The sequence below is a fragment of the Neofelis nebulosa genome, chromosome 13, assembly GCF_028018385.1.
Source record: "Neofelis nebulosa isolate mNeoNeb1 chromosome 13, mNeoNeb1.pri, whole genome shotgun sequence".
NCBI lineage: Eukaryota > Metazoa > Chordata > Mammalia > Carnivora > Felidae > Neofelis > Neofelis nebulosa.
Window position 1 is genome coordinate 85,467,312 of NC_080794.1, and position 136,203 is coordinate 85,603,514.

The 136,203-nt window shown below is 47.5% G+C and overlaps 2 long non-coding RNA genes across 2 annotated transcripts; both read right to left on the reverse strand.

Moving 5' to 3' along the window:
• Positions 1-19,070: 19,070 nt before the first annotated feature.
• On the reverse strand, positions 19,071-21,580 carry LOC131493529 (uncharacterized). The gene is made up of 2 exons (XR_009252724.1): positions 20,743-21,580; positions 19,071-19,931 (listed from the first exon to the last, which is right to left on the reverse strand). It is a non-coding gene; the product is annotated as an uncharacterized LOC131493529 (long non-coding RNA).
• Positions 21,581-67,339: 45,759 nt separating this feature from the next.
• On the reverse strand, positions 67,340-121,285 carry LOC131493530 (uncharacterized). The gene is made up of 3 exons (XR_009252725.1): positions 121,243-121,285; positions 96,923-97,056; positions 67,340-67,694 (listed from the first exon to the last, which is right to left on the reverse strand). It is a non-coding gene; the product is annotated as an uncharacterized LOC131493530 (long non-coding RNA).
• Between the last annotated feature and the right edge of the window lie 14,918 nt (positions 121,286-136,203).

Sequence of the window (136,203 nt, forward strand, 5' to 3'; positions counted from 1 at the left end):
CTGGAATCCATTAATCAGAGCGGCGAGGGAGCCAGCCAGGACCCAGATCAGCCTGGGCGGTGAGACGTGGGTACTTGTCAAAAACCAGGGGATTCTCTGCAGCTGTGAGGGCTGTCGCAGTGGGGGCGCCACTGTCCCCAGCCAGCGCAGGCTGCCTGGCCTGTGGGCCCTTTATTTCGGATTCTACGCGGGAAAACCTCCCGGTTTCATGTCCACCAGAGTGTCTGCGGGAGGAAAGAGAGGACGGGAACACCAGTTCGTACACCCAAACCGGTCATTATTAGAGTGGCAAAAACACAGCGCTCGTGCACTGAATAGTTTACGTTAAATTAAAAACCATAAGTTATCTCTGAGACACTCCATTTAGTACATCTGAGGTTAAATATGGTTCAAAGCAGCTCTTTCAATTAAATTGTTCTTCCCCGGCTCTAGTAAAGTATATTAAACATAATTTCCTGAAAAGTAACAGAGATCATTACTCCGTTTGCAAATTGATACCGTGTTATTAAAAATAGGAAATATTTGCCGGGGCATTTCGGATCACTCTATTTTCACCGAGAACCTAATATTGGCAGTGAGGATACATCCGAAGCCCGGATTTCCGGCTTCCCGGTCAAGGCCGAGGAAGGGAGTGTGTGGGCGGGGAGGGGGCCGTGGAAACATCGGAAGGAGCAGGCTGGGCATGATGGGGAAGTCCCCGGGCTAGTCCTGGGGACCCAGGAAAGAACTTTCCTTGCATCCCGCGTCTTTCCATTCTGCACCCCGAGGTCGTCGTCGCTGCAGAGCTCTAGCCTGCGAAGCTTCGGGCTGTTTATTCATGTTCGACTTTATGGGTTGTCATTCCACTCCAATAAATGGACTTTATGGCCGAAGCTGGCTTTTATCTTTGCCCGTCCTACTGGAAAGGCCTGTGGCATTTACAAACAGCGAGGCCGTCTGTCTCTTACCTCTGCTCCCAGAGTCACTGCCGCTGAATTATTTCAAGTTCATAAACCAAGCCCCTAAATGGCTTTTCCAAGGTTGGGTTTGCGAGACTCTGTTGCACGGGCCCCGGGCTGGGCTGCCGTCCTCCGGCGACTTGGCAAGGGGAGGATCTGAAGGCCGAGGGAGGAGACCTGGTGGCAAAGCCAGCTGAAGCCCGTGTCTTGTGGGCCCAAGTCCTCTGTAAGGCGCGGAGCCTCTGCGAGCCAGGTGGGGCCTTAGGTCAAAGCCATCCGTACACGCGGTGGGTGCGATGGCACCCCTGCCACAGGGGTGCATTTCATCTGAGGGAACTGCCCAGGGACACGAGAGGGTCGCGGATGTGTGGGAGGAGTGGGGGTCCCTGCTCGGACTCAGGGGAGGCTCTGGACTCAGTCCCATCATCCTTGTGGGACTGCAGCGTGTCCGGGAAAGCAAGACACACAAGAATGCTCATCGTGTGTGTCGTCTTCAGAACCACCCCGGGAAATGCCTCTCTTCCATCCGTCCATCCATCCACCCATAGTACCACTGCCCCCACGGGGAGCCACGCGCAGTTGGCCAAGGGCCTAGGACCGAGCACGGGGTAGCAAAACGCCGCTCGGCTCTCTGTGGCCCCGGGTGGTACGGGAGCCCTCGAATCATGGTCCCCCTGGCCCGTTCCGCCCAGCGTGCAGCTCCTGCCAACTCCGTCCCAGGCCCCTGTGGCCCCACCGTCGACCTGGACGGCAGGCTTTCGCGTGACCAGGACAAACCAGCACCCGGCACTCAGGAAGTGGCATTGCTGGGCTGAGGGGTCGGCACATTGGAAAGTGCGAAAGATGCTTTGCAACTGCTCCCCGAAAGGGCAGCACCAATTTGCACTCTGACTGTGTGACGGACCCATCTCCCCAAACTCTTGCCAAGGACCGGAGTTTCTCAACTAAACATGCCAATCTCGAGGCACCTGGGCGGCTCAGCTGGCTGAGCGTCTGACTCTTGATCCCAGTTCCGGTCATGATCCGAGGGCTGTGGGATCAAGTCCCGAGTTAGGCTCCGCACGGAGGGCGGAGCCTGCTTAATTAAGACTCTCTCTCTCCCTCTCCCTCCCCCTCCCCCCTCTCCCCTGCTCATGCTCTGCCCTAAAACAACAGCAACCCGACTTGGGCCCATCTGGTGGGTTAAGGAAGATACCTCATTCTTGCTTTAATTTGCACGTTTCCTGACTACTAGTGAGGCATAGTCACTTTCCTTACGCAATATTGGTCATTTGTGTTTCTTTTGTGAATTGCCTTTTATGAATGTTTGCACTTTCCGCCCACTTTTCTATTGGGTCGTTTGCCTTTTCATTATTAAATGGAAGCTCTCCTTCACATAATGGGCTTACTAATACCGTGTCGTATATGTTGCAAATGCTCGCTCCCAATCGGCTTCTCTTTTCACCTAGTTTATGGTTTATGTTTTCCTACCGTGATACTCGCTTTTTTCCTCCAGAGAAATACTCATTCATGTGCAAGGAGCCACGACAAGGATGCCCGTTGCGGCCCTGTTATTAATAGTGAGATGCTGGAAAAACCCCTTATGTCCATCAATAAGGGACTAGTTATACAAACCACAGCACATCCATACTAACTATACGACTACCAGCTACAGGAAGAAGACAAATGAGGCCAATATGTACATACTGATCGGGAACATTCTGTAAAGCAAATTGCAGAGGGATGTGTATGGGATGATACCACTTAAATAATAAAATCCCAGCAGATTAAAAAACCTCAACTCCATATTTCTTTACACGATATTTTTATATGCATAGATTCATAAAGGCACAGAAGTAGATCTGGAAGGATCCACCCTACGCAAATGCCAGTGGTTATTTTGGGGAGGAGCCTAGAATCAGAGGCGAGTTCCTCGGGGGGACTTGAGTTGCCTGATTCGTGCTATTGTGATCATTTGTATTATTTTATCCGTGTTGTTTGAATATTTCATGACGAGACTGTGTTATGGGCTAAATGTTGTGTTGCCCCCAATTCATGCGTTGAACAATAACCACCCCTCCCCACCCATGTGATGGTGTTAGGAGGTGGGGCCTTTGGGAGGTGATCGCATCGTGACGGTGGAAGGCTCATGAATGGGATTAGCGCCCTCCAAGGAACAGAGCTTATTTTCACTGGTTTTTGGTTTCCCACCGTGGGAGGACATGACGAGAGGTCCGCAGTGTGCGCCCTTGAGGGCTTCTCCCTGAACCTGAGCATGTTGGCACCTTGACCTTGGACTTCCAGCCTCCAGAACAGAGTGAAATAGATGTCTGTTGTTCATAAGCCACCCAGTCTATGGTAGTTTGTTATAGCAGCCTGAGCGGACTAAGACAGACTGTATTTCTGTTTCACACAAAAAGCTGGTGTGCAGCTCAGGCCAGCAAATTCTGGGAGATCGGCAAGAAGGCTGCCCGCCCCCCCCCCCCCCCCCCCCGCGAACTGCCTGTTTCATCTCTGTTGAATCCACAGAGACAACCCAGAGCCACGGGGAGAGGAGAAGAGAGGAGGAAGAGAGAGCGGGATATACTGAGCATCTCCTGTGTGTCAGACCCTGTGTTAGGGTCTGTCCTGGTGCAGCCATTTGACTCAGCGTTGAATTCAAGTGTTGACCTTGCCACTTATTACCTGTGTGACCTCGGGGGAGACATTTAATAACCATTTAGCCTCTTTGGGCCTCAGTTTCTTCATCTGTAAAGTGGGTGCTAATGGAATAGAACAGTCTCAGGGAGCCCACAGACCTACGTAAGAGAGAGAATGTGAAAGGGTGCACAGACTTAATGGGTAAGAATTGTTTTCTGATCACGCAGGTTACAGAGTAATAGTTCAATCACTAGTCCTTGAAGATAGCTGTCGGATAGTGCTGGTCGTTCTCGGTGGAGGATGAAGCCTTGAGACGAGCAGGGAGGTTTTTGAGGGTTTCACTGTCTTCCCTGCCTGTACCTTTGAGCCTCTGATCCGCAAGAGGCCTCTGGCAACAGAAGCAACGTTAAGTGCTGTCGCTGGCCTGGCGCGCACGGAGTTAAATCCACAAGGGGCAAGGAGGAAGGTTCCAGGTGGAGAAGGCCCTCCAGGGGAAAATTAAGATGAGAAGAGCCATCTATCTGGGGCACATCTTCTCTTTCTGAGACCATCTCTGAGGCGATTCGTCAGTGTCGAGGCTGGTGAGAAGGACCTGAAAAGATCAATTCCTCTGTGCAAGATAAATAGTTTAAAATAATTGTATATATGGAAGGGGTTTGCCTCCTCATAATGGAAGAGAACAGAGGGAGTCAAGAATATCTCAGGGGCAGGGCGCCTGGGTGGCTCAGTCGGTTGAGCGTCCGACTTCAGCTCAGGTCATGATCTCACAGTTCGGGGGTTCGAGCCCCGCGTCGGGCTCTGTGCTGATGGCTCGGAGCTGGAGGCTGCTTCGGATTCCGTGTCTCCCTCTCTCTCTGCCCCTCCCCCACTTGTGCTCTGTGTCTCAAAAATAAATAAATGTAAAAAAAAGGTTTTTAAAATAGAAATAAGAATATTTCAGGGAGGATGTCTTTAGCTCCGTGGCAGAGTCTGCAGTTTTGTGCAGATTGGTTAATAGTTGGCAAAAGGCCAAGGAGCTTAATCAACCTCCAAAGTTTATGATGAATGACCCCCAAAGCTAATGGATCATCCTTAGCAAGAACATCATTCTGGTTATTTTCTCGTTTTTATAAATTGATCTATAACTTTGAATCCTAGTCCTTGAGAGAGCTGCAAGGGACATTCGAAATCAGCGAACCCAGTAGATTTTTTTTTTTTTTTTCATTTTCACAAAGATCAATCGAGGCTGTTGTTTTTTTGTCGTTGAAGCGGGGTTGGGGTCCCACCTGCTCAGACCCCAATTCTCTGTCCCCCACAGTGGCCCTAGGGCACCTCCTTGAAACACAAGACCTTTGAAGAATATGGAGACGACTGATCTCACCGAACTCCCCCATTTTCCAGATGAGGAAACGGAGGTCCAGAGAGAGGAAGTGATTTGACCACAGTCACACTCCAGGTAATTGTGGCAGACATGGTTGGTTGCTCACTCAGCAGCCATTGCCCAGCTCCCTGCCTCTTGCTTGAAGAGCCCATCTCACATTACAGGGGTTAAAAATGCAGGATTACTCAGTTTCCCACCACGCTTCCAGCGAGAGTATGGGCATTGACTCAGTTCTGTCCCGTTGTGGGAATGGTTTACCTGCCTGGCAAAGAAGAAGCAAACAGGAGAAATTATCTTTCTTCTTTTGATGTGGCTGTGGTAAGGATGTGATGGCTGGAGCTGCAGCAGCTGCTTTGTAATCACGAAAGCAAAGCTTGAAGATGACCGTTGTATTATCTGGGGTCTAGCCAGGGAACGTGAGCTACTCTATGTGCTTAAAACCGGGGAAATTAATGCAGGAATTGCTCATACAGGTGATGGAACAGCTGACAGGCCAAAGGCAGTGATGAGGCGCTCCCCCCCCGCCCCCCCGCCCCATCCCTACGCCAGAGGTTAGCAATTGCAGGATACTCCTAGGACTGGAAGGAGAGAGGAGAAAGGGGTGTTATGAGAGCCCAGGAGTTGGACTCGGGACCTAGAATTATGGCAAAAGTGTCCTGGAAGGAGCTGGGGGAAAGGGAGGAGTTATCTGGGGTGGGGTTTAACACAACAGAGATTCAGTCACTGCCAGGGATGTGCTGGAAGAGAAATGCCCGGACTTCACCCCTCCACCTGCCCTCCAATCCTCCTCCGTCAGGGTCCTCCGTTGGCCACACTGCCCTAGCATCCTGGGAATTACAGTTCCCTGAAACGCAAGCAGACCAGGGAATGGGTCCCAGATCAGACAGCAGTGACCCTATCACCATGTCGAGGATGTGAGGCCAGAAAGATGGAAAGGCTCTGTGCCTTCTGCGTCATGGACCAGTCTGCACCTCACCTCCTACTGGATTTCTCGGACTGGGGATACGGGAGGTCCGAATTCTTCAAGCCACTTGGATTTGAGCAGATCCAGTCCTTGCGGCTGAAGCAGCCTCCGCGTTGCAGCTGAATCGGAGCCAGAAGCCTTGCCTTTCAGCTTGGAGTCGCGCCGGCCGCTCCACCTGTGGAAGACCACGGCAGACGTCAGAAAGCTGAATCTGTTGTTCACTTGCCGGGGAAGGCGACCGCAGCTTGGGCAGAGGAGAGAAAGTGAGACTGGGAGCCAGTCACAGCGGAACTCTGGTCTTGAGTGGGCAGGGCCACCCGCCCCACGTTCTTGAAAAGAAAACTTGCTCTGAGTAGCTCAGGGCAGAGCTTAAAAGGCAGGGGAGAGAGTGTGGTGGCCCCAACCACTGATAGAGGGTGTCCTGAGGCTAAGCCCCAGGTTTTTCCCGGGGTATCGGCTGCATGGGTCCCCCGGGACCAGTGGCTTTCACTGCTCGTCACCGCTTTGTCGAGACTCACCATCACACGGAAGTTTGCTGGCGAACCCAAAGTGGGGTTGGGAGCCCCAAGGGCCCCTTCTTCATCCTGTACCATGGCCCTGATTACTACTTCCTGGTACCCCGTGGAGCATGATTTGAAAACAAGATTTAGTCCGCCCAGGTCCGCTCAGAGGCGAGGAAACTGAGACCAGGTCCTCTCTTAGCTGGCTGCGGGCGGCAGAGAGAGACCCTGCTCAAGGTGGCCTGTGCCACGGGGAGGGGGACTTACTGGCTCATCTAGTAAAACCGGAACAGGCAGGGGTGCAGTTGTCCTCAGGGACGTCAAATATGACTGCAATCTGGTTCACGGTCAAGAATGAGCTGCCGCGGCCTCCAGGCTGATCTCTCCAGTTTAGCCCAAGGACGCGATTCCAGACGTCTCCTTCTCAGTCCAGCACGAAGACTCCTGGGTCCTGCGCCCACAGCTCGGACCACTCGTGCACGGCACCAGGGGACTGAGCTGCCCAATGGCCCAGCCTTTGCCACAAACTCCGTCTGGGCCCTGGGGCGCTGATACCAGAGAATTTGCAGGCAGTAGAGTCATGACCCCTGGGAAAGCAGGAGGAGTGAGGCAGGTCCCCCAGCCTGCAGCTGTCCTAGGTTCCTTGATGCAGCGAGAAGAGTCAGCTTTGGGAGGCCTGGACCGAGCCCGGGCTTGACCGTGTACTTCCGCGTGATCTTGGCAGTCCTGGAATCTTTGGGTCTTGGTGTCCCCAGCTATGAAAGGAGGAGGGCGTTTCTCGTAGCACAGACTGCCGTGATCATCAAGTCAGATGAGGAGTTGAGATCCGCTCACTAACTGAACCAAGGAGGGAAATCTACAGCTATAGGTTAGGTTTTGCAATGGGGTCCCCCGCTACCCAGTTTCGCGATCTGGCCTCAATGCCAGGCTTCTGGGCTCCCTCGCTGGTTCCTTCCCAAAGGCCCTTAGGGAATGGGGCGGCGGGGGGGGGGAGCAGCCGGCTCAGACCTCTCCCCTCCAGGTGAGCCCCTCAACTCCCCGACTGACAGGCCTTCTGGAAACACCTCTTCCCTGGGACTCCAGTGCGGGTACCAAGCATCTTTATTTCTGGGGGCTGTGATTCTTATTTGGTTAAATAACACATTTAAAAAAATTGTTGTGATTCCATACTGAAGCTTCCCATATGGTTAATTGGAAGTGTTCTCACCAATATTGCAGGCTGTAAAAACTAATGAGGTAAATGGAAAATTTATCAAGTGCCACAGTTAGAAATTAACTTATTGCTTGATGCTGTGCTTATGACTAATGAAGTTGGGGGGGCTCTTCATACAGAGAACAAAACACGGCGGTCGGCCAGCCCTTGACAATGGGGAGAAGGCTTCTCCCTGCCCCTCTCCACCTCTCTCCCCACCTCCCCTCTGTCAAATATCAGATGAGTAGACCAAATGGCCAGGCTAAGTCTAGATCACCCAAACACAATACCCGCATTCAATTATGTGTTATATCACCAATAATAACGATTGTCAGCATTTGTTGGTGCTTCGTGCCTGGTATGTTATATGCCCTACGTTTCATGCATCTCACATCAGGGCTGTAAGGGAGGTGGCATGATTACCCGTAAATCACAGACGAGGAAACTGAGGCACAGAGACGTGAGGTCACACAGTCCTAAGTGGTGAATCTTCATCCCCTTGTCTGATTCCAATACCCATATGCATTCCACTTAGCAATTCATTCATTCATTCATTCATTCAGATGACAAATGGGCACGGAGACCCTATGGAATCCCAGGCACTGAGTTCTCCTGGAGTCACCAGGACAGAGCAGGGCAGTGATGAAGGATATGGGTCCCAATCTGGCTCTGTCTGCCACTCGCTGGCTGTGGGATTGTGCTGCACCTTCCAGCTGGTTCTCCAGATCCCCCCCCCCACCATCGCCCCACCCCCGTGCTCTCTTCTGTGCCCTGGGCGCTGGTATGTTTGGCCCACATCCATAGGCTCCCTAGCCCTCTGGCTTCTGGTCAACCTGAGTCAATTGGAGGCACTGCCCAGAGGTGACATGGGAGAAGGGGGGGGGAAGGAGTTTAGTTCCCTGCTTGCTGGTTGCACACCCTCCCTTCCCACCCCACTAGAGACCAAAGCTGCTCTCCAGAAGTTTCCTGCATAGAACCACTCCCTGTGGGTGCCCGAGGCCCTTACTCCTCTCTCCTTCAGGCCTAGGGGTGGTCAATATTAAAAATAAATATTATTATATTTGTAATCTAATAAATATTAATTTATTAATAGAAATTAAATATATATTCATATAAATATATTTTATGTTTATATCAATATATTTATATATTTATATTTATATATATTTATATATATTTATATTATATATTTATATATTTATATTTATATAAATATATTTTATATTTATATGTAATATATATTTTTTATATTTATATAAAATATACATTTTACATTTATATAAATATATATCTTTTACATTTATATAAATTTATTTTACATTTATATAAATATATATTTTACATTTATATAAATATATGTATTTTACATTTATATAAATATATATTTTATATTTATATATATTTATATTTATATATATTTATATTATATATTTATATATTTATATTTATATAAATATATTTTATATTTATATATAATATATATTTTTTATATTTATATAAAATATACATTTTACATTTATATAAATATATATCTTTTACATTTATATAAATCTATTTACATTTGTATAAATATCTATTTTACATTTATATAAATATATGTATTTTACATTTATATAAATATCTATTTTACATTTATATAAATATATATATTTTACATTTATATAAATATATATTACATTTATATAAATATATATTTTACATTTATATAAATATATATCTTTTACATTTATATAAATCTATTTACATTTGTATAAATATCTATTTTACATTTATATAAATATATGTATTTTACATTTATATAAATATCTATTTTACATTTATATAAATATATATATTTTACATTTATATAAATATATATATTACATTTATATAAATATATATTTTACATTTATATAAATATATATCTTTTACATTTATATAAATATATATATTACATTTATATAAATATACATTTTATATTTATATATAATATATATTTTATACATATATTTATATATGTGTATACATACACATATTTGTATATATATGTATTTATAACATATAAATATATATAAATATATGTATAAAATGTATATAAAATATATAAATATAAATATAAAATATATCTTTATACAAATGTAAAAAATATAAAACATAATATATATAAACATATATAATATATATCATATATATATGAGGTATATATACCTGATTTCCCGTCAAGTTAGAGGACATAAAGGGGTCTGAGCTTTTTGCGGGAGCTATGTGCTTCTGGCCCCCTTTAGAATTGGAGGCCCCCTGGCCTGGGAGCTCGCGGTAGGGACTGGGAAGATGAGGAGGATCTGTACCCACGTGGGGTGAGGGAAGCACACAGGCAGGCGTTCATGGGGAGGGACGAGTCACGGCCAGGGTGGATTAGGTGCGGAAGAAGCGAGCGAGGAAGACGCTCAGGGCCCCCCCCCCCCCCCCCCCCCCCCCCGCCGGAGGGAAGACCGAGGGACCGGACTTGGAGACGCCAAGTGAATTCGATCACATGCCGATGACGTGTTCTTCGTTTTCCATCAGCTTCACAACGTGGCTTCAGCGTGTTTTCCTTTCTCTCTTCAAAGACTTCTTGCCACCAACCCCCACCGTCCCAGTCCGGTCCCCTGGGAGCAGGGCTGCTCCTCCGGCCTCTCACAAGGTCCCCTCGTGGGGAAACCGGAGCTGAGGCAGCTTTCGCCTTCAGACACCAGGTCTCGGCTGGGTTCCGGCAGGCTGGGCGTTGCGCGGAGAGAGCAGGGGGGCTGGGGTCCGAGGGCCTGGGACTGTGGGCGAGTTGCTTCCGCTCCGAGCCCTGGTCTCCTAATCTGGGAAATGATCCAGCAACGCTGGCCTCACGGAGATAACGCACACGATCAACTTGTCGACTAGACAGGTGGTGTCGACGGGAGACCACGATGCGATTTGAAAAGGGTCCAGTGGTGTGGATTCGGAAATAGGTCACTGCTTTGGACCCAGCCAGAGCAGGGGAGGAAGGAGCTCCCACCTCTCTGCTTTCGTGTTAAGCTCTCAAGAGCCTCTGGAAGACGTGCGGCCCAGGCAGGGGGGTCACAGCTGCAGTACGCGTGACTCCTCCGTGGGCAGGGCCCAGCTGGCAGCATGGGGTCAAAGGTCGGTGATTTTCTCAAGCAATTCAAGTGAGGGATGTGCTTGGGGTCCCGTTGGCTTCCCTAGGAACCTCTGACCTCAGCCCCAGGTTGACGTCGGTATTGCCCCGTGCAGGTTCATGCCTCATGTACCTGCTGTCCTCTCTCCAGTCCAGTCTCTGTGTCTCCAGCACATTCTCCCCACGTCCACCCTGCACCTGACTCCACTGGAGAACTGCTTGCCCTTCTTTCCTTGGCTTCTTTGTAGCTCGAGCCCTCCCCCCACCTTCTCCTGCTCCTCTGTGCCAGCCGCCCTCCATTTTCTGCCATCACCCCCACAATTCAGGGCCCTTCGCATGTCGCCTGCGTTTAGGACAGTTGGTGGTCCCCTTTGGCCGACAAATATCGAACATCCCTCTCCTCTAAAGCCTCCACATGAGTCACAGCCTCTCTCTGACCATGGCTTTTACCCAGAGAAAGAATGTATTGATGGTTGATGACCGCAGTTACCATTGGAAGGGGCCGGCCAGCCAAATCACTCCCCCAATTCTCTGCTCTTGCCTGTGCCTGTGGAGCCCACGGTGGAAGGAGCCAGAAGCAGATTTACCGGCCTCAAGGTGCCACCCCGGAGGCTCCTTGGGGGCAGAGGCTGTGTCTGTGTCCTCAGAGGTCCAGGTACGTGTCTGCTCATCTGGTGGTTCTTGTGTGTTTCTTGAGTGATTGAAACCAGATGGAGCCATCATGTTCGATTCGGTGAGGGTGTATCGAATGCATCCTGTGTGCATGGTGCTAGGAACTCTATAAAACAGAGCGAGACCCAGTCCCTGACCCTGGGGAGCTAACAGCTTTGTCACAGAGAGAACACACACACACACATCCATCTACCACTACGTCCGCACGCATGAACACTAACGCCCCTGGTCTCTATCCGTCCCCAAGGACGCGGTTGTCATCGCCTCCTCCCTGGACCACGCAGCTGCTCAGGACTGATCTCCATGCAGTCGGCTCCCCTCCGCTCCGGTCCTTCCAGCGCATCGGGCCGGACGAAGCTTCCTGGATGAAGCACCGCTCACAGCGTGGCCCCTGCCAAGCTTCCGTGCCTCCCCATTATTTGTGAGTGAGCCACAAAGAGTTGCCCACTTACAACGGTCGGTTTTTTTTTAAAAAGAATATTTAAAAAAATTTTTTATTTTATTTTATTTTTTTTTATTTATTTTTGGGACAGAGAGAGACAGAGCATGAACGGGGGAGGGGCAGAGAGAGAGGGAGACACAGAATCGGAAACAGGCTCCAGGCTCTGAGCCATCAGCCCAGAGCCTGACGCGGGGCTCGAACTCACGGACCGCGAGATCGTGACCTGGCTGAAGTCGGACGCTTAACCGACTGCACCACCCAGGCGCCCCCAAAATTTTTTTTTTTTAATCTAAGAGAGAGAGAGAGAGAGAGAACACACGAGTCGCGTAGAGGGGCAGGAGAGAGAGAGAGAGAGAGGGAGAGAGAGCATCCCAAGCAGGCTCCATGCTTAGTGTGGAGCCTGCTGCGGGGCTTGATCCCACGATCCTGGGATTGTGACCTGAGCCGAAATCAAGAGTTGGGTGCTCAACTGAGCCACCCAGGCGCCCCACCACGGCCCTTTTTAAAGGCCCTTCTTGTTTGTCCTGTCCATCTCGTACCCCTTTGTCACACACCCCACAGGACACCCATCATTCTCTGAACGTGAGCATCATTGCCGCCCTTGACCCTTTGCTCAGATGGCCTCCCAGCCACATCGCCGTTTCCACACCACGCGTCTCCACCACAGTACCCTCCTACTTCGAACCCTACTTCCTCCAGGAAACCTCCTGATCACACCAATCGGGAAGAACGTCTTCTACTTTAAAACTTTCACGGTACAGGATTCTAAGATCGCGATGGCACCCAAACTCGGCCAGCGGGCAGCAAGCAGACCATCTCTTGCCTGTACGGTCTAAAGTGACACAATCACTCAGGAATCCAGTTCGGCGCATGCATCAGGAGATTTTAGAATTCTCTCGGCAAACCCGGTAAGTCCACTTGGAAGAGTCTATTTTATGGAAAACATCGGAAATGCCGTCAGAGACTCCTGCGTAAGATGTGCTGCAGTGTTACTCGTGTGTTCCCTGAATGGAAACAGTCTGGAATCTCGAATCTTGTTCGTTAACAGTGTCATGGCTCAATAGATCACAGCACGTTCCCGTGATGAAACACGCAACCACATACCAACTGCGTTTGCAGAGAGCGTCCAACGGCATGGGAACCTGCTTGTGGCGTAATATCTGAACAACGCGGGCAACTTAAAAAAACATAAATATTTTTACATAGGCACAAAGCCCGGAAGGAACTAGGCTAAAAGGTGACAGTGGTTATTTCTAGTTGGTAGTTTACAGATTATTTAAAAATTTCTTCTTTATGATCTCTGTTTGTCTGGCTTTGGAGGTGTATCTATCGCCTTTATGATTAAGATTAAACTGCTTTCACCTCAAAAGAAAGCACAGAGCTTTGTATATCTCTCATGGGGAGATTCTCCTGTCATGCTTTACAGTTTTGGGGGTACTTGTGTCCATTTTTTTTTATCAGTGTAAACCCCTAAAGGACATATACTATCTTTTTTTTTTTAAGCTCACTTTTGGGGGCCCTAAACGCCTAGTCCATCTTTGGATGTCATAGGACCTCGTTAACTACTTGAAGAAATTGGATTGGCTTTCTTTGAAACCAGCCCTAAGGGCTTTGGGCTCCCCATGTCTGAGAAGGATGCAGAGGGGGGTGGGTGGGGGGGGCATGGGACAGGGGCTGCCTAAAAGAACACGAGTGGCCAGTAAGGGGCAAGGAGCCCTTGGCAGGAACTCAATTCTCGTCATTCCATTTACTCGTGGAAATGGTTCCATAAACTGAGTAGTTGATTGTGGCACACAACCTTTTTGTTCTTGAGGAACTTAACTCTTGTTTTTGCTTAACTATCGATTTTTATTTCTCACTGATTTTGGGGGTCTATTTATAGACACCACTCTGGAGATTCGACTTCTGCCTTTTTTTTTTTTAAACCCTCAAACCGTCTCCCCCTCCCCTTCCCTCTTTCATTTTTATATTTCTGCTAACCTGATGGAGACGGCTTTATCGCCTCAGAATCTGATGAAGTTTGAAATTGAACATGCATAGGCAATCCTCACTTTATGATGAAGCCTTTTAAATAAATTTGCTATCAGGAAAATTAAGATTCCCCACGGACTCGAATAGTTCTCTGCCCTTTGCTCTCCTCTTGGCTCTGGACTCATGAGACGAAGTCTTCATTTCAGTTCGCGGTTCTGAATCCTGGGCACGGTCGTCTTCCTTTGCCCATTCTTCTAGACCCGGCAGAGAGCGAGCCCCTGCTCTGTCCCACCATCTTCCACCTCTCCCTGGGAAAGGACCCTCCAGCTCATTAATTCCAGAGCCAAGAAAACACAGAGATCACTGACTTCTGGGTATAGGATCCTCCCCCGAGCTGGAGAAAGAGGCCTGCTCTGCCTCTGGGGAGGTGGAAGGAAATGGCACCGAGTGTTAAGGTTGGGGACCCATGGTAGATTTCTGTCCCTTCTGTGAGTGAGATGATAGGAGACTGTCTGCTCTCAGCTGCAACCACAGCAGGGTATTTGCTCAATTAGATGATTCATAGATTCGTTCATTCGTTCGTTCGTTCATTCATTCATTCATTCATTCATTCAATAAATGTTTATTGAGCACTTAGTAGGTGCCAGGTGCTGCCATCGGCGCTGGGAAAAGTGACGAACACAGCCGGCTCCTGTCCTCACGGAATGCACGGTCCCGCGAGGGGTGACGGGTGGGGCATTCATGAGAAACCACACGAGTGATATTTTGAACCGCGGTAAGTACTTCCACAAGGGCCCAGTTCCCGAAATTGAGCTCTGTGACTGAGTGGGTCTCTCAACATCGTGCCTCTACGGTCTCCTTCATCAGACGGGGACAAGGCCAGCTGCTTTTCTTAGGCACTCGGGGTGCTCCAAGGATGGAAAAGGAAGCACACACAAACAGAGGCATTTTCATGGAGTCTTTGCCCTTTATGTCCCCCTCCCACCACACTGGAAGACATCTGTGCTCCTGGCTGGGATCCCTCTGCGTGGGCTGCGGGCAGGCTGAGATGGCTCTGGGCGTGGAGCCCCGGCTCAGCGGGACCGTGGCAGGGGGGACCTGTCTGGCTGAGGCGGAGCTCAGCCACCCTGCGACCAGCAGTCAGAGCCAGAAAGAACAGCCAGGCTGCAGGAGACAACCCCTCCCGGCTGCCTCTGGACCCCTCAGCATCTCCAGGGTCACCTGCCTGAGCGCCCCCACCTCCCCCCCCCCCCCCCAATGTCAGGCCTCAGGAGGGTCATCGACCTCACACCAGAGAGGGAGAAAGGGAGGAGACAGAGTGTCTGCGATCAGACACACAGCTCACGGCCACACAGCGATCAGAGCCAGATCTAAGACTGAAAGGGGTAGGTTTCTGGCTCCCAGATACACAGCGAAGCCCCCAGCCCACGCTGTTTCTTGGCAAAGCCCCTCCACGTTCCTTTGACTCGGGCCCGCCCTAGTGTGTCTCTGGAAATATTGTAGCTGTCACAGTCGTTGTTCTAATAAAATACTCATCTGACGATCTATTAGTAAGGCATATTGTTGACAGGAAATGTGCATTTGCCATATTTCCCATTATATTGTCTATTTCCTGCCTCATTTTTCTTGGGAGGGCAGGAGTCACCGAAGATAATAGTGTATTGACAGAAAGAGAAAGCAAGGGAAAGAGATCGTTGAAAGTGGGGGAATGTAGCTCTATTCGCCTGCAAAGGAAGCTTTCCAGCAGGGAACCCACACTCATTTCCTGTCCCTTGCCGACTCCATCTGCCCTCAAAACCGGTTGTCTCCCGGTCCCCAGAGGCGGGCTCCCTGGTCAGCGGATGGAGGCCCAGCCAGTTGTTACTGGGGCTGCGGTTAGGGGGGCTTCTTTAAGAACCCCGAAGAGAACGCGAAACGAACTGTTTCCCTTACAGCACAACCAACAGGACCTAATGGGGGCTGGTAGGACACGAAGGCAGAAAGCACCCTCTTTTCTAGAAGCTTCTGCCCACAACCGTTTCTGTTTTGCCATCAAATTGCAAATAGTGCACCACCAGGGAAAAAAAACAAACAAAAAACCAAACCACTGACTGGTTGTGCAGAGGCCAGTGGCCCGTGCCCCAAAATGTCAGTAAGCAGCACCCACCGCGGTGGATTTGAATGTTTCTGGGTAGGCGGTCCTGCTGAGGGACGACCCCACCTGCAAAGGTCCCCCAGCACCCCAGCCGGCACTCGGGAAGCTCTGGTTTTGCAGAGGCCTTGGGCCTCGAGGGTCCCTGGGAGGGAGGGGGCTCAGACGGGGGCAGCGGATTGAGTGCCCTCAGCAGCCTGAGGGTTGGCAGGAGGGGCCAGAGACTCCCCCGGTTTCCAGAAGCCCCGGCAGGTGGGCGTCATCCAGGGTGACCCGCGGGCCCAGTTTGCCCGCCGCTGGCCGGGCTTTAGCCCTGAAACCGCTCAATCCCAGGAAGAGCCGGGTGACCGGTTGGCCCACAAATGAGAATATTTAACAGTCATTGCGATGCTTTCTAGCTCCATGCGCCCTGAGCTGGTTCCCAGCGGTGGAGACACAGGATCGGGAAGTTATGCAAACACGATCTAAGCAGCCGTGGGCAAGCGGGAGAGCTCCCGGGCTCAGGTAACGCGCCGTGGAAGCACCTCTGAGTCTCGGGCGAGCTGGGGGCGGGTGGGGGGCGGCCGGCGGCCTCGGGCAGCTCGCATTCCCGCGAGGACAGCGCCCCCTGTGGCAGGAGGTCCTCTGCATCCTCTCGGCCTGGGCCCGGTAGGACTGCTGCGTCCCTACCCCCCGCAAGGAGCCCTGGGGACGCGGCAGGTGCATCCTCAGGGGTCACTGGCGACGTGAGGGTGCCAGACAGGCACAGACCCCAGGGGAGCCTGCCTTCCCTGCCTCTCGGTCCCGGTCCAACCCAGACCCGGCTGGGCGGCCTCCTGCTTTCCTTTGGAGCATTTTCCTACGGAATTTTAATCGCTGCTCCCACCCTGCGAGCCAACGAGGGCCTGGCAGACGGCGGGGACAGGCCTTCCAGTGGCACTTCCCTCTCCTCCCAGGGGATTCTGAGTTCTGAATTAGAAAGGTTGTTTGCAATGGATGCCGTGCGTCTTTGTCTATCTGGCTTTCCAAGGCTAGAACTTGCAAAATAGAAATCTTGCTTTTAAGGAATACCTCGGACCTGAGAACTGAGATAAACGCTTCAGAGAGCCCTCTGTGTCCTCGGTGCTGGGCCAGGGCTGGCGACACCTGGACAAGGATGCTTGGGGTGCCTCTGCCTCAACGGGTGCCAGGTGCACATCTGAAACCAAACTGGGGGCCCTTCAGCAAGCCTCTTGCTGTCCCCCCCCCGAATGCTCCCAGGCAAATGCATGAGGAGGCCTCAGCAGGAAGACTTCCCAGACAGGCAGGCTGAGTTGGGGACCTTACTCTGTGCTTCCGGTCCTTCACCAGTATTTGTTTCTTTCATCGCTCTGTTTACTGGCCTGGTCTGGCCTTCTTCACTGTTGTAGCCCCAGAATTTAGCACAGTGCCAGGCAGGTAGTAGGCACGTAAAGCATACAATAATTGCCACCATCAAGAGCTTTAATTTTGCCACACACTTTATGGCAAGCACTTTACATATATTCTTTGATTTCGTATTCCCGTTCACCCCGTAAGTTCAAGATAAAAAACAACTGTGCTAAAATACACATAAAATTTAACATTTCGGACCCTCTTTGAGCACGGGTAGTTCAATGGCATTAAATACATTCACATTGTTGTCAACCACAACTACCATCCATTTCCAGAACTCTCTTTGTCCCCCCAAACGAAAACTCTGTACTCCCTAAATAGTAACTGCGCGTTTCTGGTCCCCAGCCTCTGGCAAACACCATTCCGCTCTCTGTCTCTATGAATCTGACTACTCGGGGGGCCTCGTAGAAGTGGAATCATACAATACTTGTCCCCCTGTACCTGGTTTATCTCACTTAGCACGGACGTCCTCAAGGTTTATTCGCGATGTAGTATGGTTCAGAATTTCCTCCCTTTTTATGGCTGCACAATATTCCACTGTATGAGAAGATACCGTGTTTCATTTATCCACGTGCCTGGTGATGGACGAGAGAGGGAGTGCAAGCAGGGGAAGGACAGAGAGAGAGAGGGGGACAGAGGATCTGAAGCGGGTTCTGCTCTGACAGTAACAAGCCTGATATGGGGTTCAAACTCATGAGCCGTGAGATCGTGACCTGAGCTGAAGTCGGACACTCAACCCACTGAGCCACCCAGGAGCCCCAAGGGTCAGGATTTTTTAAATCTTCACTTTACAAAAAAAGTATACGGTGGCTGAGAGAAAGTAAGCGATTTTCCCCAGGTACCTCATGTTACCAAACCGGTCAGTGGCAGAAGCAGGTCTGAACTCCATGCCGATTGGCGGCTGCTACACCAGAGCTCTCCCCAGGCATTGAATGGATGAATAAGACTGTTACTGGGGCGCCTGGGTGGCTCAGTCGGTTGAGCATCTGACTTCAGCTCAGGTCACGATCTCGCGGTCCGTGAGTTCGAGCCCCGCGTCGGGCTCTGGGCTGATGGCTCAGAGCCTGGAGCTTGCTTCCGATTCTGTGTCTCCCTCTCTCTCTGCCCCTCCCCCGTTCATGCTGTGTCTCTCTCTGTCTCAAAAATAAATAAACGTTAAAAAAAAAAAAAGACTGTTACTAAATTGTATTCGTAAGGATAACGCTAGCTGCTGTCACAAACAGACCTCTACATTTCATTTGGCTTCGCAGGGAAATACAAGTTCATTTCCCATTTATGTAAAGTGTGATGTGGGTGGTCCAAGGTTGGCTGGGGCCATTTCTCCATGGGGCCATTTCTCCATTTCTCCATTTCTCCTGATCCAGGGCTCAGAGTTCTTTGATGTTGTGACTTGACTGTCTTTTAGAGCCTGGAGTCCTCTGCCTCCAGGCATCGAAAGGGCAGAGAGACTGTGGGAGAAACACAGCTGCTTCTAGAACACTGTGACCTGGAAGTGACTCCCACACACCTCCACTCATATCTCACTGGTGGCAGCCAGTCCTGTGGCCATGCCTGCGGTGAGGGTGGCCAGGAGATGTGGCTCCCAACCGGGTAGCTGTTTCCAGAAGCCTCTCTACTTTCTGTAAGGGGGAGGATGAACTTTTTGTTGTGAGCCTGTCAGGCCGACACTGTTCTGGAATTTCAAGAGGCTGACACAGAGAGAACGCCAGAAGAACATTTGTGTCCACGAGGCCCAGGCATCAGAGTGAGCAGAGACATGATCCATTTTTTAAAGTTTATTTATTTATTTTGGGGGGGGGGAGGGGCGGAGAGAAAGAGAGGGAGAGGGAGACTTCCAAGCAGGCTCCGTGCTGTCAGCACAGGGCCTGAGGTGGGGCTCGATCCCATGCCCCCGGGATCAAGACCTGAGCTAAGATCGAGTCGGACGCTCAACCGACCGAGCCACCCGGAAGCCCCGGAACGTAATTTGGATGCAGCTGTGTCTCCGATGGTTAATCTCCCTTTTCCGTTCTCCCAGTGTCATGGGTTAATCCTGAAGGTTATTTCCTGTACCCGCCTCAGTGTGGAAGCACATTTCCAGAGACGGCAGATAAAGATCTCTTAACCTCGTATTTTCCCGCATATCGTCATAAATAGCTTATGTGATGCCATTTCAGTGAGTGTGACAGTTTCTACAATGAGATCTGGATGCAGCGGCATATCCTCTTGTCATATATAAAAAAGAGTGACAGCATTTCATCGTTTACGGTGACATCAATGAAGTCTGCTTGTAGAGGTTCCCAATCCATCCATTCATAATACCTTTTATGACTTTAGGCTTTTAAACACGGTGCTCTGGTCTATTTTTCAAATGAACTACCATTATCAGCGTGGGGAGTCGTTCTTCAATATATCATTTTCCTAAGAATATCTAGAATATCTTAATTTTTATGAGGTTTCTCCGTGGGGCAAGCTGTCAGGTATGCCTTTAATGTGAAAACGGGGTTGGTGGGGGTGGGGGGGGCTGCTGCTGGATCATCCTCTCTTGTGATGTCTGAGGACGTGTTTCCCATTTTCTCTTTCTGGCAAACTCCCCAGATAAAGAGCCCATGAGAGGTGTGGTTCCCGAGCCCAGCTGTCTACTCTGTATGGGGAAGTAAGAGGGTGAGAAAGAGGGCAGTGAGATCCCAGATTGGGTCACACTGTGGGCCAACCCCTCCCCCCAACAGAGCAGTTCTCGAAAGTTCCTCTCAAGGCAAAGCACAGTTCTCATGCCACCAAGGGTTCAAGGCGATGAAACTTCCTCTCTGCTTCCCAACTGTGATTAGAAGAGCCCTCGTGGCCCCCAAGGAAGCGACCACTTGGACACAGGTGGGGCATCACAAGTGGCACTGTTCCCAGTAGCAGAGTTTCTACTAGGATTTGGCAAGGTCAATGTCAGATCTAGCCCTAGTGGACTGGGAACAATCTCCCTCCATCCGTGGATCCCTCGGACAGGCTGGGGGCCGTGGAGACAATTCCGGAAGTGACTTTGATGGGAAAAATAATGACGGCTATTGATTTAGGGAAGGAAGGTGACGCAGCCTGAGCCCGCCCACGGCCAGCAACGCAGGGCACATCACAAACATGCCAGACACTCCGAGGAAGAGCACATTTGACCTAATTTAGCAACAACAAATCCTTTTCCTCACGCGTACTTCTCTAATTACAAACGAGATGCTGTAGGCTCAGCAAGGGAAAATAAAATTCATTCCCTGCACATAGTATTGGAGATGATAAATGGGTTCAAGAACGGGCTTCAGAAGCCTGCCTGCTGATTAGAAAAGGCAAATAATTGTGAGAGAGTGACTGATAGACCGGAGGGATCGAGGCAGGATCAGCCTCCTTGAAGAAATACCAGAGGTCTGATCGCTTCAAGATAATTACATTCAGGTGTCTGTGTGTTTCATGCCTACCCTTTGGTCCGTGGGGGTGCTGCGGGGATCCCCAGATCAACTCTGCTCCAGTGGTTCCGGCTTTCTCTTTGTTTAAAGCCCGTTGGGGAGCCCTTCTGTCTTCTTGATGGCAATGGCAGTAGCCCTTTCATTTGTCCCCTAGTGCCGACCACGATTCCTGGCACCCAGGGGGCATGCTGCACTTAGGAGGATGGATCTTGATGTCGTGGGTTTGCATCCTGACTCCAACACATGCAGACTGTAACTTTTGGGAAATCACTTAGCCCCTCAGGGCCCATTTCCACATTTTTTGGAGTGAGTTTCAATAGCACGTTTGCAGTTTGCAAGATGTTACATTCAATGGGTAGAATAAAGCATTTAGTTTGACCTATAGAAAACTGTTGGTATTTAACTATTTTTTGGACTCACTAAGCCACAATTTCATGTGGTTCCACCTAACATGTATTAGTTAGTTATTACTGCCGAATAAACGACCCCCCGATTTGGCAACTGAGCACAACAAACATTTATGGTCTCACTGTTTCTGTGAGTCAGGGACCCAGGTGTGGCTGAGCCGAGCTGTTGCCAGGGCTGTGGTTTCATCTGAAGACTCACCCGAGGGGGACGCACGGCTCAGCTGCAACGTCGGCTCGCTCCCTGGCTGTTGGTAGGAGCTGATGGAGTGAGGGCTCAATTCCTGGCTGGTTGTTGGCTCGAGGCTGCCTGGAGGGAGTTCCCCACGATGTAGACTTCTCCACAGGGCTGTCTCATGATATGGTTGCCCCAGAGCGAGCGAGAGAGAGAGAGAGAGAGAGAGAGAGCCCAACATGGAAGCCACAGTCTTTATGACCTCATATTAGACGTGATGTTTCATCTCCCCTGCCACATCCTATTTGTTAGAAGCAAGCTTTTGAGCCTAGCCTACGCTCAACGGGAGGGGATTATTACATAAGAGTGTGAAAACCAGGGGTGCCTGGGCGGCTCCGTTGGTTGAGCATCCGACTTCAGCTCAGGTCATGATCTCTTGGTTTGTGAGTTCGAGCCCCGCGTCGGGCTCTGCGCTGACAGCCCAGAGCCCAGAGCCTGCTTCTGATTCTGTGTCTCCCTCTCTCTGACCCTCCCCAACTCATGCTCTCTCTCTCTCAAAAATAAATAAACATTAAAAAAATTAAAAAAAAAAAGTGTGAAAACCAGGGGTGCCTGGGCGGCTCCGTCGGTTGAGCGTCCGACTTCGGCCCAGGTCATGATCTTGCGGTTCGTGAGTTCGAGCCCCGCGTCGGGCTCTGCACTGTCAATGCGGAGCCCGCTTCAGATCCTCTGCGCCCTCCCGACCCTCCCCTTTCTGTGCTCTGTCTCTCAAAAACAAATAAACTTTTTTTTTTTTTTTAATAAGTGTGAAAACCAGGAAGCCGGCGACACTGGGGTCCGTCTTGGGATCCTCCTCCTAGAACATGTTACACTCAGCCCGGCATCTAGCACACAAACCTCAAGAAACGGCGGTTAAGGAGAATTAATGAAGGGGAAGAGAAACAGAACCAGATATGTTTCCATTTGCATCTTAGTTTAATTGCAATACAATTTTTTTTTTCCCTTAGTGAAAGGAGATGGATAGAATAATCCGGACTAAAATGCCCAGGGGCAGCCGTCCCAGAGAATCCCTCTTCTTACGAAACGCCTTCGGTCCTCTCCACCTTGTAACCTGCCAACTTGTTGTTCTTCGATTCTGATGTCTTGTCTGAGGTGTGCATGGAGGGCAGACCTCCCCGCAGATTTTCAGCAGTGGTGACGCTGGAGCAATCCCTGGGGCGTCATGTTGGTACCTGGACTCCCCTTCCTAGAAGGACTTCCTTTCCCGGCTGCTTAAATTTGAGTGATCTGGTAGCCCATAAGTCATAACCAACGGAATTTCTACCCAAGAGCGTGGGCCAGGTGGAGCCGTGTGGAGAGCGGGAGTCTGAGGTGCTCCCGGGAGCCAAGAGACATCAGGGAAGGGAGGACTTGGCTGGTAGCAGGAGGATCCAGGCTTGAATCTCGACTTTTCTTACCAACCGGTTGACCTGGGCAGGCCCCTGACCTCTCTGAGTTAGTCGCTCCTCACTTCTCTGAAGGCAGCAATCGTAACTAATCTAAGGCTGATCCCAGAGGGTTTCATTGCCAGTGGATGGCGGCAGCCTCCTGGATTCTTGCGCTGGGAGGACTGTGAGTTTTATCGCAGGGTCCACGGGAGGGGTCTGGTGTTGATTAGTCATGTCTGCTGCAGGCGAGGAAGGGCAGTGGGGGGCACGTACACCTTTGCTTCGGTCAACCCTGTTTGAAGGCTTCCAGTGAGGCGTGAATGTGTTGATGTACGTGAAAGTTCCTCATACCTAGCCGAGGCTCAATAAATATCTAGTATACAGCCAAACCTTGGGTTGCGAGGAACTCGTTCTGCGAGTGTCCACAAGACAAGCAAACATTTCTAATACGTTTTAACTTGACGAACGAGCGGGGTCTTGCAACACGAGTAGGACGCGACGCTGAACGTCACATGATCGCTAGTGAGCCGATGGTTCTTGAAACTCGCTTTCACGTACGGGTGCTTTGGATTACAAGCATGTTTCTGGAATGAATTATGCTCGCAAACCAAGGTTTTACTGTACTGACCGGCGCATAGTAGTTGCTCAGTAAGTATCCGTGGAGCGCTGAGAGAATTATAAGTGGATCCAGCTCTTTCTGAGTTCACACTGACGCTCTTCTCGGGTCCCTGGCCCGGAGGGCCGGCAGAGGTAACCAAGCCGGGCCTGCAGGCCTGCCCAAGTGAAGAGCCGGAAAAGGCATCAAAACGGCAAAGGTATTAACTTGGTGTATTTACACCCCAAGTGCTTTGCTGTCATCAGGAGCAGCCCCTTCATGAGATATAAGTAATTTGTGCAGGCTGATCCCAGTTTTCTCATTAATATGCAAATGAGGCATGCCAGTTGTTAGGTTAGAAGAAAGCTGTCATGTTTATTGTGACAGATTTAATGGATGTGTTTGGATTGTGCATTCAATGTGTTTTCAAGAGCATGTCTTATCTTTGTTTAGGCAGTAAATCAAAAATGTAAACAACAATTCATTAGCATCTGTCAGAAGCTCAAAGCCACATTGTTTCATTTGACAATCTTCCCAGAGGTGGGGGAAAAAAAACACCCTATATCTGACTTATTGAAGATTAGTTAGAAATCGCGCGGCCTTTTCCCCTCTTTTTGCTCAGCAACGTGTGAGCGGTGGTGGAACAGCAGCTCTGCTCGGACAGCGGGAGGGTCGTGGGGACGCCAGCGGGGATGACACAGCTCCGTCCCCGGTGCACCTTGCAGTGGCCTGCAAAGCTCGGGTCTCGGCACACTCCCCAGCCCCCGGGGTTTTCTGAGGAAGGGTGCTGTTGGGAACAAAATCGCTCATGGGCACATTGCCTCGTTCCACAAAACGTCTGCAGCAGCCTGCTGGGAGAAAGCGATGGAACGTGGTCACAAATTAAAAAATACAAAACGGAATTGGGGACCACAGAGAATACAGGCGAAGGGTGTGATCAGTTTAAGGGGGAGAGATTTGATGTGCAAGGCTCATTCTTCCCTATAGCTGTTACTTTGGCCCACGGACTTAGCGCTGAGCTTCCTGGCGGCCAAAGCGAAAAGAAGAGCATTGTATGTGTTAAGATTTACTCCGTCTCAAACAAGGAAAAGGTGTGTGTGGGGGGGGGGGGGAAGGCGGACGTACTACTTTGCAAGGAGACACCAATCTTCTCGTGCTGAGGGTGTGGGTCACCCTGGCATCCTCTGGTATAAGATGAGGGTCTAACGTCCTAGTGTGGTACACATTTCACGGTGTTTCTTCCTTCTTTCCTGGCTTATCATCACTGTTCACACCCACCCTTCCACATCCAACAGGATCTTAATTCCCTTTCAAAGGCAAGCTTCTGGAAATAGTTGTCTGCCCCCTGTTGTGATTCTGTGTCCTCTCCCCGACTGGACACAGCCCTGGCCACCCTCTGGCACGGTCTTCGGGGAGCTGGGCACCATGGACACCTCCTTTGTTTGTGGGGCCTGGGCCCCCTGCTGGCTGCTCCTTCCTCAGGCAAACTTCTCTTTCCCGGACCTCGCTTCCCTGATTTCTGCTGTTCTCTGAGGGCCAGCTCTGCTTCCTCGGTCCCTGTGCCTTTCCTGGGGGGTCGCTGGTTTCCCTCTGCTGAAGGCCCCCAGCCGCGTGTCTCTTGTCCAGTTCTCTCCTCTGAGGTTCAGCCCTGCATGGCCGGGTGTCTCCCGGGCCCCCCTGAGCTGGTGTCTCCTGAGCCCCAGTCCCTCCTCCAGAGACTAGAGACTGCTGTCCTCTTCCTCGGGTGCACGTACCTCCTCTGTGGCCCTGAGGTCCCTGCCGTCATCAAGGCTCTCGCCGCTCACCTGGAGTGGGGCGCGGCCTTTCCCGCACCCCGGCCCGGCCCCCTCAGGTTCCTTCTCAATCCCGGAGCCCCAGAGATCTTTCCAAGATGCCTGTCTGAGCAGACCTTTTCCCTGCTTACAATAGGGTGGTGGGCTTTTCAGCCTTCAGGGGGACCCTGGGTCCCTGTCCTGCTCTGTGAACTCTGTAGAACCAGTCCCTTCTTCATGACACCCTGGCTCTCCGACTGCAACCCCCGACTTACTCTGCACCTGGATGCAGACTGTCCCTTCTGCCCCACGCCCCCGACTGCACCTTGCTCTGCCCTCACTGATCTTGAACCTCGGCTTGAATCTTGCCTCCTCCGAGAAGCCTTCCTGGACACCTCCTCGGGCTGACTCTGGCTGTCCTAGGATTGCGGGCTTCTTCTCCCTTAGAGGGTCTAGGACTTTCTCACATCTTCCACTGTCCGTGCTGTAACCCTGGGCCCACTGCCTGTTCTTGCGTGAGCTGAGAATGGTTTTTACAGATGAACATATGCAATCGACATGATAGGGAACACCGGCTTTGAACCGCGATTAAGCAAAGCACTGTCCTCCCCAAAAGAATCCCATTCTTCTTAGTAGACCTGTGCCACAAAAATATACCAAACATTCATCAATAAAACGTTTTGTGGAAACTTGTTTCTTCTCTTGTTATATATGTCTTCATATGATAGCTGTGATGTTGCCTCTTGGCCCATAAAGCCTAAAAGGGTTACCCTCTGGTCCTTCATAGAGCAAGTTTGCTGACCCCTGGTCTAAATGACGTTGACAGAATGTGAATCTGGTTATGTTATCTAGCATCTTCAAGCCCTTAGCTGGTTCCATATGTTTTTTTGTTTAACAATTTTAAATGTTTTTATTTGGAGAGAGAGCAAGCAGGTGAGGGGCAGAGAGAGAGAGAGGGAGACACAGAATCGGAAGCAGGCTCCAGGGCCTGAGCCGTCAGCACAGAGCCCGACGCGGGGCTCGAACTCACGAACCGTGAGATCGTGACCTGAGCCGAAGTCGGACGCTTAACTGACGGAGCCGCCCAGGCGCCCCTGGTTCTGTATGTTCTAAGGACAAAATCCAAAGCCTTAGCGGGTCCAGGCCTTGCTCCCCACTCCCGTCTCATCGCAGCTGCCCTCTCTATCCGACTCTCCCAGGATGTCAAAACGCTCCTGTTTTTCAGGCCTGAGTCCTCCCCCAGGCCGTCCCCTCCCTGACCAGCATGTAATCTCCTCGTCTCCGCTCACACACCTGGCCTTCTGGGAGCTTCCTCTGGGCCCCTTGGGTTGGGGGTGGGTGCCCCCTGTTATTCCGTCGCCTGCCTCCCCGTCACCGCATTGGGCTCTCTCTATGGTCCTGTCGACTTGGCCTTAGTCCCCAGCGGCAGCCCCCATAGCCCGTGGGTTCTGTTCAGGCATGACTGTCTCTGTCCCATTCCCCGCTGTCCGGCACACGGACGGAAACTACCAAATATCTGTTGAGCGAACAAATGAACGAAAGCAAGAAGGCGGAGTTCTGAGGCCGAGGACACCCAGGCCGGCCAGGGGACCGCAGCGGCAGCGAATCTTCCAAAGGTCAAGTTTCTTTGGGTGGTGGTTCGCTGACTGGCGGTCTGAGGGTCAGCTTCTTCGATGCTGGTGGGATGACCCCCCCCCCCCCCCCCGCCTTAGAAATGGTGTGAATTGCTTCCATCTTCCCTCCCGCACAACAACACGGCCTTCGCTCTCCTTGTTTTGGTCAAATAACTCGGGCAAAGGCCGCGATTGCCTCTTCCCTTTTTAAATCAATTTTTTTTGTTGAAGTTAGACTATGGTTGACCTACAGCACTGTATAAGTTTCAGGTGTAGGTCACGGTGATTTGACACGTATACATTATGAAACGCTCCCTATGAAAGGGTAGTCACCATCCATCACCATGCGAGGTTACTGCAGGGTGGTTGACCGTGTTCCCGTAACGCTGTGCGTTGCACCCCGTGACTTGTTGATTTCATCTCTGGAAGTTTGCCCCTCTTACTCCTCGTCAGCTCTTTTGCCCGCCCCCTCACCCACCTCCCTGCCGGCAGCCACTGGTGTGTTCTCCGTCCTTACGAGTTTGTGTCTACTTGCTCGTTTGTTTTGTTTCTCTAGATTCCGCACGAGGGTCAAATTATGCGCCATTTGTCCCTCTCTCTCTGACTTACGGCACTTAGCACGACACCTCCAGGTCCACCCGTGTTGGCAAGATTTCACTCTTCCTTGGGGGCTGAGTGCTTTCCATTGCATATATACGCCACGTCTCTGTCCACTCATCTATCCATCAACACTCACTTAGGTCACTTCCGCATCTGGAGACCCTGCGGTAAATATGAGGCGTGCACGGGTCTTCTTGAATCAGTGTTTTCATTTTCTTTAGGGTAAATGCACAGCCGTGGAAGTGCTGGCTCATATGGTAGTTCTATTTTTAAGTTTTTGAGGCGTCTCCACACTGTTTTCCACCGCGGCTGTGCTAGTTTGCAGGCCCACCGACAGTGCACGAGGGTTCCCTTTTCTCCACGTCCTCACCACCCTTGATATTTTTTGTCGTTTTGATTCTCGCTTTTCTGACAGGTGTGAGGTGATATCTCATTGTGGTTCTCATTTGCATTTCCCCGATGATTCATGACGTTGAGCATCTTTTCATGCGTCTATTGGCCATCTGTATGTCTTCTGTGAAAGAATGTCTCTTCTGGTCCTCTGCCCATGTTAAATTGGATGGTTTGCTTTTTGTGTTGTTCAGCCGTATGAGTTCTTTGTAGATTTTGGATGTTAATGTACCATGGCTTATGGACTGGAAGAATTAATACTGTTAAAATGTCCACACTACCGAAAGCGATCTATAGATTCAGGGCAATTCCTGTCAACTTACCAACAGCTTTTTCACCCGACGAGAACAAATAATCCTAACATTTGTGTGGGACCACAAGAGATTCCAAAGAGCCAAAGCAATCCTGAGAAAGAAGAACAAAACTGGGGGCATCACAATCCCAGATTTCAAACTATACCACAAAGCTGTAGTAATGAAAACAGTATAATGCTGGCACAAAAACAGACACGCAGATCAACGGGACAGAAGAGACAGCCTAAAATAAACCCATGTTTTTGTGGTCAATTAATCTACAACAAAGGAGGCAAGGATATACGATGGGGAAAAAGACGGTCTCTTCGACGAATGGCGCTGGGAAAACTGAACAGCCACACGCAGAAGAATGAAACTGGACCGCTTCTTACAGCCGATACACAGATAAAATCAAAATGGATAAAAAACCTAAACCAGAAATCATAAAACTCCTGAAAGAAAACATGGGCAGTAAGTTTTGGCACAGGGGTCTTAGCAAGGTATTTATGGATGTGTCCTCAGGCAAGGGCAACCGAAGCAAGAATCAACAACTGTAACTCCGTTAAACTAAAAAGCTTTTGCACAGAGAAGGAAATCGACGGAGTGAAGAGACAACCTGCCGAAAGGGAGAGAGATTTGCACACGATGTACTCTCTTGTGTCTTCACTGCTGCACCCAAGGGGACTCTTCCCTTGACCCTCCGTGCTGTTTCAGGCATGCAGCCTTCTACAGAGTTCCTTCTCCTGGGCTTCTGCCCGCCCTCCCCCAGGCTGCCCGTCTCCGTGGCTACCCCTTCCTTCCCGGGCTCCCCTCCCAGGCTGGCCCTTTAGAGTTGGCCCCTCATGCCTCTGCCCCGAATCCTTCTCCTGGCCCCCTCTGCTCAGTCTCTTGTGGGGACCTCCTCCCAGCAGAGAAGCCCAGGTCCAGGGTCCGACCATCTCTTCTGAGATGCAGCTGGTCTACTGAGCCTCGCACTGCCCCAGCCCTGACTCCTCAGACATGGCACCCTGCCGTCTGAACCCATCATCCCACTGGTCGTGTCTAAAAGGCCTCTGATGCATCCCCCTGCCGTCCTGTTCTCTCCTTCACCCCCTAGGTCAGGGTCACCATCTCCAGGAGACTCCCCGAACCTCCACATTGGAGCCCTGCATTTACCTCGACCTGAACACTGGTCTTACTCTCAGGGGTTCCATGACCATCCCCTCTCCCTTGAGGCAGGGACCGTGCCTTCCAGCCCCACCGCAGCCTGGCACGGGGTGGGGGTCTCAGCCTAGGGGACGGAGGTGCAGGTGGGGCAGAGAAGGTTGTCAGGTAGGCTCTGGAGAGCAGGAGAGGGCTAGTAACCGGGCAGATGGTGTGCACCCCTCAATGTAGAGGGTGCAGGCCTCTAGGGCTGCCTTCTCCCTGACCACCCCTGAGGCCGGCCTGCCCTCCCTGAGGAAGAGGGGGGCCATGCCGGCTTGGGCCCTCCCCTTGGCAACGGGCTAAAGCAGACGATGGTTGGGAACCTTTACTTCCAACCCCCATCAAGATTGAAAGCAAGCTAAAAGGATGCATTAACCTCCCAGCACCACTCGAAACCCAGCTCCACATTCACTGGGAATTAAAGTAATTGATGAACTTGTACTTGAGACATAGGTTCACATAAATAAAGAGCTACGAGCTCTAAGAATAACACTCGTTTTTTTGTTTTTTTTTTAAATAAGGTAAAGATCAACGTGTGACTCACCCCATGAGGCTCCATGTCGAGCACTTAGGAGGCTGGAGAGAACGGGGAAATGAAGATGTTTATTCAAAAATCAATATATTTATCCTAAATGGGGTTGGAGAACCACACGGGTAACGTCTGGTCCTGCTGTAGGCCCCCGCCCCCTCCCCCCCCCCCCCCCCAGTCACTCTAGGGCAGGGTGGGTTCTGGGCAGGAAGGGGTTAAGGTATGGATTTCAACTCAAAGTTGAAGGAAGACCCCTGGCTGAGCTTTTCATTGTGTTGAGGAAAAATGTTTTAAAAATCAATATAACAGTGTATAAAAGGATCTTCTAAAGATCCGACTCAGCCCCATCCACCGGGGAGGAGCGGGGCTTCAGTGAGCCCCAGAAGAGGGAGGGGTGTTTAATCCTCTCTGGCTTGCAGCTAATGAGGCGGGAGTATTTGGGCGATTCCTGGTGCACGTGGAAAAACTGTTTCTAAAGAGTTCTAATTGCCTCCGCAGGAACAGATAATAAAACGCCGGACCTTCCCATCAGCTGCGACAGTAATTGAACACTCTCCCTGACCCCTCACAGGCCCGATTGGTAGAGGACACAGTGATATAGAAACTATAATAACGAAGAGTCATTCAACGAACATGGGTGGAATTCATGCCCCAAGTCAGGGGCCGGTTCTGCGCCACCCGGATGGATGGGAAACTCACGAGGAGGGAGCTTTGCCCCCCGGGGGGAGCTCAGACTCTGATGGGGCGGCTTTCAAACTTTTGAACTGCGCCCATCAGAAGAAACCCGTATCACAAGGGATTCCCAGCACACGCAGTACCGTCTGGGAAAAAAGCCTCATGACGCGACAGTCACTTGCACTTTGTGTAACGCGCTCTATTTTCTATTCTAGGCGATTCTGTTGAAAAAGACGAAGGGCTGGTTGCTAGCCTCAAAATTGATTTCATGACCCACTACTAATGCCCAGTGACCTGAAGTTTGAAAATTCTGCTTTAATGCAAGGGCAGAAGTGAAGAGTGATTTAAGAGAAAGAAAAGTGCTATGCGTGGCAGTCGCTTCTGGCTGGGAGATCAGGGAGGGCCCCATGGTGGAGGTGGCATTCCTGCTGGGCCCTGAATGATGGATGGTGCTTGCAATTTAGATGGGCTGAGTTGGACAGAGCAATTGTATTTGTAATCGTGTATACATTATATTATTATTATTATTATTATTAATTATTATTATTATTAATGAAGTAAAGAGCGTTCTCCTCCCCAAGGGGCTTTTCCACCGATAGCTTTACTGGATCATCCTATCAAACCCTTGACCAACTTAGAGATTAGCTGCTTTTTGTCAATGAGGAAACTGAGTCAGAGAGGTAAAGGATTTTGCCCAAGGACACAGAGCTCCTTGACTTCAGCAGCACCCAGTCTGGGCTTGAGTCTGCCTGGATTGCAGCCCCCCCTTGGGACCCCGCAGAAAGAAGCACCAGGCTGGACTCTGTTTCACTTCTGATTGGTGGGATGCGGGGGGACGAGTAGGGTGGCCACCGACCTTACAAGATTCTTTTCCTCTTTTCCTCCCTAGCCCTTCCCTTCCCCAGTGTCCCTGCTGGTACCTCTCTGGCCGATGCCCTGGGCACCTTGGGAGGCGTGTCAGGCTGTGGGCTCCTCCGAGAGACCTCAGCCAGCTCTCCTGCATCACAGCCAGATGACCCCTCTTCTGAGGGTCTCCATCAGGAGAAATGAACTTGGTGACCTTAAGCATCCCACCCAGACTCAGGGATAACTGTCCCCCCGCCCCACCCTGAAACTTCCCTCGTTCTCTGGGAACCTAACCTCCCCGGTCTGGGGGCCTGAGCTGAAGGTACAATCTTTCTTTCCTCCAAGTCTGAGAGCTGCTCTCACCCAGGCACCAGGCTGAACCCCCAACGTCATCTGTTTGACTTCCTTTCTCTCAAGGAACTTACAATTTAATCAGGAGTCCCTAATAGTACACACATTCTAAATTGCAATCATTTATTGCATCTAGCCTGGGGCTTTTCTGTCTGTTAGAAATATCAGGGTTATTTCCTTCTTTTAAGAGTTTACGTTAAAAAAAAAAAACCCAAACTTTACAAATAATGGTTGCTGCTTAATGTTCTCCCCTGAAATATCAATCTGCAAAAATAGAAATCCTTTTTTACAATTCATCTTAAGGACAGAGTTCCAGTTTCTTATAATGTAATGAATGTACCACAGATAATGGTCCAATACTGCAAATGAAAGGCGCATATAATCAAAATGATAATGGAGCGTATTGTACGGCTTGTATAATAAAATCCATACCAATATGGAAATCATATCTCAAGGCAACATTCCTCTCTTTGATTTTTGTAATAATTGTACATGTAAGAGCAGGGCAGCAAGAAGTGGAGAGAACAAAGGACTTTATTGCTTCATTAGGCAGCTGGCGTTCTGATGGTCCGGCCTGTCAACAGCCGTCCCTTAATTTCCAAGGGAAGCTTCTCCCCTTTCCGCAGAAATGATTTACCGTTCACGTTGGCGCCCTCCTCAGCCCCCCTCTTCTCTGCGAAGACTCACAATTAGACTAAATGTGCTGTGATAGCGATTTTGATCGGCACCTTCTGTCTTCTGGGGCACTGGGTCTTGGGGTTCGGGGCAGATAGGAGCCAGGCCCCTGGATGCTTTGGTGGGAAGGAGAAGAGCCCCCTGGGGCGCTTATGGAGCCTGGGGACTGGACAACTTCTGTGGTCGGCTGCGCCCCGTTCCGTCTTGTCTCCGAATTCTTGTGTTCGGGCGTAGGTCATCCTGCCTCTGTTTATCAAGTCTTTGGTGGGGGTATTCTGTGCACCAGGAGCGGTGGGCTTGGGGCTGTGTCTGAGGGAGTCTGAGGGGAGTGGGCCCGAGCCCCACAGCCCAAGCGGGTAGCTCACACGAGAGAGCTGGTTGGCCTGTGGAGCAATCTGTGGGAAGGTGTCCATTCTGGAGTCAGCCCGGAGTAGATCTTGGAACAGGCACTGACTCGAGTGCGACCTTGGCATTGGTCTTGACGTTTCCGGCCTCAAAGATGGCTCAACCCAGAGCCGCCTGCAGACCCCGGTCCTTAAGGCCAGGTCCACTGCCTTCTCCACCGTAACCCAGGTTGGCTTTGCCGTGTGTGAGTCTGGGCAGAAAGAGGTAGGGCTGAGGGTAGGGGCTCTGGGTGGGAGGTCCGAGCGGCACCCTTCAGACGCTGGGCACCGGCAGGGTCTCAGTGGCTGGAGGGCCTCCCTCAGAGTCTGCCTCGGCCCCGCCTCACCCCAGACCCTCCTCATTGGTCCCTCTTCTCTGACTCCTGACCTCAGCTGGCCCTGGTCCGGTCATCTGGGCTTCTCCGTGCCCCCTGTCACACTTCTCGTCCCCAGGCTTCAGCTTCAGCTGATAACTCTGCCCTACGGGGCCTGTATGGGTTGGTTAGCACCAGATCCCTCCTGGGCCAGGGTGGGGTGCAGTGGACAGCAGTAACCACGAATGTGGGGACACTATTCTGCATTATCCCAGTGGGTTCTTCAACAGCCCCCTTCAGGTGGGCGCTTTCTTATCCCCGTTTTATGAAGAAAGCTGCTATAAACATCCATGTGCAGGCTTTGGTGTAGACATAGGTTTCATCTCCTTTGGGTCAATATCAAGGAGCTTGACTGCTGGATCATGTGGTAAGTGTGCTTAGTTATGTAAGAAACCGCCAGACTGTCTTCCAAAGTGCCTGGACCGTTTTACATGCCCACCAGCAATGAATCCGAGTTTCTCTACATCCTCGCCAGCATTTGGTGTCAGTGTTTTGGATTTTGTCCATTATGATAGGCGTATGGTGGTGTGTCATTGCTTTAATTTGTATTTCCCTGATGACATATGATGTGGAGCATCTTTTCATATACTTTTTTGCTACTGTATATCTTCTTGGGTAAAGTGTGTGTTAAGGATCTGATCCATCTTGTAATTTAGGTTGTCTGTTTTCTTGTTTAGTTGTAAGTTTCTCTGTATATCTTGGATAACAGTCCTTTACCACATGTGTCTTTTGCAAATCTTTTCTTCCAGTCTGTGGCTTGTCTGTTCATCCTCTTTTTTTTTTTTTTTTTTTTTTTAACGTTTATTCACTTTTGGAGAGACAGAGACAGAGTGTGAGCAGGGCAGGGGGCAGAGAGAGAGGGAGACACAGAATCGGAAGCAAGCTCCAGGCTCTGAGCTGTCTGCACAGAGCCCGATGCGGGGCTTGAATTCACGAACTGTGAGATCATGACCTGAGCTGAAGTCGGACGCCTAACCGACTGAGCCCCCCAGGCGCCCCTGTTCATCCTCTTAACAGTGTCTTTCACAGAGCAGAAATTTTTACTTTTGATCAACTTCTGCTTATCACCTCGTTCTTTTATGCCTTTGGTGTCATATCTAGTAAGCACCACCAAACCCACGGGTTGGTGAAAGTCATCTAGATTTTCTCCTGTTATTTTCTAGGAGTTGTATAATTTTGCACCTCACATTTAGGTCAGCGATCCATTTTGAGTCAGTTTTTGTGAAGAGTGTAAGAATGGTGTCTATACTCATTTTCTTTTTTTTTACATGAGGATGTCCAATTGTTCGAGCACCATTTGTTGAAAAGAGGGCCTTTTCTCCATTTTATTAACTTTGCTTCTTTCTTAAAGGTTGGTTGACTATATTTATGTGAGTCTCTTTCTCTCCTACTCAGTTCCATTGATCTATTTTCCTATTATTTCACCAATCCCACACTGTTTGGGTTGTTGTAGTCTTATATTAAATCTTGAAGTCAGGTTAGTGTCAGTCCTGACTTTGTTTTTCCTCCTCAGTATGGTGTTTGCTCTTCTGGGTCTTTGGCCTTTCCATATTTTGGGGTTTTGTTTGGGATTGCAGTGAACCTCTACATCAAGTTGGGAAGAATTGAAATCTTGTCAGGACTTGTCTTCCTATCCATGAACATGGAATATCTTTCCATTTATTTAGTTCTTTGATTTCATTCATCAAAGTTTTATGGTTTTCCTCATATAGATCTTATACATATTTTGTTAGGTGTACACCTCAGTATTTCATTTTGGGGGTGCTAATGTAAATAGTATTGTGCTTTTAATTTCAAATTCCACTTGTTCATTGCTAGTATATAGGAAAGCAGTTGACTTTTATATCTTGTATTGGTAGCCTTGCTATCATTGTTTATTAGTTTCAGGATTTTTGATTGTTGTTGTTGATCTTTTTTCAGATTTTCTTCATAGGCAGTCATGTCATCTGCAAAAGTTTTATTTCTTCCTCCCTAATAAGTATACCTTCTATTCCTTTTATCATTTTACTGCATTATCTAGGACTTTGAGAATGATATTGGAAAGGAGTGGTGAGAGGGACATCCTTGCCATGTCCCTAATCTTAGTAGAAAAGCTTCAAGTTTCTCACCATTGATTATGGTGTTAGCTGTAGGTATTTTGTAGATATACTTTTTTTTTTTTTGAGAGAGAGCAAGTGGGTGAGAGGAGAGGGAATCTCGAACCCACAACCCTGGGATCACGACCTGTGCCAAAATCAAGAGTCGGGCACTCAACTGACTGAGTCACCCAGGTGCCCTGTAGATCTTTTTGTCAAGTTGAAGAAGTTCCCTTCTATTCCTAGTTTTCTGAGAGTTTTTACCATGAATGGATATTGGGTTTTGTCAATAGATGTTTATTTCTGCCTCTACCATGATCTCATGATTTTTCTTCTTTAACCTGCTGAGGTAATGGATTATAGTGATTGGTTTTTGGATCAGCCTTACAAATACCACTTGGTTGTGGTGTAAAAATCTTTTTATTATGTTACTGGATTTAATTCGCTAATATATATTTTGAGGACTTTTTCGCTTTTAAATTCATGGGAGATATTGGTGAGGAGTTTTCTTTTTTTGATATGTCTTTGATTTGGTATTAGGGTGATGTTGGACTCCCAGAATGAGCTACAAAGTATTCCCTCTACTTCTAACTTATGAAAGAGACTGTAGAGTATGGGTGTAATTTCTTTCTTAAATGTTTGATAGAATTCACCACTGACCCCATCTATGCCTAGTACTTTCTGTTTCTGAAAGTTATTAATTATTGATTCACTATCTTTAATAGATACAGGTCTATTCAGATTATTTATTTCTTCTCGTGTGAGTTTTGGCAGACTGGGTCTTTCGAGAAATTGGTCCATTTCATCTAGGTTATCAAATTTGTGGGCACAGAATTGTTTATAGTATTTCTTTATTATCCTTTTAATGTCCATGGAATTTGTAGTGATGTCCCTTCTTTCATTTCTGATATTAGTAATTTGTGTTCTTAGTCTTTTTTTTTTCTTGGTTAGCTTGGCTAAAGGCTTATCAATTATATTGGTCTTTTTAAAGAATCAGCTTTTGTTCTCATGGATATTTTCTATTGATATCCTGTTTTCAATTTCATTGATGTCTGCTCTAATTTTTATTATTTCTTCTACTTATTTTGGGATTAATTTGCTCTTTTTTTCTAGTTTCCTATGGCAGAAGCTTAGATAACTGATCGTAGAGCTTTCTTTTTGTCTAAGTATGTGCATTCAATGCTATAAATTTCCCTCAAAGCACTGCTTTCCCTGCATCCTACAAATCTTGATTAGTTGTGTTTTCATTTCTCTCTGGTAAAAAATATTTTTTAATGTGTATTACTTTATTTTGAAAGAGAGAAAGAGAGAGGGTGAGTGGGGGAGGGGCAGAGAGAGGGAGAGAGAGAATCCCAAGCAGGTGCCACCCTGTCAGTGTAGAGCTCAATGTGGGGATCGATCCCACAAATGGTGAGATCATGACCTGAGCTGAGATCAAGAGTCAGATGCTTAACCAACTGAGCCACCCAGGCACCCTAGTTAAAAATATTTTTAATTTCTCTTGAAATTTCTTTTTTGACCCATGTGTTATTTACAAGTATGGTTTTTTTTTAAATTTTTTAATTAAAATTAAAAAAAAATATTTATTTATTTTTGAGAGAGAGACAGAACACAAACAGGGGAGGGCCAGAGAGAGAGGGAGACACAGAATCTGAAGCAGCCTCCAGGCTCCAAGCTGTCAGCACAGAGCCCAATGCAGGGCTCAATCTCACGAACTCTGAGTCCTTAGCCAAAGTCCTTAGCCAAAGTCGGACGCTTAACCAACTGAGCTATCCTGGTGCTCAAAGTATGTTTTTAAATCTCCACATATTTTGGGATTATCTTTCTGTTATTGATTTCTAGTTTGATCCAATTGTGGTGTGGGAAAAGATATTATATGATTTCTGTACATCTGAATTTGTTAAGGTGTGTTTCATGGCCCAGAATGCAATCTATCCTGGTGAATGATCCATGTAAGCTTGAGAAGAATATGTATTCTGCTGTTGTTGAATGAATAGTCAACAGACATTTATTGTTGATGGCATTGCTGAGTTCAACTATGTCTTTACTAAGTTTCTGCCTGAGGGATTTATCCATTTATGATAGAGGGATGTTGCCTATAATTGTGGATTAATCTATTTATTCTTGCAGTCTAACCTGTTTTTGCCTCACATATTTTGATGCTCTGTTGTTAGGAGCATATAAGTTAAGGATTGTTATGTCTTGGAGATTTGACTCCTTTCTCGTTATGTAATGCCCTTGTTATCCCTGATAACTTTCCTTGCTTTGAAGTCTTCTCTGTCTGAAATTACTATAGCTACTTCAGCTTTCTTTTGGTTAGTGTATAGAAGTTATATGCTAATAGGTATATTAGATACATAATTAAGGATATATAATTGAATACGTTGTTGCAATTATTATTTTCAACAAACTTCTATTTGTTAGGTCAATCAAGAATTAAAAAAATATGTGTTAGGGGCACCTGGGTGGCTTAGTTGGTTAGGCATCCAACCTCAGCTCAGGTTATGATCTCATGGTTTGTGAGTTCAAGCCCCACATTGGGCTTTGCACTGACAGTGTGGAGCCTGCTTGGGACTCTCTCTCTCCCTCTCTCTCTGCCCCTCCCTCACTGCTTCTCTCTTGCTCTCTCTCAAAAATAAATATACTTAGAAAAAATATGTTTTAATTATACTTTCACTTATTCCTTCTTTGATGCTCTTCCTTTCTTAATGTAGTTCTGAGTTTCTGATATTATTTTCCTTCGCACAAACAAACTTTTTTATTTATTTATTTATTTATTTATTTATTTATTTATTTATTTTATTTTAAAGAGAGAGCATGTGTGAGCTGGGGAGAGGGGCAGAGAGAAAGAGAGAGACTCTTAACCAGGCTCCACAATCAGTGTGGTGCCTGACTGGGGCTTGATCCCACAACCCTGGGATCATGACCTGAGCAGAAATCAAGAGTTGGATGCTCAACTCAGCCACCCAGGTGCCCATAAAAAACTTCTTTTAACATTTCTTGCAAGGCAGGTCTCCTGTTAACAAATTCGCTCAATTTTTGTTTGTCTGAGAAAGTTTCATTTCTCCTTCACTTTTGAAAGATAATTTCACAGGGCACAGAATTCTAGGTTGGTATTTTTTCTCTCTCAACACTTAAATATTTCACTCCATTCTCTTCTTGCTTGCAAGGTTCTGAGGAGACGTTGACTGCAGTTCTCATCTTTTCTCCTCCATAGGTAAGGTTTTCTTTCTTCTAGTTTCTTTCAGGATCTTTCCTCTATCCTGAATGTTCTGGAATTTGAAAATGATATGCCTAGGTGTAGTTTCTTTGGCATGTTTCCTGCTCCGCGTTCTCTGAGCTTCCTGCATCTGTGGTTTGGTGTCTGTTGTTAACTTGGGGGAAGTTCTCAGTGACTCTTGCTTCTATAGTATCCCTTCTGTTCCTTTCTCTTTCTCTCTCTCTCTCTCTCTCTCTCTCTCTCTCTCTCTCCTCCTTTTGGTATTCCCATTGTGCATGTGTTATACCTTTGTAGTTGTCCTACAAGTTCTGGATCATTCTGGTGTTTTTTCAGTCTTTTTCTCTTTGATTTTCAGTTTTGGAGGTTTCTACTGTCATATTCTCGAGATCAGGGATTCTTTCCTCAGCCATGTTAAATCCATTAAGTCCATCAAAGGCACTCTTCATTTCTCTTACAGCGTTTTTGATCTCTTCCTTTCTTTTCTTTTCTTTTCTTTTCTTTTCTTTCTTCTTTCCTTCCTTCTTTCCTTCCTTCCTTCCTTCCTTCGGTCCATTTTAGGATTTCCGTCTCTGCTTAGATCACGCACCAGCTCTTGCATACCGTTTTCTTTATCCATTAGGGCCCTTGGCATATTAATCATAGTTGTTTTAAATTCCTGGTCTGATAATCCCTGCCATGTCTGGTTTTAATGCTTGCTCTGTCTCTTCAAACTGTTTTTTGTCTTTTAGTATGCCTTATAATTTTTTAGCTGATATTAGGATGTGATGGGCTGGGTAAAAGGAGTTGCTGTAAATAGGCCTTTGGTAATGTGATGTAAGGGGGAGGGGGAGGGCTTTTAGTGAGCCTGTGCTTCTGGGCTGAGAACTTCACAAATGTTTCTCTGTTTTCTCCTCCCTGCTTAGGTGGGACAGGATGGCTCGAGTGGACTGGAGTGGAGTATTTCCTTTCCCGTAGGTCAGTTAGGCTCTGATAAAACCCCAGCAGGGCAGGTGCTGGTTAACTAGTTTCTCCCAAAGGCAGGCCTTATTATGAGGGCTCTGGCATATTTCAAACAACTCTATTTCCCCCTCCCTACCAGAAACACAAGGGGATTTTTCTCTGCTATTTACTGCAAGAACCTGATAGAGCTTCTGGAGGTAAGACCCATGGAGGTGTGGGACCTTCCCTACGACCCGGCCACTCTGGGACTTGTCCCCACTGAGCCTCCAGCAGGTTGTCAGTTACAGTTCCTGGTTCCCTCCCAAGGCCCTAGGGTTTGTGGAGATTTCTGCTGCATCAGCTGGGATTCTCCGGATCCGCCCTGTCTGTCTCTCCGGCTTTGGGGGCAGTGGGCTGCTCTGGGACCTCACTTCTCTTCACAGATCTGAGAAGAGTTGTTGGTTGTTCAGTTTGCTCAGCTTTTGGTTGATTGTGAGGGTGGAGTGGCAACTCTCAAGCTCCTTACTGGTGGCACAGAGGAGCTTTCTAGGTATTTGTTTATATAGCGCTCGTGCCTTTCTGTTGGTGGTGGTAAAATATACATAACTAAAACTTACCACTTTCCAATGTATGCTTTGATGGCCTTAAGGACATTCACATTGTGATGACACCACCACCAGCACTGCCATCCATCTCCAGAACTCCTCTCCTCTTGCAACACTGAAACGCTGGATCTGTTGAACAGCAACCCTCTGTGCCCTCCACCCCTCGCCCCTGGCCAGGCCCATCCTACTGTCTCTCTGAATCTGACTATTCTAGGGCCCTTGGTATAAGCGGAATCATACAATATCCATCCTTCTGTGAGGGCCTTATTTCACTCCACGTAATGTTCTCAGGGTTCATCCGTGTTCCAGCCTGTGCCGGAACTTCATTCCTTTTTAAGGCTGAATAATATCCCACCGCGTGTGGATGTCACATTTTGTTCTTTGTTCACCTGTCAACGGACGTTTGGGTTGTTTCTGCCTTTTGGTCGTTGTGGATACTGCTGCTAAGCACGTGAATGTGCAAATCCCTGTTTGAGACCTTGTTTTCAGTTCTTTTGGGAATACACTCAGAAGTGGAATTGCTGGATCACGTGATAATTCTCTGTCTTTTGCAGAACCGCCATGCTGTTTTCCACCGCGGGTGCGCCATATTGTATTCCCACCGCTGGTGCACGAGGGCTCCAATTTCTCCACATCCTCGCCAACACTTGTTTTCTTCCTTCTCCTCCTCCTCTTCTTCTTTTCCCTCTTCCTTCACCTCCTCCTCATCTTCCTCCCTCTCCCCTTCCTCTTCTCCTTTGTCCATAATAGCAGTCCCAATGGTCTCTTCTCCTTCCTCCATAATAGCAGTCCTAACGGGTGTGAAGTAGCATCTCACTGTGGTCACTTTAGATATTGTAAAACACATTCTCGAAGCCCAGGTCCTCCGTCTGGGGCTGGGCCCGAGAGTCCGCATCACTGACAAGCTCCCAGGAGACGAAGAGGTTGCTGGTCACTGGCCCGCCTTTGAGTCAAGAGGGCTCGGAGGATCTCTGATGGACTCCCTCATCCCCGAGCCTGCACTCATCTCGAAAGCTCTTTCTCATGATCAGTTCCCGCCTCCCTGACAAACAGCTGGCTCTTGTGGTTTCTGCTGCTGTTGACACTCACAGGCTAAGGACATTTTTGTTTACCTGTATGAAGCTTTGTTCCCCGAGGATGGGGAGTGAACCTCACCTGATCCTTTGCATCCCCTAGAGGGTCTAGCACCGTGCAGAGCGAGCGATGTGTCCTCAGTGCTATTTGTTGACGAAATAGTAACAACAGCCCCTCATCTGTGTGAAGACTTTGCAGTTCATGAGCACCTCCACGTGCTTGATTCAGGACCTGCCATCTCTCTTCTGATGGAACCAACACTTCCTCCTGGCCTTCATGCTAGGCGCGACTTTTCTCATAGCATCATTACAGCAATCTGTGGGTTAAGTAGGGCGGCAATTTTGTGAGTTACTCTCCTGCCAGGAAGGGCAACCTGTTGTTTAGAGAAGTGTCAACTGTGTCACCTCTGGTGTCCTAGGGGACGATGACAACACTGGGACCTGTCCCCACTTCCCTGGAGGAGAATCGGGACCAGTAGCAGGAGCAGGGGCTTGCTTCTTCTCGCTGGGAGATCTCCATGGCGGCTGGCTGGTGTTTTTGAACTCTTGAATTTTGAAGCCCTTGGCGGCTTCCCCGCCAGCCGTCCTGCCTACGCCAGGCGCCAGTGGCGCAGAGGACCGCCACATGACGTCTTTCCTGCTTTTTGCATTGAAGGCCCTTACACAGTCGGGAAGAGCTAGGGGGGGTCTGGATTTCTGGCCCTGGCTCCATCCGTCCTGACCATGGGGCCCTATGCCAGGCACCGACACATTGAGCCTTGGTTTCCTCTTCTGTAAAATGGCGCAATGCTGTCTGCCCAGCTGGGCCCATGGGGCTGTGGTGAGCCCACACCAATAGCTCCATGTGAAAATGCTTTGTGCGTTGTGAAGAGACATACATGCTACACTGTATGTACGTTGTGTACATCGTGAAATGGAATTGCTTTTTTATTTTTAACATTTGGGTATTTACGCAGAGACACTCTCATACGCATGATCTTTTCAGCGGCTCATTTATTTGTCCGGCTGTGTAAAAAAATGAGATAGGAACCCCCATGGAAGCGACTAGCACGCTCCTCCCTTCTGAAACTTGATTTCCGCTGTCATCCTTAGATTTCCCAAGGGTTAGCTGGTTGGCACGGGGAGGGGGGTTCAGTCATCTAACATCAGGAGGGAAGCTCCGAGTTAAAAGTTAATTCTTCTTTACTGTATCAAGGACACTTAATTCTTTTAGTGATTTACTCTTCTTTGTAATTATAGATGTGGTGGTTACAATGCCTTGTACACTACGTTAGAGATTTTCTTTTATGCGATTTATCCCCATTACTGATTTAAAGCTCTTCCTTTATAAGTTTTTATTCCAGTTCCTGCGACAGTGTTTAGGGACTTTGGCCGGGCCCAGGGCCTCTATGGGGGCCATTAGAGTTGCTGTGTACATATATAATTAAGGAATTTCAAAACACAAATTACCGCCTTTGGGGCCAATAGCCAGTGCAGTTACCATTCATCATGCCAGCTCTCGAGACAGCTCTGTGTGTGTTTGGTAAAGTAAATTAACATACAACAACTTTGCTTAAAATAATGCTGAAATTTAAGACGTAGCAAGAAGCAAGAAAAACAAATAAAGGGATCCAGGGAGAGTCAAAATCACATATTTAAATGAGGAGAAAATTCCCACCTGGTGCCTTTCATCACCTGCAGGTTCCTGCACAAGGCTGTCTGGATACTCCGGGTCCCTCCTCACTTCTGCTGGATTTCTGGCCGAACTTCTATTGGGTTTAGATCATCTCTGAGCCGACTGTGTCTTGGAAGGGACCTTTGGAGCCCATGTCACATATTGTATCCTTTGGAAATGTCCTAGAGACAATGGACCTACATATTTCAGAGTTTGGAAAACAGTAGGGCCATCACCTGTCACTCTAGTGGCTGAAGACAAGCCGTCTCAGACACTAGCCCGATGGGAGGACTGCCTCTGGCTTTTATGTCCAAGCTGGGACTCTTGGCCTCAAAGCCTGCTTCTGGTCTTGGAAGTTGGTCCCTTTCCAACATTATAGCTCTACATTTTTTTGTTTTCTTTTGCTGCCAACAAAACCAAGTTCAAGGCTAATATTAATGCTTTAAAAAAATACAATTGTCCTTAGGAGCCCAGTTAACAGAAGCAGATTCTTTAAAACAGATGTGTTTGTGGTCCAATGTTGATGTGAACGAGGCATTGGCTGCTTGGATGGGTGTAGAAATTTTCCCTGTCTCCTAAGAAGGAAATGAAATGATGGTTCTTTGTATACAAATCCCTCAAATCAACCACTGTTATGCTTCCCAGCAATAACCACCAGTGATATTTTGGTGTGTGTCTTTTTAGACCTGCTTGATGTGCATTTTCTACATAAAGATTAATCTTTTAAAAAGCAAACTGGACTTTATTACTTTTTGGCCCCTTTTCTCTTACTCTACTTTAAACGTTTTCCCAAGTCAGCAAATATTTCAGCACGTGACTTTTAATGGCTGCAAAGGTTTCCACTGCTCGACTGAGACCACCATTTTGTAGGCTTTTTGCGCCTGATGAAAATGTAGGCTTTTTTTGTTTTGCTATTAAGGATGATGCTCCAGCGAACGTCCTTCCATAGGCATCTTTGCCCATGTCTACTATACTTTCCTCAAGATAAATTCTTAGATACGGGGATACTGAGTCAAAGGTTATGCACACGGACATTACCATTTATTCCTCTTAAAAATAGCATTCTCCTTGGTAAAAGAAGCAAATTGCTTTAAGACAAATCTGCTGCCCCGGTAGTAGTCATGTGGAACATATTCTTGGCAAGAAGGGCTAAAGGTGAGGGCTGCTACCAGCCCCCACCCCAGGAGCAGACACAGAAAATGAGCAAAGGTGGGGAGGGCAGACAGCCAAGATTCTTTATCTGTTGATGGCGATTCAGTCCAGATAGAGTAATAAGATTCAGCAGCTTTCTAGAAGAAGTGGCTGTTGCACAGAGCTGGTTGTAGTAGCATTGTGGCTGGAATCATGATCATAGAAGGTTCTAGATTTACAGGCAGTTTACAGTTGGGTTTTCACCGAGTGGGATTCTATGGGATACCAGCCCTAGAAAGCGAGCAGTGGGCGGGGGGGGGGGGGGGGGGGGGGGAGAGGCACCTGGGTGGCTCAGTCGGTTAAGCATCCGACTTCGGCTCAGGTCATGAGTTTGTGAGTTTGAGTCCCGCGTCGGGCTCTGTGCTGACAGCTGGGAGCCTGGAGCCTGCCTTGGATTCTCTGTCTCCCTCTCTCTCTGCCCCTCCCCTGCTTGTGTTCTGTCTCTGTCTCTCAAAAATAAATAAACATTAAAAAAAAAAGAAAGTGAGCAGTAGGTTGGCTGAAAACCTCTTTCTTTTCATTTCATTAGAGAGTAGTTGGGTCCCCAGGAGTAATTCATGAACTTGCTTTGACAATATATTTCTTTCTGGGCTCTCACCTCAACAGGAGGCCATGGTTTCTGCCTTCTCAGCATGCATTCATTGTAATATAATGTAATGTAATACAATATAATATAAATTATATAATATATATACATATAAAAATATATTTTAAAGCAAGTTTGACTTGTGTTTCTGCCACTTAGATACAAGATTCTTGACTACTATAGTGATACCGAACTTCAACTTGATCCAGAGACCTAAATGGGATAATGTAGCTATTGAGCCTATGTGAATGGGCCAAGTCTCCTGCTTAGCACTGACTGCAGGTGAATGAATGAGTCCCAGTCCTTCCCTCAAGGAACTTGTAGTCTCGGGGAGGAGCTCAATGTCCCACAGACAAGGCAGGATGGATGGCCAGAGAAGGAAAAGATAACCTTCGGCCAGCAGGATAAGGACAGGATTCACAGAGGAAGTGACATTTCTGATGAGTCTCAGGACATGACCAAGACTTTGACAGGTGGAATTGGCGAGTGATAGAATTTCTGGTAAGGAACACAGCAACATCAAGTGCTGAGAGGGAGAGCAGAATGTTTCACATTTAGGGAGAAGCTGGGAGATAAAACTGGAAGGAAGAGTGGGGGCTTTGCATGTTGTTTGGAACCTGGATTCCAGGCTGAAATAAAAATGAGATTTCACTGTGTTTGATGGAGCAGCTTGTATCAAACCAACAGACCCACAGAAACAAATAGAAAACCCACACAAAACTAAATAAGCCACCCCCCCCCCCCCCCGCCCAAGCATATGTTTGAAGGAATTAGAAAGCTGTGAAAGCAGCCAGGACTTGAGGGGAAAGGGCTTAGAATGCAGGGATCATTGAGGGCAGGGCAACATATTATCTACCACTTTTCCTTTTGGGTGCTTTGTTGACATTTGGTTGTGACTAGAGGCTGAGATGCTTGCTAAAAGGCCCTTGCTGAGAGGCAGGGAAGCCAGCAGAAAGTTTTGGCAATCCTGTAGGGCTAGGAAAGCAAACATTAGAGTTTGAGATTGCTTAGGCAGCCAGAACTTAAGGAGTCATCACAGGGAGAAGAGAAGTGAACAGAAGTGAGCCCAATACTTGATTTTTTCACCTTTAGGCATTAACAAGTTACCCAGAGCAAGATGCCAAGAAGCAAAGAAGTGGCTGAAAAAATAGCAAGCTATTGGTAGTTTTATGGTACTGGGATGAGAAACATTTGTATTCAGGAGATACACAGAAGGAGGGGCCCTAGTAAATATTCCAGACTCTAAACTGGACACCTGGCAGGCTACACCCTTAGCAGGGAAACTAGAGTTTTCAAAGGCTATAATCCAGCCTCAGGTCAGCAGAAATTAATAAGATAGGAAACAAACATAGAATAAAGCCATATGTTCATTCTTCAAAAAGACTAATAAAATTGGTAACCCTCTAGCAAGACTGAGAGAGAGCACAATGTACCAAAATCTGGACTGAAAAAAAATCACTATAGATCCTACAGATACTAATGCCAATATTATGAACAACTTTATTCCAATACATTTGAAAGTTAGGCAAAACAGACAACATGTTAGAAAAACAACACTTACTACAAATTACTCAAAAACAAACAGACACCCTGAATAGTCCTATGCCTGTCAGAGAAACTCATTCTGGAATTGAATTCTTCCCACAAAGAAAGCTCTGGATTCAGATGGCTTCCATGGTGAATTCTTTCAAATATTCAAGGAAGAAACAGACAACCAGTTGTATCAAAATTTAGAAAAAGAATCCCTCCCCAACTTGCTTTATGAGGCTAGCATAATCTTACAACAACTTGATAAAGAGATTACAAAAAAAGGAAAATCATGCATTAATGTCTTTTGTGAACATAAAAATCTTAAACAAAATATTTTAACTAGAATACAATGATATATAAAAGCTATGCTGGGTTACTCCAAGGATGCAAAGTCAGTATAATAGTAAAAAATTAATCACTGTGATTGTCACATTAACAGAATAAAGGAAAAAAAAACTAAATGTGGTAAAAGCATGTGATTAAAAAGTAAAAATTGAGAGTAAGAATAGAAGATAACATCTTAAATTGGAACAAATCCTTAGTAAAACATCATATTTAACGGTAAAATATAAACATTTTTCTCTCTGAAATAGTCTAAGTGACAAGGATGGCCACTATCACAAGTTTTGCATTTTACTGGTCATCCTGGCTCGTGTAATAAGGCAAGAAAAAGAAAAAGAGGCAGAAAGAGAAAGAAAGAAAGGAAGAAAGAAAGAAACAGACATAAAACCGTTCTTCTTTATAGACAACATGATTGTGTATGTAGAAAACACAAAGTAATATATAAATAATTAGAATAAATCAGCCTAGCAAGATCTGGATACAAAGTCTATATATAAAAATAAATTGTATTTTTTAATAGCAGCAACAAAAAAAATAACAAAATAAAATAAAATAATCACATCATGTAGCACCAGCCCCTTTTACCCACCCCCTGACCCCCAAACAACCAAAAGACTCACATTGAATTTCTAGGAATTAATCTAATGAAAAATGTGTAACTCTTCAACACCGAAAAGTACACAATATTATTGCAGGGAATTAAAGATGACAAATAATGGAGGTATATACCATGTTCATGGACTAGAAAAATTAAATACTATAAAGATATCAAATCTTTCTCAATTAGAGTACAGATTTGAGGAGCCTGGGTGCTTCAGTCAGTTGAGCATCCAACTCTTGATTGCAGCTCAGGTCATGATCCCAGGGTTGTGGGATTGGGCTCCATTCTGGAGTGAGCATAGAGCCTACTTAAGATTCTCTCTCTTTCTCTCTCTCTGCCTCTCTCCCCCACTCTCTCTCTCTAAAATATAAAGGAACAAACAAAAACCACATGCGAAGTAACCACTTGAGCTAAAGCCGACTCAAAACAAACAAATAAAGTATAGATTCTATGCAATCTGAATCCAAATTCTCAGATGATTTTTGTGGAAATTGCAGTCTGATTCTTCTATTTATATGAAAGTGCACAGAGCCCAAAAGAGCTAAGACAATCTTAAAGAAGGGCAAAGTTGAAAGACTTATATTATTAGGTATCAAGATTTATCGTACGGCTACAATAATTAAAAGAGCGAGGCATTGGTGCAAGGATAAAAAATTGTCTAAAGAAAGAGAATAGAGTCCAGAAATAGACCCATATGTATGAAGTTAGTTGGTTTATACACAGTACACTAGGGAAGGAAAAGTCTTTTCAACAAGAGGGACTAAATCAACTGGATATCCATTAAAAAAAAAAAAAGAAGCCTGACTCTTATCTCATACCATACACAAAAACAATTCTATTATAGGTTTATAGACTACGGATTTAAATTTTTTTATGTTTATTTATTTTTGAGAGAGAGACGGAGGCAGACTGTAAGTGGGGGAGGGACAGAGAGAGAGGGAGAGACTGAATTTGAAGCAGACTCCAGGCTCTGAGCTATCAGCATAGAGTGCGATGCAGGGCTTGACCCCACAAACTGTGAGATTATGACCTGAGCCAAAGTCGGACGCTTAAACGACCGACTACCCAGGTGCCCCAAGATTTAAATATGAAAAATAAATTAATAAGGCTTCTAGGAGAAACTGTAGAGAATATCTTTATGACCTTTGGCTTTGGCAAAGATTTCTAAAACATGACACCAATAGCACTAATGATAAAGAACAGGAATAATAAGTTGGACTACATTAAAATTAAGAATTTTTGTTCACCAAAAGACGCTAATAAAGAATAAAAATTCATACCTGGGAGTAGGAGAAGATATTTACCGTACGTATATCTGACTAAGAACTCATACTAGAATGTATTCTTAAAAACCCCAGAAACCAATAAGAAAAAGATAACCCCATAGAAAAATGGGCAAAAAGACTTGAATTAATGTTTTATAAACCAATAAATAGCTGAAAAGTTTCTTTAAAATTTTTAATATTTCTTTATTTCTTTTGAGAGGGAGAGAGAGTGAGAGGCAGAGAGAAAATTCCAAGCAGACCCTCACTGTCACCTCAGAAGCCGATGCGGAGCTCGAACTCACAAACTGTGCGATTGTGACCTAAGCGGAAACCAGAAGTCAGAGCCCCAACAAAGAGCTTAACGGACTGAGCCACCCAGGTGTTCCAATAAATATCTGGAAAGTTTAATCACGGTACCAATCACCAGGAAAATGTATTTGAAAGCCACAATGAAATAACCACTTGAATGGTTAGAATTCAAAAGACGGAATACTACCTTGTGTTGGAGAGAATGCGAAGCAATTGGAATTCTTTTTTATTTTAATGAGTTTCCATTTTATTTTATTAAAAAATTTTTAATGTTTGTTTATTTTTGAGAGAGAGAGAGACAGAGAGACAGAGCGCGAGGGGAGAGGGGCAGAGAGAGAGGGCGACACCGAATCTGAAGCGGGCTCCAGGCTCTGAGCCGTCAGCACAGCTCAAACTCCCGAACCCTAAGATCATGACCTGAGCCAAAGTCAGATGCTTAACCGCCTGAGCCACCCAGGCGCCCCAGCAATTGGAATTCTTATTGGTTGTTGGTGGCAATGCAAACTGGGGGAAACGTTTTGGTATTATCTACTAAATTTGAACACATATACACCCTGTGACCCCGTGTTTCGATACCTAGGCATATGCTCAATATAGCACATTTATTCATCAAAAGACATGCATAAGAAAACTCACAGCAGCCCAATCTGGAAGAGCCCCACACTGGAAATAACTCAAATGGCCATCAACAGTAAAATAGAAAACTAAATTGTGGCCTAGTCATACCATGGAACACTCTACAGCGATGAGAAAGAACAAATTATAATTATATACAACGATATGGATGAATCTCTCAAGCACGGTTTTGAGGGAAAGAGTCCACACACAAAACGGAATGTGTTCTTTGATTCCGTTGATATCAGGTTCAGAAGTACGCGAAGCTAATTAGAGTGACCGCGATCAGGATAGTGTTTATCTTTCCAGGTGGGGTGACTGCCAGGGGGGTGTCAGGAAGACTGTGAGGGGCTCAGAGTGCGCTGTGTGTCGATTTGGCCGGTGTGCTTGTTTTGTGAACATTTACCAAGCCGCGTACTTTTTGGCATGCGTGTCCTTCTTCATTAAAAAGTTTACTTTAAAGAGCTTCACGAATGACCCTGTGTATGGTCATGGGGGAGGTGTGCCTGATTCAGTCTTGAGGGGAGTATGGGGGTGTGGGAGGCTCCTGGGAGGGACCGTGGGTGGGGGAGACAGGGGGAGGAGCTTTACCAGTACTGCCCAAAGGACGCAGGGTCTGCATTTTTGCCCTACTCCTGCCCTCGGGTGCAAGACCTTGGCCAGTTGTGATGGTTTTCTGGGTCTCTCTCTTGGACTGGATCATGGGCTTTCAACCACGGGGCTTCATGGCTGGGCTTGTAGGTCTGTAGGGTCCCTGAAGCTGTAAGCCTGTGTCTATGTGTGTTTTGGGGGAGAGGACCAGAGCTTTTTACCAAACTCTTTTAGGTGTCTGGAACCTAAAAAGGCTAAGAGTCATTCAAAAGGTGATCCCCAAGACACCTATAGCTTTGCCTGTCATGATTTCCCGGGCGCCAGGCAATTTTATGCTGTGGAGGGCGTATTTTATACTTGGTGGCTGAAAGTCAGGGTGGAGTTAAAGTTGTCTCTGTGTCAGAGAGAGAGGGGGTGGGGGGCACTGGGAGGAAAGATGGGACCACTTTTCTACCTGCCATCACGGGGTTATGTCATATCTGGGAACGAGCGGGGGGTGGGGGGGGCAGGCGGGGGCTTTCTGCACCACAGAGGCATCAGTCACTCGTCTCAGGCAAAACTGTGACAACGATTTCTTTTTCCTGACAGCATCTGTTCAACCCTGTGCAGTAAGAATTCTTAGTTTCTGTAATACATAGCTTTGGGGGCACCAAGAAGTTGTCACAACGGATCAAGTCACCTGTGAGCACTGGGGACCATTGGAACTGTAAGTCTCCATCCCAAAAGGGCATCTTTTCTCTTAGGAAACAGGTCACACTAACCATTAACATCAGGAAGAATTAGAAGCAAGTTTCTGAGGCCAGGACTTGGCCTGGGGATCAGCTGAACCCTTTCTCTTGGCTTGAGACATGAAGTGATGTGAATTTTCGGTGGGGGAAAATCTCATTGTGGGTGAGAGATAAACACATTTTATTAATAATGATTCATGGCACCACGCTGGAAGGTTTTCCACTGCGTGTTCAATGTGGCGAGTTCTTTTTTTTTTTTTTTAAGTTTATTTGTTTTTAGAGAGGGGGATGGGGCAGAGAGAGAGAGAGAGAGAGAGAATCCCAAGCCGGCTCTGCACTGTCAGCACAGAGCCTGATGCAGGGCTCGAACTCACAAACGTACAAGATCACGACCTGAGATGAACTCACAAGATCATGACCTGAACCAGGGTCAAGAGTTGGATGCTTCACTGACTGAGCCACCCAGGCGCCCCTTAATGTGGCAATTTCTAATTGGGAACAGGTCTACGGGGGCCTGGGGACAGCTCTGGCCCACCTTTTGCAGCGTGTTGGGAGAGGTGGCCCTCACTGAGTGTGGAGGCATCAGGCTGCCGCCATGTTGACCTCTCTCTGTTGGGGAAACTTCCATTCAGACCCTTCGCTCCTGCAGGGGGGTCTTCCTTGAGTTTTAGAAGGGAAAACAAAACAAAAAACAAAACGCTTCAGACTTTGACTCGACAGGTCACTACACCCTCTTAATAACCGTATGAACCTGAACGTAACACTGACGTTCTCTAAATCTTGACTTCCTCGTCTGTAACATGACACGGGTGATTCAGCAGCTCAGGGCTCTCGTGACAAGAGAGCGACCAGCAAGTGACGGCTGTTTGCACCACGACAAAAGGCATAACGAGACAGGAGCCTCACAGCAAGGACTGTGTGGGTCCAGGAAGGAGTGAGTCACTTCTTCAGGAGAGTCAGAGCAGGGTTTGGACACAGGACGCTTGAAATGGACTTTGAGGGGTAGGCAGGACTTTGATGGAAGAGACAAGAGAAGGCATTTGGGCAGAAGGGAAAGTCTTGCAAAAGGATGTGGAAATGGGGGGATACATCGGCTATTTTGGGGAAAAGGAGCCGTCTGGTGTGGTCAGAGCCTGGGGTGTGTGAAATGAGGCAATGGGGGTGGAGGTGTTAGGGTCAGACCAGAGAAGCTGGGCTAAGCAGGCCCTCCAGGCAAGGTCCCTTGTACCCCATTCACTGACCCGACTGTTCTGTCTGGAGATGGGAATCCCGCGGCGTCCCCTCCAGGCAGGTTCCCACCCCTCAGCTCAGTTTGCAAAGTTTATCCTAACGCCAAGGCAAAGGCTAAATTAGACTGCAAAGGTATATAGACACAGAGAAAGCCACAAAATTAAAAATATAAGGGTGGGATTGAGCTGTTAATCATACTGCAGCATTTCACAAAGAATAGGCCGAGTTTTCCAATGAACCGATGACTCCAGCATATAAATTAATCTTTTGTATAGGAAGAAATGAAAGTCATTAAATGTCATTGTCTTATTTTAAAAGCAGCAATATCCTGCCTGATTGCAAGTGCTTCGAGGAGGATGATTAAACAGAAACCTTATCTTCACTGCTCCAAGGAGAAAATTGGAGAAAAGTTATCCAATTACGGATGAAAAAGCAGAGAAAAAAAAATCAGAGACGAGGCAAACACAGGCCGGCAGGTTGTAAAGAACGTGTTCTTTGCCCGCTTGGAACCAGGATCTGCTGGTGGTCAACACCCAGAAACATGCACGGCCACGAAAATTACGCCGTGCCTTTCACATGCCGTTGAACGCTAACATCTCTGCAACGTCTGTCTGTCTTTAATCCATTCCCAGGTTCCTACGCCTGGGAAACAATTGCTGTTTGGTTATCTATCCCTGCAGAGTAAACCACGGATTTCCAAACTTGCCATGGGAACGTGGGCATATTATTTATTGTCCCTGAAACGCAGTGTCCTTATCTGTTGGCTGGGCCTGATGGGGACCCTAGGTGGGTCTGTGCTGGGGTTTCTCACCTTCGCACAACTGACACTGTGGGCTGGAGAATTCTGGGGGGCCTGTCCTGTGCCTTGCAGGATGTTTAGCAGCTCTCCTGGCCTGTGCCCACTAGCACAGCCTCCACGCCAGACCCTCTGCATTTGTGACATCCAAGCCAAATATCCCCTGGGTGGCGGCGGGGGGGGGGGGGGGGGACAAGTCCCTCCCCGTTGGGAACCACTTCCGTAGGTAGAGCATTTGGCTTTGTACTTTGTGAAGCCCACACTCAACCAATAGCAGCTACTATTCTAACTCTGATTATTGCTGTCAGAAGGTTCTTGCTTTCAAGCCTAATGCTGTGTTGCTTAAATGTACCCAATGCATGATGACTTAGGAATGATCCCGGGTTTCTTTTCTTGTTTTCCCCAAAGTATTTAATTTCTAACTTGGAAATCATGCTGCTGGTAAAATGGGGATTGTTTTCCTCCAGAGGAATACATATTTTCCCTAAGTCTTAAATTAGTGTTTTGGATTCTCTATGTTCCCAGTGAATGAGGTGACGGGGCAGGTACCATTTCTGAAGTGAACACCACTTGAACCATACCTGGTCAAATACAGAATTATTGAGCAATTACCGATAAAAGGTACCATGTGGTGTGCGACGAGTCTATAAGAATGTAGCCAATGTACATTTCAAATAATTATCAGCCTGATTACGTGGACATGAAAATGGGACCAAGGCTGTAGAGAACACCCAGCAAAGGCAGAGACAGGACCATCTTTCCCAAATGTTTACATTTGTCTCGCTAGTTGGAATTTTATTTCTTGGAGGAAGAAGGAGTTTAATCACAATGATCATTTTACTTGGATAATTTCCATTTTCTTTAGACAGATAACTTATCACCAAAGGAGGAAACAGAGGAGGCGGAAAGAGGGTTTTCATTTGGGTCAATTTAGAGAAAATACCCGTATGAGCTTCCTAGGGTTGCTGCAATCAAGTACCATAAACTGGGTGGCTTTAAACATCAGATATTTATCCTTTCACTGTTCTGGAGACCAAAAGTCTGAAGTCAAGGTGTTGGTAGAGCTGTGTTCCTTCCGAGGTGGAGAATCCTCTCTGGCCTCTTCCAGCTTCTGGTGGCCTCGGGCGTTCCTGGGCTTGTGACCACATGGTCCCATGTCTGCCTCTGTGTTCATGCAGGCTTCTCCCCCGTGTCTCTGTGGCTTCTCCTTTTCTGTCTCTTTTGGGAACACTCATTGGATTTCAGGCCCACCCTAATCCAGGATGATCTCATCAGGAGATCTTTACCTTAATTATATCTGCAAAGACACTTATGGTGAATATGATCACATCCTGAGGGTCTGGTGGACATATCTTTAGGGGGGCGGTGCAAACTTCAATCCACTAAAGCATAATTTTTCCAGGTAGAGCTTTTGAAGGTCAACATGGATGGCTGATCACTATTAACATGTTAAGTGCCAGCTCTTAGCAAATGGGGGTCGTTCCCCTGTCTTGAAGCCTTCAGTTTTCCTCTTAAGACTGGGGGACAAAGGACAAAACAGAGAAGAGTGTTCAAGCACCCTAGCACCTTCCTTTGGTTCACCTCTTCACGGAGCTGTGGGTGGACAGGAACCCTCTGCTGTTGGTTACAACTCCATTAGAAATGCCAAGACAAGACACTTCCTGCTGTTCCCAAGGCCCTGCTATGTCATGGTAGGCTGGAGGGAGAAAATATTCTTCTTGAAGTTCAAGCATTTCTCAATTTGCTAATGGTGGTTAATGAACTCATCAAGATGGAAACTTTAAAAATAAACAGCTGACCTTGAAACCAGAAATATAAACAGAACTTATAGTTTGTTCTCCCTGCTTTGAATATCGGTTGATGTTATCTGTGGCGGTGGAGACCTCTCTGTAAGCACTTCTGTCTTTGTGGCTGTATTGGAAATTCTCTATTATGTGACAATCTCAGTATTCTCATGTGTAAAAATGGAGGAATTTCAGCTATATGATTTTGTACGCCTTTTCCAACTAAGATATTTTTTGGCATTATACAAATCATATTAAAATGGCACTTTAGTCATGTGCTTTCAATTTCTCTTCAGTTCTAAATTGGCCATCACTGTTTTATCTACACCTCTCTCCCTTCCATTTACCCACTCACCCATCCACCCATCTGTCCACTCATCTATCCATTCATCCATCCATCCATCCATCCACCCACCCATTTACCTATCCATCCACTCATCCATCCACCCACCCACCCATCTACCCATCCATCCATCCACCCACCCATTCATCCACCCATCTACCCATCCATCCATCCATCCATCCATCCACCCACCCACCCATCTACCCATTCACCCATTTATCCATCCACCCATCCATCCATCCATCCATCCATCCATCCATCCACCCATTTTCCCATCCACCCACCCACCCATTCAACTGTCCATGCAGACATGTTTCCTATTATCCCTCCCTCCCTTCCTTCCTCCCTCCCACTCTACCTCTCTTTCTTCATCCATCTCTTTTTATCCATGTTTCCTCCCTTCCAACCATCTGTCCATCTCTCCATCCATCTGTCCTTTCCTTCCTCCCTCCATTCAACCAGCTATGGTTCATCCATGTTTCCTTCCTCCCTCTCTTCTATGCAACTATCTATCCATTCATGTTTCTTTCCTTCCATTCACCCACCTCTCTAGTACACAGATTTAAGTCGCCTGCTGCGTACCAGGCACAGTGGTAGTAGGTTCTGAGGGTACAGTGGTGAATAAGGCAGTTGAGCAGAAGCGGCCCCAGGTTTATGTGACCTAACGCTTATGCAGTTTGGGGGTCCCTCTTTAAAAGGACACACACTCACAGATACAAAATTTCTAGGGCTTTCCCACGGCTTCTGAAGGTGCCCATGGGAGCGAGAGACCCTGAAGCTTAAGCTTTGTTGGCTTCTGGATGAATCCCCCTTTGCAGATGTGGCCTCCCAACTCTCTTGGAGCTCAGATTCTGGTGTCACCTGATGAGGGCTGAGCCTTTCAGGCAGGAATTTAGGTAAACCTGGCTTGAATCCCTAAGACCACACCTGGGAGAAATGTAGAGTCTTCTCTTTAGCTTCCTTCATGTCAATCTCCTTTGTTTGTTTCCGTTAAAGACTCATTTGTAGCAAGCATTTGATGAATATGGCAACTTCAGAAGTTCCTAGAACACCCCATTGTGCTTTGCACAGTCTCTTGCCCCCTTCTTGCCTGCCTCCCCTGTCCTGCCTCTTCTTTTCCTGCCCCTCCAACAACCACCCTTGTGGGGCAGCTTCACCCCCCTCAGGCTCCTGGGACCTTTGCTTCTGTCCCAATCGGATTTGTCAATTAATTTATCCCAGAAGATAGGAGTTTCCCTGAGGGAAATTCACAGGCTTGCCGCAGGAGAGTATTTTCTCCACCTCCTTATACCGAGTGAACACCAAGATCATTCTGTCGAGGCGAGAGGGGTCCAGGAAAGGGGATCTGTGGTGCAGGCTCACCTCAGTTTTCCCATCCCAAAGAATGGGAACAATACACGTGAAGCTGTTTTGAGAGCCTGGGGGGTACGTGAGGTTCCCCATGGGGTCCACGGGGTGCAGCCTCAAGAACAACAAAGAGCTCGTCATTTCAGATGCTTCCCACGCCTCAGTGTCCGGGGAATGAATGCTCTTTGGACCAGCTTCTGGACTGCCTGAAGCTCTGTAAGCCCTCAATTTCCAGTCACCATGCTCAGAAAAGTCTGATTCATCTGCACTCCATTTTGCTGGTGTTTTGTTTCATTTTGTTTTTGCTATTGTGTCGGCACCTTCCAACTCTGCTGGGGCAGGACTTGCTCTTTGTTTAAAGCTCGCCATCATCCACAGGGCTGTGGAGCATTGTCTGTGTGGCCTTACATAAGTAACGGCAGAAATAACCAGAGAAACTTAGCTCCCAAGTAGCTCTTTTCATCATCAAAGCATTCTGAAAATATGAGCTAATTAATCAACAAGACAGGATGCCATAGTCAATAAGTACACTTTGAGCAAAGCAGCCACAGTGTTTTAGGGTGGGAGTTCTTGGTGAGTTTGCAGATGCTGTTGGGTGGGTCTGCTCTAATGGGTACTTGGCTAGCTCCGGGAGTCAGGCAGGAGCGGGCCCAGGCTGCCACTGGGCATGCTCGGTGATTCCCTCTGCTGTGCCCCAGATGGGACCCCCTTACCCATCTGCCCTGGCCGCCAGGACAAATTTTTTCATCTCCTGCAGCATTTGGAGGTCCCAAATGGGGCCCCCAAAGTCCGGAGTGAATGTGTTTGCCTCCAGGTTGCCCCCAGACCATACGTCACCCCAGCCTGAAACTCGTCCACGGTGCAGCTCAGCCACATCAGGTCCCAGGGAGGCTGAGCCCAGAGCAAACCTGTCTGTTTCTTTTCACCTTGATTTACCAGGCATCCAGTCCCGTTATCTTTGTGACGTGCAATCTGGTTCAAGCTCAAGTATCTTCCAGTTGCCTGGGACGACTGTTACCCAAAGACACGGGCGCGGCCTCAGAGGTTCCATGTGAGGGTCACTGTGAGCATCTGTATGACCCGGGAGGGGACACATGGCTGATGGTCCCACAGCCAGGACACGGGGGAGGGGCTCCTGGTGATGCCCCGCCTTCCATAACTAACTTGTGATTCCTAGAGAACACCCCGTCCCCACCCCAGAGTTTGATTATAAAACAACATGCATAATTTGATTATAAAACTCGATCCCCCCAAAACGCTGTGTCCTAAAACCCCCCGCATTTATTACAGACGCTCATTTCCAGGAGTTTTCTGTGCTGCCATATACAAGGCAAGACACGAAAGGAACCACTGAAGTGTTGGGAAACATCCAACGTCAGAATCTTTAAAACCCATGTGTCATAACCCTCAAGAAGCTACAACCTGCATTTTCAAAGAGGGTCATCTCCGCCAGGGTCACTCGCTAGACACAAAGCTCAACAATGTGTGCACTGGGGCTGTTTATCCATGTTGAGCTGCACATCTGCCTCTCCAGATGTGTCTTTCACTCCCACCCCTGGGCACACGCTCCATGCAGTGAAACACGGGTCCCTCTGCCTGCACTGTCCCTCCGCGGAGTCCCACCCTGCCCTGCGTGCCCAGCTGAACGTCCACATCCTTGAGAAAGGCTTCTCTGCACTCCGCAGTCACGGTCATTCCTCCCTCCAGGTCATTGCTGACCCTCCAGGTCCTGCTCCACCTGTTCTGGCACCAGCCACAGCCCCCTCGAGTGGGGTGATTTGTCCTCACTCCAGTGGCTCTTTCTGGATTGGGAGCCTCCTGAGGGCTGAGCCCCCGTCTCCTTTATGGCCACCCCGGCTCCGGTGCCACCCACAGGGGCTCAGGAAGGAGGGGTCCTGGGGCGCACTGTGGGGCGCATCGTCCCTACCGGGTTTCTGCCTCCCCTCACCCTCACCCCCACCCAGCTGGTCGCTCAGATGCTTGGGGCCATTTTGTCTCACAGGTCCAGAGGGTGAGCTGCTGTTTCCTTGACAACCCTTCACACGTGGGTATTTGAGGTCACGCCTGCACAAAGGACCGAGCGAGCCTGCAACATCCACACGCGTGTTTTCTGCGTCTGTAACACGTTTTGTTGCCATAACATCCGAAAGTGCATCTGCTGGTACTCGAGTTCACGCAACTTCGGCTGCCTTCTGACCCCCTAAAGGCGGTGTTAGAGGCTCTGTTCACAACGATTTCTCATGTCTCTCTAGGAAATTGAAGCTGGGTCCTTTGAACTTTTTTTTAAAGATTTTTTTTTAAGGATTCAGAAAGGTAAAAATAGGACGATACCTCCCTGCCTTAGGGAAGCGACTAAATGAAACAGAGTTCTACCCTCTAAACAGTGTTGCACGGCGAGTGTCTACTTCTGTGTTGAAGCAGGGCTCTCCGCTATTGCTGGAGAAAACGGACTTTCCTTGTGACCTCGTATCCAGCCTGCGCGCCTCCGACCCCAAGCTTCCCACCTACCTGCCAAAGGCATGTCCTCATCCCGTGTGGCCTTTGCCAGTTTGTTAAAAAGTGACACTTGTGGGGCTTTCTCCGCGCGTCTATCAGTGATAAGCTCTGAAAATTACTTTTTCGAGCCAGCGCGTGACGTCCTTACTTCCCCTGGACTGTGGGCGATGGGTTAGCAATTTCTGCCTGTTGGTCTTCTTCGAAAGAGGAGAATTCAGGGCTGTGTTTATAAATTTAAGTGGGGGGTTTTCAAAAGGGCATAAATTATGCACATCTCCTAAAAGTCTCCTGATCTGAAAGTCAACTTGTGTTCGTACCTGTTACTCCCCTCTTATCTCCCTGCGGTCCTTACTCCGACAGAACAAGAACCCCCCTCTCTCTGTGGACGCATCAGCTTCTTTCCTGCCTCCGGGGCTCTTTCTCCCCTCAGTTCTCAGAACAGGACTTGGCCAAGAGTAGACACCCAGAAGCTGTTTGCTGAGTGATGAGTAGACCTCACAGAATCAAGAGAAGGCCTTGGGGTGTAGGAGAGCAAGTGTGCTTAGTTGGCCAAGACTCGTGTTCAAATCCTGACCCCAGCTCTTCCTAGCAAAGTTCTTGGGCAAATTGCTCAGCGTCAAGGAACATCAGCCTTCCTCACCTGGAAAGACGGATAACAGTACCAGGTGTGACGTGAAGGCCGATGGGACCAATGGGGAATTGACGTGTGGGTGCTGTGGAAAAGGCCAGGCAAAGCGGAGGCGTATGATTCACATATAACTGAGTCCTAAACTGGAGAGAGATTCCTGGGGAAATGACGAATGGCGCCTAGTAGACTACATTTCATTTTGGGTTTTTGTAAAAAGTGGCTTTCGGGATCGGTGATGAGAGGAAAGTGCCACTCCTTGATCTTCGTTGTGTAGCGCAGTCGGGCTGGCTGAAGACAAGAAGCGTTCGTTGTGTGGTCTGGGGGTGGTCCTGGGTCCTGAGTACCTATAGGAGGGGCAGGGGCACCCAGCATCTCCAAGCGGCCTGGCCAGCATGGGGCAATGTAGCCTCATCCAGACTCCATTGAATGTCACTGACTTTGTGCTGGGCACTGGGCTCACCACGGAGAGGTAAGCCTGACCCTCGGTCTGCCTGGGCCTCGCTGGGTTGGCGCATAGCCAGCACACCTCTACCTGGCGCGTCTGCCGGCGTCTGTCCCGTTTGTCCGTGCTGGCGCCATACAGAATGTTAACGATGTTGGACATCACCCCACATGTAGGTGATGCCACATTCTAATAGTGTCAGATCCTCAGTGGAAGAGGGGGCCTGCCAGACCCAGGGCACAGCAGGTGTCGACGGGTCAGGGTGGGAGGGGCCTCTTGAGGACAGCACAGTGAAAGGGACGACAATTGGCTGTCAACCAACGAGAAGGACAGGGAGCACCATAATAAAAACGTACACAGAGTACTATTCCCCCATCCATCCACACATTTGTCCGTCCATCCGTTTGTCTATCCAGCAAACATGGTCTGAGGCACCATGTCCAATGTGGATACCAGAAAACCAAGATTCTGTCTTCATCCTCAAGGCCTCACGGCTCAGTGGACGGAGACAGTCACTCACTCACTCAATCTTTGCGAAAATGCTCTCGGAGCTCAAAGTCAGGGAAGACTGCGTCTGTTGGTGAGGGTGTTAAGTGGGGGCCGGGGAAGGATTTGGGAGCATTGGTGTCTTTGAGAAGAACCTTGAAAGCCAAGGATGGGCAGGATTCAGGTTGTGGGGAAGGAGGAAGGGAAGACAATTCAGAGGAAGGCATGAATGGGCAAAGGCAGGAAGGCGGGACCTTATGGGCACGTTTGGGGACCAGAGGGGACCTAGGTTTGCCTGGACAGCAGGATACTAGGGTCCCTACAGAGGAGAAGTGGGAGACCATGGCTAACACTCAAGGGGGGCATCCCATGTACTAAGCCCTTTGTATCCATTACTACACTTAACCCTTGCTCTAGCCCTAGGAAGGGGAGCTGCCATCCCTCTCTCCCTTGCTTCATAGTGACAACACTGAGACACCTGCTCAAGGCTAAACAGCTGGTACGATCCCAGTGACTCTGACATTTAAATCCAGATGCTATGGATTGAATTGTCCCTCTCAAGTTCATAGGGTGCAGCTCTAGCCCTCAACATGATGGTATTTGGGAGGTAGGGCGCTTTGGGGAGGTAATTAGGGTTAAAGGAGGTCATGAGGGTGGGACACCCATGGTGGAATTTGTGTCCTTATAAGAAGAGGGAGAGAGAGATTGCACTCTCTCCGCCATGTGAGGACACGGCGAGAAGGCAAGCCGGGGAGAAAAGCCAGGAACCAATATGGAGTGGGGGGGATACCTCGATCTTGGGCTTCTTAGCCTCCCAGACTGAGAATTAACTCTCTATTATTTAAATGCCATAGTCTGTGATGTTTCGTTATAGCAGCCCAAGCTAATACACTAGGTTTGTCTGAGCCTGCTGACTCTTCTCAGCCAGTCTGGGGCCATCCCAGGTGTGGGGCCCTCGACAGGTGTCCCCAGGCCCCTTTACTGACCACCGACCGCCATCGAAAGGTCCATTCATCCTCTTCCTTGGGATGCACTTGGCCTTGGGGCTCCTTTGAGCTCTCGGACCACCCCCAGACAATGCTGAGCATTTCTTTTTGTCAGAGCCAGGAGGCCAAGCCCAGGCCTCAAAGTCCAGGCCCTCCCCTGGGCTGGCTTCCCTTCGGGCAGCCACCACTCTTTAAAAGAACGCTTTCTCCTTGTTATTTTCACGCCAAGGTTATCTGCTCAAGTATGTACCGAGTAAATGAGGTTGTTTGGCTTATGGATACAAATAGATACTGCTTTTTTGACTTGCAAAATGAATTCCACCGTGACTGGCTCAAACTTAAGTATGCTAATGCTCAATGAACCAGTTGTCTATTTATTTCTGTTTGTGCCTGCAGACCCATTAGCAACTTTTTCTTGTTTTCTTTGAGAATATTAAACGGTTCCAACATATTCTAAAAATTAGTTGATTAGCTTGTTAGGGCATATTTTAACTGCTAGCTCCGCCGAACCAAAGGAGAAAATGAAGGTAATTTTGTTTGCAAGGAATGTATGATTCGGAGCTGACTGTTGAAAGATGTGCCACGTCAATGTAATGAGGGAGTGTAATATCTTAGTTTGCATCAAGATGGAAATAACCGTGCGCTTTGACAGACCTGATGCTGAAGGCATCACCCGCCTGCTCATTATGCATTCTGGCTCTGATTATGAAAAATAGTGTTTTCTTTTAAAGAGGAATCCACATTATCCATCAAACCACTCCAATTATTTCCAAACGGGATCACAGTGAAATAGACACGGGGGCTTTCCAGCTAGGACCGCGCCTGATAGGCAGGCAGATCTTCAAGGGTGTGATATTTTTATTTCATGACAGTTGCTAGTATTAATTAGGAACACTAACGAAGTATTTTGTGTGGGGTACCCAGACAACCTGGCTTTCCCTGCTATCATCCGGATCTTTATTATTTTGCTTTAATGAGCCCTGTCTTAAATAATATCAGTGCACTTCTAATGATACCTCTCATCCAGCCTGATATTCCAATGCTTCTCTGAGAGGGTTGTCATAGCAGGGAAATAAAGAAAGGAAAGGAGTGGAAAAAAAAAAAGACAACAGGACAATCCTAGCCTGTGATGAGCGAAACCAAAACAGGAGTATGAAAACAAAATGACGCTCATTGCAACGGGGAAGTGTTTCCTTGAGAGTGTGTGTGTGTGTGTGTGTGTGAGTGTGCGCGTGTGCACACGAGATCTCTCTGTGTGGGTGACACGTGGGTTTGGAGATGACTCACTTGTTATTTTTATCCCGGTCTTGCAGATAAGTTAGAAGAAAAGTCCAGGGGTCGGAACAGCGGCTTGTGGGCCTCACGCTGTCCCCCACCGGACTGCCAGCTGCTTGAGGAAGGGCATGTGGGGCTCGTGTGTATTTCCGGTAGGTCATCCCTGGGACCTCATGCGAGGTTGGCCCTCAGGATGTGTTTGCTGCGCGGACTCCGGAAAGAAAGGAGCTTTCTCCTTTGAGTTTAAAACCTGCATTTAGGGGCGCCTGGGTGGCGCAGTCGGTTAAGCGTCCGACTTCAGCCAGGTCACGATCTCGCGGTCCGTGAGTTCGAGCCCCGCGTCAGGCTCTGGGCTGATGGCTCGGAGCCTGGAGCCTGTTTCTGATTCTGTGTCTCCCTCTGTCTCTGCCCCTCCCCGTTCATGCTCTGTCTCTCTCTGTCCCAAAAATAAATAAAAAAAAAAAAAAAAAAATAAATAAAACCTGCATTTAGACACCTGGAGAGCACACAGAAGCCCACATTCTTCTTGGACGAAACACAGTGAAAAACCAGTAAGAGGCATGATGGACGCTGAGTACGCGGGTGGGAATCACTTAGACCCGGACACGCTTCCGACGTGACCTTGGGCGCGTTGCACCACGTTTTCGATCGTCAATTTCCTATAGAACAAGCGGGGGCGGGGATTAGCCACAGCGTGGGGAAGCCGTGGGTGGAGGATGGCATTCCAGCCTTGGTGGGTGATGGCTCAGTAAACGCTTGCTGCATGAACGAGTTGGGGGAAGACGGCCGCTCCTCTTGGTGACCTTCCCCTTGAATCCCCCAGCACGGGGGCACATTGACTGAAATGGTTTGGATGGTTGTGTTGTTCCAGCAGTGGAACCGCTGGGTGGTCTGGGGTGTGGGTGTGGGTTTGTACGGACCTGCAGGTGCATTCCCTCACGGCTCCCGAACGGGTAGCGGGGTTGTCAATTTCACCACGAGATATACACTTATCAAGTGCAAACTCAAGACCTCTCTGTCCATGGATGCTGGACCCCGGCCAGCGCCCCCATAAGTGCTGCTGCTCCCCAGCCCCACCACTCACCCTCTCACCCACACTTCGCCTCACCCGGGGCTTCCGGGGTTGAGGGAGCTCTGGCCTCTGTGAAGCAGGTGGCGATACCCCTTCGGACGCAGACCCTCGTCTCCCCTGAATGGATCATATGGGTGCGAGGGATTCCCTGTTCCCGGAGTACCGCTGCTTGGGGCTGGGACACAGGCCAGGGCAGATCAGAAGCACTAGGAGGTGAAGCCAGAAGGCCTGGGATCGCAGCCAGCCTGGAGAGAGATGTAGAGATTTGTCTGGCAAACGCTGGGGCTGAGAGCTTGAGCCTTGATGTTCTCGCATAACATATTCTGTGGGTCCCAGAGACCTAGGCCAGTTGTCTGTACTTACATTTTCATGGATGCACTGGTTCAAAACATGGGGTACCTACAATCTGCCCAGAATGCACAGGATAAGGCTCAGTTTCTGCCCTTCAGGAACTTGCAGTCCAGTGGGAGGAGTAAGACACACTGGGTAACCCAAGTCAGAAATGGTCAGTGACTTAGAGAGGCCTTCTCTGGTGCTGCCTTGGTTCTGAGCCTGGGGGGATCATAGGCAGCTGGGGGGAATCAAGGAGGGCTTCTTAGAAGAGGTGGCTTTGTATTCATTCAACAGCAAGCATTTCCTGGGGCGCCTGGGTGGCTCAGCCGGTGGAGCATCCGACCTGGGCTCAGGTCATGAACTTGCGCTCTGTGGGTCCGAGCCCCGCGTCGGGCGCTGTGCTGACCGCTCAGAGCCTGGAGCCTGCTTCGGATTCTGTGTCTCCCTCTCTCTGCCCCTCCCCCACTCGCACTCAGTCTCTCAAAAATGAATAAACGTTAAAAAAAGATAAAAAAGAAAACCAATAAGCATCTCCTGAGCACGTCTCTTAAGGCTCCCTACCTGCCATAAGGTCTGGGCTAGAAGGTCCCTGTGCTGACGGAGCTCACATCGTCGCGGAGGTGAGGCCCAGCGGCAGACAATGAACAAGCCAATGAGTAAATGGAAAGGACCCTTGGCAGGGAGTGATGAGTTCAGAGAATGAAGATGTCGGGGGCCTTGATGAATGTGTAGAAGTGGGTCCTTGGAGGAAAGGATGGCAGGGTGCTCCAGGCAGTGTCCTGAGGGAAGAACCCTGGAGGAGAACAGGGGCGCAGAAGAGTAGACAGAAGACAGGAGGCGGGAAGGGGGGCCGGGAAGAACTTGAACACCAGGCTCAGGAGTATACATCTTAGCCAGGCGCAGTAGGGAGCCAAGACAGGTAGTCGAGCGGAGGAGTGCGTGATGAGAGCCAGATGTGCTTTAGGGAGCACAGCAGAGCGGCAGTGTGCGGGACGGAAAAACTGGAGTGTGGCTGGAAGGGAGAGACCCACGGGAGGGTGCTGAGATGCCCAGGGATGAAGGAGTGAAGGGGATGAAAGGCATGGCCACCGGAGGCGGCATGGGGTCATTTGCACAGGGGGGGCATGGCGGCTTCTGCATGGGGAAGATGCAGGGGGGAGTGGGAGGGGGTCAGGGGAAGGTGGCGCAGGGCGGAGTACTTCAGCAGTAGGACCCGTCCGCCTTTCCACGGGATCTTTCCTCTTCTGATCCTACCAATGCTTGGTGACCCCCAGAGGGACAGGGTACGAATGGACGGCTAGCATTTCTCAGTGCACTTAGGCTGCAGGGTGAGATTTCCCAGCGCCTTTGCCTCCTCTGTGGCCGCATCCACACCGCGCTTGAAACTACAGCTTTTTGATGGGGTTGCCGGATCCAGCAAATGGAAGTACAGGATGCTCCGTTAAATTTGATTTTCAGGGGCGGAAAAAGAAAAAAAAAAAAAAAAAAGGATAATTTTGTAGTATAAGTATATCCCGCCCACTATTTGGGGGTATACTCAGACTAAAAATTGTTTGCTGTTTATATGAAATGCAAATTTCCTGGGTGTGCTGTTATTTGACCAGGCAACCCTAGTCTTTGGTAACCATTGATAAGAAGAAGCTGCCAGCTGTGTCCTAAGAAACAATGCTTGTGTGTGTGTGTGTGAGTGTGTGTGTGTGTGTGCGTGTGGGACACAGAGAGAGAGAGATCATGTCTTAGTTTTCGGAATGGAAACAACAATTCTGAACGACTTGAACTGGAAGCTGTTTGGACGGAAAGGGCACCGCACTGCTGTCTCCACGGCCAGTCTGACTGGCCAGGGAAATCCTGCTCACTGGACAGTGTGTCGGCTTAGAGGCCGTGGTCTCTGTGGGATCCTTCATTGACAGGGCTCCTCCTTCCCAGGAGCCGCTGGGGCCACACGTCAGGGAGGATCCGACGATGTCACCTGCACGCTTCCGACTGCAAGAACCCGGATGCTGATGACCTTCTGGCTCCCCTGGTCCAGCTGCCTCCCTTGTGTCAACAGGAAGAGTCAGCACTTGTGGGGATCGCACATGATGTGTCCCGTGTCCGGGCGTCTGTGATTTGTACGAGCGGGAGCAAGATCCTGCCGGGTGGTCAGCAGGCAAAGCTGGCCTCGGGGGACACCTGCGTGTTCTCAGGACCTACTGGGTTCATCCCCCCTGAGGTGATGCAGGCAAAACAGCTTCTGGAAGCTCTGGGTCCGACTTGTTCCGGCGTGTTGCCATTACTACGGGGAGACTATGAAGGCCAGCCCCACGCAGGCACCTGCAGTGCTGGGCGCTGAGGACCGTGACGTCTCTGGCAGTGGGTGTTGGGGGTGGATGGCACCTGGATCGAGGAACTTGGTTTCGTGTTCCAGGGATGTCTGGGTATCAGTTCCTGGAGACGGTTTTCCTTCTGCCGAGAAAAGGCTTCCTCCCCTCCTACTCTGGAAAGTTCCACAGTGCTTTCAATTATCCACATGGGTCTCTCCCTCCCGCCTGATCCCTTTTGGCCTGTCTTGTACCAAATTCTGCTTGGAGTTGGCTGTGGGGGCACAAAGATGATGCTGAAAGTCTACTGGAGCTCTGCTAAGCTGGGACACGTGTTCCTAAACTGGGGGGACTTTAGATTTTTTTTTTAATGTTTATTCATTTTTGAGAGAGAGACAGAGCGTGCGTGGGGGAGGGGCCAAGAGAGAGGGAGACACAGAATCCGAAGCGGGCTCCGGGCTCTGAGCTGTCAGCACAGAGCCCGACGCGGGGCTCGAACCCACAGACCACGAGATCATGACTTGAGCTGAAGTCGGACGCCCAACCGACTGAGCCACCCAGGCGCCCCTGGGGGGTATTTCTTAAAAAAAAAAAAAAAAAAAAAAGGATTGTCATGATCATTTCCTCCCTCAAAATTCAAAAAGGCAGCCCTTGAAGGCCTGACCTTGGGAAGAGTCAGAGATGGTCCTAGAACGTGCACCTGAGAGCCAGCCACACCTGGATGTGAGCCCCCCCCCCCCACCACCCTGCTCCTGCGACTCTCCTCAGGGGCTCTATGACTTTGAGGCATGCACGTGACCTCTGCGTGCTTCAGTGACCTCATCTCTCCAGGCCCGGAGAAGCGACTGAGAGCGTGGCGGTAAGACCAGTGGCCCTCGGCGGGCACCCAGGAGCCCAGAGAGCATCACCACGTGCCACGTGCTGTTTAAGCGCTTTGCACACATCAGGCTCACGTAATTCTCAGCGTGGTGCTGGGGCTGTGGTTCTACCCATTTTGCAGGTGAGGAGCCTGAAGGAGAGGCGTTCGTTCTTTCTCCTCCTGGATTAGGATCTGGCAGGAGGCACCGACGGTCCCCCTAAGTGGAGTGCGCTGGTAAGCCTCGCCAAAGGGCTACAGAAGGTACTGGGAGAAGGGGCGGGGGTGGGACTCTGATTAGCGGTGGTGGGGAGGCTTTTGGCAGTGGTGGGTTTCAAGAGGGGACTTTGAAAATCCAGCGGAGTGTTGCTGGGTGGAGATGGGAAGAGGGAGGGGCCTCAGACGGGGCACAGCAGTGGCAGAGGACAGAGAGTGAGGACGCGTGGCGGGAAGAGAGGTCCTTGCTGAGCTGCAGCTGGGTGCTGGCTCCCTGTGTGTGTGTGTGTGTGTGTGTGTGTGCACATCAGAGGGGACAGGGAGGCTGAAAGCTTGGCCAAGCCCTTTGAGTTTCATTCTGTGGAAAGCGGTGCTATCTCCCAGGTGCAGACTCCGAACCTGAATCACCTTTTAACTCTATTATTGAATCTGTCCATCTTTTTAAGAAGATGTTTTTAATGGCAGTGAAAGCCTGCCCTTTCCAGATCAAGATGGGCCACTGGACTTGACATTTAATGGAAAACAGAGTCCGGGTCTGCAAGAGAAGGTAAGCAAGATGGGCACGTGTTCTTCCAGAGATTATCCTGCAACTGGGGAGGACGGGTCTGGCTTCTGTTGCGGGGACTCTGTCAGTGCTGGGCTGAGTCTCCGTAGAGTTGCAGCCAAGTCACTGCGTGCGAGCATGGCTGGCGGAAGCACAAAGCTGGGGACATCCTGGCTTCTCCGATGGCTTGCTGACACGTCGCTCCTGCTGGGGGAGTTGAAAGGACATCTTTGGACGCAGCTGTAACAGAAGGTCAGGTGTGCTAAGTGTCTGAAAGGTGCACGTAAAGGGCTGTGGGAGGGGCAGTTGTGCCCCTCCGGGGTGGAAGGGAATGGCTCTGTGGGGCAGGTGTCCCATACCATTTGGGGTGGCCATTCTAGTTAGTGAATACAGCTGGAACAAGATTCACTGGCCAGACAGGTGATCGTCAGCCAGCAGACGCTGGGCACTGATGCGACAGGGGAGAAGAGGGAGGGGTTGGTAGAGATCGGAGACCTGGAGGGCTCCTGGGGAGGGGGACAGGACGTGGAGTTCTGATCTAGGAGAAAAAGGCTTTATCACAGACTTTCCCAGGCTCAGGATTTCTCAGCAGCCTCTGAGGGCCTTGAGAAGAGGGAGGAACAAGTTGGTTGGCCAGGGTGCTCAGGTTGCAAGCAGTAGAAACGAACTCTGGAGTGAAGCTAAAGAGAATTTATTGGACAAGTATCCAGAATCAACGGGAAGACTGGAGACCTGGCTCAGAAATAGGCAGAAACCAAGGAAGCTTCTTCGGGGCGGAGGGTGGGGGTGGGAGAGGGGGAGGGTGGAGTAGACCGGTGGGAATAGCCTCAGGGCGGGAATGCTGGGAACCTTCCTGGACAACTAGTCTACCCGCTCAAGATCCGCACTCACGGGGCCTCAGCTCAGATCCCAGCGTGAGCCACCCATCTTCCTCTTGGCTCGGGGAGGGCAGGGCCCTCCTACAATCCCACAGGTAGAGTAGGTTCCCCATAAAGACACTGCATTAGGAAGGTGAACGGGGGCGGGCGGCCCTGAGCCACACCACGGCCCACTAGAGATGCACACTCGCCTGGAGAGTCCGTGGCTCACGCCTGGTTGTCGAGAGTGTTGCCAGCAGGGACAGGTTGGCCTTTGGCCTTCAGGGTAACCCTCGGAGTATCCACAGGCCTCATACCGGCTGGGGGCGTGGGGCTCTAGGCAAGGCCGTTCGGGTGCCCCTGCGGTACAGAGAGCTCATGTCCCGGCCGCGGTAGCCCCCGTGTCAGTGGGAGAGAACTGTCCCCAAGCCTTTGCAGGAGCAGAGGCAGTACATACGTTCGGCAGCTTTTAAAGAGAATTCCCCAGCACGAGCCTCATTCTACCAGGAATGCAGGCGCTTCATGAAAGCCAGAATAAAAGCTGGGAAAACCTGACAACTTATGACAGACCGAGCCAAGCAAAAACGACAAGCCATGTGACGAGATGGTATTTTGGGGTTGGGGATAGAGTTAGAAATAATTACAGCACAACTGAGCACAGCTTTCCCACCCCTCTTGCTGTGCTGCTGGGGCCTTGTGTGCATGGACGGAAGAGAAGGGGGAATCATTTGACTCTAATTTCAAGCCTTGTTCCTCTAATGGTTCCTTGTGGAATGATGTTAACTAGTGATCATTATTACGGAGCCCTGTGCGTTGAGCAACTCTCGTCAACTGCAGCTGGGGCCTGTGGGGTTTGTCATTTCTCTCCGAGATCGGTTTGTGAGGCCAGTCTACAGATGCGTGCGATTTTTTCCTCTCAAACTTCGTAACTGCGCTTTGGGTAGGCATCACCAGATGAACCCAGACATTTGGCGTTTGGCATCGTACGTCCAGCAGCTTGGGCCTTCCGTGGTCACGGAAAACTAGGATTGTGGAGACTGATGCACACTCAATGCCCGGATGATCGTCCACGCAAACGCTATTCATTCTTTTATCCAGGCACCTCCGTCCCATTCCAAGACTAGTGATGGCCATTGAGGGAAGCTTTCTTCTGTGCCTGGTGCCCGGCCTGAGGCTGAGGACCCAGAGGGAAACAGGATATGCTTCCCCTTTCCAGGAGTTCGTAGAACACGAAACCACTGGTCATAATAACGTGCAAGGCATTCTTTTTATTTAATTTTTTAAATTTTTTTTATTTTTGAAAGACAGTGAGAGACAAAGCACAAGTGGGCGAGGGGCAGAGAGAAGGAGACACAGAATCTGAAGCAGGCTCCAGGCTCTGAGCTGTCAGCACAGAGCCCGACGTGGGGCTCGAACCCACAGACCGCGAGATCATGACCTGAGCCGAAGTCAGACGCTTAACCGACTGAGCCACCCAGGTGCCCCGCAAGGCATTCTAATAAAGACGTGCACACGGGGGTTAGGAACAAGCAAACGGATTCCCAAGCCAGTTTGGAATGGACAGGAATCTAAGAGAGGGTGGCGCTTGAAGGGTAAGTAGGAGTCAGAGAACAAGTCTGTTCCAGGCAGGAGGGCTCCATGAGTCACGATATGGAGGCACTCAAGCAGACTGCAAGTCTAGGGGCAGGAAGGGTGACACAGTGGCTGAAATGAGGCAAGACCCTATTTTAATTTGAAAACAAGTAAGTTTTTCTGAGTAGAGCAATAATAAAATTTTTTTTTTAAACGTTTATTTATTTTTGAGACAGAAAGAGACAGAGCATGAACGGGGGAGGAGCAGAGAGAGAGGGAGACACAGAATCGGAAGCAGGCTCCAGGCTCTGGGCCATCAGCCCAGAGCCTGACACGGGGCTCGAACTCACAGACCGCGAGATCGTGACCTGAGCCGAAGTCAGACGCTTCACCGACTGCGCCACCCAGGCGCCCCAATGTTTATTTATTTTTGGGACAGAGAGAGACAGAGCATGAACGGGGGAGGGGCAGAGAGAGAGGAAGACACAGAATCGGAAGCAGGCTCCAGGCTCTGAGCTATCAGCCCAGAGCCCGACGTGGGGCTCGAACTCACAGACCGTGAGATCGTGACCTGAGCTGAAGTCGGACACTCAACCGACTGAGCCACCCAGGTGCCCCAATAAATGTTTAAAGATCACCGCGGTTAAAACTTGGGTATTCCTCCTCCGCTGCGTCCTCCCCCCACTGCCTCCTCTATGAGCAGACTTCTTCCAACTCATTTATCTCTCTCTCCAGAGTCGGGATGAAATTGCACACCTAGTTTTTATATCCTTATGGCACTTACGGATTATGTTATGAACATTTCCCCTATCGTTAAATATTCTTCATAGATATTATTTTTAATGACTTAATACTTCATCACATGGATGTACCATCGGTTTCTAAACTGTTCTCTCGCATAGGACATTTAGTTTGTTTTCAGTTTTTTTGACACTGCAGTGAACGACAAGATCAATACTTTTGTCCATATTTCTGATGAGTTCTTCAGGATAAATTCCTAGAACTCTAAAAGTGGAACGAAAGGGTATGAATGTTTCTAAGGTTCTTGGTACACATCGATTGCTTTCTTTAAAAAAAGTTCAGGGGCGCCTGGGTGGCTTGGTCGGTTGGGCGTCCGACTTCAGCTCAGGTCATGATCTCACCAGCCGTGAGTTCGAGCCCCATGTCGGGCTCTGTGCTGACAGCTCAGAGCCTGGAGCCTGTTTCGGATTCTGTGTCTCCCTCTCTCTCTGCCCCTCCCCTGTTCATGCTCTGTCTCTCTCTGTCTCAAAAATGAATAAACGTTAAAAAATAAAAAATAAAAAAAGTTCAGACCAGGGGCACCTGGATGGTTCAGTTGGTTAAGAAGTGTCTGACTCTTCGGCTCAGATTGTGATCTCTTGGTTAGTGAGTTCGAGACCCGCGTTGGGCTCTGCGCTGGTAGCATGGAGCCTGCTAGGGATTCTCTCTCTCTGCCTCTCTCTCTCTCTCTCAAAAGAAATACACGTAAAAAAAAGTTTAAACCAACTTCCAGGTAAAGATGGCAGATGAAAACACACTAATTTTGCTCTCCTTCTCCCCCAGTACAGCAAGATTTTTTGAAAAGGCATAAACTTGCAAGAATACGAGAGGAGCACAGCAGCACAATCTGGGAATCTGGGAAGCAGACGAACAAGGGGTAGGTAGCTGCTTTAGCAGATTTGGGAAGACTGAACTCCCAGCCGGTAGTGGAGAAAACAGAAAACCAATTCAATACACTCAGCCGAGTCCTCGAAACAGGCAGGAGTAGGTGGTACCAAGTGAGTCTCGGAAGCTGAGAGTTTTTCCAGAAGCAGTCAGATCCCTCGACTTCCTACTGAACTCTGTTGGCGGGGCATGGAGTGAGTCCCACACCCTCCTACACCTTGCATGCATTTGGATGTTATTCTCTGGAGAAGGTAAGACCAAGCAACGTTGCATTGGGCCGTTAGATGCAGTTGGGATGGAGTGTTTACCATACCTGATAGTCTGAGTGAACCTAGGCAGGGTGGCTGCTGGAACCCCCACTACAACCCCCCCCCCCCCAAGACTCCTGGGACATGGACAGCCAGGCAGAGACTGCCAGGCTGGAGACTGAAGGATTTTTTTTTTTTTTAATGTTTACTTATTTTTGAGAGAGAGAGATAGAGAAGGGAGGGGGAGAGAGAGAGAGAAAGAGAGAGAGAGAGAGAGAGCGAGCAAGCATGAGCAGGGGAAGGGACATAGAGAGAGAGGGAGACACAGAATCCAAAGCAGACTCCAGGCTCCGAGCTGTCAGCACAGAGCCCAACGGGGGGCTCGAACTCCCGGATTGTGAGATCATGACCTGAGCCAAAGTCAGATGCTTAACCGACTGAGCCACCCAGGCGCCCCTGCAGGAATTTTCTTTAGGGAGACTGTTCAGCACAGGAGGAAAGACTGTAAAGATACTAATGTGCAGAACTTCAGATGAACTTCCAAGGATGTTTGTAGTTGACATGCCCTTCCCACACACGCAGAATCCCTAGACCGATTTTTTAGTTCCTCATGTTTGAGCATGTGAAGGTCACCAAGGATTACCAGATATCTGAAGAACGTCTCTAACATGGAAGGAAAGGGCCAAAGCAAACTGTCAGAAACACTGGCCTCTACCTCATGCCGCACACAAAAACCAATCTGAGATGGACCATGAGTCTGAATGTGAAAGGTACAATAAGTCATAGAGCTTCCAGAAGAAAACATAGCGGAACTGTCATAATTTTGAAGTAGGCAAAGATTTTTAAACTAGGATACACACACACACACACACACGCACGCACACACACACACACACACACATAACCCATTAATTAAGAAATAAAAGATTAATTAATTAGAATTCACGAAAATTTAGAAGTTCTGCTCCTCAAAGGACACCATTTAGAGAATGAAAACATAAGACACAGAACAGGACTAGATATTTGTAATTCTTATATTAGACAAAGGGCTTCTATCCAGATTATATAGAGAACTCTACAAACCAATAATTAAAAAAACCAGCCAGTAAAAAAAAGATTGTTTGAAGATTAAAAGTCTTCTAGAAATGGGGCGCCTGGGTGGCTCAGTCGGTTAAGCTTCTGGCTCTTGATCTCGGCTCAGGTCATGGTCTCCTGGTTTGTGAGATTGAGCCCCATGTTGGGCTCTGGACTGACAGCGTGGAGCCTGCTTGGGATTCTCTCTTTTCCTCTCTCTCTGCCTCTCTCCTGCTCATGCTTGCTCTCTCTCTCTCTCTCTCTCTCAAAAAATTCTTCTAGAAATGAGAAGCCCAGAATAGGGCTAAAAAAGATAAAGTTGAAGAATCTCACAAAAACAGAGTGAAAAGACCATGGGATGGAAAATAAAAAAGATGAGAAAATGAGCAGACCAGTTTAGAGAGTAGGAAGAGAGGAAAGAGAAAAGAGAAAATAGCAAGGGACCTGATCCAATAAAAAATTTCAAAATGAAAGGACATAGGTTTCAGAATGAAAGGGGCTCATGAGTTTACCCTGAATCAGTATAGAGTCACATCATGGAATTCCAAGGCACCGAGGACAAACTATGAGCTATCACAGAGAAAAGAAATAAAGTAAACCCAATGCAAGAGAATAAGTCCTACTCGTAGGGACAGATGTCAGGCTGGCTTTGGATTTCTTAGCTTGCAAGCCACCTGGCAGTTCCCAGACAATGAGCAATGCTTTCGTAACATGGAAGGAAAGTGATTCTCAGCCCCAAATTCTACCCAACTGACCTACCAATCAAATCTGAGAGTAGCATAAACTTAGTTCCATGTTTGTAAAGTCCTAGAAAATTTATATCCCATACGCACGTTTCTCATAAAGCTGCCATAGTGTATATTTTACCAAAATAGCAAAGTGAACATAAAGGAAGACTGGGAGGCAGGAAACTGGGCAAGCAACAAGGAGAAAGGCAGGTGGAGGGGCCTCTAAGACCGTGGTGGGGGGTGAATGCTGGCCCCAGCTAAGTAGCCAGCTGCTACTGATTGGAGGGCCCCCGATCAAAGCTGGGGGGAGTTGAGACAAGAGGGAAGGGTCGTCGCCACCTTGATGCCTTGTGCCCTTTTGCTCTCTTGGTATTTTCTGCATTAAAAAGCATTTTAAAAATTGTGGTCAAATATATATAAAATTTGCCATCATAACCGTTTCTAAGCGTCTAACGCAGTGGCATAAACTAAGTCTACATTCACAGTGTGGTACAACCCTCTCTACTAGCTGTTTCCAAAACTTGTCATCACTGCGAACAGAAACTTTGTACCTACTGAGCAATAATTTCATGTTCTGACCTCCCCTGGTCCCTGGACCTCCATTCTGTTTCTTTCTATGAATTTGACAATTCTAGGGACCACACAGAAGTAGATTCATACAATATTCATTCTTTTGTGTCTGGCTTATTTCATTAATTTTTTTAAATGTTTATTTTTGAGAGAGGGAGAGAGAGAGAGAGAGGGAACACGAGCCAGGGAGGGGCAGAGAGAGAGAGAGAGAGAGAGGGGGACACAGAATCCAAAACAAGCTCCAGGCTCCGAGCTGTCGGCACAGAGCCTGACGCGGGGCTCGAACCCACGAACGGTGAGATCGTGACCTGAGCCGAAGTCGGACGCTTCACCGACTGAGCCACCCAGGCGCCCCTCATTTTTCATATTCATTGCCATTTACACTCATTTATATTTAAGTAGTTGTTGATAAATAAGAATATTTGAGAAAAAAGAAAGGTTAAACTAGCCTAAGTCCAGTCTAAGAACAGTACCCTTGTCACCACACAATATACATTGTTAGTGTTCATACTTTGATGTGACATATAAAGGTATTACTGTTTTATTTTTCTTTGTTCTGATCATTAGTGAGACTGCCCGTTCTTCTTCTGTTTATTAGTCGTTTGTATTTATCTTCTGTTCTTCAGCCCATGCACTTTTTAAAAAAGTTTATTTGTTTATTTATATATATATATATATATAGAGAGAGAGAGAGAGAGAGCGCGCGCGAGCAGGGGAGGGGCAGGGAGAGGGAGAGAGAGAGAATCCCGAGCAGGCTCCGTGCTGTCACTGCCGAGCCTGACGTGGGGCCCAGTCCCACGTACCGTGAGATCATGACCTGAGCTGGAATCAAGAGTCAGGCGCTTAACCGACTGAGCCCCCCAGGCGCCCCCAGCCCAGGCAGTTTTGATTTTCACATTGAAAGCAATGCTGAGTGGGTAGGCACAGCCTTTCTAAAGAAGAATTCCTACTTCTTTATGCACTCCTGCCCCGGGGACCCCCCCCCCCCCCCCCCCCGCATTAGCACGCTCCTGGAGGAGACGGAGGCTGTAAAATGCCACTTAGGCGCTTGAACCTGATGACTGTCATCAGAAGTACAATGCTGGTTCTCTGGAAAGTCAAAGTTGCCAAAGAAGTTAGTAAGCAGAAATGAGGGATCGCTGCGAAACCAGATGGAGCGTTTTCTTCTAATCGCATCTGTAGAAAGCACACGGTCTCGCGAAAGCCAAGTCCCCACCGCCCTGCTGGCTGCACTCTGTGTTCGGAACCAGGAAGGCTCACGGGATGCCAGGTGGGAGTCCCCGGGGGTGCTTTCACCTACTGGCCTGCAACCCCAGACCCTGAGAATTTGGCAATACTCCGCTGAAAAGCGCTCAAGACGGCATCCCACTGGTGGATGGCATAAAGACCCACTCACAGCCTTATTTGACTGTCTGCCAAGGCGTCGGCATCTCAAAGTGTTCCTTTCCCTTCCCCCTCTCTCCAAATGAATTCTCCGATTGTCATCCTATGTGCTTAAAGCAAGGAGATAATAGATATATGGACACATGCCAACCTTTGTGCCACGTTGTTAATAACACCAAAGGTAACTTATGTGTCCCATGGGGAAATGGTTAAGCTATGTCCCAACCACCCGAAGGAGTAGCATACACTTGTTAAAATTAGGTCTACTGGGAGTTTGTAATAAGAGAGGGATATGCTTAAAGTGTGTGGGCACCTGAAAACAGGACATACCACTGCATTCCTGTATTTATTACAGCCACATAAAAGGAATAAGCTATACATGGGAGAAAACGAATCCTGGAAGGAAATGCAAAGAAACATTACCCTGGTTGTTCTTGGGGAGTGGAATTGTAGGTGAGAACCCCTGCCCCCATTGCTTTTATGTCCTTTTCTTTAATGAGAAGATCACTACTGTTATGATGGAGATCATTTATTGGAAATAAGAAATGGGAGGATGCTAATTACCCTGCCTTCAGTAAAACCGCGGGGAGCACTGGCAGTTTCTCCCAAGGGCTGCCTCCCATGCCGAGTATGCAAACATATCTGAGAGCAGAAGTCGGTTCCTTCCCTCTGCTTCGGTTCCCTGCTCAGACACACCTCGTGCGGAGCACGGTGTTGTTCTTGTTGAGGAACCAGCCCCTTTGTGGTGGCATTCGAAACACGAGGGGTTTTTTAGAAATGAAAATTACAGCCTGGGTGGCTCAGTCGGTCATGCGTCCGACTTCGGCTCAGGTCATGATCTCACGGCTCGTGGGTTCGAGCCCCGCGTCGGGCTCTGTGCTGACAGCTCGGAGCCTGGAGCTTGCTTCAGATTCTGTGTCTCCCTCTGTCTCTGCCCCTCCCCCACTCACGCTCTGTCTCTCTCAAAAATAAACATTAAAAATTTTTAAGTAAAAAAAAAATAAGAAATGAAAGTTACTCTCAAGAGTTGCAGCAAGCCAATCAAGGGTTCTTGCACTCCGTAAAGAGGAGGCAGATTTTACATGGCAACTTGCTTCTGTGTTTAGAAACCAGCCCAGGTTAATGTGTCAGAGGCACGGATTCTCTGACCCCGCCGGTTGGAGTGTGAATTAACACCGTCCTTCTAGAGGACGATCTGGTGACATTCAAGAAAAGCCTTATGATTCTGCATGTCCTTCGATGGCACGATTCTGCAAATTGGGATTTCTTCTAAGGAAATAATCCTGAATGCTTGTCAACAGAGTTGTAAGCGTGTCCATTATAGTAGAGCGTATTATAACGAACCGTCGAAAACGACAAGAGTCTGGCTCATTAATCATGGCACACTTATGTAATGGCATGTGACGTTTTTGAAGAATATTGACCGAAATGGAAATTATTCAAAACGCATTGTTACATAAAGTAATCTGATTCTGGAGTAGTACATAATTTTGCACTGAAATACACATGGGCTAATTAAAAATAATGAAAAAAAAATACACGAAACTGGTAACTATAACTCTGTTTCCAGATGGCAGAATTAGGGGTGATTTATCCACATTTTCGCCGATAGATTCCTTCGTTCAATGCATCTCACCTATTTTGCTCCGTGGAGCAGTGTGTAGTCAGTGAGGCATGTCCTGGATGAGGCATGTCCTCAGTGAAGGTCTGTTGTGCTACCCGTGAGCTGCTCAGAGCATGGGGCCCCAGGCATGCTGAGAGCCCTTCTGAGCCCCAGAGTGAATGAGGCAGGCCTCAAGGAAGCAAGTGACACAGTAGGCTGGCCATTGTCCAGGGGACTTTTAGGAGGATCACTGCTTACTCTACAGGGATTGGAGAGAAAAGAGAAGTCCTTATTCCGGCCTTACTAAAACTAGTGTGCCCTGAAAACTCTTCTAAGTCACACTTTTTCCAGTTCTATCCATCTACCCACCCAACTCTCCATTCATTCACCTACCTATTCCTTCATCTATCTAACCACCCATCCTACTGCTCATTCATACACTTATCTGCCTGTCCACTCATCCATTCACTTACCTATCTATCATCCACTCATCCATGCCCCCCACCCCATCCATTGACTCAGCGGCCAGCCCATACATCTGTTCATCCATCCAAACTTCTTTGCTGGTGTGACGACCCATCTGCCCATCCATTCACTCACATGAATACTTATCCACCCATCCAGCCATTCAGCCTCCTACCTAGCCATCTACTCACCCACGCATGCGTTCATCCATCTTCCATCATTCTGTCCATCCACGCTTTTGTTTCTTCATTCGTTCCATAAACATTGACCGGGGACCTACAACTTGCCAGATCCTGCACTTGGATGGTGCCAAGATAAAGGACGCAGCCCACCCTCAGGGAGTTCATAGTCCAGGTTGTGTCCATCACTCACACCAACAAGGCCTGTTGGCAGCTTTGGTGTGGCCTGGTAACCACCTGGCACCCTCCACCCAGGTTTTTGTGAGCAGAGGGCCCTGGTTGAAAGAGCCCTTGGGCACATGGGAAACATTTCCTGGGAGGTGAAAGCATTTGGGAGTGTCCTCTGACACCTGGGGGTGGGGGTGGGGGTGGGGGTTGGGTTTGTGCCCACCAGCTTCCCTAAACCCTTGTCAGCATGGGGTGTTACCAATATTTGTATGTTTTGACTCTAGGATGGCTTAAAACTCCATATTTCCGTGTGTATTTCTCTGGACACTGACGAGGTCGAGCGTTTTGCATGTTTGTTGTTCAGGTACCCCTTTTCTTTTGTGACTTGCTTGTTGTAACTGTCAGTACGGGGGCACCTGGCTGGTTCACTTGGTGTCCAACTCTTGATTTTGGCTCAGGTCGTGATCTCATGCTTTGTGAGGGCTCATGAGGCTCGCTGCTGTCAGCACACAGCCCGCTTTGGATCCTGTGGCCCCCTCTCGCTCTCTGCCCCTCCCCCACTGGCGCTCTCTCTCAAAAATAAACAAACATTAAAAAATATATATATATATGTGTATAAACACACACACGCGCGCACGCATATAATTGCAAGTCTTTGCCTATAGGCTCTCTCCATTTTTTTGTGTCTCCAGGATGTGTTTCTTAATCATCACATTTAGAATTAGATGTTTGGCCCCTTGGTACCTGCAGTTAGCTAAGGCCTCTATCAGAACATTTATTTTGTTTGGTTTCATATACGGGAAATACATGAATTTGTTCACTTCACGTCCTGCTTCCTTCCTCAAAGGATTGCAGGCCGCATCGTGTGCGGTGGGTGTCTGTCTTCCGCAGGACTGAACTTAATGGCAGAGATTGTGGCCCGTTTAAGAGTCATGCTTACTCCTTTCACTATTTAACCAAGAACTCTGAATGGAGGTGGCAGAGAATTTCCCCACACATTTATTCATCACGAAGTTTTTTGGAAGTCTACCTTTCACGGTAGAGACATTTGGCAGACTGTGCCTTAACCAAGTGATCAGAGCCAACATCGCCCACAGGGGGACGAACATGGGTATCTGGGACCGTCATCCGCTCTGCTGCGTATTTTGCCCAATACGCACGGCCTGGATCCAACAGCAAATCCAACAAATTCCAATTGGAGACCACGTTAGAAAACAACTGGCCCGTTCTCTTTAAAGCAGTCAGCGTCCCAGAAGGCAGACAAGCTGCAGATGTGGTCCAGGTTAATGGAAACCAGAGCCACGAAAGTTAATGCTTGGCTCTTGGGTCAGAAACACGTTGCGCTAAAAGACGTTGTTGGAAAAATTGGGAATTGGGTATGGATGCTATGAGAGTAATCTTGTATCAGGGTAAAGTTTCCTGATAATTATATTGTGGTTACATAAGAGGATGTCTTTGTTCTTATGAAACCTAGGCTGAGATATTTAAGGGTGACGGGTTGTGGTTCTGCAACTTATTCTCAATTAGTGGAGCGAAAAAAAATTCTGTAACACATGAGATGGGGAGGGAGGGAGGGAGGGAGGGAGAGAGAGAGAGAGAGAGAGAGAGAGAGACTGGGAGAGAGCGGGCACATCCATGCAGTTGTGACTCAACTGATGAATGCAAGTGTGCAGGTAGAGGGCACATGAGTGTTGATCATGGCACTATGGGCCACATTTAAAAAAATAGGTTGGGCATTTCCAAAATAAAAGGTTATTTCTTACGTTGGGCAAGAAGAACAACACCCTCTCAGGTTGTATTGAAATCAGGCGTCTTTTCTGGAGTGGTTCCAGGCTCGGGGGACAGGATCTAGCAGTTGCCAGAGTGTACCTTCCGTGACATTAATGAAGGTTCCTAGGACCTTCCCTGCATCAACTTTTTTTTTTAACGTTTTTTTTTTTTTAAATTTTTGAGACAGAGAGAGACCGAGCATGAACGGGGGAGGGGCAGAGAAAGAGGGAGACACAGAATTGGAAGCAGGCTCCGGGCTCCGAGCCATCAGCCCAGAGCCCGACGCGGGGCTCGAACTCACGGAGCGGGACATCGTGACCCGAGCTGAAGTCGGACGCCCAACCGACTGAGCCACCCAGGCGCCCCATTCAACTTTTATGAGCTTCATAGGGAAAGAAGGTTTAGAATGCTCTCTAATTCTTCTTTCATATCTTATCATATCATCTGGTTCACTATCGGCCCAGCATCGATTTAGCCCAAACCAAACTCAGCCACAGGGCTGCTGTTTAAAGAGAAGTAGACATGTGGCCTTTTTCCGGGGGATCTGATGAGCTCCGGAGGCCCTTCCAGAAGACACTGTCCTGACACTCAGACTTGTGTCATGTACCGGTTCTGTTTTCAGTTACCCGCAGATGTAACTCACAGATGTAACTCACAGATGTAACTCACAGATGTAACTAACTCACAGATGTGATGCGCAGTAACTCAGAGTCACTTATAGATGTCTATGCTGATCAGATTAACGGAATAGTCCCCTCGTCTTCACCCCAAGTCTGTAGATATGCTCCACGGGAAGCTGTTTGCTTGCCAGACATGGAATTAAGATTAATGGAGGAAGTGTGATTCGCAGTGGCACCATGGCAGTGGGCGACTGACAACTGACAGGTGACAGATGATGAAGCAGAAAATCCAGAATCACGTGCATCTGACCTCTGCATAAGTTGGATCCTTGCTGGGAACACAGCACATTCCCTGCAACATTTCCTTGGGTTAGGAGGGATGTGTGTGTGTGTGTGTGTTTTAATGTTTATTTATTTTGAGATAGAAAGTGTGAGTGAGTGGTGGGGAGAGGCAGAGAGAGAGGGAGAGAGAGAATCCCAAGCAGGACCCTGCACTGTCAGCACAGAGCCCAACCCGGGGCTTGAACTCACAACTCACGAACCGTGAGATCATGACCTGAGCTGAAATCAAGAGTCAGACGCTTAACCGACTGAGCCGCCCAGGCTCCCCGGTAGGGCTGCTTTTTAAAACTGAGACATTACCCGCATCCTAGGCATTTTAGAAGAAACTGCCCTGAAGAACAGAATTGAATTGAAGATCCTTTTCCTTACAGCCAGGATGGCTGGGGATCCCGGGTAGAGAGAGGAGCAGAGTGAAGGGAGCACAGCTCAGTGGGGCTGGGGCTGCCGCCCAGGCGGTGACAAGGAAGTGTTTGGGAGGCTGAGCTGGCATGAGGCCAGGAAGGACCTGGGGGTGAGGACAGCCGGAGGTGGTGGGGAAGAGAAAGACAACTGGCCAGCCGGGCGCCCAGGCTGCGCTGCCTCCTGGTGCCTGTGTGGGGCTCGGCCCAGGGTACATTCTAATTCCCATGAGGCAGATGAAGAAAACATGGGGAAAAGCAAAGGATGAACACAAAGCAGAGGCTGGAAAAGAAGGACTCGGTAAAAGGTTCCGGGCGTGGAATTACGCAGTAAGACAGGTAGCGTGGGGTTTGGCCAGATAAACCAGTACGTGAGCCACGCCTACTTAGATGTGGGAGGACAAAGGGGAACGCTCTGGGGACGGGGGAGTGAGCACGGAAGTGTCTCCCGCATCAGGGACAGACCTGATCAGTGGCTCCAGACACGTGGGTTTCACAGTCTAGCGTGATCAAGAACGCAAAACGGTAGGCACTGACCTCGCGTTGCCAACCTGTTATTTATTCGAGTCAGGGAGACGTTTGCAAATCCCAGACTCACCGTCTCCGATCACCGTCACGTCAGAAAACGGGGGAATTTCCACCCCCGTAAAACAGGAAGGACCAAACCTCAGAATGGAGGACCGTGCTGCACGCTGGACACGTGCAGTGTGGTACCAAACCACTTCTGTTTCTCTTTTTTGCTTCAGGCCAATGCAAACTTCGCCCAGTAGGGCAGATGCCCTGGCCTCCCGGCCACCTCGGCTCCAGAGCCGGGAAGCCCCTGGCTTCAAATGGGGCAATTAACCCGAGGGCCCCAAGACCCTCACCTGTTAGCTCCAGAGCCACGGAGAGCCCTGGCCTTCTAATGAACAGGAACAGGGGCACCTTTGTCACCAGCTAACAAAGGGACTGAGGTGATTGGAGGCAGGTGACTGTTGCACTTAAGGTGGTGATTTGATTCGTGACCTTTAGTCTCCATTTTAAGCAGAAGAGTGAACAACTATAATTGTGTACTGTGTTCTTTTTTTTTTTTTCCTGTATTTAACCTTCAACATTACCTCCAGGCGAGCGCCTGATCTTCCCCGGCCCCAGGAGAGGGCTACCTTGTTTATGCGTTTAATTCTCCCTTCTCTCCCTTCCTGAGCCGCCATTTTCAGCGGGCATGGAAAAAGGGACCTAAGTGTAGGTAAATGGTTACGTTTCTGGTTTGTTTTTTTTTTTGACTCTGAGCTGAAGACTTTCTGTCCCGTTTCAGAGGATTAGAGCTAGCTCTCTGGAACGATTTCAAAACTCTGGCCCCATATCCTTGAGGTGAATGTTAGGGGCACTTTGGGGTGACTCCCCAACACGCACGCCAGCCCCTCGCACCGCGCAGCGGCAGGCCATGTCGGGGACTGACCCAGGTCGAGAACGGGCAACATTGGGTGAAAGGTAATTCGTTTCCCCTTGGACCGGACGGAGAACTCCATTCTGGCCATTCCGACTTGAGTCTGTCTCTGGCAGCTCCCGAGAAAGTTCTTCCTCCCTCGTAAGAGAGGCAGGATTTCTGGTTCCTTCTGAAGGTGAGCAAAGAGGTGAGCCGCCCCGCACGCTAGCGGCTCTCTTACAGCCAGGAGGGAGCCAGCTTGAGGAGGAGACCAATGACGAAGATGTGGACGCACAGATCTTGGAAGACGCTGGATCTTGGTGGCACTGGGCTGCCTGGTCAGCCACGACTGGCGTCCCGTTTACCCGGAGTCTGGTGTCCCGGGAACCAGTGATTTCGGTTTGTGTGGGGGGTTTGATCTTGCAACCCCAGGCCTCCTGATACCGCACCCACCTTCCTTCTCCCCACTGGTTTACCTTGAACGTGTGTTCGGTTTCTCACAAATTCCTCCACATCTTTCCCGGCATTCTCTGGGGGCTTGTGTGTCTGCCCAGGACTGTTGAAAAAACAGATGAGTGCACTGTCCACTTTATTTCCTGGGTCCCCTCATCTCCTGTCCCCTAGTCAGACCGTCCAAGCTCCATATCGTCCCAAGACCCAGCCAAATATCATCTTCTCTGAAGAGCCTTCCCGAATCCCAAGAGAAGGGTCGTGTTCGCACTCCCTTATGCCTCCATTGTGCAGTGATTAAGGGGGCGACGACACAGGCGGCTTCCAAAAGGTCAGCATTATTAGGATGTGGTTTCAGATGTGTGTGATAAGGACTTAACACCAGTGGCTTCACCAAGACAGGTATTTATTCTCATGTATGTCAAGGTCTGAGCAGGAATGTGGGTCCGTGCCATGGAGTCTTCAGGGCACAAGCCCTTTCTCTCCTGTGGCTCCACAGTCCCTGGTGTGTGGCCCTTGTCTACAAGGTCCAAGATACTTGACCACCATGTCCTTATTTTGGCCAGGAGAGAGGACAAAGGAAAAGTGGAGGGTTTGTCCCCTCCCTTTAAGGAAACAACTTTACTTTTGTTCACATTCCGTTGACTAGACGTTAAATAGCCTCGATGAGCTGCAAAGGAGTCTGGGAAGTGTAGTTTTTATATTCTTGGTGGTTGTGTGCCCCGGTAAAAGTCTGATTACAGTGGAAGGAGGAGCGTTTAGGGATAGGGGTGACTCCCACTTTCTATAAAATATCATTGGCCTCAATCACAGATCGGTGCTAGTTAGCACAGGTTTCCACGCGGGACTCCTTACTCGACAGGTGAAATGCAACTTGGTTCCATTCTCAGTAAAAGAGAAAGCCGGTGCCACGAAAACATCCTTGCTAGTGGCAACCCATTGAGTGATTTCTGCAGCTGCTGCGAGCAAGGTGAGGACAACCTTAGGCCACACCCTCTAGCCTGAGACCCACCGGTGACAGCTGCCTGGATCTGGCAGTCTCAGGACACCAAAATTCTGAAACCATCGTAGTCCATGGCATGGTTCCATTTACTGTGAACGAGGGATCTATCTACGTCTCACACAGTCGAATAGGACCCCACTCCTTCAGCGACACTTGCCCAGTTTGGTAAATCACAGAACAAAACAGAAATGAAAACCTGCGCTACAGCAATGCAAGAAATGTCGTGCTGGCCGCGAAGCCTGGACAGTAACTTTGCAACGCGTATTGGATGAGACGCCTTGGCTGTCTCCATATAGAACACCTCTAACCTTAGTGCACCTGAGGGACTGATGTTCTCCGGTTTGGGGGTCTCAGAAACCTGCCGAAGGAAAAACAGTGCCAAATAAGCTCTAACGTTATGGTCAGTACGTGCAACGTGTTGGTTATTTGAACCGTAAAGAAAAGTAATGCCGTTCTTGTTCACAGAAAAGGAATTTCTTCTCTCTCTCCAACTGTTCAATGTTTAAAATGCGTTGCTTTGAAGAAGGGGCCAGATAATTAATTAGCCTGCACGCAGGTAAGCCCCATGTCTTTATTGGATCCTGATAGGCTCTGGGTTTTCATTATTTGTTAATAAACACCCCCTACCCCCGGGGTCTAAGATCCTTGAGGCCAAGCATGCCTTAAATCTCAATATCCCCAGATGTTGGGGGATATTTGTAAAGCCGTGAGCAGGCAGAACACTGATCCAGGCAGATCCGCATTAGGATCTGGATGAAGATTTCTGTTAGAGAAGGACAGTCATCTTATGGAAATTTATAGCCCACACTTGAATTCCAGAGGCCCTGAGAAAGCCTGCTGTAAATAACTCAATTTAACTGTTCACTCCAGTGTGGCCCAAACATACACAATCACCCCTCTTTGGGCTTGTATTGAAAAATGATTCCTGTGATGCATTTTAAGCACATGTTAAACACAGAGGCCAACATAAGTACCCTTCCTTGTACCCATTGCCCTGTGTTCAGTCTTAGCATTTTGTCATACTATTTCAGAGTTTTAGAAAATTCAGCATCCCGGGGCACCTGGCGGCTCAGTCGGTTAGGTGTACGACTTGGGCTCAGGTCATGATCTTGTAGTTTGTGAGTCAGGCTCCATGCAGACCGGCCAGAGCCTGGAGCCCGTTTCGGGTTCCGTGTCTTCCTCTCGCTCTCTGCCCCTCCCCTGCTCGTGCTCTGTCTCTGCCTCTCTCTCTCTCAAAAATAAATAAACGATAAGAAAATTTAAAGAAAACTCAGCATCCCTTTTCACGTAACACTTTTGAGGTCATAAGGAGCCTTCAGCGGGAAATGCCGACCCAACGAGTGGGCTCCCGCCTCAGTCTTGGCCGCCATATTCATACCCACACCGATGCTATGGCGTCTTCCTGGACCACTGCCAGGGCAGTTCCATCTTTCCTCTCGACACTTCCACTGGCTCCCCATGCTTCCCGAGGATAGTCTTTGCTTTCCTTCGCCCAGGGTCTTTGTTCTCCGACCTCAAGAGACACCTTCTGAGCTAGGGGGTTCCTCCTTGTGGACAATACATACTGAGGCACAGAGGCACGTTGTTCACAGCCTTCCTTTTGGCTCGCCCTGGCCCTTCTCTCTTGCCTCTAGAAAGTATCTAGTAAGGCACGGCTCAGATGTACCTCCTTCAAGATGCTTTTACTGGATTCCCTCAGCCTCTGCAGTTCTCGAGGCTGATTTATATCATGTCTCTGGAGATGCCTGTGGCGTTGTGGGCTTTTTTGTTTTTGTTTTTGTTTTTGTTTTTAATCACTGGTGTTTTCAAGCCTTTTGAGGCAAGGACTCTCTCTCCTGCAACTTTGTCTTCTGTAGCTCTCGGTGCAGGGTGAGGCTGTGATAGATCATGATTGAATGCACGAACGGGTGAATGAGTCAATACAACAGGCTTTCTCGTTGGATGGTCTTGAGGGCTAGAATTTGGAGCTTGGGGTGGACGAAAACCTGGGTTTTATGAAGATTTGGCTCAAATCTAGGTTTTGGCCTGGGAAACTGGAGGAATGGTGACCCCGGCTGGCAAGAGGGCCACCGGCAGGAGCAAGACCTGGCTGAGGCAGAGGGTACAAGGCCAACCCTGGACTCACGGTGTGCAGTGATGAGAGGACAGCCCCCCGAAGTGACGATGTGCACTCCACCCACCAGTGCAGAGCCAAGGGACCAAAGGGTGGCAAAAGGAGATTTCGGAATTCCTCAAAAAGTGAAGTGTAGAATTGCCCTCTGACCCCACGATTCCACTCCTGGGTATACACCCTGAAGAATGGAAACCAGGTTTCAAAGAAAAATTTGTACATCATGTTCCTAGCAGCACTACCACAAGTGTCGAAAGGTAGACGCTACCCAAATGCCCATCGACAGATGAATGGGTAAGAAAATGTGATCTATCCATACACTGGACTATTATTCAGCCACTCTAAAGGACCAAGGTACCGATACACGCGACAACAGGGAAGAACCTTGGGAACACGATGCCAAGCAAAATAAACCAGACACAAAAGACCACGTATACGATTCCATTTATAGGAAATGTCTAGGACGGGTAGATCCACGGAGACACAAAGTAGAATAGTGGTTGTCAGGGGTGAGGGAGAGGACAGGATGAAGGATGACTGCTTAATGAGTACCCAGTCTCCTTTGGGGATGAGGCAAATATTCTGGCAAAGGTAGAGGGGTAGGCATACAACACTGTTAATGTACTAAATGCCACTGAACGATATACTTTAAAACAGTTTCTTTTGTTTCCAATTTTTTAATGTTTACTTATTTTTGAGAGAGAGAGAGAGAGAGAGAGAGAGACAGAGCGAGCAGGGGAGGGGCAGAGAGAGAGGGAGACACAGAACCCGAAGCACACTCCAGCCTCTGAGCTGCCGACACAGAGCCCAACACGGGGCTCGAACCCACCAACCGTGAGATCATGACCTGAGCTGAAGTCAGACGCTTAACCGACTGAGCCACCCAGGTGCCCCTAAAATAGTTCCTTTTATGTTCTGTGGATCTTACCTCAATTAAAAAAAAAAAACAAAATAAAAATAAGTTCAAAGGAGGTGAACTTTGGGAATCCTGGCCTGTCAAGAGAGCATTGGAGAAGAGAAGTGTCCAGGGATCCGGGAGTGGCGGGGGAGCCAGAATGGGAAGCACAGGGTTGGCCAGAGAAGTAGAACACTGAGGTTCAGGGCCCCAGGAGCCTGGGAGTGAGGTATGGATGGGGAGCAGGTGGCCAGCAGTGCTCAGTCAGGTAGAACAGTGGAAGAAAGAGAAGCTGTAGGAAAGGTCACTGGGTTGAATCATCCAACATCTATTTACTGAGCTCCTGTGGTATGCCAGGCTCCATGCTGGTTATGGGGATTTCAGTGTTTTTTGAGGAAGTGGAATGCTGGGCAGGGAAGTCAGGTCTTAGGTGTTTCAGGTGGGGATGTGCGGAGAGGAAATGGAAGCACCAGATGTAGAGGGACAAGACGCTGGACGTGGGAGCGGGCAAGACCTCAGCAGCAAGTGAGAATGTCCATGCTACGATGGTGGGTTGAGGGAACCATTGAAGATGGAGGGGGGAGAGCCCCAAAGAGAAGGAGAATGAAGGAGCCAGGGAAGGAGGGGTTAATTGGGAGAGGGATGCCTTGAATGAACCGGCAACTGGAGTCTTCTGAACCCAGGCTGTGCTATGCCAGTGGGCTTCACCTTGCGGGTTACCATTTTGGACGCGGCCAGCAGCTAGCGGTCACAGCTTTACTGATTTCTGGCCCAACGAGGTGGCGGCCCTGAAGATGTATTGGGCATCAAATGCTCCCAACTGCTCTAAGCATCTCTGGGGTGTCCCATTACTGTCTGCCAGTCATACATTTTCTCCCTAAGTTATCCAACCAAGGGGCATCTGGCAATTTGTGACCATTTCTCTCAGATCACCGAGGCCCAGATTAAGCCCAAAGGCCTGAAGAATGTCATGATAGTTTTGATGTCTCCGTGCTACCACCCTGCTGGCCAACAAGCGTTGGCATATGTGACTCCATTCTGTCCAAAACGAATTCAATGCTGAAGAACGTGAGTGCTTTCCAAAGACCATCTGTTTACTCTTCTGCTTAAGGAACTCCTCTCTCCCGCAGCCTCCTAGGATTGGATTCAATAAATTCTGACACAGAGGGATATTTTTTTGGCGGGTCTAGAAACTGAATGTTTTCCAAATGGTACATTATTGATATTAAAACCGATTTGTGCATCACCAGCCATCAAAGAAATGTACTAAATAATATCTCCAGGAATGAAAAGGAAATTGAAAAGCCTGTCCACACACATTTATCAGCAAAAACACTAAGCCTAAAACTATAAAAGTCCGCAAGAGAGAAACCTATGGATCCCTACACATAAACAAAAGGTCCTTGGGTATAGTCAGACTTAAATCCACCTAAACCCACCTAGAAACACCTGACATGAAACAAGCTGTCCCAGGCAGCCTTGGCTTTGCTCTCCTCTCCAGCATGTGGCCACCACGGGATGCACAACGCACAGATCTGGGAGCGAGGGAAACTTGCAACTGAATCCCAATCCCCACCTCCCACCTTCCAGAAGTTATGGTGTGATCTTCCACAAGTTACTCAAACTCTCCAAAACCTCAGTTTCCTCATGAGTAAAATATCCTTCTCATAAGATTGGGTGACTAGTACGTCTTACCTTCCTTTTCTAGTCTCTGTGCCCCCCAGCATACGTGCAGACACGGAGAAGTACATCAGACCAGTACACTGCCCTTCTGTTCATCCTGCTTCCACGGGGGCTGGTTTGCTTGCCGCCTGTTTGCTACCTCACAGAATGTAATTTGCTAATACAGAACACTAAACATAGTAGATATTTAATCAACCTTTTGTTGAATGCCTGAGGATCGCATGCAATATAATTCAGTGAGTGACTTAAGTAAAGCAATGGCATAAATATTTAAAGACTCATTGAGGATGCAGCTGTAAATCTGTATTGATTGCCGCTGCATGTTTTACTAAACGTTATAAAATTTCTGTACATCATCCCAATGAAGAAGGACAGATCTCCCCCACGATTCGGAGGCGGGCATGGTTTCCATTGGTCATGGAGAATGGAGTCTAATATCTGCTTTGTCATCAATAGAGATTTCCAAGCTGGTCAAGGGGCTTTTGGTCACCCTCCAAGGGTGGATGATGGCTGCAGATTTCTCCCGAATTTTATAAAACTTAAATATCAGTGGTTTTCAAGCCAGAATCACCAATGGTATACGAAATATTTATTTGACTTAAAATTTACCTTTCAAATAGATTAGTGGCAAGTTTTATAGGACTTTAATTAAAAAAAAAACCCATCGTGTCCACACAAATGTGCAATAGTCCAATTTTAACCAGATGGATCTACCGGCTCAGTCGCATGGGCTGACCCTGGAGTGAGGATTCTGGGATCATTCCTGCGGAAAGGTAGGAGCTTCCAATAAATGTGTTTCTGTAAGGAAGGTTGCAGCTCTCCACTAGCCTTCTTATGAATCACAGAACCTACATGTCATGCCCAATTAAAGGCTAGGCCAATTCGAGTGCACCTACCTGATACACGTTCCTAGACTACATAATTAGTCAAGAGGGCAGTTACAGTTTATGCTACGATAATGCTGTCTTATGGTTTTGGAACTAGTGAATTTTAAGTATTTACTGTCTGGCTTCTAGTTGATAAAACATGGAGACAGTTGAAAAGGCAGAACGATGTATCATCTAAAGTGAAACAGAGGAGAGAATACCTTCATGATCACGGACGGGTTAGACAGAGATATCTTAGGATATCCACAGTCTCACAAATGCGTTCCACAAAAGACTGCCAAATTTGACGTCGTTAAAGTTAAGAACTTAAAGAAAAATAGAGATACAATTAAAATTAAGAATTTTGCCCATCAAAATATGCTATTAAGAGAGTGAAAAGGTACAACAAAGGCTGGAGAAGATATTTGCACCATATATATCTGACAAAGGATTTGTCTCCAGAATATATAAACAGACCTTACGAGTCAATAAGGAAAAGACTTGAACGGGTACTTCACCAAAAATAATGTTCACATGGCAAATAAACATGTGAAAAGATACTCAACATTACTCACTAGGAAATGCAAATTAAAATCATAAGACTTCACTGTATACTCTTTAGAACGGCTAAAACTGAAAAAAATGTTAATAATAAGTGTCGGTGACGATGAGGACACATTGCTCGTGGAGAGTTAATTGCTACAATCTCTATTTGTCAGAATCTATTTCAGTTGTGTAAACACATATCCTACGGCCAAGTAATTAGATTCCTAGGTATATACCCAAGACATAAGTTTATCTATCTCCCAAAAGAATGTACAAAAATGTTTACGCCAGCTTTGTTTACAAACTGGAAATAATTTAGGATACAAAGCATTATTTACAATAGCCAAGACATGAAAGCACCCAAGTATTCATCCACAGATGAATGGATACAGACGATGTGGTGTATATATATATATATATATATATATATATATACACACACACACACATATACACACACACACACACATACACACACACACACAGAAGAATATTACTCAGCCATAAAAAGAATGAGACCTTACCATTTGCAACAATATGGATGGACCTAGAGGGTATAATGCTAAGTGAAATAAGTCAGACAAAGAGAGACAAATACCATATGATTTCACTCATATGTGAAATCTAAGAAACAAAACAAAGAAAAAAAGAGACAAAAATAGACTCTTAAATATACAGAATTGGTGTTTGCTAAAGGGGAGGGGGGTGGGACTATGGCTGGAATAGGTGAAGGAGATTCAGAGCACACTTATCATGATGAGCACTGAGAAATGTATAGAATTGTTGAGTTATTATACTGACATCTGAAACTAATGTAACACTGTATTTTAATTATACTTGAATTAAAAAAAAACTGGAGGGGCGCCTGGGTGGTGCAGTCGGTTGAGCGTCCGACTTCAGCCAGGTCACGATCTTGCGGTCCGTGAGTTCGAGCCCCGCGTCAGGCTCTGGGCTGATGGCTCGGAGCCTGGAGCCTGTTTCCGATTCTGCGTCTCCCTCTCTCTCTGCCCCTCCCCCGTTCATGCTCTGTCTCTCTCTGTCCCAAAAAAAAAAAAAAAAAAAAAAAAAGTTGAAAAAAAAAATTAAAAAAAAAACCAAAACTGGAAACAACCCAAATGCCCATTAAGAATAGAATGGATAAAGAAGCCAGAAAAATCTCAAATAAACAACCTAACCTTATATCTAAAGGAGCTAGAAAAAGAGGAACAGACAAAACCCCAAACCAATAGAAGGAAGGAAATAATAAAAATTAGAGGAGAAATAGGGGCGCCTTGGTGGCTCAGTCGGTTGAGCATCCAACTTCAGTTCAGGTCATGATCTCACAGTTCATGGGTTTGAGCCTTGCATTGGGCTCTGTGCTGATAGTTTGGAGCCTGGAGCCTGCTTCTGTGTGTGTCTCTCTCTACCCCTCCCCCACTTTTCCTCTGTTTCTATCTCTCAAAAATAAAAATAAACGTTAAAAAAAAAGATTAGAGGAGAAATAAATGAAATAAAAACTAAAAAAAACCCGGTTGAACAGATCTATGGTTCTTTGAAAAGAGCAACAAAATGGATAAACCCTTAGCCAAACATTAAAAAATAGAGGACTCAAATAAAATCAGAAATGAAAGAGGAGAAATAACAATGGACACCACAGAAATACAAAGAATTATAGGGCAATATTCTATATTAGTAAATTGCACAACCTAGAAGGAATAGATAAATTCCTAGAAACATATAACCTCTCTAAACTGAATCAGGAAGAAATCGAAAATTTGGGGTTCCTGGATGGCTCAATCAGTTAAGTGCCCAACTTTGGCTCAGGTCATGATCTTGTAGTCTGTGAGTTTGAGCTCTGCATCAGGCTCTGTGCTGACAGCTCAGAGCCTGCAGCCTGCTTTAGATTCTGTGTCTCCTTCTCTCTCTGCCCCACCCCCGCTTGCATTCTGTCTCTCTCTCTCTCAAAAATAAACCTTAAAAAACTTTTAAAGAAGAAATAGCAAATTTGAACAGACCAATTATCAGCAAGGAGATTAAATCAGCAATAAAAAACTCCCAACAAGCAAAAGTCCAGGACCAGATGGCTTTGCAGGTGAATTCTACTAAACATTTAAAGAAGAGTTAATTATATATTCTTCTCAAAAAATTCCAAAATATAGAAGAGGGAAACTTTCATATTCATTCTATGAGGTCAGCATGACCCTGAAACCACAACCAGATAAATACACTACAAAAAAAGAGAACTATAGGCTAACATCTCTGATGAACATAGATGCAGAAATCCTCAACAAAATACTAGCAAACAGAATCCAACAATACATTAAAGAGATTCTTTACCATGATCAAGTGGGATTTATTCTGGGGATGCAAGGCTGGTTCAATGTTCACAAATCAATCAACATGATACATCATATCAACAAGAGAAAGGATAAAAACCATATGATCATCTCAATAGATACAGAAAAAACATCTGACAAAGTACAACATCCATCCGTATTAAAAACCCTCAGCAAAGTAGATTTAGAGGGAACATACCTCAACATAATAAAGGCTGCATATGAAAAACCCACAGCTGACATCATATTCAATGGGGAAAAACAGAGCTTCTCCCCTAAGAACAGGAACCAGACAAGGATGTCCACTCTCACATGTATTCAATGTAGCACTGGAAGTCCTAGCCACAGCAATCAGGCAAGAAAAAGAGATAAAAGGCATTTGGATTGGTAAGGAAGAAGTAAAACTTTCACTATTTGTAGATGACATAATACTATATATAGAAAATCCTACAGAATCCACCAAAAAACTACTAGAACTGATAAATCCAGTAAGGTTCCAGGATACAGAATCAATATACAGAAATCTGTTGCATTTCTGTGCACTAGTAATGAAGTAGCAGAAGGAGAAATTAAGGAAACAATCCCATTTACAACTGCACCAAAAGTACTAAAATACCTTAGGAATAAACTTAACCAAGGAGGTCAAAGACCTGTACTCTGAAAATCCTAAAATACTGATGAAAGAAATTGCAGCATGGAAAGATGTTCCATGCTTACGGGTTGGGAGAACAAATATCGTTAAAATGTCTACACTACCCAAAGCAATTTACAGATTTAATGTAATCCCCATGAAAATACCAATAGCATTGTCCACACAACTAGAACAAATAATCCTAAAATGTGTATGGAACCACAAAAGACCCCAAAGGGCCAAAGCAATCTTGAGAAAGAACAAAGCAGGAGGAAATCACAATCCCAGATTTCAAGGTATCCTACAAAGCTGTGGTGATCAAGATCGTACGGCAGTGGCACAAAATGGACACATAGATCAATAGAATACAACAGAGCCCCAGAAACAAATCCATGCTTATATGGCCAATTAATCTTTCACAAAGGAGGGAAGAATGTACGATGGGGAAAAGACAGTCTTTTCCACAAACGGTGCTGGGAAAACGGGGCAGCTACCTGAAAAACAATGAAACTGGACCACCTTCTTACACCATACACAGAAATAAACTCAAAATGGATTAAGGATCGAAATGTAAGGCCTGAAACCATAAAAATCCTAGAAGAGGATTTCTCTGGCAGTGATTTCTCTGACATTAGTGATAGCAACATTTTGTCTAGATCTATCTCCTGAGGCAAGGGAAACAAAAAGCAAAATTAAACTACTGGGACTACATCAAAAATAAAATGCTTCTGCACAGAGAAGGAAACAATCAACAAAACTAAAAGCCAACTTACTGAATGGGAGAAGGTATTTGCGAATGACATATCCGATAAAGGGTTCGTATCCAAAATATAAAAGGAACTTGTACAACTCAACAACAAACAATCCAGTTGAAAAATGGGCAGAAGAGGGGCGCCTGGGTGGCTCAGTCAGTTAAGCATCTGGTTTCAGCTCAGGTCATGATCTCATCGTTCATGAGTTCAAGCCCCATGTCAGGCTCTGTGCTGACAGCTCAGAGCCTGCAACCTGCTTCGGATTCTGTGTCTCCCTCTCTCTGCCTCTCCCCCATTTGCGCTCTCTCTCTCTCTCTCTCTCTCTCAAAAATTAATAAACATTAAAAAAATTTTTTTTAAATGGACAGAAGACACGGACAGCCATTTCTCCAAAGAAGACATCCAAATAGCTAACAGATACATGAAAAGATGCTCAACACCACTCATCATCAGGGAAACGCAAATCAAAACTATAATGAGATGTCACCTCACACCTGTCAGAGTGGCTAAAATCAACACCACAAGAAACAAGTGTTGGCAAGGATGTAGAATAAAAAGAACCCTCCTGCGCTGTCGGTAGGAACGCAAGCTGGTGCGGCCCCTGTGAAAACCAGCATGCGGGTTCCTCAAAATATTAAAAATAGAGGGGCACCTGGGTGGCTCAGTCGGGTAAGCACCCAACTCTTGGTTTTGGCTCAGGTCACGATCTCATCATTTGGTTTGTGAGTTGAGCCCCTCTCACTGGGCTCTGAGTTGACAGTGTGGAGCCTGCTCTCTCCCTCTCTCTCTTCCCCACTCCCAACCCGTGTGCTCTCACACTCTGTCTCTCTCTCTCTCTCTCTCTCTCACAATAAATAAACAAACTTAAAAAAAAAGAGCATAACGAACGAACACACTGCAGTATATTTATACACTGGAATACGACACAGATATAAAAAAGAGTAAACTATTGCTCTAGAAAACAACGCGGACGAATCTCACAGACATAATGAATGAAAAAAAAAACCAGGCACGAAAGAGTATACGTCATGTATCCATTGATAAGATGTTTACCGACAGGCAAAACAAACCTGTAAGGACGGAGATCAAAACAGTGTGTGCCTGCTTGTGCTATGACCAGCAAGGGGGCCTGTGGGAATTTTCTAGAGTAATGGAAACATTCTATTTCATGATCAGAGTGGTGGTTACTTAGGTGCATATACAGTAAAAATCCATCCACCCAGAGGACACCTAAGATTTGCACACTTTATTGTATGTATGTAACATTGCAATAGAAATGTAAAAGAAATTAGAGCCCGCAGTGCGTTGGCAAATGTTTACCCAATTCTGTAGGGGAAAAGTTGCCCACTCTGACTTCTGGTGCTTGCTGACTTCTTTTTGCTAATTTCCCTGGTGTAAATATTCTCACCATGCCACTTCCAAGCTACACTGGTTCAAGGATTGGCAGCAAAATTCCGGAGAATGTAATACTCAGCTCTCACCGGCTCAAACTTCCCACCGCCATGGGAGCAGCTGTATTACGCTTTTGATGGTTCTCAAAACTGACCTACTCCTCTTTCAAGCTTTTGAAATTAGTTAGGAGACAAGCCTGAGGTGTTTCTGTAAACTGCTTAAAAGTGTTACCATTTGTAGCTACTTATCTGTTTGACTCGGGATTCTCTTGATATTGAGAACCCAAAATAAAGAAATTGATTGCTGGTGCTGATATTACAATCTTTATCTGTAGCCCCTGGTTTTCATTTTTGTGTGATTATGAAGGTTCTTGCTGTTTTTATTTCCAAGGAAATAGGATACAAATAGAATTTCTAAAGTACCTATTTTATATATTGAGGTCTAAACTACTTAGAGGACTCTTTGGGCTACAAGCCAAAAACACAACTCAAAAAAAAAAAAAAAAAAGAAAGGAATATGTTTACATTTGTAACTGAGAAATCTTGGGGGGAAGTCAGGAATGGCCGGATCTAGGGGTTCAAATAACGTTATCAGAGTTCTGTTACTTTTGCCACCTCTCAGCTTGTTTGCCTATAGCTGCGCTTATTCCCAAGCATGTTCTTTCCATGCAGTAAATGGCAGTTGGTATTATATTCCGAACTTATATTCTCTTTATACCTCCTGATCCCAAAGAGAGAGGAAAGCTTGGGAAAGACTCTGATTGGCCTGACTTAGATTAAGCGTCCATCTCTGAACCAGCCATTGTGGCCAGGGACATGGGCTTCTCTCACTGGCCTCACTGCACCCATCTTGGGGCTCTGGCGGGTGTGAGGGAACGAGGGCAGCCCCTGGAGTCACATGGACTATGCAGGCTATCTATGGAGTGACAGAAAGACGGCTCTGCCGAGAGAGAGAGAGAGAGAGAGAGAGAGAGAGAGAGAAAGAGAGAGAGAGAGAGAGAGAGGAGGCACAGGTATGGATTTAGTACCACATGGCACATAAAATGTCAACCAAACAGAAGTTTGGGCCACTACATAGACTTGGATGGTGAAACTCCCAGGCAGAGAGGTAGAAAAACTCAAGTCAAAAGGAAGAAGTCACGTGACTAAAGACACAAGGTTTGGAAGAAAGTTTAAGGATGGGGTGAGGGGGTGGGTATCAGGGAGTAGGGACAGTGCAGGCACCTGGGTGCAGCAGGTGGTGTGGGCACCGTCTCTTCCCACACCTCTTACAGACCCACTGTGGGGGCAGGACTTGCTATGCGTGACCTCATCAGTGTAAGCCTTGAATGCCATGACAAGTATACTCGATTCAGGAGACAGAGCGGACCCAGGGAACCGGCGTGCAAAACGCTAGCCGAGTGACTCAGTTGGGGGCGGGGGGGCTCTTTAACAAAGCCTCTGAGCCTCTTATTCGTCCCCTGTGAATTGGGAATTCTATGCACTCTGAGGGCCTCTTGCCAGGGCCTAGAGCTGATCTACCGCGTATTAGCCAGGTGACCATGAACAAGTTCCTTAAACTTCTCTGAGACTCTTTCTTCTGAATCCAGAGAACGGGACAAGTCATAGCACCACCTCAGAAAGCCGTCAAGATCGAATGAGAAAATCCGCATAGAGCACACGGAGCCAGGCCCGGGTCGCCGTGGGGAACGGTAACAGCAACGGTTATTCCAACCAGGAGCCATCCAGTAGACTTAGTCCACCAAGCCCATCGCGCCCCCTCGGAACCCCCAGCGGTACCTTCGGCTTCTCCTGTGGCAGTTACCGCTTTCCGCATCGCCCGAGAGGTGTGCAGCCGGGCCTGACATCCAGCCCCATCCTCTGAGTCGTCTCAGGAGCTCGGCATCCTCGACCGCCGTGGTGTTTTATGGATGCTGCACATGTGAGAAGAGATGAATGGATACAAGCTCATTCGGACGAAGGGAACCAGAAGATACGATACCTTTAAGATAGCGGTAAGTTGGGTCATGGGGATTTTTGTATCTCGGAAAAGCAAACCCTGAGCAAGACCTATATATATTCACACAGATGAACCTTAAAAGGTAGAACTGCTGTAAAAAAAAATTAAGTTGGAGAAGGAGGACTCTTCTATGACATCATTTATATACATTTATTTTTTATTTTATCTTTTCCATCTTCTTATGTTTATTTTTGAAAGAGAGAGAGAGAGAGAGAGTGAGCACATGCGCACAAGTCAGGGAGGGGCAGAAAGTGAGGGAGGCACAGAATCCCAAGCTGGCCCTAGGCTCTGAGCTGTCAGCACAGAGCCTGACGTGGGGCTTGAACCAACCACAAGATCATGACCCGGGTTGAAGTCAGGTGCTTAACCGACTGAGCTACCCGGGTGCCCCCATTTAGGTAAAAATTTCAAGGCACAAAGTGTTTTCTATCAATGGACACGTCGGTAAGTGTATTTATTACCTAAGAGCATAATGTCGAACACCACCTGTGGGGGTGTCCCCTCTGGCGGGGTGGGGGGGGGTGTCTGGATGTGTTGAAGGTCAACGGAGTTCAGCTTTATTTGGAATAGCTTCATTTTTTAAAAAAGGACAATGGGTTCATATGGGTTGTATAATCTTTACAAACAATAAACATAAACAAATGGGGAGCAAATATGGCAAAATGTTAAGCAGTGGTCAATTCCGGGCGCCGGGAATATGGGGTGGTAATTATTTTTATTATTTATCATGTTAGATTTAGCCTTCGTATTATTTATTTTTATAGTTTACATCTTACTATACATTTCCTTAAAGTGTCTTATTCCCCAAATGATTATTTTCTCCACAGGTAAAATGGCACACCGTACCAAGTCAAAGCTACAAACAATTACAGTCAACAACTCCCTCCAGTCAACAACTGTTACCAGTTAGGAATTTTTCCCGAGAGACGGTCTGAGTTCACATAAGTGTGTTTTTTTACCCAAATGGTAGCGTTCTACACACACTTTCCTATGACTTGCTCTTTGAAACTTGACAGAGCATCTTGAAGATAGTTCTCTCTTTACGTACAGAGATTCTGCACTTTTTATTTTTATTAAAAAAAAATTTTTTTTTAATGTTTATTTATTTTTGAGACAGAGAGAGACAAAGCATGAACGGGGGAGGGGCAGAGAGAGAGGGAGACACAGAATCGGAAGCAGGCTCCGGGCTCTGAGCCATCAGACCAGAGCCCGACGCGGGGCTTGAACTCACGGACCGCGAGATCGTGACCTGAGCCGAAGTCAGATGCTCAACCGACTGAGCCACCCAGGCGCCCCAATTCTGTACTTTTTAAAAATAAAAGGTTGACGGCATTCTATTTTATGAATGGACCGTAATTTTTTCTTAAGCTCCTATTGATGGACGTGGAGTTTGCTTCCAATTGTTTGCTATTAGCAAACACTGTCTTGGCAAACACCGTGGTCCCTACATCTTTTCTGTAGGTCTGTGAGTCGATCTGTAGGAGAAATCATTACAGGCAGAACTGTTGGGTCAGAGGGTGTGTTCATTCACATTTTTGACTGATATCACCAAATTGCCTTCCATTGAGATGGTTCCAATTTATCCCTCACCATCAGGGTATGTGATAGATGTAAAAAAGTTTTTGTTGTTGGGGCACCTGGGTGGCCCAGTTGGTTAAGCATCTGACTTCGGCTCAGGTCGTGATCTCGCAGTTCGTGATCTCGCAGTTCGTGAGTTCGAGCCCGGCGTCAAGCCCTATGCTGACAGCTCAGAGCCTGGAGCCTGCTTCAGATTCTGTGTCTCCCTCTCTCTCTGCTCCTCCCCTGCTCATGCTCTCTCTCTCTCTCTCTCTCTTAAAAACAAATAAAGATTAAAAAAAGTTTTTGTTATTTAAAAAATTAAAAAGCAGAACAAAACTCAATCCATAAGTTTTGAGTCCCAGGAACTGCAGACACCTGTAAATATCATGCATATCTGTGTTTAGAATTGGCAGGCATTCACAGCAGAAGACAGGGCATGTTTTAGGTAAATATTATGGCTAATGAATTTTGTTCTTGTTGGGCTTCAGCCCACAATAAGTCCCCACACGGCTGAAATTTAAAAGTATTTTAAAATCACTTTATGTAGCATAACATAAGCATCCTATAACCCACACAGTCTCTGTTAGTTTATTTTGAAAGTCTTTCCCCCCTTAATAAATTGCCTTGTTTAATATACCATGGATTTTAATTATCAGATTTACAGGGTTTGGGAAGACCTAAAAAAATTGGCATGCATCAGAACATTCACAACCTATTTAGCGGTGTTTTTTTTTTTTTAAACCAAAGGCCAAGAGGATAACTGTATCAAATATATATTACACATATGATTTCTTTAGAGTATTTGTTTCTGCTTCATTTCAAACATCCCCATTGTCTAAATGATGGATTTTTATTTTACTTAGTCTCAAATTCCAAGAGAGTGATCTTAATGTATAAGAAGATATTGGCAGTTGACCGATAATAAACCATGAGCCCAGCTCCATCAGTGACACTGACAGCCACACAATGGCCTTTGGGGACTGAGCCTCGGCCCCAGACTTAGTTGTATCAAATCAAGGCCAATAAAACTTCCTGCTTTGGAAAGAAATGGGAAGTCTGGCACTTTCTTCCAAAGTCTTTTTTTCTTTTCTTTTTTTTAATTTTAAAACATGGAAAAGGATGTAAGTAAAAGGAAAAAACACGACTGGAGCAGAGAGAACTTTCCACTTGCCACGGATGTCAAAGTCCTGGCACGTTATTTTGTGGAGAGCAACAAATTGATTCTAAAGTTTATACGGAGTCAAAAGGCCAGAAGAGCCAACACAATATTGAAGAAGAACAAAGTTGGACGACTGACACTACTTGACTTTAAGACTGACTATAAAGCTACAGACAGTGTGGTATCGGGGAAAGAACAAATAGATTAATGGAACGGAATAGAGAGAGAAATAGACCCATATAAGTGGTCAACTGATCTTTGAAGAAGGAGCAAAAGCCATAGAATGGATAAAAGATAGTCTTTTCAACAAGTGGTACTGGAACAGCTGGGCATCCACATGCAATTAAAAACAAAAAGAATCTAGACATTTGTAATGGATGGGACCAGATTATTAGGCATGAGGGGGAGGAAACGTTAGATGAAATGCCAGAGTGGGGCTACCGAGGAGGGAGTGAGGACTTCTTTCCTGAAATCTCTAAGAATAAACAATTCTGCCCTAATTGGGAAGGTCAGCAGGTCTTGCTAAGGTTGCTAGAATTCTACAGTATTCCCCCCCCCCCCGACTATGCTGTCTCGGCTGCCCTTTCTTTATCGTGCCCAGGGGTGATGCAGGGCAATCAAAATGTGTCGAGGCTTATTACGCCCAGCCAGGGGCTTCTGTTCCAAGCAAATAGGAGTGCAAAATAAATACTCAGTGGCTTTGTCCAGGCTTATCCAAACAGGCTCGTTAATGGGAGTTTCCAAAAAATATATTTCGCCTCTTTGAGTAGAGGAAAATCAATGATAATATTAGGTTTATGTGAAGGTCAAGCCGTTCAGCACTTAGCTTCTCTCATCCTCGGATTTTAAAGGAAGCGATGAAGGAGCATTTCTGACAATCCTGCATGGAAAATGTCTTGACTGAGATTCCTGGACTTAATAAAAGATTTATGGTGGAAATTTTGCGAGTAATATCTTGTTAAAATAACTTCTGCGCTAACCTCAAGTGACAAGCGATCGCTCAAACTTGTTCCTACAGCTCCTGGGCCTTCTCTTTAATCTTTCATTAGCTCTGTTCTCCAAACTCGAAATACAAGGGACGACAATTGTTTGGGTCCATTATCTTTGATATGAGTGTCTCTTTGCTGTCTGTGAAGATGTGTTTTCTTTTTTCTGAATTACAAATGAAGTAAATGTCACCATTTGATGGTAATGGATGGCATTTAAATACACACTGATGTCGCATTGCTTAAAAGTCAAGACCCTTGTGAGCGGTGTTAAGTGATAGGCAGAGGGTGCTTTCTGGGATAGAGAAGACAGCGGGAAGACTTCACAGCTCTGTTGGTGACAGCCAAAAGCGACACCTGCTCCCAGCTTTCCAGAATGTCCGTTGTACCAAGAATGTTAGAATGAAAATAAAGGAAAGCACAAGTGTGTATAGACATAAAGGCTACTTATCTCCGAGAGGAAGAGCAGCCAGTATCATCTCCCACAATCTGGTAATGGACACACAATCCTGGTTGTCTATGGTTAGTTATGTACTGAATTGTGTCCCCCGCCTTCCCCCCCATCCATAAGATAAAGTCCTAACTCCCAGTGTGATTGTATTTAGAGGTGGGGCCTTTAAGAAGGGAATTAAGGTTAAATTAAGTCCAAAGGATAGGGCCTGAATTAAGACTGGTGTCTTTACAAGAAGACACCAGGAGCGCGTAAGTACGGAGAAAAGGCCACGCGAGGACACGATGGGAAGATGGCCATCGACAAGCCGAGAATAGAGTTTTCATCGGAAACCAACCCACTGACACCTTGATCCTGGACTTCCAGCTCCCAGAACCGTGAGAAAACAAATTCCAGCTGCTTCAGCTCCCCAGGCTGTTACGGCAGCCCCAGCAGGCTGCTGTATCTGTCCATCCACGGGTGCCAGCTAATCCCCTGCAGCTCAGGCATGGGCACGTGACCCATGCTAGCCAATGAGAGATAAAGGAAAGTCTGCTGGGGGCTTCCGTTAAAGACTTTCCTCCCTGTAAGAGACAGACACCTTAGAAGAACCTTCTGCTTGCTTTTGAATGTTGTCCTGTGCGGATGTGGAGCCTGGAGCTGCGGCAGGCATCTTGAGATTCTTTGCAGGAAGGCTAAGAGGATTGCCAGGGTATGGCCCCAGAGCCCTGGAAACTGCTTACCCCCACACTCTTCGGTATAGAAAAGAAACAAACCCCACACCGAAGCTACTCTTACCTGAATATGCAATGTTGGGTTGGAAAATACGCTAAGTGATGCCGTGATTAAAAAGCACACAAAGGAATCCCACTGAAAAGTCTGTCATTCTAGGTGATAGGATACCGGACAGAGAAGTCGTCTCATTCTGGAGAATTCTAAATGACTCAGGCCATTAGAAAGTTGAATCTTCGGCATAGAGGTTTCTCAGTGTTGACATTACGTATTGACTGTGAACAGTTACAACGACGTGTGTGATTCCAACATAACTGGAGTGGCTTGACATTCGGCCGTTTCTAGTTTTTTCAAATATTCCTCCCTGAAGACCACTAGAATTTGTCTTTTCGTCATCCCCAGCACAAGCACCCTGATCCACTGTCTTGCTCCCACCCGGTTCCTGTGGCTTCCCTTCCCATCTATGTGCACCTACATGCTTATTTTTACTAAAGAAAATTCAAATCGAAGTAACACGTGCTCAAGGTCAGAAAATAAAGTTGCACAGAGGGATTTATCGTGGGCCCCTTGCCTTGTCGCTCATGACCCTATCCTGCTCCTCACGGGCGATCCCTTTAACCATTAAGTCATAGTTTGGTAACTTTATAGTCCTCTCCCCCATAATTATATCATTATTTTTAGTTTTTTTTTAATAGTTTGCATCCATACACATATACTTATTTATCTATAGTCTGCAAGTTTCTTAGAAAGTTAAACATGAATTTACCACGTGTCCAAAGAGGAACAAACACCTATGTCTCCACAAAGACTTGCGCCAGAAGGTTCATGGCAGCGCTATCTATAATCACCAAAAGGTGGAAATGACCCAAATGTCTGTCCACTTATGAATGGATAAAGTGTGCTATGTCCAGACAAAAATATTATTCACCAATAAGAAGGAAGTACCAACACGTGCTACAACACGGATAAGCCTTGAAGACATCATGCCACGTGAAAGAAGCCAGACCCGAAAGACCACGCGCTGTAGAATTCCACATGTGCAGAATGTCTAGAAAAGGCACGTGGATAGAGACAGGAATATTAGTGGTTGCCAGGAGCTGGGGGGGGGTGGTGGGATCGGGGCGAAACTGCAACTGGGCGTGAAGGTTCTTCCTGAGCTGAAAGACACGTTGCACAGATCTGTCGATTGACTAATAATCATTGAATTGTGCGCGTCAAGAGCGAATTTTATGGAATGTAAATTATACCTCAAGAGGGCTGTTAAAATATATAAAACATGACACAACTCTCTCTTTCTTGTTCCGTCAGCTAGAAACAGGGCTGTCCACTTCCTTCTTTGTGGGGCAAGATGGTTACCCCATCTCCCGCTGCTCCTGCTCTCCTGCTTCCATTTCCCAAACGTCTCCAAATCGTACATTTACTTTTGTTTTGCAAAGAATGCCAACATTTGACACAAATAAACTTCACAGGATTGAAATCCGTAAGCGGCATTTATGTCAACATGATGATCCAAGTACTTTTCAGAAAAGAACCAAGCCTGGTACCAGGATCGTATTTCCTTCTCTACCACTCCGCTATCACTTTTCCTGGATCACTCCAAGGGAAAAGGGAATGTTCAAATGGATTCTCCATTTTTGCATTCCATCATTTCCTTAAGCTCATGTCACGTTTGGCCCTTCTTCATATCTGAGCACTGCCTTTTTTATACATCTGTACCCTTCTCCTGCCCCTGGATTAAAAAGACGACGTTTCCATTTTAGAATAGTTTTCGATTTACAGGAAAAAATGTGAAGATAGTTCAGAGAGTTTCCATATACCCCACACCCAGTTTCTTCTGTTATTGACATTTCACGTTAGCGTAGTACATTTGTCACTATTAATGAACTGATATTGATGCATCATTATTAACTAAAACCCATACTTTCTTTAGATTTCCTTAGTTTTAATGTAATATCTTTTTTCTGATTCCATTCTGGAAACCACATTACATCTAGTTATCGCATCTCCTCAGGGTCCTGTTGGCTGTGACAGTTTCTCAGACTTTGTTTTTGATGAACCTTGACAGTTTTGAGGAGGGCTGGCCAGGTGTTTTGTGGGGCACTCCTTGATTGGAATTTGATGTTTCTCTCGTGGTTAGACTAGGGTCACGGGTTGTGGGGAGAAAGATCACAGAGGTAAAGTGTCATTCTGATTACAATATGGCAAGGATATGTGAATGAAAGTGAGCCACCACATAAATTATCTGGACTTCTGTACAGAAGCTTTGTCTATTCTCCCCCATCATTCATTCATTCATTCATTTTAGTAGTAGGGACTCATGAATACAGTAGAGTTTTTCAATTTCTCTGAATCTGTGTGAAAACAGAAAGGGAAACAACATAGCAAAACCCCAAATCCATGGACCACATTTACAACAAAACTAGGCAATACTAAATTGTTTCTATCTACCCCAAAATACAACTGGGTGGGAGAAACACCAAGAACTGTAAGACTTTCACATCATCAGTTCTGCAGGGGGAAGAAGGAGGGAAAAATGGAGTAGCGTTGAATGAATCTAAGTACAGGAGAACCTGGAATGCCAGGAAGTACCCACTGGAAAGAAGGTAGGAAAACTAGAGAGCAACGGCTGGAACCAGGAGGGGTTTTCCCCTCTCTAAATAAAAGGCAAGTGCAAGGGGCCTGTGGTAAGAAGAACTGAAGGGGTCCTACACAAGGAAGAAAATTCTGGGAATATAAAAACTGAGCATGACAAGGACAAGAGAAAGGAAGGAACAAGTAAGTCCAGATCAAAGCAGGGCAGAGGAACAGAGAGGCAGGAGAGCTTAAAAAACAAGACACAGTATTCTGGGGACACTATGCACAAAGAACATAAGAGGGAATTCTGAAGTCAGGAAAACTGTTTTGAACTCCTCCCTTATCCTAAAATTTAAGAACTAATTTCCCATAAAGGCAGATAACAGAAAAGCATCGAGGCCAAATTGTATACAAAATTATTACTGAAAAAAGAAAGGGAGAGAATAAAGAGCAGAACAACACCCTCCAGACACCTGCAAGAAAGCCATACCCATGAACAGATGGAACCTGAATCCCAAAGAAAGAAAACATGAGCCAAGGATTTAGATCCAGCAAAACTAACTTTCAGGCATAGGGATCATGGACAAATTGTACTATTGATCCCATGGGCCCTTCCTGAGAACCGACTAGAGAACAAGATTCAGACACCCCAAACGATGGGAGAATCACCGGGGAAGCAGGAAATATAATTACCCACAGAATGTAGACCCAGCGAGGGGAAAGAGAGAGCACGTCCAGTGTATAACGGCCATGTACTCTTACAATACAGTCAAACTACCACAATGGGGGAGAGTGGGAGAGCATATACAATGCTTAACAGTTTTAGTAAGCCTAGTAATTATATTATTATTCTTCTGGGGTGGTTGTACATATTACACAGGATAAAACAAATCATGAGTTACAGGACATTCTAATCCTATCACCCCCCACGACTTTGAAAACCAGGATCTCAGTGTGGGGAAGGGAGATAGAGATGTAATGGATGAGAGGGAATAGCAGGCATGTGCATTTGCTTACTTATTTTCTAGCTCTGTCTGCTGGAAAGGTCTAGATACAATGACCAACTGTATTGGTCTGCTAGGGCTACCACAACAAAGGACCACAGTCTGGGTGGCTTAAATAAGAGTACTTTCTCACAGGTCCAGAGACTGGAGTTCTGAGATCAAGGTGATGGTTCCTTCAGAGGCCCCTCTCCTTGACCTGCAGATGTTTGCCTCCTCCCAGTGTCTTCACATGGTTTTTCTCCTTGTGTCTTGATCTCTTCTTAAAAGGACGCTGGCCATTTTGGATTAGGGTCAACATTGATGATCTCATTTTAATTAATTATTCTTTTTTTTTTTTTATTTATTTTTGGGACAGAGAGAGACAGAGCATGAACGGGGGAGGGGCAGAGAGAGAGGGAGACACAGAATCGGAAACAGGCTCCAGGCTCCGAGCCATCAGCCCAGAGCCTGACGCGGGGCTCGAACTCACGGACCGCGAGATCGTGACCTGGCTGAAGTCGGACGCTTAACCGACTGCGCCACCCAGGCGCCCCAATTATTCTTTTTTTTAAAAAAACATCTTTAATGTTTATTTATTTTTGAGAGAGAGAGAGAATAGGGGAGGGGCAGAGAGAGAGGAAGACACAGAATCCGAAGCAGGTTCCAGGCTCTGAGCTGTCAGCACAGAGCCCGATGTGGGACTCGAGCTCACGAACATGAGATCATGACCTGAGCCAAAGTCGGGTGCTCAACGGACTGAGCCACCCGGGTGCCCCCTTAATTATCCCTTTAAAGACCCCATCTCTGAAGGCAGTTACATTTTGAGGTACTGGAGATTACGAATTCAACATATGAATTCTGTGGGGGACACGATTCAGCCCGTAACACCAACCTCGTTCAATAGCAACGGGCATCTCTACTGCTCAGTGTCTGGTCCTTTACACTAAAAGAAGCAGGTCTTTTGGAGACGCTCTTGGAGTGCTAGCAAAATTTTATTTTTTTGACAGAAGTGGTGGTTATAAGGTGTTCACTTTATAATAATACATTGTCATCTGCTTATTTTATGTAGGTTTTGGGTGTGTGTTTCATTTAATAATAATGCTGTAGATTGAATGTCTGTATCCCTTCAAAATTCGTATGTAGAAATCCTAATCCCCAGGGTGATGATATTATGGGGTAGGTCCTTTGAGAGGCGATTAGGTCATGAAGGTTCATGATTGAGATTAGTGGCCGTATAAGAGAGACCCTAGAGAGTTAGATTGCCCCTGCTTCTCTGTGAGGACACAGTGAGAAGAGAGCCATCTATCGACTAGGAAGCAGGCTCTCACCCTACACTGAATCTGCTGGTACCTTGATCTTGGACTTTTCAGCCTCCAGAACTATAGGAAATGAATTTCTGTTGTTCATAAGCCACTCCGTTTATAGTATTTTGTCATAGCAGCCCAAGTTGAGTACGACAAATAAAAAAATTGAGACCATTTTAAGAGGAGAAATGGAATGACTAGCAACTTGATCAAACATGCAAAAACAAGAAAATGTAAAAGGACCTAATACTTTAATAAAGACAGAAGGAATAAAATCAAGTATATCAGTCATTATATTAAAAATGAATGAACTAAATTCTATCCCTGAAGACAGAGGTTGTCATATTAGAGTTTAAAACCAAAGCCAACTAGGATACAGAAGGTACATCTATCTTCAATAGAATATTACTCAGCCATGAAAAAGAATGAAATCTTGCCATTCAATGACATGGATGGAACGAGTGTATTATGCTAAGTGAAATAAGTCAGTCAGAGAAAGACAAATACCATATGATTTCACTCATATTTGGAATTTAAGAAACAGAACAAGTGAACAAAGAAAGAAAAAGAGACCAATAAAACAGACTCTTAAGGATAAAGAACAGATGGTTGCCAGAAGGGAGGCGTGTAGGGGGACAGATGAAGTAAGGGGAATTAAGAGCACACTTATCATGACGAGCACTGAGAAATGTATAGAATTGTTGAATCACCATATTGTACACCTGAAATTAATATAACACTGTATGTTAAGTACATGGGAATTTAAAACATGAAAAAAAACCCCCAGCTAAATGCAACGTGTACGTATTTAAAGATAAGTGATAAAAATGGTTGAAAGTAATGGGTTGGCAAAGTGACATTAAGCAAATGCAACCAAGAAGAAAGCTATATGTACGTGGGTGCAGCACATTTTCTTTATCCATTTATCCATCGATGAATACTTAGGTTGTTTCCATATCTCGGCTATTGTAAACGATGCTGTAATGAACACAGCGGTGCAGATACCTCTTTACGACAGCGATCTCACTTCCTTCAGATAAATACCCAAAGTGGACTTGCTGGATCATATGGTAGTTCTGTTGGCTTTTTTTTTTTTTTTTTAATTTGATGAACTTCCATGTTGTTTTCCATAGTGTCTATATCAATTCCTATTTTCACCAACAGTGTAATAGGATTCTTTTTGTCCACGTCCTTGCAAGTACTTGTCATCTCTTGTCATTTTTATAACAGACATTCTAACAGGTGTGAGGTAATATCTCATCGTGGTTTTCATTTGCATTTTCCCAATGATCAGCAATATTGCGCACCTGTTCCTATACCTGTTGCCCATTTGAATATCTTCTTTGGAAAGATGTCTATTCAGGTCCTCTGCCCATTTTAAAACTGGATTTTTTTTGTTTTTTGTTTTTGCTGCTTTTGAGTTCTATAAATCCCTTGTATATTTTGGATATGAACTCTTATCAGATGTATGGTTTATAAATATTTTCTCCCACTCAACTAAAGATTGCCCTTTCATTTTGTTGATGGTTTCTTTGCTGTGCAGAAGCTTTTTAGTTTGATGCAGACCCACTTTTTCTTGTTTTTGGTGCGTGTGCTTTTAGGGGCACATCTATAAAATCATTGCCGAAACTGCTGTCAAGGAGCTTTCTCCCTGTGTTTTCTTCTAGAAATTTTATGGTTGTACCTTTAAGTCTTTACTCCACTTCAAGTTAATTTTTGTAAATAGTATAAGATAGGGGTCCAGTTTCGTTCTTTTATATGTGAACATCCACTTTTCCCAGCACCATTTATTGAAGAGACTATCTTTCCTGCATTGAATACTCTTGGCTCCATTGTCAAATATTAGTTGACCATGTATGTGAGGGTTTATTTTTGGGCTCTTGATTCTGTTCCACTGCTCTGTGTGCCTAGTCTTATGCGGATACCATACTGACTTGATCACGACAGTTTTGTAATATAGTTTGAAACCAGGAGGTGTGATGCTTCCAGCTTTGTTCTTTCTTAGGATTCCTTTGGCTATTCGGGGTCTTTGGTGGCTTCAGATGATTTTAGGTTTGTGTTTCCATTCTGTAAAAAAAGGCCATCGGAATTTTCCTGATAAAAATAAGCCAAAAAATTCTGCGAATGGATAAATCCTAGAGGGTAGTCAAGGATACGTAAGAGAGAAGCTTAATGAGGGGACATTTGTCTTATCTGGTGTCAGATGATCCAATAAAGGTACTGCAGGGAAATCAACATGGTATTTGTTTCCAAACAGGCAAATAGATCAGTGAATCAGAAGAGGGAATCTGAAATCAGAGCCAGAAGAAAACTTCTATAGGACAAAAATGGTGGTTTAGTTTTTGGGAAAGTACAAGATTATTTAATAAGTCTCGGTGGCACAATCCACCTAACATCTAGAAGAAAATAAAAGTGAATCTCTATCTTATATTCTATTGATCACACATTACAGAATATGGAATAAATACAAGAAGCAAAACCTGGCCCACTCTGTGTATAATTAGGGGTGGGGAGACTTTCTTTATCAGACCAACAATTCAAAAACTTTGAAAGAAAAAGACAGGGGCCCCTGGGTAGCTCAGTCAGTTAAGCATCCGACTCTTGGCTTTGGGTCAAGTCATGATCTCCTGGTTTCGTGAGTTCGAATTTCGGGATTCTCTGTCTCCCTCTCTCTCTGTCCTTCCCCTACTTGCGCTCTTTCTCTAAGTGAACTTAAATTTTTTTTTTTTTTTTACATTTTGATACATGAGTCTTTATTCATTTTTTTTGTTTTTTTGTTTTTTTTCAATATATGAAATTTATTGTCAGATTGGTTTCCATACAACACCCAGTGCTCATCCCAACAGGTGTCCTCCTCAATGCCCATCGCCCACCCTCCCCTCCCTCCTACCCCCCATCAACCCTCAGTTTGTTCTCAGATTTTAAGAGTCTCTTATGCTTTGGCTCTCTCCCACTCTAACCTCTTTTTTTTTTTCTTCCCCTCCCCCATGGGTTTCTGTTAAGTTTCTCAGGATCCACATAAGACTGAAACCATATGGTATCTGTCTTTCTCTGTATGGCTTATTTCACTTAGCATCACACTCTCCAGTTCCATCCACGTTGCTACAAAGGGCCATATTTCGTTCTTTCTCATTGCCACGTAGTACTCCATTGTGTATATAAACCACAATTTCTTTATCCATTCATCAGTTGATGGACATTTAGGCTCTTTCCATAATTTGGCTATTGTTGAGAGTGCTGCTATAAAACTTAAAATGTTTAAAAAAATTTCATTAAAAAAAGACATATTTGAATATATAGAAATTAAGAACCTTTGCACAGTGAGTGATGTTATAAATAACGTCAACAAAATGACAATAAAAAGCTGATAGAAGCGATCCAATCGAGAAGAGAGTGGATAAAGGATGTGAACAGGGCGTTCAAGAGAGCACAAAACAGAAAGGTCAGCCAACAGGCAAAGAGGCTTAAGTGTACCGGTGTTAAGGGAATTTCAAATTAGCTATGTAATATTTCAACCCACAAGAGTGCTTAAAAGTAAAATAGCACAATGCGTGTGTAATGGAGTATAAAACCTCTTGCGTGTGTATGTGTATTTATGCAAACGTGTACTTACATGTGCACTTTTGTGTCTGTTTACAATTTTATGAGCGTGGAGAATAAAGGCTTCCTTATAGATCGCCAACATAAGTTACTTATGTTGGTGCTGGAGGGAGGTGGGAAGGAAAAAGAAGGAGAAAACAAAGTCAAATGAGAAAGGAAAACAAAAAAAATAAGAGTATGTTACAAAGCACTGCTGATGTATTTATATATGTGTGTGAAATTATATATGTGCGTACATATGTAGATTTTATTTGGCAAAGAAGACATTTCCTCAGATCTTGAAACCATTAGTCTGTTGCCTCCCTATCCCCATTTTATTATAAATTTTAAAACATGAATAGAAACATTGAAATACTACAATATACGCCTTGATATCCTTTACCCAGATTCAACTGTTGGTAACAGGTTGATATATTTGCTTTATCTGTGTGTGTGCCCGTGTGTATAATGTATATACCTGTATTTACATACACACGGCTATTTACAGAACTATTTGAAGGTAAGTTGCAGGCAAAATTGTCACTTCATCCCTAACTGCTTTAGCACGTATCTTTTATAAATAAGGACATTTCCCCGATATATCCACAATACTATTATCACACCTAAAAAAATTAACACAAATTTCAAAATGTCATCTAATATCCAGTCCATATTGTTTTCCCCAGCTGTCCCAATGGTATATATAATGTTCACTGTTTCTCACCTTTTTTTTTTTTTTTAAGTTTATTTACTTATTTTGGGAGAGAGAAAGTAAAGAAGGGGCAGAGACAGAGAGAGAATCCCAAGCAGGCCCCGCACCACCAGTGCAGATCCCGACGCGGGGCTCGAACTCACGGACCGCGAGATCATGACCTGGGCCAAAGTCGGATGCTTAACCGACTGAGCCACCCAGGCGCCCTGGTTTTCATTTTTTGAACCAGGATCCAGTGATGTTTTATGCGTTGCACTGTCATGTCTTTTCACGTTTTTAAAATCTGGATTTTCCCCTAGGATATTGACCTTCCCAAGAGTCCTGGTTCACCCGCACACCATGAGTTAATCCTCCCTGTTGTCATTTGACCACGTTTACCTTGAGTGGCCTGGAGTAGAAAGCTACAGGGTGCACTGAATCCCCCCCTCCCCGACACTTTTTGGTCTATGTCTCTGTCCCACCTTCCATCAGGCACAGTATTTCTTGTTCTTGGGCATCCAAGGTCCTTGGGGGTCGACCAGTCCTCCCCCATAGGAGTCCAACTCCTGTGCTGTGCTCCTTGCCACAGTTCTGTCACCTGGGCCTCAGCAGTTACCTCCTTGCCGTCCTCCATAAATTTTGTCCTGTTCCAGACTGAGCAGAGGTAAAGGCTGATGAGCTACCACTTTACTAGGAGGTACAACTCCAGGTTAAAGGGCCATAGGGAGGAGGGAGAACCCGTACAAGGATGTGCTGGCCCACTAAGTTCAGTAGACTGGTCTTGCAGGACCAAGATACTGTGAGGGGTCCAGTGGCCCCATCTCTCGTTAATCAAAGGCTTACCCCCTGAGACTTGACCACCCCACGACGCTTCCAGGTTGCCGAAGTCCCGGAGCCGTCTGCAGCATCCCATGCCCCAGGGAAGACCAAAGCAGGAGGTAAGACCTTGTCAGGTCCTGCCCGCTGGAAACTGGCCAAAACACTCCCTGCTCTGTGGCTAGGACGAGAGTTTCTGAAGTGGGGCTGAAGAGGTAGGTGTATCCCATGAACGACTCTGGCCAGTGGTCTGCCTCTTGTTCTCTCTGTCATTGACTTATACCCTTTTTGGTTGTTGTTTACCATGATTTAGGAGGGGTGACAGGAGGCAGGAAAGATAAATGCACATAGTCAATTCTTCACCATGAATAGTGAGTATCTTCATTTGTTTTATGTGCTTCCTGAAATATGAAGATGTGAACTCAATGGTGTGCCGGGAAATGCTGCATGAGTGGCCGTCTGGGGGCGGTGGGGGGTGGGGGAGCCCTGATTTGTAGCATTTGCTCATTTTCATGGTGCAAATCCTGCCACCATGGCCAATTTCCGACTCCCGATATAATGGCACTGAATGCAGAGTTGGGAAGGGACACAGACAATTAGCTCCCATGAACTGGTACAGGCCAGCCCCAACACACTCCTGTGTGTTACCCGAATAATAAGCAATGAAGGACACGGTAATTGTAGGAGGCCTGCTCCATGGTCAAGTTGAGAGCAGCAGAAAAAGTAAGCGACAAGCAATCAAAACCGAAAGGGCAGTCCTCCACTGGCCGACCCGTATACACAACGAATCACCAACTCACAAATGAAATATTAGAAAATATCTTGTTCCTGACACGGGGGGCGCTTCTACTTCTCAGCCGTGCCTGACTTTTCGGGGTGATATACAAAGCCACGTAAAACATCAACGACAGGAACGACAGCAACAAAATGCGCTTTGAGGAGGACGCAGAGAAGTGTCCTACCTGTTGAGCCTGCGGGCTTCACGACCAACCAGACTTCAGATCTGATCTCCACTCCCACCAAATAATTATAGGAATTCCAAAGGACCCAGCTCTTCCAGTAACGTCAGGGTCTCTGGGCCCACACACTTCGCTCACACAGCCCAAGCAAAGGGGAGACAGGCCTCCTGGCGAGTCCTCAAGGGGCATGACTAGAAAATCGAAGCTCACCTAAGAAAATGCTTCATGATGGCGTCAGTATCCACTAGAAGGCCCTCGAGGAAATGACTTTGAGGCTGATCCCGTGTTGACACACACGCGGGATGGATCCTGAATGGCGCAGGGTAATTAGTGGTCTAATGACCACAGGCTGGCACTTGTCCACCTTCCTCCAGTTCTGCGGAATTGAATAATGCATAGCTCCTGTATGGTTGATGAGCGTCAACCAGGTGTTTATAGAACGGTGTGCCGGGAGGCTTGTGGCTTTCTTAAGTCCTGGCTGGATGGCAAAGGTCCTAAGTCCCGAGAGGTCTTAGCGATTCAGCTAGATTGTGTCCCCACAGCTCAGGCTACTTACGCAGGGCTTGTGTTCCCACTGATGCTTGTGGTGCTCCGACATATCTGGATGTGGCATCCAAGTCCACACCGATCGTATCAACGATATCTATTCTTAATGGATTTTGATCGTATTTACTCCCAGATTTAGTCTGTCTGGACCAAAGAGGCCCCAAGCTTGCAGCCTGCCCTTCCCAGCAGCCCCAGGGTCATTTCTGCGGTCCTTCCCTGGGCGGCCTAGCCTAGGCCCCAGAGCCATGGTTTTACAAACACGGAGACAGGTAAACGCTGTCCAGTCTCTTTATGCACTTATGTCAATTGGATGCCAATTGGTGAGAAACGACTCCAACCAGGAATGACTTAAGCAAAAGAGTATTTATTACCTCACGTGTCAAGAATTCTGGAGGTAGGCTGGTTCAGGCCGGGTTAATTAAGCGGCTCAGATATTATCAGAGGCCCAGGTGCTTTCTATTTTTCCACTCCGTCACAACCCTCATGTTACTTATTGTTCTTAGGCTTGTTCCCTGTCGTTACCGATCGGTGCCCCAGTGCCCAGCCCTCTGGGCAGACACAGTGAAGGGAGTGGCAGAGGGGAGCCGTCTTCTCCTGTGTGTTTCCCTTTATCAGCAAGGAAGAACTTGCACCGGAGCCTTCTAGAAGTTGCCCCTAACATCTCACAGTCCAGGATTTCATCATAGACCCACCCTTGACTGGTCGGTGGCAAAGGGAATGTATTTCCCGTGAAAGGTGTAGATTGACATTGAACTTTCTGAGCTGCCTGCCTAAAGCACATTGCCATCTGGTGTTGGAGAAAATCGGGGTTTGTTAGCCACGTGAGTGAGGAGAAGCGTCTGTAGGACAAGCGACTCACCGCGTCTGCAGCCCCCCCGGGTTTTGGTGACAACAGAGCACCCAAGAAACATGCCCATCCTGATTCCCAGGAAACGCTCTGGAGATCTTCATTTTACACAGGAGACAGTGTTGACTCCTTGTGTACCCAGAGGTATCTCTATTTGCCACTACATTTCACTGCCGGTCTGGCCGGGTGTAGACTTCCGGATCAAAAGCACTGTGCCCGGGGACTTTGAGGTATGGTTCCGCCAACCCTCCAGCACTCACTGTGTCTGAAGAGATGTCTGAGGTAAGCCTGACTCTCATGCCTATCTGGTAAAATGTTTTGTTCTCTCTGGAACATTTTTGAATTTCCTCTTCACCTTTGGAGCTCTGAAATGGCACCCCAAGTGTCTAGGTGTGGGCCTTCTTCCATTGGTCCCTCAGGGCACTTGATGGTCCCTGGTAGTCTGAATATCACACCTTCGCTTCCACCCTTATGTACGCTTTTCCCCCCCTCTGCTTCTGGAAGTCGAATAAAAGTAATATTTTGCCTTCTGTCTCTGCCATGCTTCTTTCTTCACCTTTGCTAATTTTTCTGTGTGGGTCTGCTCTAAAGTATACGAGGTTTCCTTGGCTGATCTGGACCATGGGGCAAATCTGGTCTACTACGTGGTTTTCTACGGCTTGCGGGCTAACGTATATTTTTAACTGGTGGAGAAAAAGAAAACTAATACTGCAAGGCAGTTGACAATTATAGGACACTTAAATTTCAGTGTTCATACATCAAGTTTCATTGAAGTACAGTCCCGCCTATTCACTTACATGTGGTCTCCGGTTGCTTAGGGCTGTAATGGCAGTTACACAGCTGTGGCAGAGACCGTATGGCTCACAAGGCCTAAAATATTAACTATCTGCCCTTTACAGAGAAAGTTTGCTGATTCCTGTCCGAGAATACCAGCATGGATTTTAGCCATGCTCAATCTATTGCTCAGGCGGTCCACTGAAAGTTTTCTTCAACAATCATTATTTTTAATTACTATAGTTTTAAAGAGAGAGAGAGAGAGAGAGAGAACAGGGGAGGGGCTGAGAGAGAGAATCCCAAGCAGGCTCTGTGCTGTCAGTACGGAGCCGGACACGGGGCTCGAACTCACGAACCATGAGATCACGACCGGAGCTGAGACCAAGACGGGACGCTTAACCGACTGAGCCACCCGGCTCCCTATTTTTAATTATTTTTAATTTCTAAGAACTTTATTTCTCTGGTTATTCTTGGTATCAGATGGATCGGCAGGTTTGTTATGGGTTTAATATTCATTTTTAAGCGTTTTGTACAAGTACAAAAAAGAATGCAAGTCATAAGTGGGAAGTTCAATAAATTTTCACCAAGGGAACATGTTCGTATAACCAACCAAAAGATAAATAAAATGACCAACACGCCAAAAACCTTCTCTGTACTCCCATATGCTACCAACCAAAAGGTAACCACTGTTTTGACTTCTAATTGTGAACTTTATCGGAATGGAATCATGCGGGATGTATCTCTCTAGGTCTAATTTCTTTCACTCAGTATTATGCTTGTGAAATACACATCGTATGTAGCCATCAGTTTGCTCGCATTTCTAAGTACTATGCCTCGCATTTCTACATACTATTCCATTACACGAATATGCCACAGTGTATTTAACACTTCTGTTAAAGTTGTTTCCAGTTTGGGGCTATCAAAAATAGCACTACCATAAACATTCTTGCACATGTTATCGTGTCAATGTCTATTAATTGGGAAGAGATTTCTGAGGCACGGAATAGTTCACCCGTAGCTGATACTGATGAATTCCCACCAGCCAATACTGACGAATTCCCACCAGCCATGTTGGAGAGGTCAGTTCAAGGTCCTCACCAGCGCTTGGTAGGATCAGTCTTTTTAATTTTAGTCGTGCTGTTGGATGCGTGTTGGTTTTCAGTGTGGTTTTAATCTGTATTTCTCTAATGACTAATGAGTTTGGGAGATTTCCATGTGCTTTGGGCCGTTTGGCAGCCTCTTTTGTGAGGCATCTGCTCAAGTATCTTAGTTTTCCACTGGGTTGTGTGTCTTTTTCTCACTGATTCATAGGAATTCTTTATGTATTTTGGAATGACTGCCTTGTCACTCCGCATGGCTTTCCTTTTTTATACTCTCTATGGTGTTTTTTGTCTGTTTGATGACTTTTTAAAAATATTTTGTGTGTATGTGAGAGAGAGAGAGAGAGAGAGAGAGAGAGAGAGAGAGCGTGAGCAGGGGAAGAGCAGAGAGAGAGGGAGGCACAGAGAATCTCAAGTAGGCTCCACACTGTCAGTGCAGAGCCCGATGCAGGGCTCAAACTCACGAACCGCGAGATCATGACTTGAGCCCAGTCAAGAGTCGGATGCTTAACCGACTGAGCCACCCAGGCACCCCAACTTAATTTTTTGAGTTAAAAATGTTTACCTTAAATTTTTTTTAAATTCTAATTTTTTCCCCTCACAGTTATGCTTAGGAGATCTGTGCCCACTTTGCAGCCATGAAGATAATCCTGTGTGTTTTTTTTTCCTAAAAGGTTTTTTGTTTTCCCCATCACAAGTTGACCTTCAATCAATCTGGAATTGATTTTTAATGGCGTGAGGTTCTGGCTAGGATTTGTTTTTCCCGCGGGGATATCCAGCTGACTTGGTTTCATTTCTAGAAAGTGCCATCTTTTCCTATCACGCAGACGTGTCGCCTTTGTTATGAATATAGTGACTGTATATGCGCGGATCTTTCTGGATCCTGTGTTCCACTCCACTTCTCTGTTTCCTGTACGTGCACCAATACCACACTGCCTTCATCACTGTGGCTTTGTAGCAAATCTTGACACCTGGTCATGTAAGTCCTCAAGCTCTGTGCATCTTTAAGATGATCTGGGTTGTTCTTGGCCTTTCTCATTGGCCCATAAACTGGAAAACCAGCTTGTCAGTTTAGACACACACATTAAAGGGAAAAAAAACCCCAAAAAACTTCTGAATTTTTATTGGGACTGCACTGAATCTGTAATTCAGTTTGGGAATATCTTTATAATACTGACTATTCAAATTCATGAATGTGTCCTTCCTTCCTTCCCTCCCTCCCCTCCCTCAGGTCTTTGAAAATTACCATGGATACTGTTTTGCATTTTGCGGTGCGTATAGATTTTGCAACATCTTTTGTTAGATTGATTCCTGGACATTTTGTTTTCTGACGCCACTGTAAAGTGATATCATTTTTGAATTTAGTTTTCTACGTGTTTGTGGCTGGTACAATAGATTTCTGTATATTGACCTCATATCTAGTGACCTTGAATTCACTTAGCTGTAAATCTTTTCAACTGCTAACATTCAAACACGTTGCCTGTGAATAATGGCAGTTTTTTGCTTTTTTTTTATCCTTAAATTTTTTTCCCTTGCTTTATTGCACTAGCAAAGACCTCTATTACACAATATTGACAAAAGTGGTGGTGAGCAATCGTATCTTATTCTTAATCTCGAGGGGGGAAAAGTTTCAGTATCTCACCACTAAATTATGATGCTCATTCGGTTTCTTTGTCTGGTACTCTTTTTCAGTTTAACGAGGTTCCTTACTATCCATATGTTTGTTATGAATGGGTATTGAATTTTATTAAGTGCTTTTTCTGCATCTATTGAGATGATTGCATAATTTGATAACGCGGTACATTATTTTGATTGAATTTAGAATGTTAAACAACTTTCCAAATCTTAGCATAAACCCAACTTAATAATGATGCATCATCCTTTTTTATCTATCGTTGAATTTGATATAGTTAGATTATTATCTACCATTAGATATTAGTGGCTTCCAGTTTCCATTTGCTACCCTTGTTCTTTGTTATTTTTGTCTTCCACTCTTTTTTCTGCCTTTTGTTGTTTGAATGGAGCATTTTATAGGATTCTATTTTCTCTGCTTTCTTAGCATGTCAGGTATACCCTCTCTTCTTCCATTTTTCAGCGGTTGCCCCAGAGTTTGCAAAATATACTTGCAATGAGTCCAAATCCCCTTGCAAAGGACGCTATGGATTGTGCAAGTGCCTTATAGTCATGAAATGATCCTCCTCCTTTCCATCCCTTTCATCATTGCTGTCATTCATTTTACTTAAATGTACACATACACTCGTCTTTGGGTATATGCTAATATGGTATATGTATATACGATATACACAAAACCAGACATGCCTGAAAACATCGTGGCTCTGATTATTTTGAGCAAACTGTTCTCTGTTTGGTCAGTTAAGAAAAATAAGTGTTTTTATTTTACCTTCACTTATTTCTTCCTTTATGTAGATCCACATCTCTGCTCTATTTTTTTCCTTCTAAAAAACGTCCTTGTAACATTTCCTGCAGGGAAGAACTACTGGCAAACATTCCCTCGACTTCTGTTCATCTGAAAAGTCTTGATTTCTCCTTCGCTTTTGAAGGATAATTCCACAGGACACAGAATTCTAGGCTGGTGGTGTTTTCGTCTCAACACGAAATAGTCCACTCTACTCTCTTTTTTGTGTGGTTCCACGGGGGATTCAGAGGCATTTCTTCTCTTCTTTAAAATTTTTAGAGAGCATGAGTGGAAGAGAGGGGCAGAGGGAGAGAGAGAGCACACGCACAGCGCAGAGCCCGACGCGGGGCTGGATCTCATGACCCCGGGATCACCACCCGGGGCCAAAATCAAGAGTCGGATGCTCAACCAACTGAGCCCCCCAGGCGCCCCTCTACCATTTCTTTTTGGTTCTTTTTGGGATTTCCATCTCTCCGCTTAGATCGCCCACCTGTTCTTTTTTTTTTTTTTTAATTTTTTTTTCAACGTTTTTTATTTATTTGTGGGACAGAGAGAGACAGAGCATGAACGGGGGAGGGGCAGAGAGAGAGGGAGACACAGAACCGGAAACAGGCTCCAGGCTCCGAGCCATCAGCCCAGAGCCCGACGCGGGGCTCGAACTCACGGACCGTGAGATAGTGACCTGGCTGAAGTCGGACGCTTAACCAACTGCGCCACCCAGGCGCCCCTCGCCCACCTGTTCTTGCGTGCCGTCTCCTTTATCCGTCGGAGCCCTTGGCATAGTAATCACAGTTGTTTTAAATTCCTGGTCTGAGAATTCCAACGTCCCTGCCATGCTTGGTTCGATGCTTGGTCTCTCTTCACATTGTGGCTTTTGCCTTTCAGTGTGCCTTATAATTTAGAGTGATACTCAGACATGATGCACCAGGTAGAAGGGACGTACTGGGTAAATAGGCCTTTAGGGATGTGGTGGTGACGTGTCGGGAAGCATTCTACGGTCCCGCGATTGGGTCTCAGTTGTCTAGTGAGCCTAGCCCTGTGGGCCGTGAATGTCACAAGTGTTTCTCCGTGTCGTTCTCTCCCTCAGCTGGGACAGGGTGGCTGGAGTGGAGTTGGGGATCTCTCTTCCCCACAGCCAGTGAGGCTCTGGTTAACGAGTTTCCCTTGAGGCCAGGGAACAACAGGGTGCTCAGACCCGTGTCAGGCTGGCTCTTTTTCCACTCCCACTGCCGGAACCCGAGGGGGTATTTTTCCGTCTGATATTTACCGTGGGAATGTAGCCGAGCTCCTGGAAGTACATTTCACAATATCTGGGGGAGGCTCCCTCGCGACCGGGTCCCCCTGGAGTTTTCAACTTCAGACTTGCCTGCGCTGAGCCTCGAGCAACTTTGGCAATTAGAGCTCAGGATCTCCCACCACAGCCCCGGTTCCCTCTGCGGTTTCTGCTCGCAAGTCTCTGCTCTGGGAAGCTGTGACTCGCTATATTCGCCTGTTTCTCCGGCACTGGGAGAAGTATGCACGCGGTCTCCCCCTCGCTCGCGGACTCGAGAAGAACCGTTCGTGTTTTCACTCTATCTGGCTGTTTACTCGTTGGGACGGAGTGGCCACTTCCAAGCCCCTGACGCGTGGCGCTGGAAGCCGACACTTACCGCCGAATTTGATTTGCTCATATTTGGTTAGGTCTTTCGCATCTATGCTCATGAAGGATGCCGGCCTGTGATTTTCCTTCCTTGCTGATGGCAGATGCGGAGACAGCCCGCTACCCACAGGCTGCACCGTGATTCTTACAGAAGCCCCGCGGATGGGGATTCGGAGACACCTGCTGGGGGAGCACCTTCCCGCTCCGGCCGACCCGTTGCCTTGCGCGGTTTGAGCCTTTCAGTAAACTGAGTCACCATCCGGTGGCAGTCAGGCCCGAGGCAGTGTTATTCACCGCTGATTCCTCCCTTTACCTCACCCGTGGCATCCAATATATTGACAATTCCTGTTGTGGTATTGCCACCCAAAATCAAAATTCAAAGAACTCCTGGGGCGCCCGGGTGGCTCAGTCGGTTGGGCGTCCAACTTCGGCTCAGGTCGTGATCTCACAGCTCGTGAGTTCCAGCCCCGTGTCGGGCTCTGTGCTGACGGCTCGGAGCCTGGAGCCTGCTAAGGATTCTCCCCCTCCCTCCCTCCCTCTCTCTCTCTCTCTCTCAAAAATAAATAAACATTAAAAAAATTAAAAAAAAAAAACTCAAAGAACTTCTCACGTCTTCACTGCCACAGCCTCGTCCCAGTCATGGTCTCCTTTTGCCCAGACTTCTGCAACTGTCTCTGACTCACCTCCCCGCCTCCCCTCTTGCCCTGTGTCCCCACAACCTCCCCAGTACTCAGAAACCAGAGAGGTCTTAAAAAAATCTCTATCTGGTCATGTCACTTCTCTTGCTTTTACCCTTCCACCACAACCCCCTTGTAGCTAGAGTAAAATCCAACCTTCTTACAGGGTTTCAGAAAGGACCCAGTCCTCGGAGAGCTTATAAATCTCGTGTCCTACTCCTTTTGTTCTAGGTCCAGACTTCTAAGTTCTCTACCAAATTACCGGTGTTTCTCTATCCGTGGCACTGATCTGTATAAGATAGTAGGTTCGTTCCTATTATCTGCCCACCTTCCCCACACTCCTTGAGGGCTGGACATTCACTGACTTGTCCCCCTCAGCACTGGGAACAGTACCTCATCATAAAAGGTGCTGGGACATGCTTTGTGACAACCTGCTTTGTGTAACAATCGATCCAGTCCACCTGTGGCTTACCTTCCAGAGTTTCCACAGACTCTGGCTGCAGACTCCCTTTGTTGTTTTTCAAGGCTGATTTTGATTTTGATTTTTATAAAATGTTCATTTTTGAGAGAGAGAGAGAGAGAGAAGAGAGGATGAGTGGGGGAGGGGCAGAGAAAGAAGGGGACAGAGGATCTGACAGCAGAGAGCCTGACGAGGGGCTCGAACCCATGAGTGGTGAGACCGTGACCTGAGCTGAAGTCCAACACTTAACCGACTGAGCCACCCAGGGGCCCCTCAAGACGAGTTTTAAAATCTTTTAAAATATCTCCTTTTTTTTTTTTTCCATTTCAGTGGGAATTTGCAAGGAAGGAAAGACAGGTGTATATAGTTAGCCTGTGATTTTTGTCCTCACAATGACATGGTTTTCCCTAGCAATAGTTAATGTATTTATTCATTTCACTCATTACTGAGTGCTTGCTACGAACCAGGCACTGTACTGGGCTCTTGGGACATACTAGTGAACAAAAGAGACAAAGCTTCCTGTCTTCAAAGCTGGGAAAACCTGCCACAAATAATATAATTAAAGAAAAACGATAGAATATGTCAGAAGGCAGTAAGTCATATGGGAAAAAGATTAGAACAGGCTGGGGGGCGGGGTCAGGGTGGTCCGAGTGGGGAGGCGAAATCTGAGCAAAGACCTGGAGGGGGAGAGAGTTAACCGAGTAGGCATCTGGACAAGAGTGACCCGGCAGAAGGCATACTAGCCTCTAAGGAGGGAGCATTTGCCTGGAGCGTCTGAACCGCTGGGAGGCTGGTGTGACTGGCACCCAGTGAGTGAAGGGAAGAGATAAAGAGGCCAAAGAGGTATGGGGGTCAGATCACATACGGTTGTTGCTAAGGACTGAATATGTGCGTCCCCACCCACCATCCATATGTTGAATTCTAAGCCCAAGGCGATGTTGTTAGGAGGTGAGCCTTTAGGAGGCGGAAGTTGTAAGGGGGGAGCCCTCACGAACGGGATTGGTGGCCTTGTACAAGAGGCCCCACAGAGCTCCCTCACCCCTCGTGCCCTGTGAGGACACAGTGGGAAGATGGGCAGCCACGAACTGGGTAGCAGGTCTTCATGGAAGCTTCATGGAACTGCTGCTTCATTTGGACCTCCACTCTCCAGAACCGTGAGAAACCGATGTCTGTAGTTTACAAGCCATTAAGTCTCCAATATTCCATTAGAGCAGCCTCAACAGATGGACATAGCTGTATCTGCCATCGCAAGGGCTTTGGCTTTTACTCTGAATAAGATGGAAGCCGCCAGAGGGTTCTGAGCACAGGCTGTATGATCCGACTTCTATTTTGAGAGGATTTCTCTGGGTGCTGTGTTGGGAGTAGACTAGAGGGGGGCAGTGGTGGAAACAGGAGATCAATTTGAAGGCCAGTGCACTGCTCCCACCTGTCATTTAAGCAAGGCAATGACAAGGAGGTGGTTAAGGTGTGATCAGATTCTGGAAATGTAGATTTTTCATAGTTTCCCACAGGTTATTATGAGCATTTAAAAAATACAGAAAAATGGTCTTTTCTAGGTCATCTTTTCTCTTGAAAAAAAAAGGGTCACACTTTTCCCATTTCTTCGTCTGTTGAGTAATTTTGGATTGTACTGTGAAGGTTATGTTGTGGAGTCACTGGGTTCCATTATATTCCTTTGAAGAGTGCCCATTTTTTTAAGCAGTCACTTAACTGGGTGAATCCCAGGCGTAAGTTGTGAAGTCCAGGTGAATTCCTGCGGTCGGCGGCCGATCAAATCTCAGTTCAGTTCCTTTAGCCCAAGCTGGGCCTCTGGAATCTGCCCTTCCCACACGTGGTTTGGTGTCACTCAGAGATTTGGGTTGAGTTTACATCCCGAATTTCAGGTTTCAGTTTTACGGTTCTCTCCCTTTCAACCTTTCCCTTCTCATTTTCTATCAGATGCAGTGGACCTGGACCCTCTCTTCTAGTTCCTCGAACAAGACTAAAGTTTTGCTGTTGGACTTTTAGACGCCCCCCCCTGGTGTACATTTGAGGCTTCCCTCGGATAACACCCATCAAAAGTGGGAAACTCATCCAGGGTCATTACTTTCTCCCAGGTGTCCACTCGCCTCAAAAACCCATCTGCTCTGGGTTGTCCTCCAGTGCCTTTAGGTACTTATATTTTTATATTTGATTATCTGCACAAGAGTCTGTTTGATTAGAACTTCGCACAGTAACCAGGATTGGATATATTTTGAAGTTAGACTGTGGAACTTGAGAGAATTTTGGTTTTTCCTCTAAGGAGTTTTCACTGGAAACTTGTAAAGATAGAGTTAGTACCAACTGAATTGGGGAAGACCGGGGATGGTGCAGATTTTGGTGGTGGTGGGGGGAGGGGTGGCGGAAATCAGAAGTTCAGTTTTGGACATGTTGAATTCGAGATGTTTGCTGAGTAGGCCATTGATATGCAAGTGCCCAGCTTAGGAACTACAGCTCAGCGACAAATATATATATTTGGGGGATTGTCAGCATACAGATTTGACTTAAAGCCACGAAACTAGGTGAGATAATTGACAATATGGATACAGCGGAGAAAACCAAAGACTGAGCCGTGCACCCTCCAAAATTAAGTTGGGAGAAGAAGAACCAGCAAAAAAGCCAGAAACAGCAGTCAGCCTGGGAGGGAAACCGAGAGAGTGGTACCCTGAAAGCCACAGGTGAGGGCCCCACAAGAACGGGGTGACCTGAAGGTAAAGGGGCGATGGCTCTGAAGTCCAACCCCACCACCCTTGTCCCTGTGGTGTTGGCGTGTGGGGCCACGAACACCCCCAAGAGATCAGGGCTTTGGGGTAGAGCAAAGCTTCAGCTTTATCACTTTTAAGGGGCATGAGGGTGGCTCAGTCGGTTAAGCAGTTGCCTTTGGCTCAGGTCATCAAGATCTCACGTTGGTTCAAGCCCTGCATCAGGCTCCCTGCTTTCAGCGAAGAGCCCGCTTCAGAGCCTCTGTCCCCCCTCCCTCTCTGCCCCTCCCTCTCTGGCACTCTCTCAAAAATAAATAAAGCATACAAACGAACAAAAAACAGCAGCTGGAGGGGCTCAGTCGGTTAAGCGTGGACTCTTGGTTTGGGCTCAGCTCATGAGCTCACTGTTGGTGAGATCGAACCCCACATGGGGCTCTCGACTCACAGCGAGGAGCCTGCTTGGGATTCTCTCTTTCCCCTCTCTCTCTGCCCTTCCCCTACTGTCTCTCAAAACAGACAAACACTTAAGAGTCATCTCCATTAAAAACAACAACAACAGCGACATCATCAGGGGGATTATTTCTGTCCCATCACTCAAGCCTTCAGTAAGAATAGTCAATATCAAATACTTTGCAGTCCTAGAGCAACTACTGCTTGGCATTCTGTGCTCATAATGTATTTGCAAACTGTTTAATGTTTTATTTTACTTACATTTCAGGGTTAGTGGAAAGCCAGGGAATGAGCACAAGCCTTCTCATGCCCCTTCAGTTCAAAATATTACTACCTCTCAGCTCCTCCCCTGTCCCAGCTCCTCCCCTGCTCCTCAGCTTCCATCAATCCTTAGTCCTTCTCAGCATTCAGATCTCAGTCTACCGTTACCACCCCCCCGAGATAGACCTTTTGTGATCATTCTGGAGGAGTCCACCAGCCCTTCTCCCCAATCTGTCCTTTCTTTCAGCACCCTTTCCCTTTCTTTCACAGAACTTGCTGCAATTTCTATTTCTAGGTTTCCTTTTTAAACAATTTATTTCTCTCAGAATAAAATTGCACTAGGAGCCAGGTCAACCGTCCTGTTCGCCATCGTACTTCCAGTCCCTGCCAGCGTGCTTGGCGCAACGAAGGCATCTAATACGTATTTGTCGGGCAAATATTTGTATCTCCATTTTATACATGACAGCAGTGAAACTCGGCGAAAGTGACAAAGCCTGGTTTCCGACCCGGGTCATCCAACCTTCCTGTTTCCATAATCCCTCTTGGAATTAGGAAACAGTGGATTCTCGTCAATTCACCGGGATGGGTTAGAATGGCCACAAAGTCTTTATCACATTCTCTCTGGAGACGTGCCCCATGCTTTGCACCCGGATCCGGGACGCTCCTGAGACTGAACTGACATTGACCAAGAGGATGGCTGCAGAAGGGAAGCTGTGCCAGTTCCGGGCTCGGCGTCCAAGGGGACCGGCAACGTTGCCGTCCTTCCTCTTAGAACGCTTACTGTTGGGCCACCTAACTGCCTTGTGAGACCGACCGTCCTCTTGGAAAGGCCATGTGGCAATGCTACATGCACGATACTCAGCTGTGGGGCCATTTCGGCAAAACCTCCAGGGGACACCAGCCCAGCTGCCAATCGGCTGCCACTTCACGAGATCACAAGGTCTCGGGTGAGACCAGCAGGACTGCCCAGCTGAGCCCTTCAAACCTGCAGTACCAGGAGGGATTATTTTTTTCAAGAGAGAGAAAACGAGCAGGAAAGAGGGGCAGAGGGAAAGAGAGAGAATCCCAAGCAGGTTCCATGCGGAGTGCAGAGCCCCACGCAGAGGTTCCATCCCACAACCCCGGGATCACGACCTGAGCCGCAATCAAGAGTCGGATGCTCAACCAACTGAGCCACCCAGGTGCCCCCCACAAGGGATGTTAAACTGGTTGTTTTAAGCAGGGTGGGGTCTAGGGGGGCAAGAAGGCACCTAGGAGGTGTTTTGCTCTCAGGTCCTTGCTTGACCTCGAGAGTGAATACCTCCTTAGATCTCGTGCTCCGGGGACCTCGCTAGTCTCTCCCCACACCCGGACCCTGGTTTTCAGCCCTGACGTTGGGTGGTTTTGCCCAACTCCAGAGAACCAACTCACTCGTGGTACCTTGCACAGAGCAGGTACTGAGTGGCTCACCCTGAAGCGAATCAGTTAAGAGAACATTCCAACTTCCATCAGTTAAGAGAACATTCCAACTTCCAAACAAGGTGTTTTCCTAGGCAGCCCCCACCCTGACCCTGCAAGTTTGTATCACACTTTCTTCAGCATAATGTGCTTGTCGATTTCCCGTGTGTCTTTCCCTGTGGTTCTAAACTCTCATTGTCTCCACCTCAGCAAACCTTACTGAGCATCTGTCTTGGGCTCAGCACTGTCCTGGTGCTCACGGTGGGGAGAGGGCAGGGGAGACACGTGAGTAAGAAAAGTGGACCTGCCTTCAGGGCCCCCTGCGGCGGCTGAGACCCAGGGAGCTGCGGAAGGGGCTGGAGGTGGTGACGCTTGAACTGGGGAGACGGCGGAAGACTGGGAGGGAGGTTTGGGCTGAGCCCGGAGGACGAACGGGGGGCTCTGACCAGCAGCCTGGAGGACGGGACACCCGTGCTCGGTGCCCACGCTCCCCGTTTGTTCTCGTGTTCCAGCCCCTTCCCCACCCCCTTTGGAAGGATCAAGGGAGAAGCATCGAGGTGTCTCCAGAGGTCTCTCTGGCTCTTACCTCAAGTGGTGGCTCAGACTGACTCCAGAACTGCGCTTTTCTGGGAAGAGCAGCAGTGTTTTCCCGGTCGGTGGCTGGTCACAAAGTCTCTGTCACCCTAGCCCTGCTCCAGTGTCCTTTAAGAAAATGACCCGAAGAGACTGAATCCATTGTTCTTGTTTGCAGATGTCCTACGAGACACTGGGAGCTCGGCACTGAAAAGTGAAATGAACGCGGGAAAGCTGGTCTGGCTGGTGAAGCACCTGCTCAGATCCACGTTCAAAGCCCCTCGCTCTCACTCAGGCTCACCGTCAGGTGCTCGCGCCGGCCCCCAGGTCAGGCTGGGCCTGTTTTAACGGACGTCTTCACAAGAAGCACGTGGGTTGTCTGCAGAAAAGGGCAGCTAAGTGTTTTCAAATGGCATCTTCTCTGTAGGTGAAATATTTACTTTCTGCTCTGCTAACACAGTTAATTTGCAGAGCGAACCCCCTTTCCTCTGAACTTGGCAACAAACGCAGCCCGAATTCTCCAGGACCCACACCAGCTACGGTGGTGGGGCGGGGCGGGAGGGGGGGCCGGGGTGGGCTTGTGAAAGCCGGGTCAGGATCTGGTGGAGGAGGTAACTCGTCCCAGCTGGCGAGGGCAGCAGGAAACGCAGAATCTCTCTGTGGCAACCCACGTGGGGCCAGGGAAAAGGTTGAGAAAAAACCCTTTGTAACCTTTGTGGCCCACTGGGGATATCAGAGTTCTCTAGGAAAGGATCCCCATATTCTGGGACCCACGGCTTCAGGCCCAGTGGAAATCCCTTGGACAATAACTCTTGCTAAAATGTAAATGTAAACATGTCAATTATAGTTCTTAATTTTTACGTTCACACGACCGTTCTTAGGGTCGAACATCTCACTGAGGTTTGGCCATGAGCTTTCACGGGGGGACCTGACTGCTGGCCCTCCCCTCTCGTGGGTGTGGGGTGTGGGGTGCGGGGAGGGTGCCGGCCTCTTCTCCCTGATGCAGGGATTGCAAACCCAGGCTTCAGGGGCCAGGCGGGTGACGGGAATAAACGGCACATGGAGGGTAGGCCTGTGGCCAAGTGAGGCCCTCAGCTCGCTTTGAAAGGAAGCATGGCAGCAGATTCCTGCCTGTGAGAAACACTGGCCCAGTGTTCCCGCGTGGTCAGATCTTAGTAAGAGAAGATGGCTCTCTGTACTTCTTGAAATTGGCAGAAAAACATGGCTGGACCAAACAAAGCGTGTCTGTAGTCCACATGGGGGCAGCCAGGGGAAGGCAGGGTGTGGAGGGGCAGGGGAGGGGGTAGTCAGGCCCCTGGATGCTGGTTCTCCAGAGCCACTGGCTGTGTGACATCGTCCAAGTCATGTCCCTTCTTGGGCCTCATTTTCTTCATCCCGTAGAGTCACAGGTCTAGGAGATTCCATCTTTAAAGTGTTGTTCAGCCTCAGGAATTTGAACCCCCCAGCCCACGGTGTGATGTGTATGCTCAACTAGGTGGCCAATAAGTTGATGTTGAATCAACACAAGAGTGCATTGCTCATCTGGACTTTTGGCAAAGATAATCAGCCTTGGGAAAAAAAAGTTCTAGACAAGTCCCTCCTTTTCCCTAACAAATTCCCCATTGTTTTCAAAATCTTCCTTAGATGCCGTTTGCCCCCTAGATTTCAGTTTCCTTGTTTCATGAAACCTCAGCTTTCGGAAAAGCAGACCCCCTCTGGACACCTCTGGTGCGGGAGCCCTGGGGCGGGGGGGTGGGGGTGGGGGTGCTGGCTGCCCTCCCCTTGGCAAGCCGCTCAGGTGGTCCTGATGTGCTGTCGTGGTCACGAGCCACCGATGTGAGCACCCCTTCCACACGACATGACAGCAAATGTCTGAGAGTGCTGGATGCCCCTGAAGAAGGACACCAGGTCTGTGGGGATGCCATTTGCCGCTCAGCGGCTCCAGGAGAAATGACGGGTGTGGTTTATTTGTGGCTACAGAAGGAAACGTGATTTGCCCAAGTGTAGCCAGTCCAGGTGATAGCATGGCACCTGCACCTTTTGATGGGATCCCTTACCTGTGCAAATCCCCTACCTGTGCAAATAAATCCCCTACCTGTGCAAATCCCCTACCTGTGCAAATAAATCCCCTACCTGGGCAAATGAAGTCAGCCTTAAGAGGACAGGATCCCAAAGATGTTATAGGCCAACAATGGGCTTTTCCAGGATTTGCAGAAGTTTTAAGCTGGAGGGACCCGAGGGAGGAGGATGGCTGGGAAGAAAGGCTGGCCTGCTCTGTGCCATCCACTCTCTGGTGCCCTTGTGTCTCACTCAGCCCTTGGATCACGTGATGCATTATGGCGGGACCTTACCAACGACAGAATGAAGGTCAGGTGAGGGAAGAAAGTTCCTCGAGATCAGGGGCGCCTGGGGGGCTCAGTCGGGTGAAGCGTCCGACTCTTGATCTCAGCTCAGGTCACGACGTCATGGTTCGTGAGATCGAGCCCCGAGTTGGGCTCTGTGCTGACAGTGCGGAGCCTGCCTGGGATTCCGTCTCTCCCTCTCTCTTTGCCCCTCCCTCCCTCCCTCTGTCTCTCAAAATAAATAAATAAACTTAAAAAAAAAAAGTTCCCCAATATCACGTAACTTGCAAGGTGTAGAGCCTTGGAGGACCTAATTCGGAGGACCAAACTCCGAATTCTCTGGCTCTGATGCCCTCATTCCTCCCGTGAGGGGTGTAGACACAGTTTACCAGGTGTGTCTCCTTCACTTGCTCGGTGAACCAATGTGGCCCGCAGAGCTTACTAGCTTCACCAGGGTCAGAGGGGGTGTGTCAAACAGCTGTTTTCCTTGTCAGGCGGTGGCCCCCAGAGGTCCTTCGGTACTGCGTCCGGCTCTGGGTGACCCCAGGCTGCTGGAGGCTGGTTCCCACGCACCAGGAACAGAAACCTCATATGCCATATGGGGCTCCCTCTTTATGGCATCCTCAACTCGAGTCACTTTGGATTGGACTGAGCCACAGTCCCCTTCAGGAAGAAGCCACAGAGATGGTCCTCAAAGGCTACCCTGAACGTGGCTTGGGACACAAGGGCCCAGATACGGGGGCCCACTCACAGAACCCGTCCTCCTCCCCAGGGAGGAGGTCCCCTTGTCTCACCTTGGGGCTGGCTCTTCTGTCGCTGGCAGGCTTGGGGTCCAGGGACCTCACTCAGGGCCACGCCACGGCAGCAGTGGTAAGGGTGACCCAGTTCCTCGCTGCTTGCTGGCCTCTCCACGTCACCGCCTGAGCTGGCCTGGGAGGTTTCTGTGAGCCTCGTCATCCCCGGCCGCCAGCCTCTCCTCGGATTCGTTTCGGCCCGGTAAGTTCTCCCGCCGCTGAGCCACCTGTCAGGCAACGCCTCCCACACCAGATGGCCATCCCTCCTGCCCCTCCAAGGCAGTCCGGCCAAACCCAGGCCCGGCATGGACAGAAGAGGACCCGAGTGGCCGCGGCCAAGGTCAAAGTGTCCATCTGGACACAGGTATGAGCAGAGCGGAGGCTCTGCCACAGAAATGGCTTTGGCAAGGGAGGTGTTCACAGGCTTCCGGCTCTCCGTACCCCTTCAGCCTCGTTTCAAAATCAAAAGCGGCTCGGACGCACAGCTTCTCGTGCAGGTTGTGGATACCCGAAGACTGCTTTCAGAAACATCTCCCCAGTCACCCAGCCGGGGGCGGCCGCTTTCCGTATCCTTCGAGGACAAGTGATCTCCTGTTTTTGTCAGAGAGAAGCTTGACTCCATATGACCCCCCCCCCCCCCTCTGCTTTTCCAGGGCCTGTGCTGCCTGGTGCTCAAGGTCTGTGGTCAGCAAGGCTTTCCCTGTCCCCCTCCTCCACTCCCCTCCCGGTGGGCGAGCCTTGAACTCTGAACCTCCTCCAGCGTCACCCTCTGAAGACTTCCTTGTAGCTTTTCGATTTGACTTCGCGCTGTCAAATGAAAACAGAAGGCAGTATCATTGTACCAAATTGTTTATAACATAGCAAACTGAAGAGGAAACTGCTTTGTTTTCCGAACAGGGAGAAACCTAAGCGGACCTACTTCTCTTGCGTTTGCTGGTGTGTCCACGTGTCCACAAGAAGGCCATTGAGATGACCTTGTAGGAAACTTGTTTTTGCTTTGAAGCAGACCTCTTCCTCCCCTCACATGCCATTGGTAAGTAATATATTCTGAATAAAAGAAAAATTCTACTGCGTTCTGAGTTTCCAAACCAGCATAACCCATTTCTTATTCTGAACGAGTGAGCCAACATTTATCTTCGGGGCCAAGATGTCGGTGTTAAAAAGAAAGTCTTAGAACAGAAAACTGTAACACCCACCGTCCAAGGCTGGGCTAGGCTGACTCCATATGCATTAGCTGGTGGTCACAGAGCATTTGTGCTTTTTTTTTCTTAGATCTTTTGTTTTTTCCCAAGTGGTAGCTTCAGGAAGCCATCTTTGTTCTCATTCCAGGGTGGCTTATATGCTGGATTCCATTTTTCAAAATGGCACCGGGAACATCTTTCCAATTTTCCCAGTAACTGGTGAGATGGAACCGCAAGACTTACCACGTTCCTTTAGGAGACACGCATTTGAACAGGGCAATCCGGTCGATACGCGGGCCTGCCTGGGATGCTGGGTGGATTCGGTGTAAGTGAATTAAATGTCGGGCTTGCAGTTCTTGGGGCTTCAGACGAATGCTGTGATCGGGCCCGGATTCGCCGGCCTTCCTCAGATCACTGTTCAGCCATCAGCACCCCAATTCCTGCAGTGTTTTCCGTTTGCTTCTTTATGGGCAGGGCAGGTCACCTGACAGCTGCCGCCTGGACAGGGCTGGTCTTGTACTTTTGCCATTCTCTGCCACCTGCCACCTCTCGCCGGCCTCCCTCGCATGTTGCCAACACTAGGGGGGACGTCACATCCAACGTGGGCACCATTTTATCTGTTCATTTGACACACAGATGTGAGTACATCTCTCTCCATCTTGCATAAGTATTGAAGCTTTCATTGCAACTTTCAGCACTTACTACAACAGACGGGCAAATAGACAACCTCCACGGAGCCAGAAATACCTTTCCACGCACCTTGCTTGCTCTTCAAAGGCTGTCATAAACAGAACGTTACGAACTCAAGCAAGACTGGTGGGCGCTACGATAAAGTCACCAAGAATGAGTCGCATGTCTCTCGGAACTATTTCCTGTATTCTGGAAGTGTGCGGAGAAGTGGTGGGGGAATGCATCTTCTCTGTTCCCAGTTTTGGCTCTTCCAAATGCAATGTTAATAGTATTACTACGGCTGCATTTTGGCAATATGAAGAAGCTTCCAGTAATAAGTTGTGCTTACAGAAATGTTTGTATTCATCGCAGGTTCGCAGAACCACGATTTATGTAGCATAATAGGTGTGTGTCCCCAGGCACATAAATTGGTCAGGAAGTTCCTGAAACCCTTGAGGAGAATCCATTCTCCCAAATGAAGGTTCACCAGGAAAAGTGAATACAGTGCTGTGTCAGCAAAGCCTTGACCCTGTTGGTCAGGACTCAGTTATTCATTATCAGTTATTCATCCCAGAGGCAAATGGCTTGCTGTTGGTGTCTCTGCAAATAAATATGCCATTTTATTTAGAAAAGCATTTTGTTTTACTTTTTATTTTGGGCAGAGAGAGAGAGCAAGCTGGGGAGAGGGGCGGAGGGAGAGAGAGAGACAAAGAGAGAGAATCTCTCGATCCCATGACTCTGGGGCTCGATTCCTTGACTCTGGGATCACGAGTTGAGCCAGAATCGAGTTGGACACTCAACCGACTGAGCCACCCAGGTGCCCCTGAATACGCCATTTTATAAATGCAAAGAATGTGTCTTCGGGCGCACACAATTTTTGTCCGATTGACGTCCGTGGTGGTTCTGGCGGGTTTTGTGGAGTGGATGGCCAGGTGTCGCTAGAGCTCACGGGCAGGAAGCAAACCCCGGCAAGCTGGGAACCTGGAGAGTCAGCTCAGTGGCAACACGTACCACAGACTGAGGGAGCTCATACAACGGACACTTGTGTCTCACGGTTCCGGAAGCTGGAAGTCCAACATCAAGATGTCCGTGTGGCTGGATTCTGGTTAGGGTCCTCTTCCGGGGCTGTGGACAGCCTCTTTCTCGTATCCTCACACAGCGGAGGGAGAGATTGTCTCTGCCATCTCTCCTGGTAGGGGCAGTGGCCCCAGTCATGAAGGCTCCACCATCATGACCGAATTACCTCCCCAAAGCACCTCCAGATGCCATCACACCGGGGTATGGATGAGGTTTCAACATATAGATTTCAGGGGGACACAAACCTTCAGTCCACAGCAGAGAGGGATGTGTAGATGTCCCTCTGGGAGGGAGACAAAGAGAATGGCTGTGGAAGAGCCGCAGGGAGGTGAGGCGCGGAGGAGCGGCCTCTTGGATGGGCCACGCCACCCTCGCGCGATGAGAAGCCCCACCTCAGCCCTGCCGCGATGAGGAGACTTGGAAATGTCAACCACCCTGCACTCCTTGTCCCCCAGCTTGCTATTCCCTGAAGGTCAATAGCTAAGTGGAAGTGTGTGGTTTCCGGTTCAAAACTGAGGGGAATATGTGATTCACGGTTGAACGCAAACCCCGCAGAGCTTCTGAGAGGAGAGAGTTCTGGTGAGCAGAGGGCAGGCAGGAGGGTGGGACTTCTACCTGGCCACTCTGATTGGCTCAAGAATTTTGGAAAATGGAAGCTTGTTGGGCAGGCCCGTCCTCAGGCACCTCTTCACCACATAAGTCACCAGGATTGAGGAGATGAGAAACCCTTGTCAGCGCCTCAGATGAAACTTCTCTTCATGGGTGGCACCATTATCCTCAGCTATGCGTGAGGTGTCCTGGCGAGGGAGTTTCCTCCTGCATAAGCAGACTTACCTCTTCCAGGATCATTTGGGGTTTGGGCAGAGGCAGGTCACAAGACGGAATCGTGGGCTCGGAAACCGTCTGCCATCCACACACGCCGCTTCGGTGTCGGGATTCAATAGCTCGTGGTCGCCGGCTCCCCGTCCCACAGCCAGAGGGATTGGCAAGCTTTTTCTGGAAGGGGCCAAATAGTAACCGTTTTTAGTTTCGTGGGCCGTACAGTCTCATAGCACCTGCTCGACCCTGCCGTTATTATGTAAAGGAGCCCCGGACAACAAACGTAGCCCCGTTGCGTAAACAAACGGCATGGCTGTGTTTCTATAAAACTTTATTTACAAGAACAGAAAGAAGGCAGGATTTGACTCCGTGTTGGAGTTTGCTGATTCCTGCCCTAGATGATGTTGGTTGGCCAGCTGGCTCAGGCAATAAATTGTTCGTTTATTTAGCAAAAGTTCACTGTGCATCTGCTCGGTGCCTTGTAAACTGCCCACAGTTCTAGCTGTTGGAGATCTATCCGTGAACAGCCCAGGCAAACGTCCATAGAGTTCCATGTTCTTAGAGCTTACATTTTTTCTTTAAACACTGAGGATTAGTTATTTTTGAGAGAGAGAGAGAGACAGAGACAGAGAGACAGAGACAGAGCGGGAGCAGGGGAGGGGCAGAGAGAGAGGGAGACACAGAATCCGAAGCAGGCTCCAGGCTCTGAGCTGTCAGCACAGAGCCTGACACGGGGCTTGAATTCACAAACCGTGAGATCATGACCTGAGCCAAAGTCGGACGCTGAACCAACTGAGCCACCCAGGCGCTCCAGAGCTTACATTTTTATTGGGAGATGGACAACAAACCAAAGTGACAGATTCCCTTCTTTACCTCCATTCTCCCCCCTTCTTCCTTCACCCCAGAGAGGCTCTGTGCTCCCGGTGGTCCATGGGGACTGCATCAATACCCTCTCTTGTGTCCAACTTTCCCCCATTGGGTCCAGTCCTTGAGAGGTAGGGGCAAGAGGAGATTTTGTTCCTCCCGCTCCTGAGATATCTGGTCCATAATACCTATTTGGATGCACATCTGCGTACAGATATCCGTAGCTGCGTATGTGTCTGTGTCTAAGCCCCCAGTGTTCTCAACAGGACATACTGGAGGCCTAATAGCACAGTGGTTGACAATATGAAGTCAGCTAGATGTGGGGGTTACTTAAACCAAAGTGAATGAAGTCAGATTTGGGCAACGTCTTGGAGCTTCTGTTTTCTGGTGTGTAAGGTGAAAATGGTAATAAAACTGCTCACCCCATAGGATTGCCATGAGCATCAAACGTGATAATGCAGCAAAGTGCTCGGAACGGTGCCTGGCACACAGCAAAGCTTCCATAAATGGTAGCGGTGATCAGTATGTAATATCTGGTATCTTGTAGCTCATGTTGGTGAGTTATTTTGTTTTTTAAATTAAAAAAATGTTTTGGTTTTGAGAGCGAGAGAGCGAAAGACAGAGAGTGGGCAGGGGAGAAGGGCAGAAGGAGAGGGAGTGAGAACCCCAAGCAGGCTCTGTGCTCAGCATGGAGCCCATCGTGGGGCTTGATCTCACAACGCGGGATCATGACCTGAGCAGAAATCAGGGTGGGAAGCTTAACCAACTGAACCACCCGGGCGCCTGGGGGGGTTACCTTAAATACTGTACTTACGATGAACATACCCTTTTGTGTCATGAGTATAGTAGAGCTAAGGGCAGGTGCCTGGAGAGGTCCAGCTGGCTGCAGTTTTCAAGTCTGCAGACTCTCTGGGTACTTCTGCACTGCATGACCCCTCGTGCACACCATTCATGTACAGCTTCTTGCCTCCCTCTGCTCTGATTTAACAACCAAGATTCACCCATCACGTTTACGTTACCTAGAAACTGGTTTAAATGACTTATTCTCTAATGGCTCCCTTTGGTTTCCTTCATTGGTGTGAGATCCTCCATTGTTTTTTTTATTCCTTCAATATTATTTTAATGGAGTCTCGGGGGGAAAGAGAATGTTGGGTTCAGTTTTCACCCGGAAGGCTACCGTTGTGGTTTCTTTTTTAAGCTTCGTTGCTTTAAAAATTCAATTTTTAATTGTGGTAAAATATATATAATATAGAATTTTACGTCTTAACCATTTTAAAGGTGGAGTTCAGTAGCGTTAAAGACATTCGTGTGTCGTGGGACCACCACCATCCATCTCCAGAGTTCTTTCCATCTTGCAAATAGCGACCCTGTCTCCGTCACACGGTGGTTCCCCATCCTGCCTCCCAGGCACCACCACTCTCCTCTCTGTCGTTCTAAATTTGATTGCCCCAGGTACCTACCTCACCTACGTGGGATCAAGCAATATGTGTCCTTTGGTGACGGGCTTGTTTCCCTTAGCATCGTGTCCTCAAGGTTCGTCCAGAACCTTGTGGTTCTGTGTCAGAATTCCCTTCCTTTTTAAGGGTGAACGATATTCCATTGTATGGATAGACCATATTTTGTTTATCCATTTACCCATCAA